Below are 144,179 nucleotides of genomic sequence, written 5' to 3'. Positions count from 1 at the left end.
AGGATGCAGCAGCCAGACCGAGGGCACGTTGGCCAAGAAGAAGAGCTAGGAAACGCGTCTGGTCGAGAAGGTAGCTGCTAGGCAAGACGCCGTGGTGCAGGTGCTCCCTCGACAGCCCCCTCTACTTCCCCTGCGTGGCCTGTTCTAAACCTCCGACGAATGGCAGAGGGCACCTCAACGTGCCTCTCGCTTAGCGAAGCTTTAGCAGTAGCGTACCTTGGTCTGTGCATCTGATGTGGGAACGCTTCCACTTGAACTGAGCGTGAGTAGGTGCATATCTAGCAACATGACCTGCTGCACCGGCGCAGGCCTGGACACTGTCCAATTGTAAGACGCTGTACCGGAAGTCACAAGAATAAAATGAAATGAGGTAAAACTTTTCTAAAATCCTTCAATCCTCTCGATAATCCACTCGGTCGGACTGCTCGCCATGCACCCTATTGTAATAAACCATAATTTAAACCTATGTCCACAATGCAACAAATACAGTATCACTTCTAGAAATGGTTCAAATGGCTCTGAGCACTATGGGACTCAACTGCTGAGGTCATTAGTCCCTTAGAACTTAGAACTAGTTAAACCTAACTAACCTAAGGACCTCACACACATCCATGCCCGAGGCAGGATTCGAACCTGCGACCGTAGCGGTCTCGCGGTTCCAGACTGCAGCGCCAGAACCGCGCGGCCACTTCGGCCGGCTACCACTTCTACTTAGCCTCGAGACAGAGGTGATAACTCCGAAGTACACAGGTGGGCTTCTTGGATTTTTATATATTACAGTGCTACTTGGGTAATGACATACAACTTCACTGGTAACATACTGCTATATTCTATAAGAAATAGACTTTTTACTCATTCGCTCCACCAAAATGGCTACCACCTATTACGCTCTAAACGTGCGTCTATCTTCGTCCATTAACAGAGAGAGAGTCCTTCCTCTTACCGAGGAACAGGAAAAATATCGTATGTATTTTAACACTTGAAAATCAAAAATACATGACGGTAGGCGCAGGCTCTACGTTGAGCTACCGCTTCACCCTTTCTCTTTGCCTTTGAAGAAAACGAAAGCATAAAAGCAAGAAATGCAAAACATACATCACAAGTGCCGTCCCCCCCTTACTGTATCCTGTCGGAAATAAGTCTCTTTATTTCGGGATACAGTATACAGTAGCCTTATTTACATTTGGGTTCATCGTTTGGTCACTTGGTGCAAGGCAATAGAGTTTTAATACCCTTACGCTACTATAAGTATATTTACAAAGCTTCATTTCTTTGTCCATTGCAAATTAATGCACATAAATACATTCACATATATTTATATTACATAATTGCACGTCCGTGTTCTGCTACCGTCTTAGCTTGTTAAGCAGTATGCTCTGAACAGGGGGAAAAATTTTAATTTCTTAAACTGTCGTTGTACCATGTTTTAAAAAATGGTTTCCCCATTTGCTTTCGGTTCGTTGGCAATTCCTAGAAGGTGTCTTTTCGGCAGCAGCTTATTGTTTAACGCACCCGTCGCAGTGACGCAAGTGCCATGTGAGCAGCAGCAGTGCCCGCCAATCCGGTGTAATGTCGCTCCAGGGTTATGAAGTCGGTGTTGTGCATGACCTCCAGTCCAGAGACTGGATACGACGGATTCAGCTCCAACGCTCAACCTGAAGAACACCTCATCTCGCTCATGGACGATGTTTTCTGCCAGTGAAATTGACGGTAAGGGCCGCACAGCAGGATTCGGCATTGTCTTCCGTTGTGCATTGTAGTTCGGCGGTCCTCACACATCACACATCAATTAGTGGTTATATGGATTTCTCTGATTTCTCCTTCGCACACGCATCACACTCACTGTACTGACTTTGCCGTTTTTTTCACTATTAGCAAGCCTTACTGTTTTTGTATCATTTCAGACAAGTGAGTATTTTACTCGTCCGTCGCGTTGCACTTCATATACACACACAAATGGTTCCCCTCCAAGGATAAAATGTCAAATAAAATTGATAATAGTACATTCATTTTAGATAGACATAGACATTGACAATAATAAAGTTGACAAATAAATGTACAATTCACATTCAAATTTCATATATGGACTCCATGACATGCACCATCTTATACATTAATATGTAAATTAGAAGCAATCTTGCATTTATTCTGAATATTTGCATTTACTTTTTTCGTTTTGCAGGACCGATAGGTGCGAATTTTTATTTTCACAGCTACACACAGAAAATATTACATACATTTTACATAGACATAGACACTGAGAATAATAAAGTTGATAAATAAATGTACAATTCACATTCGCGTTTCATATATGGACTTCATGACAAGCACCATCTTACACACTAATATGTAAATTAGAAGAAATCTTTCATTTGTTCTAAACATTTGAATTTTCTTTTGTCGTCTTGCAGAACCGACCTCCTGCGCATTTTTATCTTCAAAACTACACGTAGAAAACAATACATACATTTTATGTGGACATAGACTTTGACAATAATAAAATTGACAAATAAACGTAAAATTCACATTCGCATTTCATATATGGACTTCATGACAGACACCATCTTACATACTGATATGTAAATTAGAAGGAATCTGGCATTTATTCTGAATATTGGTATTTTCCTTTATAGTCGTGAAGGACCGATATCCTGCCCATTTTTACCTTCACAACTACACATAGAAAATATATTCCAGCACTACTCACTACATGGAAAAAAGAGGATTTGTTAGGGTCTGCTCCAGAGATCAAGCTACTTCCAGGACTGCTACTTGTAGTGCGGCGTTAGTGTACTTATTCTATCCTTGGCATTTGATAAATCTTCATACTATGTTCATACTATGTACAATATTTACAAGTGCTCGTTTGTGAGCGAGTATGGGGATGCTTTATACCTTGGCAATCCTGACTTCATCACCGCTTTGTAATCGTCGTAATATTTCACATTAATGTACACATTTCAAGCTGTGTATCTGCCTTATTGGTGCGACGACATATACATGTTTACCTTCGTAATGTGTGACCGGTAATTTTTCTGTATTTTTGTCATGGGTAATTGCACTCATAATTCATTCCCGATATAGAAGAAGTTGCTTATGTTAAAGTACTGCTTTCGCTTCTGCGTGTGTCAAGAACTTAATATAGAAAATATTGTTTCACTGCATTTTGCGTTCATCCCTCATACGAATTGTGTACCATGTTTTCATTTATATTCCCATTATTGTTGCTCAAGCCGCAACAGTTAGTCGCTAAGAAAATTTTTTCTATACTAAGTTGTTTTTCATTCAGATGTATGTGTGGCAAATTACTCTGCTACGGTGTATGTTAAATGTACCGTGTACCTTTGTACTATTGACTTCACTGTCTCTTCTTTACTCTTCTGTGCTTCTTCCAGATGTTTGTTTTCACAATTACTTACCGTACATGTAATATCATACTTTTCTTTCCACACTCATACAATCATTCATTCTAAGACTTGAAACTATATAATCTATTCCTTTTTTGCGTCGCTATCATTGTACTTTCCTAGGTACCCTTATAATATTCTTCTTCATATTCATCGCCGTATACCGACATGATTTTTCATTAAAAATCTTCCACATAAATCTTCATCTATACCCATATATTACCTGTGGCGTTCTCACACTGGCACGACCACCACAAATACAAATAAAGTCATACTACTCTAATACACTTTCATCCTCTTCCTAGTTTCACTCCATGTATGATATGACACTACAAACGTAGATTAACTAATTAATACCTCTAGTTAAATCTTAAATCTTTCACAGTCTCTCTACTTCCAAGTATTCTCCATATCGCTTTTTAAACATACAGTACTTACCTCAATTATTTTGTTAAAGTTCATGTAATTATGTTGTGTGGGTATTAGTTTGTTTTCGTGTTTACTTAGCTTATCTCCTGCGTGTTGTATGATTCATTTTCACAGTTTTATTTTGCTGCTTATGCTTTCCCTATAGGTACTATGTAATTAATAACAACTAACATAAGGGAGTTCTGTAATAGCAGATTTGTGGGTATGTATTCTCCCTTTACATTAAGCTCACCACTTCTAATGTTGTCTGTTAAGAAGTGTAGTTCTATTAGTGCACAACTGCTCCTTTCGCTAAATCTTGTACGATAAGTTATTTTATAGTTCACGTTTCAGTCACACGCATTTTGCTGTATGTATATTTCATTCTACCTTTCTCATCGTCGCTTACTTGCGTGCTGTATATAAGTAGCTTAGTTTTTAAGTTCTGTTCTAATTGTTTTCTTTTAAGTGTACGTGTTATTACTTATCTTTTAAACTTGTCTTAATCCTGTTGTATATAGTCGGATAGGTCATTTCCTGTGTATATTCTTTCGTACTTGTAATCCTTACACTTATTTCTAACTACATACGTTCAATAGCTTATGTTAAATTCACAAATTTAGCATATTCTACGCTCCTTATACTTTACTTCCGTCGATGCGCTCCTTTTCTTAAAACTAAATATGTTTAACCTAATTATATACTCTTAAAATTAGTGTAAAATTACAGTATAGTCTGCGACTTGGGAATAAATGTTTCTATTCGTTTTGTTTGTGTAGCTGATTTACGTAATAGTAATCAGCTGACAGGTACTCCATTTCGTACCGCTTCTGTTTTCTGCAGTTGGCTGCACGCCGTCAATGCCGATCCGGTTAAATTGCAAATTGTTTCCGTTGCGGTGCGCGGTGTGTCTTTGCGCATCTCAGCTGTATCCGGCTGTCGTTTAAGGTGGCACTGACCTTAACTTTGCATTCTGCTTACTCTGCCCCCACGATCAGCTGTCAGCCGCTTCGCATATGGTTGTTAACGTACACTCAGCTTGAAGGACGGCTGTGCGTGTCAATAAATTTCACCGCTCCTGACTCTCGCTTAAATCTCGCGGGCTGTGAATTCCTTTCTTTTCCATCACTCTTACTTAGTTTTTTGCGCCTGAACTACATCATCTAATGGTTTTCACTCGTTCAGTATTATGTATAGTTGTTTTAGTTCTTGTTGTATATTTCGTGTTTCCATAAGGAAAATCGAAAGGCTTCCTTTATAGTTGTTTTATTTCTTATGTATTCCGTGTTTCCTTCAGAAATGTCGAAAGGTTTCCTTTGATTAAGTCTTAAAAAAGTACAATACCAAAATACAAGGAAAATTTTTATGCGCTAGGTTGCATGTCACTTTGCATGTCAGATAGTAGAAGAAAACTGAACATTCCTTTAGAATAGTAGAAGAGGGAGAGGGTACCAGAAACATTAATATTTGTACCCCCTAGCTGGAGAGGAACCGAGCGCCACTCAGTTTATTCGTCAAAGGGCGATAAACCTCCTACCTTCTACAACTCATATGGTAATGGGTACGCTAGTCTGTAAAAAAAAAAAAAGTGGTTCAAATGGCTCTGAGCACTATGGGACTTAACATCTATGGTCATCAGTCCCCTAGAACTTAGAACTACTTAAACCTAACTAACCTAAGGACAGCACACAACACCCAACCATCACGAGGCAGAGAAAATCCCTGACCCTGCCGGGAATCGAATTCGGGAACCCGGGCGTGGGAAGCGAGAACGCTACCGCACGACCACGAGATGCGGGCAGTCTGTAAAAGTTTTACTTCCCATCGTCATTAGGATCTTACAGTTATCTACTGGTAGCCTAGGTACGTTTTCTTCCCGCGCTATCTCTTTAAACAGACAGGTTGACATCGGGCTTGTTGATCCGCCAGTATTCAAAACAACTGGTATGCTTCCCACCTTTACCCTTATTGTTGCCTGAATAATTTCACTTACCTTGCGTGTTGTTTCTTTCTCTTCTGTGAACAAATCCTGTTTCATTTCTGCTTCCTTATCATACCTTAAAAATAGATTACAGATATGCTGTACGTGTAAGCTTATTTCAGTGTCAACTTCTCTTTTCTATTTCTGCTCGTGTTAGTGTTTAGGTCGCTAATATTATTACTGTGGCGCACTGGCAGTTCATTACCTTCTTCCCATAGCCATGCCTGGCTATTGTAGTTTCCTGGGGGCGGTAAAGGTATGGTTTCATTTTCTGTCGTCACTTCTACTATGTTCACCGCATGTTAACGTGCTTGCCATGTTGTGTACCGGTTGTTTCGGTTTGACTGTACGGGCTGGCGTATCTCCCTTTGATCCCTGTGTTCCACATTCCGATCCAGGTAATTTGCATTTACTGGTCGCCTAGTATCAAAGTTTTCTCTCGAATTTATCCTATTGCGGCCATTGCCGTACTTATTTTCGTACCTACAGTCATCCTATGCCTGATAAGTAAACCCATTGTACGGGGCTCCGTTGTGGCGCGGCGGTGCATAAGGATGCCTCTCATTCACACGCACACGACCATTATAGTTTCTAAAGCCATTGCCGTTACTGTAGTTGTTCCTCCCAGTTGCGTTGTGTTCATTACCATTACGATAACTAGGCATGGCTTGCCCATCCTCATGAAATAGATACGTAAGTCGAGCACTGAGAGAAAACACTCGAGATCATATTCGGGAATGGTTACTAATTTTTCCCTGACATTTGCAGGCAACTTGTTCTTTAAGATTTTCAATACATCTACATGAGATATCGGATTATTCTAGTAGCAGGTATTGTTTAGATATGTTTCAAAATAGTTTCTCAGCCCCCGATTTTTGGATGATACGATAATGGGTTAAATACCTCTCGTCTTAATCTCTCCTGGATAGCTGTTGACCAGTATCTATCTAAACATGCATTCTCAAATTCATCATATGTCTCACAAAATTCCGACATCTCTGTAGCCCACAAAAAAGCGTCACCTTATATGTGTTTTACCACATATTTGATCTTTTGAGTTTCTGTCCAAGTCCTAGGCATTACATTTATAAAGACTCGGACGAACACTACCGGGTCCGTTCGCTTTGTTTCATTTGAAAATACAGGAAACTGTCGATGTTTTATTAAACTCTCGTCCATTAACAACGCTGTCCAGCAGGACGGAACAGCCTTTACATGCGGTGATGACGTATCTATCTCATAGAAGTTTTGCCCGTTGCTCGCGTAGCCCGCCGGCTTGCGCTCGTGCGGTATGTGTTGGGCATTGTTGTCCGCGCCACTGATTTCTCTCATGGGCGGAAGGTTGTCTATAGTTCCGCTTACCGCGACCAGCTATGATGTTATCCTACTTTACTCCATTAATCTTTGTTCTACCTGTTTGATATCATGTCCTAAGCATTTTAAAATTTCTTCTTCCTTGTCCCTCTTTACTTCCTTTACCGCTTCCAAATAAGTACGCTTTTCGCGTACGTATTTTTTCGGCGAACGTTGTGTTTTCATCTTTTGTATTATCCTCGATTGTTTTGCAAAGTTGCACAATGTGTGAGTTGATTAATTTATGCTCTAACTTAAGTAATTTTATCTCCACTTTGATTTTCTCTGCATTTTCTGGTAAGTCACCACAGAATAAATACACCTTCGCTACTTCTCATTGTACATTATCTATGTTAAGCTGCGTATTCTTTTGCATTATCTGTAAACTATCCTGAGTTTCTCTGATTCCGGATACTTCCTCTCCATACCTGCGTGTGAGTGTTTCAAATTTTTCTTCCACTGTGCCTTTCAATTTCTCACTCATATTGTGAACTGACGTAATTTCTGGCTCATATTGTGAACTGACGTATGTACTTGTTCGTTAATTTTCCTATCCACCTCCGTGGAGATTTGCGAAATCTGCTGTGTGAAATTCGTATCCAGATTATTGAGTTCTGTGCGCAAATTTCTTACTTCGCCTGACATGTGTGTCATGTTTGTATTTACCTTCCCGATCTCGGAGTTCATCGTGGTCATGTCTGCTTTCTAAATTCGACGTTTTTGAATTTACTGTGTTCAAATTGGTCTCTAAACCCGACATTTTTGAATTTTTGTCTGTTTTAATTGCGTTCATGTCTGTATTTCTGTTAAGGCTCGAAATAAGGCTTGCATATATTCCATAGTCACTTCTGACCTAAGCCTGTCAGCATCTGCGTCAGTATTAGGTCTACTACTTACATTTAAAATATTCCTTTGCCTTGAGGTGTCATTAATTTCGTCTACTGTAATCATCGTATTGCTTATAATGAAATGTTCCGTATTCAAAGGCGTAGAATGCAACGATGGCATGTCGCGCCCAGCATCCAAATAGTCACCGACCGCTTGACGGTTCCAAACCATTTATTGTTACATTTTGCAAAAGCAAGTCTACTACATTGGCATTTTGATTTTGAAATATTTCGTTACTCTTTTGTCCATCTTTTACAGAAATCTTTACACTTGTGCAGTTACCTAAATTTATATTTTCTCTGTTAGGATTTTTCTTCCTCGCTATTTCTCGCATGACAGAATGCATAGACAGCTATATGTAATTGTAATATCAGTTGTTGTTCACTCAATATGCTTTTTGTACTGATAAAAAAAGTCATTCTTTCTTCTTGACTGCAATTGCGTTAACCTCTGGAACTTTAGGTTCTGGATTTTAGGAAATAGGTGATTGGCTTTTCTCATAGGTCTACTAGGAACGCATTCTCTACATGCATTGCGCGGTTCTACCGTATTGTTGTCTTCTAAGTGGTACTTATCTCTATTGTAGTTTTAGTTGTACACTCTTGGTATTGTTGTCTTCTTCCTTTTAATTTATTTATTATTATTGTTTTTTTCTGTTAGTATTTTTCCAATTTTACTTCATCGTCTCCGTCATGTTATCAGAGTACATGGGACATAAAGAAACAATTAACGTACATGTATATTCATTGTCTTAACAATACTAGTACTCACAGTTTTGCCCACTACGTATCGTGCCTGTCACTTGTCTCCACTTTATAATACGATAAAATATATATAATAATAAATGTTTAGATATATGTAAATAATTTTTCGACGTGTCGGACAAGCACAATAAGCTGGGCTATGCCTGTAAATGGAAAAGAATATTTTCATATTAGTTCTATATGGACGAAATAGTCCTTCGCTTGTTGTAGATTGATGCTTACCAATTAATAATACTACGTCCGATCGCCGTGTCCACCTACAAATTCTTCACCATGTCCATGATATTGTAATCGGATCTTAGTGTAACTCCGAAGTACAGAGGTGGGCTTCGTGGATTTTTATATATAACAATACTACTTGGGGTAATGACTCATACAACTTCACTGGTAAAATAATGCTATATTCTATAAAAATACTGACTTTTTACTGATTCTCTCAACCAAAATGGCTACCGCCGATTACGCTCTGAAATAACCGGCGTCTACCTTCTTTCATTAACAGAGAGCGGGCTCTTCCTCTTACCCAGGAACAGGAAACACATCTTATATTTTTTAACAATTCAGAATCAAAAATACATGACGGTAGGCGCACGCTCTACGCTCGATTACCGCGTCACCTTTTTTCTTTGCCTTTGAAGAAAATGAAAACATAAAAGCAAGAAATGTAAAAGATACATCACAACTGGACAGTGTGACATAAGATGAACCGCACTCCTACAGACAGGTCCCACCTACTCCGAGACGCTGTCACTGTCACATCTGTTATCTCTCTACATTTTAGCAACATGCAAGGCACCCAACCTACTTCTGTAAGACACCATATGATGATGCCGTGAATGCAACAGAAATATTGTGTGGCGGTCCACAAATTATGTTTACAAACCAATATCGTGAGATCAGACAGCATATCATGGACACTGTCTTTCCGTTACACTATGCGCAGAGCAAGAGATGTGAACTCACACAACAACGACACTGCACAGCCTTTTCCACAACAACATTTCCCATGAATGTCAACTGTCAACATGTGTATCAAAGAATAATCAAACGTGACTACTCAGCACTAGTGAGACTTCTCAACATAGCACATTATTGTACAGTAGAGGGCATAAATAAAAAATTGCCCCATACTCACACTCCATCCCAAAAAAATTGTGGTTTGTATGAAATACCATTGCTCACGAGTACTAACCTAGGAATTTAAGACAATGGTTGTGGTAACATATGACATATCGCTACCAACATACTGTTTCCAGCATTTCAGTAAATTTATAGATTTATTAACTGCACAATATTAACCATATAAACATGTATATTGATTTGTTCATGCTTAGTAGTATGGTCCAGTGGCGGATTTACAAACAGGCCCACTAGGCACGGACATAGGGGTGGCACCTTAAGGGGGCGGCATTTTTTGTCTGTACTCATTTTAACCTTTCACGTTTTAACATAACTGCGCTTACAAACGTCAAAATTTTTCAATATTGTTAAATAACTAAGAACGAAATTCGGCAATACAAGCTTGGAAATACACATAATTTATTTGGCGATTGAATGGAAATTTAACATTGGGTTTCTGTCTGGCATCATCTTCATGATCGTTAAAAATATTCTGAAGTAAGCTGTCAGGGTGGCAGTCTACAACACAGTGTTTAAAACGTTATTATTCTGAGAATGTCGTCAGTTTCTACTTAACCCTACCATATTTTCCCCGTGAAAATACGAGGACCCCTGAAAAGCTGTGATAAACTAATCAGCATTTTCTTAAATACTGTAACATGTGTGGGCCTCAGTATGTAAAATCCGACTCTACTTTAATTTCTTGTAGAAATTACGGGGGAAGTATCAAGTCAGACCTCTATTACTATAATTAATTTGAAAGCTCTGTGGTCTTCAATATCTGAGCTTTGATTTAATGACACCCGTTTAACAAAATATGTTGATACTGGGAATGTTTTACGTTTTTAAACACATGTTTATACGAAAAGAACATAAGCAGCATATCTAATAATGTGTGAAATACACTTCAGAACAGTTTAAAAATTTCACTTATTTATTTGCTTAGTTACTTATTGTGCTGCAGCCTGCACGATATCAAACTTCCCCCTATGTGCAATCGAACAATACGTGGCATTGCAAATTTTATATTAAACTCCTAAACTAAGATTTTTTCCTTCGAGGAAAGGCTGTTTTAATTTATATTGGAACAAAGGATGCATTTGCGTGTAGACATAACAGCAGTGTTACTCAAATGCAGCACGCCACGTCAACTGCCAACAATACTACCTAAAGTTTGTAGTTCTCTTCTCTACCCACATAAACCGCTAAAATGTTATAAGTGGGATAATGGTCTATCCAGCACACCTCACTGCAAGAAACTGCAAAAATTATTTGTTTTTTAAATAGAAAGGCAGTGTCAAGAATATTCAGAACATATCTGCGTCCCAGCTAAAATTCCGGCGACGCGGGGAACAATAGCCAAAAAATGGAATGTCCGGTTTCTTTACGAGACGAATTCCAGGCGGCGGGTGTATTTCTACTGTTTACTGACAACAGAGAAACAGGCGACAATGAAATTAAATTATTCTGCATTGTCGTTCTTTCATCAACGTCTACATCTCTACTCCGCAAGCCACGGTGTGTGCCGGAGGGTACCTTGAGTACCTCTATCGGTTCTCCCCTCTATTCCAGTCTCGTATTGTTCGTGGAAAGAAAGATTGTCGGTATACCTTTGTGTAGGCTCTAATCTCTCTGATTTTATCCTCATGGTCTCTTCGCGAGATATACGTAGGAGGGAGCAATATACTGCTTGACTCTTCGGTGAAGATATGTTCTCGAAACTTCAACAGAAGCTAGCAGCGAGCTACTGAGCGTCACTCTTGCAGAGTCTTCCACTGGAGTTTATCTATCATCTCCGTAACGCTTTCGCGATTACTAATTTATCCTGTAACGAAGCACGCTGCTCTACGTTGGATCTTCTCTATCTCTTCTATCAACCCTATCTGATACACATCCCACACCGGTGAGCAGTATTCAAGCAGTGGGCGAACAAGTGTACTGTAACCTACTTCCTTTGTTTTCGGACTGCATTTCCTTAAGATTCTTCCAATGAATATCAGTCTGGCATCTGCTTTACCGACAATTAATTTTATATGGTCATTCCATTTTAATTCACTTCTAATGAATAGTCTCAGATAATTTATGGAATTAACTGCTCCCAGTTGCTGACCTGCTATATTGTAGCTAAATGATAAAGGACCTTTCTTTCTCTGTATTCGCAGCACATTACACTTGTCTACATTGAGATTCAATTGCCATTCCCTGCACCATGTGTCAATTCGTTGCAGATTCTCCTACATTTCAATACAATTTTCCATTGTTACAACCTCTCGATATACTACAGCATCATCCGCAAAAAGCCTCAGTGAACTTCCGATGTTATCCACAAGGTCATTTATATATATTATTAATAGCAACGGCCCTACGACACTCCCCTGCGGCACACCTGAAATCACTCTTACTTCGGCGGACTTCTCTCCATTGAGAATGACATGCTGCGTTCTTTTATCTAGGAACTCTTCAGTCTTCATCGCACAGTTAAGTCGAATAATCCCAGTTGGTCAGTTTATCGCTCTGTGCTTAAAGGAAAAATCTTTGTGCTCGTGTGCCGTGTTTAAAGTAAAAAGCTTTGTGCTCATGTGCGGTGTAGTACGATAGGAACTCGATAGAGTCTTTGTTTCTTTCCTTTTACATTTTTTCCTTTTGTTTTGACTGGTTGTTGACAATTTTGGAAGTGCCTTAACATGAATAACAGTGAAAAACGCAAACGTGCAAAATTAAAATCAGATGCGAATAATTATAGGCCTATTTCGCTTACGTCAATCTGTTGTAGAATAATGGAACATGTTTTGTGTTCTCGTATTATGACGTTCTTAGATAATACAAATCTCCTTCATCATAACCAACATGGATTCCGCAAACAGAGATCATGTGAAACTCAGCTCGCCCTATTTGCCCAAGGAATTCACAGTGCCGTAGACACTGGCGAGCAGATTGATGCCGTATTCCTGGACTTCAGGAAGGCATTTGATACGGTTCCGCACTTACGTTTAGTGAAAAAAATACGAGCTTACGGAATATCGGACCAGGTTTGTGATTGGATTCAGGATTTCCTAAAAGAAAGAACACAACATGTCATTCTTAACGGTTCAAAATCTGCAGATGTAGAGGTAATTTCGGGAGTACCGCAGGGAAGCGTGATAGGACCTTTATTGTTTACAATATACATAAATGACTTAGTTGACAACATCGGTAGCTCCGTGAGGCTATTTGCAGATGACACGGTTGTCTACAAGAAAGTAGCAACATCAGAAGACTCGTACGTACTCCAGGAGGACCTGCAGAGGATTAATGCATGGTGCGACAGCTGGCAGCTTTCCCTAAACGTAGATAAATGTAATATAATGCGCATACATAGGGGCAGAAATCCATTCCAGTACGATTATGCCATAGGTGGTAAATCATTGGAAGCGGTAACGACCGTAAAATACTTAGGAGTTACTATCCGGAGCGATCTGAAGTGGAATGATCACATAAAACAAATAGTGGGAAAAGCAGGCGCCAGGTTGAGATTCATAGGAAGAATTCTAAGAAAATGTGACTCATCGACGAAAGAAGTAGCTTACAAAACGCTTGTTCGTCCGATTCTTGAGTATTGCTCATCAGTATGGGACCCTTACCAGGTTGGATTAATAGAAGAGATAGACATGATCCAGCGAAAAGCAGCGCGATTCGTCCTGGGGACATTTAGTCAGCGCGAGAGCGTTACGGAGATGCTGAACAAGCTCCAGTGGCGGACACTTCAAGAAAGGCGTTACGCAATACGGAGAGGTTTATTATCGAAATTACGAGAGAGCACATTCCGGGAAGAGATGGGCAACATATTACTACCGCCCACATATATCTCGCGTAATGATCACAACGAAAAGATCCGAGAAATTAGAGCAAATACGGAGACTTACAAGCAGTCGTTCTTTCCACGCACAATTCGTGAATGGAACAGGGAAGGGGGGATCAGATAGTGGTACAATAAGTACCCTCCGCCACACACCGTAAGGTGGCTCGCGGAGTATAGATGTAGATGTAAATAGTGCGGCATTTCGGAAATTATCGAAGGAAAGCCGAGAACAATAAGCCAACGCTTGGCCGAGTAGATTTTTCGCAAAAAATGTTGCTAGTCTGAGTTTGAGTTGAAGTACTACGGATGGTATTTTTGGCACTGCAGCTGTTGTAGAAGAACTAAATCCAGGCGAAATAAAAGTTAAAAACGAATAAAAGCAAATTGTTCCTGATTTCGTGTTTCACGAAAAACTAAGTGTCGAGTCAGATATTATAAAAAGAAATAATCTCGTTATGATGATCCTGCAGAATGGTGTGTTAGTAATCAACAATCGGCATTCTCTTACAACGTGGCATTAATCAAAATTGTAACGGTGATTTTTCTAAGTAAAGAAGATCAATAGGCGATGAAACCAGATATTTGAAAAAAAATTATTTTACTGTAAACTTTTAAATGGTGAATCAACTATGCTTGATTTTCTAGTGTACTACTGTAGCACCGGTGCTGTTTTTTGTGCACCATGTAAATTGTTTGGAGGTAAGGCTGCGATTGCTAGTAACGGTATTGTAGATTGGAAAAGTATTTGTAATATTTTATCTCATCATGAGAATTCACTTGAACACAAACATTCTGAATTATCACTCTCAACAAGAGAAAAGTCACTTGGAACAACAGATAACCACTTCGAGTCATATGTTGAGACAGAAAAAATGTACTGACGCAGTATGTTGAAACGGGTGTTTGCAGTAATGAAGAAGCTAATAAGTCGTGGACTGCCCTATGTGGACACGTTGAAAGATTCCATTCATTACATAATGGTCAATTTATGATGTCTCTTGAACTTCGTAGCCGAGTTTGATCCTTTTCTCGCAGAGCACATTGAACGATATGGAAATCCAGACAGGGACATACAAGTTATCTTTCTTCAACAATCTGTGATGAAATAATAGAGCTTCTTTCTGAACGAAGAAAAAGAATTATCATAAGTGAAATGAAATAGGCCAAATATTTCTCTGTAATAGTAGACGCTACTGCAGACATTTCACATATTGATCAATTATCTTTCGTATTAAGATATGTGAATAAGAATGGTGAACCTGTTGAACGTGTTACAAAACATGGGACACAAGTCCGAAAGCTTAGCTGAGGTCGTACTAAAAGTCCTGTCTACCAAATTCATTGATATTACTGAGTGTAAAGGCCAGTCATATGACAACCCAAGCAATATGTCAAGAACCTTCACTGGTTTGCAGGCACGCATTAAAAAACGAAATCCTAAAGCGCATTATGTGCCTCGCGCAGCGCATTCTTTGAATTTAGTGGGCACTAGTGTTGTACCTGTTGTCGCGAAGCATGTTCATTTTTCAATGTAGTGCCAAACTTTTATATTTTTTGTCTGCTTCTACACAGCGCTGGGATAAACTTCCTTCTTTCATGAAACCAAGAAGCAAAACGGTAAAAAGTATATCAAAAACACGTTCGCCGGCAAGAGCGGAAGCATGAAAGGTGGGAGGGCGTTATCAATACCCGCACACATATTGCCAATAATACGTTTGAAAAACCACTTGTGCGAAATGAGGCTTCAGCTTCACTGAATCAACTCAGCAGACTAGAAACAGTATTCATGATAACAGTTTGGAAGGACATACTCCAGAGATTTAATAGTGTAAATCTGAAGTTGCAAAGTGTAAAAATTGATACCAACATAGTGCATGAATTATGTGAATCATTTGTAGGATTTATTGCATCTATTCGTGGCATGTTCGACTATTATAAAAATAAATCCATGGATATTGTGACTGATATAGACTAAAAATGCACCTATAAAAGATCACGGAAACCCAAACTTCATGATGACAAAGAAGCGGACTCTCAAGACGTTTTTCTGTCCGGAACGGAGAAATTTAGAGTCTAAACATTTCTCCCCGTACGCAACAATTTGTACGACGAATTGGTGAGAATGAAGGAAAGCTATGGAACAAAGTTGGACTGCTTCACAGTTTTCAGTAATCTTAAGAACAGTTCACCTGACGAAATTGCTGAACATGCAGCAAAACTCCAAGTGTCATATGGCACAGATTTAGAGCCTTCCTTCCCTAGTGAATGTGTACATTTCGCGGAACTGTTGAAATATTCTGAGACTGGTGATATACCAGTCGAAATGAAAGTTTTACGAAACGAAAGGTTACAGTCCATGTTTCCGAATGTTGACGTTGCTCTTTGAACATTTATATGTATGGCACTTATAAATTGTTCAGCAGAACGCTCAGTTTCGGCTCTTAAAAGACTGAAATCGTACCTTCATTCTACGTTTTCTGAGGAGAGACTGAACGCCTTGTCCATTCCTCACATCGAAGCCGACCTCCTAACTGATAACTGTCTGAACTACGAAGATATGATCAACGAGTTTTCTGCCGTCAAACCCAGACGCAAGCTTTGCTGACTGGTGAGTTTGTTTATTTATTCATATTAGTTTTAAAAATCTAAGATTGTAATGTGATTTTTATTATAAGTTAGAGCACATTCATTGGATTTACCAACTACAATACCCGAATGACCCAGGCCGCTCGGCGCTGTGCAGTCAGTTCATTCTGATTGATACTGTAGTATATTACAACTGATGCGTGTTCTTGGCGTTTGCTGAAATGTGTAGTTATCTCGGAGATATACGTAACCGGAGAGTACGCTCAAATGAAAAAGTGTTAATAAATAACGTAGTTGTGTTCTGCAGATAAATACGCAAAAGCTTTGCTAAAGGCGTTAGGAAGAGCTATGGTGAGAGCAGTAGCTGGAGTACAAAACTGTTCAGCCCTTACATGGATTAAAGGTATTGTGTACTCTTATTACGCTGCATGTAGTTACTCAGACTCTAATGCTTTATGTGTTAACTATTAGATTATAAAACAAACTTGATTTTTCCATACTAGTCTGTAAAATTATGTAATAGCAAATCCTGTTCTGCGTTTGTTTGTCTGTATTTAGTTAGTAGTTCGTGCACTGATATTTCTATTTCATTTTCATTTTTTACGCTTTCCTATAGATTCACGTATTAATACCGAACATGTTTTTTCATCTGCTACACATTCAAGTTATTAGATCGTAAAACGACAGTTTAATTTTAATTTTGAACGCATTTCTAATGCATGACGCGTTCGCTTCAATTTTGAGTCAGGGAAGACTAACAAGTAACTTCCTTCTTGAGATATTTTCACTATCTTATCTGGACCTAAGTACATCAGGTACCATTTGCAATTAATCTTCTCTAAGATGACTGGTTTGGCTGTATTCCCACATTTGAAATTCTTGGGTGTGATTTAACGTTATTTCATTGCATTTTTTTTAGTAAGCATTTTCTGTTAATGTAAACAGTGTCTTATTTTCTCTTACTAGGAGCTTTCCTTTCTCAGAATTTAGCGAAGTGAATATATTCACATGTTTCTTGCTGATTGTCTGAGCATCAATTCAGCTGCGGTGTTGTGGGGGAACGCATGTAACGAACTATGGGCTACTGGTTTGAAAGGCCCAAGGCGTGATTACTGAGTGTTAGCAGAATTACGAATGAATCAGTTATATTTTATACAAATCCTTGCCTCATGTTTTGCCTATGAATGAAAGTCTGAAATGAAAATTCGCATAATTTGTTGTTCTCGAAGGAATGCTATTTACACAGCACTAGTAAAGTTAGGAATATTGTCTAATGGTAGTGAGTGAGCCTTACCAATTCATGGCACATAATCATCTGTTATTTCTTTAATAATAGGTACTGTTGTGATAGTTTTCATTGTGTACAACCTGACATATTTAGATAAGGTATCACTAAGTACAACCATATAATTTACTCCACCTGTGCATGGGCAAGGTGACCAGAGTTGTTAGCCAACACAGTTTATAGTTTTTCATTGGGCAATATTGAATGCAGCTTAGCTCAACAGCATTTGCTTGACGGTCTGGACTTCTGACAAATCATGCAAGTTATAGCACTCATCTATGTATGTCTGGGAAGCAGTAAAGATTAAATGTCTTTGAGCATTTTCAGCACCGTGCTGTCCCCATACAATAATCAATATACCAGATTAGACTATCCTGCCTGGCTATGAGAGCATATACACATCAAGAAACAGGTTGTGATTGGCATCTATAGTATGATGTATTATTATGGATGCTGAAGTGTTGTGACATTTTATCAGTGGGTTTATGTAATCATAACTGGTTACCATCTATGGCCAGCATCCTGGAGTTTCCAAATCTACACATGTCTACACAGCATTGTCTATAAGTGTTGTTGTTTGTAAGCAAAATTTGGTAGTTTGAAGTTTGCTCACCAAATTCTGAAAGTTCTGGAAGCCAAGGAATGTGCGGTAATGCATCTACCACCACATGACTGTCTCCTCTCACATCAGTTATTTAATCATATTCTTGCAAAAATAAAACTGAAAGGCATTAAAGTGGAGCAAGCTGGTTATACACCTCTTAGTATAAAAGTTTGTTAATTTCAATAGCCCAACAACCTTTCTTATACACTGACTGAACAGTGAATACCGGGCCCTACCCTTAGCCTTTTCCTTTATTTACATCTTACACTGAAATTATTTTTTTCTAACATTCACTTAGAAGAACTTATGCAAAGACAATACCCAAAAAAGTTTAAACAACAATATTAAAAAAATTTCTGAAACAAGCTCCAGTCAACAAAGTTGCATTTCAATCCCTTAAATTGAAATTTAAAAAAATTCAGACAATACCGGAAAACAATTCTTTTACAATAATCTATAAACTAACAATTCCTGAGGGCACTTGGCATTCAATTTTCGCAAGTTAAACTAGCATTTACGAGAGCACTTGGTAACAACTTGATAACCAAAGCTCATGCAGAAAACGATTAGCTCAAGTTCTCACACGTTCATTTACAGTTACTTAACCAAAGAAAATGCAGTTTATGAAATTCAGTCTACCAAGAACAGTTACCAAGAGATTAACCCGAGAGTTCTCCACTATTTATGGTAGTTACCACACTGAGCCAACACACACTGTCGTCAAACAAGAAAAATTCCAGTGTGCTATTTACCCATACATAGTGAGATGTTAAAATAACAGAAGTATCAACCTTTTATCAAAGTAACATGTATAGAATAACCTTACTTAAAATGACTTAACATCTACCCACCTCTGGGAAGGGTCATGCCTTTGTACAACTCGTACCACTCTTCTCAGGCCAGACTACCATAACAACATGACATTCACAACCACTACAGCAGATTACACTTCGTGCCCTATTTCCACCAAACCCAATCACTTTATTCGTTACCGCCGCTGTCCATATTTCTCCCGCTCTTAGAAGATCAGCTTCACGACACATTTCAATGACCAAAAGCTTCAAAGTTCAAAAAGCGACATATCATCATTCCACACAAGACGGCTACCATGGCAGCCCGTGTTCTGCCGCCGAACTAGCAAAAGTCTGAGCATGTGGCTTACTTCACACATGGACACTCCTCTGCTCCCAGCAGCCTCATCAAAGTCACCCACTCTCTAGCTTTTACGCCAAACTCTTCCTGCGCATGCAGAGCCTCTTGCCATCCTTGCCCGTACGGGCTCTCTCTCTCGCTGTCTCGCATGCCTTATCCATACCACCAAAGACCATGAACACAAAACAGTCAATCGACACCAGCGGAAATCTCGGACTATCTGACATGGTTCAATCTCAGTGGGTGCGGGAGGAAATCGAGCTACTAAAGGGCAGGACGTCATCAAACGACAGTCTGCCAAGCGTGCTTGCTTGCGCAGCCGTAGTTATATCAACAATTCTATGAATATTTAACGTAATGCTTACATTTATTACAAGAGGAAGTCAGCACGTTTACTCCCTTGTGCAAGCAAGATGCTATCGTGATCCCCAGAACAAGACTCCACCTTCCCTCCTTATCACCACCCTTACCCACCAGACTGCCTTATGTTGCCTTAGTCTGGGGTATGTGTACTCTGTAAGTCTTTCCAGATGCCACATCCCATAGCAGGAGAGAGACTGGGGATAGCTTTTTAATAACCTTGCAGGGAACCACAGACCTGAGCAACATTTTCCCTGCTGTTTTATCAGCCCCTCTGTTTCCCAAAAATTCTTAATGAAGAGCTTACCTCCCACTTCCATCTTGGTGTGCTGTGTCTCCTTATTCTACCTTTCAGCCTCTCTACGGCGCTGTTTCTCTGGTAATAGGCTGTCCGTGTGCAATGTGTTGGATAACGGATAATTAGTAGTGTATACCAGCATCGACTTAAACCGAGTCGTCTCATGACTCGTGCTTGGCAGTATTGAAAGCATAACACAACCACGGAATCGACTGATCCCATTGTTTATGATTTTGATGGTGATATGCAATAATGGCCACTTTAAGGTTCCTGTTAATTCTCTGCAAATGATGGAGTGGTGATTACGTGATCAATGGCCTGGTTGAAACAAAATCTACTGAACTGACTAGAAACGAATGCAGCTGCATTGTCGCTAACTAGGCCTTTTGGTCGCCCAAAACAAAACAAAAACAAAAAAACAAAAAAACAAAATATTCGGAAAGGCCCTTATACAACATCAGCCGTCATTCGTGTAGTTGGAATCAGCCATACAAATCTCGAGAAAGCATCCACAACAACAAACAAATATCTGTTACCTTCCTTTGACCTGGGAAATGTGCCCAAGTGGTCAATAACATTTTATTTATAGGAGCCAGTTCCCTTGTCGACACCAGGTATATAGCAGCCACTGCTTCCCCATTTTCCTTATCGCTTAAATTTCCGTAGTGTTAAGCGGAAGCTTTGTCTTTTAAATGACGTTGTTTCAGCTTACGTTTGCTCTTCGTTACCCATGCATTTGTATCAATGATTTTTTGTAAACAGAAGTCTACCTTCTAAAAGCTGAATTTTGGTACAGTATTACTCTGTTAGTGAATGTGTTAGTAATTTTATACATTATTTATACCAGTAAATCTATTATATTTTTAATAGCCTTGTACAGGAAATTTCATGCTTACTTTAATGAAAATGCTGTTGTTCAACACTACCAAGACGCAGCTCTTACGCGCATATATTTAACGCTCGCCGCAGCCCAGTTTTTCCTGGTCGCTTGAGCCCGAATATTTGTAACAGCTGGCCTTAGTGTCTCGCATGAAGTATAAGTAATTTATGCAAATATTTTTTTTCCTGTGACGCCTACTACAAATTTATCTTGACAAGAGCCTCTCTACCTGTGGGCCCCTACATTCGTTCTGAAGTACGATATATGTAATCTGGCTGCTGTATAAAGCCGTGGCTTGGAATAATTCTTGTTTTGTCCATTTTATATATGACAAGAACAGCTCGGCTTCATGTAATTTAGTGTACCATCATGTGAGTACGCTTACCTCACAAATATTTTTCTATTAATACAGAACGTATAAATTTTCACAAGAAAATGTGAAATGTGTGTGGCTAGGGCCTCCGATCAGTAGACCGATCGCCTGGTGTAAGTCTTTTTATGTGATGCCACTTCGGCGACTTGCGTGTAGACGGGGATGAGATGATGATGATGATGATGATGATGATAATAAAAAACCCAGTCCCCGAGAGGAGAAAATATCCGACCTAGCCAGGAATCGAATCGTTATTTGGTCGTAGCGGACGTCAGATGACATCCCTTGAAGTTCGTTGGCGATCCCTTTACTCAGTATTTTTATTACAAAGACCAGGCAGGTCTCTGACCGAACACGCTGAGCTACGGTGCCGGCTCGACTCAGCTATCGAGGAGGACTTTCACAAGACATCATCCATCTGCGGAGACAAGATAAGAACGATATTCCAGATTATCCGCACTCGGCACGAATTCTGTCATGTTGTTGACACTAAGCTCTTGAATGACGTTACTGTTTAACAAATTTGAACAACAGGTTTCAGATAAATTATGGGCCAAGAACAATCTGCCTCGCTGACAAAATTTTACGAGACCTGTAGGCAGAGGATAAACAGTGATTTCCTTATCATATGTGTGGAAGCATAATTTGGATTATTGGGAAGAATATTTGTATCAGAAGAAATTGTTCTGACAATTTTATGTATCTTTCTTCGTTTCTAGATCTCCTCTCTTACTATTTGTGACTTACTTGTTCAGTTCCTTCGAATAAGCTGCTTAATCTCCCTGTTCATGTACATCATACAGTCTCCAACAAAAGGATCCACTTCAAACACAGCAAAAAGGAGAAGCGACAATTGTTTTCACTTTTTACTTAAATTGTTGCAAATGCTGATTATTTTCAATTTGAATCAAGTTACGTCTACTGGCTTCATTAATTTAATGAAAATTAAATTGAGGCCGATATGGTCACTGTTGATAACCGTATACGTAGTCAATGCTCATGGGAGTGTCATTTCGTAGTCCTGCACACCGTGCACGCGCGACCGTTACGGTAGCGTGATGAAGTTGACATTCATGTCAACTGTGAGAGAGACTGTAGACGTGACGGCCGTATATGTATTTGTTGGTTTGTGTGGCTGTGTCACAAATCAGTTTTTAAATGGAAACTGCAAACGAGTCAGGTCGTATTACACGTAGTGCCCAGCGTTGTTACGTCAAAATCCCTATCTGGAAAGTACCCAACGGAAATTTATCACGCTTTGAGAGGAGTGTGTGAGTATAGTGTGCTGGATCGTTGCACAGTATCTTGGTGGTCTGATCGTTATATGTGAAGGTCGGGTAGGACTAACGACAACCCAAGAACTGGGACGCCATCAGCTGCAACAGACTACACCTCTCAGATTAAAAGGAAGGTCAGCGTTGGCCATAATATTGATGGTTTATTGATAGCAAAATCGATTTTCAATCACATAGAGATCATCTTCAGTGCTGTTGTGTAAAAATTAAACTCATAGGCACTATTATCAAGTTATCAGTAACCAAAACTGAGAAACGATCACAACTGGTTACTGATAACTTGATACCAGTGCCTATGAGTTTAATTTGTACACCACAGCGCTGAAGATGATCACAATGTGATTGAAAATCGATTTTGTTATCAGTAAACCATCAATATTACGGCCAACGCTGACCTTCCTTTTAATTTAACATATATGGTCGTTGTGCACACAGCTCTCCGTGGAGTCGCCAGTCAATACACCTCTCAAGCTACTGTCAATCACGCTTTGAAAGAGGATCGACAAAACAAATGCGAGGAAATTGCGTATGAGGCCAGAACGTGTGTCACTTCAGTTTACAGAATCATAATTGAAAAGTTAAAGATGAGAAAAGTTGCATCAAGATGGGTTACGCACAATCTGAGTGAAGAGAAGAAAGCAGGTCGAAAACAATCGCATAAGAACTGCTGCAGCGTATCAAGTCGAAGGAGAACAGTTTCTGAAAAGGATTGCTGCACTTGATAAAACCTGAATAAGAGATTTTGAGCTAGAACTGAAGTCTCAGTCGTCACAAGGGCAAAGATCAGACTCTCCACTGCTGAAAGAAGTCAGTCGCCAACAACTAAACTAGAAACTGATGATGATCTATGACATGAGCGTAGTCACAGCTGCTAGGGACGTCGGTAACAGGCGTGTACTACAAGCTGTGGCCGCAAAACTTTTTTTGCACCCGACATTTCTTTAGAGAAGGCCTGACACACTTGCACGATAATGCAAGACCGTATGTTACCATTGCAGTGAGAGAAACTCTCGACAAATATGGAAAGGCTGTCTTAAGCAAGAATGGAGGTTATATTGAAGGCCTGTTAAGATATTTCATGAAATAAATTATGTTCTTCAATTCTATAGTACAGTGTACAGAACTTCAGGAATGATCTTCGTACAAAGGAAATTATTTTATAAAAATGGAATAAGGTTACGGATTCAGATGCAGGTTCGATTTTCAAATGATAAAATAACTAACGCTAGGGTGTTTACGGGGCCTGGTCATTCCGTCACCCAGCAAGACGTTTCCAATCGAATTTAAAAAGCCAGAAATTACTTGCATTATATAAGTAAAACATGAAACTGAAAGGTTGATCATTTTTCAAAATAGAAGACTGTTTTAAATATACTGGTCCAGTGGTTAAAATATCCACTAGATGCATTTACATCTGCATTGTGAGGCTGCCAGTAACGTAAGAAGGAAACAATCTAATGTCGCTTTTTTCATAGCTAACGTGATTACACATCCGTGAATCAAAGATTAGTACAACGTCAGAATTTTATAGGTGTTAATTTTCGAAAAGACTTAGTCGTTTCATAATATGTATATAAGACATATTTGTTTCCTGTCCATTAAGCGCACTTACCATAATTTTGCAAATGTTTTAATTGGAATCAGAATGGTTACATGTCACTCTATAAACTACAATATCAAGTGATGTTGTTACTATTATTATCACCATCGGTCTAAAGGATTATCCAATAAGGAACAAGAGTTCACTCTTGTTGTTTTATCAAAAGCTGCGTTACAGGCTGCAGAAAAAATGAGGGGCAATCGTGAAAGAAATGGTCTTCGGAATTACTCATTCAGCATATGGAAAGGACAACGCATGGACTGTGCACTGTTAAGCATAGAAGAGAGAGTAGATAGATGGAAAGAGTACGTTGGTAATCTCTATGAGATGGAGCAGCTCTCTAACGACGTGATTGAGGAGAAAATTCTAGTCAATATGAAAGACATAGGTGACCCAGTATAAGGGACATAATTTAAAAGAGCTTTGGGAGACTTAAGACCAAACAAGGCGGAAGGGATAGATAAAATTCCTTCGGAATTTCTAAAAGCATTGGGGAGGAGTAGAAAACTAACAGCATTCAGGTTGGCGTGTAGAATGTGTGTAACTGGTGACGTACGATCGGAATTTAGCCTGCTGTATACACAATCCCGAAGATAGTAAGGGCAGATAACTGTAAGAACTATCGCACAATCGGTGCCATCGGTATAAGAGCGAGGAACCAAATCAAACCACGTCGAGGAATAAGCGACACTGGGGTAACCACGCCTACCAACTTTTCGGCTATTTTTAGCCCAGTTCAGCAGTGCTCTGCCCAGTCCTGACCATCGATAAGATGATAGCGTCATCTTCTAGTAGGCAAGCTGTATTGCCATTGTGTATGAAAATGTACAGCTAGAACTCTAAGTGACAGACTTGTATTTCGGCTGTGTCACGTGATGTGTTAAGTTTCAACTATAAATTATTTATAAATCAACTCAAATCAAGACAAGTAATACTAAAATTGTCATAAACCGTGATACAAAAGGTACAACAAATAAAACCTACTTTTAAAAATTTAAAATAATACTTCATAAAACACATTACCAAGACAGTTGTAAATACTCACGACATTCCTTTGGACATGGATTATACAAAGTTAAGTAACTCTTCTTATCTATGATGGGATAAAGTGAACTAGTATTTTATGTGTTTTAGTATCCACTCGACATTCACAATTTTCTTTATTTACTTTTCACGCTACGCTTTTCGCGAAATGATACAGATTTTCAAGTGCAATTTTTTGTATATATTATGCTATTTCTATGTGGTGTTGTCGATCTGTGAGAGTCTGCTTCATTTCGTTAACTTTTAAGTTTTCTTATAGTACATTTGTGCAGAGTCTCACACACACCCAATATTACACGCAAGTTGCTGGTACAGCAAAACTGTACAAATGGACCATTTGAAAACTTGCTGTACAGTATCACAGCCAAGTTGCTGTGACGCGTCGTGTGAAAAGTAAATAAAGTAAATCGTGACTGGCAGCAGAAGAATTATTTGTAAACAAACATACTGTTTTCACAGTCAGAGCCTTTCAAAACCAGTTATAATGGATCAAGTCAGAGAAGAGAAATAAAACACATATAGGGTTTTTCGACGCAGGAAAAGCCTTGGCAATGTAAAATGGTGCAAGATGTTCGAAATTATAAGAAAAATAGGATTAAAATGGGTAATGTAGAAAACGTACAACAAAAAAGAGGGAACAATAAGAACGGAGGACTCGGATTAAAAGGTATGTAAGATACGGACCCGTGTTTCGTTTCTACTGTTCATTCTGTACATCGAAGAAGCAATGATGGGGACAAAAAAAGTCTCAAGAGTGGGATAAAGATTCAGGGTGAAGGGACATCAATGATATGACTCGGCTATTACATTGCTATCCTCAGTGAGTGTAAGACAGTGATGCCGTGTTTCGCCTCTATTGTTCAGTCTATACATCGCCGTTGCTGATGATTTTTATTTAATATTTAAGCAATGACTAGGTTCCAACCAGAGACTGAAGACGTTTTGTTTATTGGTCATAGACAGTCTCTCCTTAAAACAAGTAAGTATTTGCAGTAATGAAAACTAATCGTCTTTGGAGGTTATTTCTTCAAATTACCTGAAACAATTGTGTAAGTAAAGTGCATTATTTTTTAATATATTGTATGTGTTGACGGGATCAAAGACCGCTATCGTGTTAGAAAACAAAGAAAGAGTACCTTTTTCAGCCATTGCGCCGTCATAGTAGAAGTTGCTTGTAATAAAAAGTTTAAAAAATAAGTCGTGTAAACTACACTGGAGATTACATTATACTAATGTGATATTATTCCCAGTGTATTTTAAATTTTTTCATATATTCTGTAAATCTTTATCATTATTAATCCCGACACTGTGCACGATACTCTTGCTTGTGTACCCACTCAGACTGATGTATCTAGCAAAGCTTGTAAATATTTACCGTGTTAATCCCCATTACTCACTGTCTTAGTATCATCATGTCATAATTCATCACTTTTTCATCCCATTGTAATCGTTTTTTATGCTGCTTTAAGGTTTGTAAAGTAGAGATTGGCGAGCGGCAACACGGACGTTACCTCAAAATCCGGAATACTATTAAGGGTTATACAAAAAACTGCATCAGCACATGTACGCGGTGAGTCAACTCTGGCATCTTAATCTGTACTCCATTGCCGTGATTTTTTCAACTTACAACGTTATTCGTTTTTCTAACTAGTTGCAGTGTACGATGAGATTTGTATAATTTATATAATGCATAAGAATTAATACAAAAATCCGGACAAGATATACTAGGGCTCCGTACAAAGTATATACGAGTATGTTGATACTTCATCTAAAGTTTTTATGAGAGTTTATATTAAAATATGTGACATAAACGGCATATATTTTGACTGCATTTACTGAGACGCTTAGACTATTTACATCGCCAATCAACCGTATATCTTAGTATTTGATATAAATTTCAAATTGGTTCACCTATCCGTTCCCGAGAAAAAGAGGTCTTTATAAACGGATAGATAAAGCATGCGATAATTAGTGAGCACAATGTACAAAGACTGTAAATAATGACGTTGAAAACACAAATACGATCCTCATGACGAACAACACATTTATGGAATAGTATTCTTGAGTAAATCGTTGTTAAAACAGAAATTTTTCACAGTAGGAAAGCACATTGTACGAATAGTGCAGGGTACTCATCCGCAAACATTTTACAGGTTACTAGTCAAAAGGCTCAAAGTTTTAAATACCTGTACGCAATGGATCATCATCATAATCTTAAAAATAACCATCTCGATGTATACGCTCTTTTTTTGTCTAGCATCCGCCCACTGTCCGTTACGTAGTCCCCACGATCTATTCGAATTTCTAAGAATAAAACAGAACAGTTTCTTCTCTTCTTACTTCCATTCTCCTGGCTACATGCACCTCATAAATCAGTTTAGTCTTCATTACAGTCTTTTACTTCTGTCTTTCCCCTGATCCATTTATTTGTTTCTCCTCTCAATCACAATAGACACTGGGTGTAATATGTGGGGATACAACTCGCCAGAGCTAAAGAGTAACGAAGGCAGGAGAAGTCTACAAAAGTGCCATTTGCATTCGATTTCGAGACAGGACGTAAAGATAACGGAAGAAGTGCGCCTCACGTCGGTGATGCATTAACCTCATCAGTGAGCAGACACTCTACACTGCCTTTGCCGCGTTCTCATTATCACATCGACAGATAACATCCAGACTTTATCTTCGCCGATATTACTTCCGTCATCAAGGCAAATGGCAAGAGCAGGATTCGAGTCCGTATTCCTGTCTCCTGATTTAATTTTTCCACGGTATTCCGAAATCAAGTAAAATATACGACAGGGCAGGGTCTTTCAGTAACACGAAGACCAATCAGCTCCTTGCGTCGTCGTTCTCTGGTGGAGCCGGTGATCTGTATATGATGATCCGGGCATCGATGTGGTGTTAAATTCAGACGTTCCTTTTTCTTCGTCCTGTTATTTCCATTTCCAAGACTGTGGCATTGGTAGCTGCCTCGTTCGTTTGGAACACACTTTCTTTGCATTTCAAATTGTTACCCGACCAGCTCTGTCGGTCTGTTCTCCATAATTGACTCTTTAGTCATCTGCCTAGTTTCCAGCTGACGGAGCGGCTTGGTAAAATCACAAATTTCATAAGTAACATGTCTTATCAGCATTTCTTAAAAGCCGGTTGTGAAGACTGAAAAAGATTTTCAATCATGGGGAATGACTTTAGTAGACAATGAAACTTGGGGAACCCCATTCGTGATGGCACCCCAGTCAGAAGAATACTCTTCTGTAACTACTTCGGCCATATTACTATGTACAACTTTCTGAATACTTTTGGACAGATATAACTTTATTCATTGGTTGATTACATCTCCAGCCAGATGAAATCTTAGTTTATCTAGAAGAACATAGTGACTTGCACAGACAAAAGCCCTAGAAAGGCTGTAGAAAATACCAACCGGTGCTGCTTTGTTATTTAATGCTTGCAAATTTTGGTGAGTGAAAAGGTAAATGCCATTCTCAGTAGAGCAACGCTTCTGAAATCCGAACTATAATTTACTGAGTATTTTATTGTTGCTGAGGTGGATACCATTTTAGAATCCATCACCTTTACATCTGCATCTACACGATCACTCCGCAGTTTACAAATAAATGCATGGTAGAGGGCTCTTCAAACCAGCTTTAAGCTATTTGTCTACCGTTCTACTCTCCAAAATTTATGTAAAAACGAACATTTAAATCTTTCTGTGCGAGCTCTTATTTCTATTATTTTATTATGATGATCGCTCGTTACTATCTAGGTGGATACTAACAACATACTTTGACGCTATGGGGAGAAATTGGCTGGTCGAAATTTCATTAGACAACCCTGCCGCAACGAAATAATCCTTTGTTTTAATGATGCCATCTCAATTCACGTACCATATCTGTGGCGCACTCTCCCCTCTCTCGTGATAGTAGATAACGAGTAGCCTTTATTTGCACTTTTTCGATGTCTTCCGGCGATCCTATCTGATGTGGATGCCGCACTGCACAGCGATAACGCAGAATACGACTTACACACGTAGTGCAGGAAAGATCTTAGATACAGCTATTCCGTTTTCTATTTTCTATCAATCATTTGTAGTCTTTGGTTTGCTTTGCCCATAACATTATCTTTGTGGGGGTTCCAATTTAAGGGTGGTAGGACGTCAAACGGGCCGACTTGGAGCAGGAGATGCACCACAAGACATTTCAATTTCCAGTGTCTATACTTTTACAAATAAATTCATAAAACTTTGTCAGCATGACCAGGAAGGATTCAGAATTCACACGTATAGCAGTGGAAGTTATAAAACATAACGAAGTAATTTTTTTACGTGTGAAATTTCATCATTTTTTTCACTTAACTAATGGCAGCGTTTGTTGCTATAGGTACACTTTTCATCATAAGTAAGAGAGATTCTTCGATAAATTCTGCACAGCATACAAACCATACTTAAAGGTTATGAAACTCTAGAATTTTCCAAATCTAGTAAAAACTGTGGTAAAAATTTAGGTAATTAACTATAAAATTTGCGTTTTTTCTAAACACGACGTTTAAAATATAAGTCCATTCGCTTTTTTCATAAATGGAATAAATTCTAGAGTTTCATACACCTGTGAGTATGGTATATATGCTGTGCAAAATTCATCTAAGAATCTCTCTAATTCATGAAGAAAAGTGTACCTATAGCAACAAATGCAGCCATTAGTAAGCGAAGAAATGATGAAATTTCGGACGTAAAAAAAAATTATTTTGGTATGTTTTCGAACTTCCATTGCAACGGGTGTGAATCCTGAATCCTTCCTGGTGATGCTGACAAAGTTTTATGAATTTATTTGTAAAAGTATAGACACTGGAAATTAAAATGGCCTGAGATGCCTCTCCTGCTCCAAGTCGGGCCGTTTGACGTCCTACCTCCCTTAAGCCGTTCGTAACTGTAATCCTTAAGTATTTAGCCGAATTTACAGCTTTAGATTTGTCTGATTCATCGTGTAACCAAACTTTAACGGGTTCCTTTCGATACTCGTGTGACTAACTTCATACTTTTCATTGTTTATACTCATTTGCCACTTTCCGCACCATAGAGATCCCTTATCTAAATCGTTTTGTACATTGTTTTGATCCTCTGACGATTTTATTAAACGGTAAATAATAGCATCTTCTGCAAAGAACTAGGGTATTTTCTCCGCTCAATATTATGTAAAAATCAACACCTATTGCTTTCAGGCACTGTTTATAATGCATTTGTTTTACAGATTTTTTGTTGATATCAGGTAATGCAGCACAATTTCTAAACAAATTAGAATCATTTCGAATATCTTTGAACATGCTTAGGGTTATTAAAAAAATTGCAAAGAAACTGACACAATTTTTTCTCAAAATGCTTCCTCTAATTGAGGTACCATTTAATCCAATGTTATACATTTGAAGGAGACCAAATTTTTACCAGATATGCAAGACCTGATGCCTGAGGTGCTATGCTTATTTAATCCAACTATTATGTATATTACAAGGGTTAAAAAAATTACATCTTCCATTTTAATTTTTATAATTTTTTCCTAATGAAAACGCTATTTTTTCTATAATTCAGTTGATTCTGCAATAAAGCTTAGGTCTACTACGCAAGCATTGACTATTGCATGTCACACAAAAAAAGAGCAATGCTTCATAAAATTTAGGGAATACTTGTAACTGAATTCTGAAAAATACAACATGTGGGAAATTGCGAATGAAGATATGAGCCTCAGAAAATTCCTGAAGCATAATCTTCATCCTGCAGCATTTCTTCATCTTCAAGCTTCCTATTAGCATTCCTGTTTAATCCTACAAAAACATTCTTGGGTAATCTTTCCCATATACAGTGGTTGAAACTTTCATTCGCATTCTGAGTGCCCCCATGAAGACATTGCCTAAGCAAAACAGGGTCACTCATGTCTCTAAAAATTGGTTTCATTTTATTCATAACGGGCTCAGGAAGAGAATGCTTATGATGGTATATTTGACCACTTCCTTTGCTTCTTGCAAACCACACCAAGAATCTGCTCCTTTAGGGCAAAGCCCGTGACAGGGTGGTCATCTGTGGAGAACTAATGAAAGTAGGTGGCCCATACAGCTTTTCTCGTTGGTGTAACATCATTGAGAGGTGCAGTTCGTCTAATGACCAGTCCATAATAACTCTGAAGAAGGTCTATTTCAGTTTCTGTGAATCTCACACGGGCACACAGAGATTTTCCATCAAATAGCAACTCTCCTTTCATATTCCTTCCCATCTTCCTCTTTTGCACATGTCCACAACACTCCAGTTTTGTTACCAAGGTATCACCATAAACATTAATTTTATAAAAAATTTGAGAGTCCGCATCGCATAGGTACTTCGTATATCTAAGTTATAAACGGAGATCCTACCTCTGAGATATTTTTAGAGGTCTATCACACTCCATACCTCCACTGTAACCATCATAATTCTTAATGACTGAATTTCAGTATGTACTTCAGTGTTACCATGGCAGGTGTAGCAGAGCGTAGGGAAGCACTCAACATCAACAACTTCTCCATTCTAAAGAGAAGTAGCACTTACAACACCTTTCAAGGAACGATGTCCACGATGTTGCCATGTCCCATCAACTGCAACAGCAATGTCCCTGGTTCCACAAATATTTGCAGTTTCTTCTACAGCACGTTTTATGTACTTGCTGAACCTACTCGGAGGAGGAGGAAGGTCCATCGAATCACAAAACGTTTGAGCAGCCTTTTTTCCTTTTGCTATTGCACGCATTGCATACACTAACTTGAGATTCACATCGTATGAATTTTGCACAATGTTCGAAGTCATTTTTGAGGTAGATTTATAGTAGGATCTAAGCAGAACAGCTAATTTTGACGCTAAAGCCTTCCTGCAACTTTGTTGTTCAGTTATATCCAGACAGCCTGCACCATCACATTGTTTACATTTCGCCACTTCCTTTATCAAAGAAGATAAGATACCCTCATCAACAACAAGAAATCCACCACCCACAAGAGAGGGTTCTTGATTCACTTTGTAGGAAGTACTAAAAGTTAGTTGTATGTGGTGACTTCAATATAAATTTTGTACATGATTGTGCAAGAAAAAGGATGTTGGTAGGTCTCCTAAATTCATATGATCTGATGCAGACTGTGTATTTTGCAGCTAGGGTGCAGGGGAAAAGTAACACAATCATAAACACTATTTTTATTCATTCTTCATTATTAGATGGGCCATCTTTTAGTAAAAGTGTGAATGACCTTTCAGGCCATGATACACAAATTTTAACACTAAAAGGCTTTTACACTCAAACAAATGTCACATATAATTACAAACTATGTAGGAAAGTTAATCCAACAGCAATAGAGAGTTTTTTAAACCTTGTCAAGGAACAAGAGTGGCAGGATGTTTATAGTGCTGATAACATGGATGATAAATACAATGCTTTCCTTAACACATATCTGACGATCTTTGAGAGTTGCTTTCCATAAGAACGTTCTAAATGGGGTACTAGCAGTAACAGGCTGCCCAGGTGGCTGACTGGTGGGATAAGGATATCATGTAGAACAAAGTGGGAATTCTATCAAAATGTTAGAAGCGGTCACAATCAAGCTACAGTAGCCCATTACGAACAGTATTGTAAGGTGCTTAAAAATGTTATTAGGAAGGCAAAGAGTATGTGGTATGCAAATAGAATAGCTAATTCACAGAATATAATTAAAACCACATGGTCAGTTGTGAAGGAAGTGTCTGATCAGCAGCACAAGGTCGGCCATATAAAGTCAGTTCGTAGTAAAAATATTTCTGTTACTGCTAACTCAGATATACAGGGTATTACAAAAAGGTACGGCCAAACTTTCAGGAAACATTCCTCACACACAAATAAAGAAAACATGTTATGTGGACAAGTGTCTGGAAACGCTTAATTTCCATGTTAGAGCTCATTTTAGTTTCGTCAATATCTATTGTACTTCTTCGATTCACCGCCAGTTGGCCCAATTGAAGGAAGGTAATGTTGACTTCGGTGCTTGTGTTGACATGTGACTCATTGCTCTACAGTACTAGCATCGAGCACATCAGTACGTAGCATCAACAGGTTAGTGTTCATCACGAACGTGGTTTTGCAGTCAGTGCAATGTTCACAATTGCGGAGTTGGCAGATGTCCATTTGATGTATGGATTAGCACGGGGCAATAGCCGTGGCGCGGTACGTTTGTATCGAGACAGATTTCCAGAACGAAGGCGTCCCGACAGGAAGACGTTCGAAGCAATTGATCGGCGTCTTAGGAAGCACGGAACATTCCAGCCTATGACTCGCGACTGGGGAAAACCTAGAACGACGAGGACACCTGCAATGTACGAGGCAATTCTTCGCGCAGTTGACGATAACCCTAATGTCAGCGTCAGAGAAGTTGCTGCTGTACAAGGTAACGTTGACCACGTCACTGTATGGAGAGTGCTACGGGAGAACCAGTTGTTTCCGTACCATGTACAGCGTGTGCAGGCACTATCAGCAGCTGATTGGCCTCCACGGGTACACTTCTGCGAATGGTTCATCCAACAATGTGTCAATCCTCATTTCAGTGCAAATGTTCTCTTTACTGATGAGGCTTCATTCCAACGTGATCAAATTTTAAATTTTCACAATCAACATGTGTGGGATGACGAGAATCCCCATGCAATTGTGCAATCAGAGAATCCCCATGCAATTGTGCAATCACGTCATCAACACAATTTTCTGTGAACGTTTGGGCAGGCATTGTTGGTTATATCTTGATTGGGCCCCATGCTCTTCCATCTACGCTCAATGGAGCACGTTATCATGCTTTCATACGGGATACTCTACCTGAGCTGCTAGAACATGTGCCTTTACAAGTACGACACAACATGTGGTTCATGCACGATGGAGCTCCTGCACATTTCAGTCGAAGTATTCGTACGCTTCTCAACAACAGATTCGGTGACCGATGGATTGGTAGAGGCGGACCAATTCCATGGCCTCCACGCTCTCCTGACCTCAACACTCTAGACTTCCATTTATGGGTGCATTTGAAAGCTCCTGTCTACGCAACCCAGGTACCAAATGTAGAGACTCTTCGTGCTCGTATTGTGGACGGCTGTGATACAATACGCCATTCTCCAGGGCTGCATCAGCGCATCAGGGATTCCATGCGACGGAGGGTGAATGCACGTATCCTCGGTAACGGAGGACATTTTGAACATTTCCTGTAACAAAGTGTTTGAAGTCACACTGGTACGTTCTGTTGCTGTGTGTTTCCATTCCATGATTAATGCGATTTGAAGAGAAGTAATAAAATGAGCTCTAACATGGAAAGTAAGCGTTTCCGGACACATGTCCACATAACATATTTTCTTTCTTTGTGTGTGAGGAATGTTTCCTGAAAGTTTGGCCGTACCTTTTTGTAACACCCTGTATGTACAGTATTTAACAATCAATATCTGAGCATTGCTGGTGAATTAAATAAAAATTTAGTTTCTACAGGGAATCATATAACTTTCTTGGTAAATGCCTCTCCGAGATTGATCTTTGAAGTACTCCTATGTGATACAGATAGAGGGAAATTGAGTCAAAAATTAAATCACTGAAGACTAAGGACTCTCATGGTTATGATGGAGTGCCTATCAGAATATTGAAGTACTGTGCTGCACATGCTAGTCAGTATTTAGCCATATTTGTAATTTTTTCTTATTAATGGCCAGTTTCCTGAATGATGAAAGTATTCAGTAGTAAAGCCGCTTTATAAAAAGGGAGAAAAGGATAATGAAGATAATTTTAGACCTATTTCTATGCCATCAGTGATTGCTAAAGTTATTGAAAAGGCTGTGTATGTAATGATAACTGAGCATTTTATAGCACACGAATTGCCATCAAAGGTACAGTTCGGATTTGGAAGTCGTTTAACACCTGAAAATGTTATATTCTCTTTTCTCTGTGAGGTGCTGGATGGATTAAAAAAAGGTTTTTAACGATAGGTATACTTTTTGATTTAACTAAGGCGTTTGATTCTGTTGATCACAAAATATTGCTCCAGAAGTTGGACCATTACAGAATACGTGGAGTAGCTCACAATTGGTTCATTTCTTACTTTAGCAACAGACAGCAAAAGGTCATTATTCGCAGTGTTGAGAATGGCTGTGATGTGAGGTCTGAGTGGGAGGATGCCCAAGGGATCAGTGTTGGGGCCACGGCTGTTCCTTATTTATATAAATGATATGTCCTCTGGTATTACGAGTAATTCTAAAATATTTCTGTTTCCTGATGATACTAGCTTGGTAGTAAAGGATGTTGTGTGCAACATTGGCACAGTTTCAAATAGTGCAGTTCATGACCAAAGTTGATGCCTTGTAGAAAATAAGCTGACGCTAAATCACAGTAAGGCTCAGTTTTTACGGTTTCTAATACACATTCAAAAAAACCTGAAGTTTTAATTTCACAGAATGGGCATATGGTTAGTGAAACTGATCAGTTCAAATTTCTATGTGTTCAGATAGGTAGTAAACTGTCGTGGAAAGCCAACGTTCAGGATCCTGTTCAAAGACAAAACGCTGCTATATTTACTATTCGAACGGTATCTGAAGTGAGTGATCGTTCGACAAGAAAATTAGTTTTCTTTGCTTATTTTCATTCGCTATGTCGCATGGTATTACTTTTTGGGGTAACTGTTCCCGTTCCAAAAGTATATTTTCTGCTAAAATACGGCCGGTTATGGCTATAAGTGGCGTAAGTACACGAACCTCAGTATATATATTCCTTACTGTCATTTCTTGTGAAAAATGTTAGCTTATTCCCAAGAATAAGCAACGTTTACTGAGTTAATATTCGGCAGAAATCAAAGTTGCATTTGGATTGGACTCCTGAACTCTTGTGCAGAAAGATGTGCAGTATACTGCTGCATCCATTTTTAATAAGCCACCACTCGAATTCAGAAATTTTAGCAGTAATCCACAAACTTTAAAATCGAAACTGAAGAGTTTCCTCATAGGTCACTCCTATTCTGTCGAGGAGTTCTTTGAAAAATTAAGCTGATTCTTGTTGTATTGTTGTTTGCATTTACTTAAACTTACGGACTGACGTTTTTCGGGTTTATTTACATTTTATTTTTTACCTGTTATTACTTTTATGTTGGAATTTCATGTAATGACACGTTCCATGACCTTGCAGATTTGGTCCTACGGAACTTGACTTGTAAATAAAAAAAATAATATACGTATGATATACTGTTGGTAACAGTGAAGGTTTCTAGTGTCTGTAAATGATTATCTTCGCTATTATTTACTTTTGTTTCACTGACTCTCTTGTCCACGTATTACTAAGTGTTTGTTGCCCAAGTGCTACAGATATTTGTGGAAGTACATATCCTTTAGTGTGGAAACCAGGAAATTCAATAGAAGAAAATTTCGTGGTAACCAGCAAGCCACACCGTTGGAAGTAACCTATGTGATCAGTTCTTCAGGGAAGAAACTCCCACATGACATGTCTCCTGGTAATTCAAATTTTTCTGTTAACAATGAAATGTGACCCATACCCCCTGCCATCAGTGCCCTCACCACCCCCATGTTAACGCGCCTAACAGCCGCATTAAAATGAGCCTCATGAAATGTTGTGTGACTAGGGCCTCCCGTCGGGTAGACCGTTCGCCTGGTGCAAGTCTTTCGAGTTTTGACGCCACTTCGGTGACCTGCGCGTCGATGGGGATGAAATGATGATGATTAGGACAACACAAGACCCAGTCCCTGAGCGGAGAAAATCTCCGACCCAGCCGGGAATCGAACCCGGGTCCTTAGGATTGACAGTCTGTCACGCTGACCACTCAGCAACCGGGGCCGATAATGCGGCCGATGATGACGCTGTAGGTGGTGACGTAGTAATGATAACTACCTAAACTTGGCACTAATGTGCATTTCGTGCAACTGATCCAGCGTCATCAATGAGGCCGATGATGATACTGGAACAGTTGCACGAAATGCACATTAGTGCCAAGTTTAGGTAGTTATCTTCACCACGTCACCACCTACATCGCATTCGCCGTCCCTATCAAGACTGTCCCTTCTCCACCCACTATCACTACATGATCCTCCTTTGTAAAATACCTACATAATTCCCCTATGCTGTCAGTCACCTGAGCCGACCGTGTACTAGGTTTCACAATGCTGGTGACCTGGTATTCACTCCTCAACACTTGCTGCAACTGCTAGCCCACACCCCTACTGTGCGAATTACCTAGCAGCAGAACCTTCTCCTTTCTAGTGGTTAAAATTCTTCTGGGTGTTATGGCTCGTGGCATTGCTAAAAACTAACAACAATAACTTTCTGTTAGACTGTGCAACTGACGTATGCCTTCTAACCGCTGAGGACTGCTGTATGTTCCCTACATCTACAGCTACAAGAAACAGAATCGCTGGAAACAGAGTTCACAGTTCTTTTCGAAATAATATTGGTTTCTGTAACCGAAATAAAATGAGCGCGGCTGCATACATAACCGTGACTTTAAAATTTGGTATATATTGGTAATTTTCATTTGAAACCCTCTAATGTATATATCAATGTAATCAGGAAACACTGTAGAATTTAATAAAGTCATAAAAAATTTAGATTTTTCCACCATTTATATGTACCTTGTATCCTTAAAGAGTGCTACTCACTTTGTCATCTAAATCGTTTATGTGTATCAGTAAACAGCAGAGGGTCTACAACACTTCCTTGGAGAACGCCAGGTATTACGTACTTCTGTTTTACTCTGTGACTTTGTGTCAGTTACAATCAACTGTGACCTTTCAGACAGGAAATCACGAATCCAGTCGCGCGGCTGAGACGCAATTTGATTCGAAGTCGCTTGTGACGAACGGCGTCAAAAGCCTTCTGGAAATCTAAAAATATGAAATCATTTGACATCCTCTGTCAAGAACGGTATTTTCTGAATCTGTGTTGGCTGTTTGTCAATAAATCTTTTTCTTCGAGATAACTCATAACGTTTGAACACAGGAAATGTTCCAAAGCAAATCGACGTTACCGCTACGGACTGTAATTTAGTGGATTGCTCCTGTTTCCTTTCTGGGTATTGGTGTGGCTTGTGCAACTTTCCAGTGTTATGGAATGGATCTTTCAACGAGCTATCGGGTGTATATGACTGCCAAACATGGAGATATTGTATCAGCATACTCTGAGAAGAACCTGACTGGTAAACGATCAGGACCAGAAGCCTTGCCTTTATTACGTAATTTAGGCTGCGTTGCTACACGGAGGATATTTACATCTAAATTGCTAATTTGGCAGTTATTCTTGATTCAAACCCGGGAATATTCTTCTTCGGCGAGGGAATTTCGTAAATCCGTCTTTGGCAACTCTTCTTCAGCGACACTGTTGCCAGCAACATCACCACTGTCACCGCGCATTAAAGTTATTGATGGTGTCTTTCCACTAGTGTAGTTTACATACTGCCAGAATCTTTGGTTATCCTGCCAGATTTCGAAATAGAGTTCTGTTGTAGAAAGTATAAAGGCATTTCGCATTGAAGTTCGCGCTATATCTCGATTTTCCGTATCACTTCGAAAATCTTTAGAATGCTATTTTCGCCCCTTCTCCAACAGTGTTCTGACCGGTTTTAGTGTACTGTGGAGGATCAGTAGCCGGCCAGGGTGGCCGAGCGGTTCTAGGCGCTACAGTCTGGAACTGCGCGACTGCTACGGTCGCAGGTTCGAATCCTGCCTCGGGCATGGATATGTGTGATGTCCTTAGGTTAGTTAAGTTTAAGTAGTCCTAAGTTCTAGGGGACTGATGATCTCAGAAGTTAAGTCCCATAGTCCTCAGAACCATTTGAACCATTTTGAGGACCAGTACCAGTCTCTTCAATTCTATTCAGTATGTCCTCATCAGTTACGTGATCCGTCCACCTAACTTTCAACATTCTTCTGTAACACACCATTTTAAAAGCTTCTATTCACTTCTTGTTCCATTTCCACACTTCGCTACACTCCAGATAAATAATACTTTCAGAATAGACTTCCTATCATCTAAGTGTACACTCGATGTTAATGAATTTCTTTTCTTCAGGAACGCTTTTCTTGCCATTGACAGTGTACATTTTAATCCTCTCTATTTCGACCGTCATTACTTATTTTGCTACCCTAATAGCAAAACTCCTCTACTACAATGAGAGTCTCGTTTCGTATTCTAGTTCCCTCAGCATCACCTGGTTTAATTAGACTACATTCCATAATCTTTGTTTTGCTTTTCTTGACGTTCATCTTATATTCACCTTTCAAGGCAGTATCCAACTCAACAACTGTTCCAAGACCTCTGCTGTCTCTGACAGAATTACTGTACCATCAGCAAACCTCAAGTTATTTTTTTCCCCTGAACTTTAATTTCTGATCCAAATTTTTTTTTTGGTTTCCTTTACTGTTTGCACAATGTACAGATTGAGTAACATCGGGGATGGGCTACAAGCCTGTCTCATTCCCTTCCTAAACACTGTTTCCCTTTCATGCCCCCCGACTCTCATAATTGCCTTCTGGTTTTTGCACATGTTGTAAATAGCCTTTCGCTACACCTGCCACCTTCAGAATTTCAAAGAGAGTATTCCAGTTAGCATTGCCAAAAGCTTTTTCTAAGTTAACAAATACTACAAAGGTAGGTTTGTGTTGCATTAAGTTATCTTCTAAGATAAGTCGTAGGGACTGTAGTGTCTCTCGTATCCTGCATTTCTTCGGAATCTAGACTGACCTTACCAAAGGTCTGCTTCTACTAGTTTTTCTACTCTTATGTAAAGAACTCGTGTGGTATTTTTCAATCGCCGGCCGCTGTGGTCGAGCGGTTCTAGGCGCTTCAGTCCGGACCCACGCGGCCGCTACGGTCGCAGCTTCGAATCCTGCCTCGGGCATTGATGTGTGCGATGCCCTTAGGTTAGCTAGGTTTCAGTAGTCTAGGGGACTGATGACCACAGATGTTAAGCCCCATAGTGCATAGAACCATTTGAAATATTTTTTTTATTTTTCAATCATGACTTATTAAGAGCATAGGTCGCTAGTATTCATGCCTGTCAGCACCTTTTTTCTTCGGAGTTGGGATTATTGCTTCCTCTTCAAGGCTGACGGTATTTCGCCCCTCTCATACATCTTTCACAAAAGATGGAAGAGTTTTGTCATCGGTGGCTCTGCCACAGCTATCAGGAGTTCTGAGGGAATGTCGTCTACTCGCGGGGCCTGGTTTTGACATAGGTCTTTCACTTTCAGTGCTCAAATTCTTCACATTTTGGTCTACGTCTTCCATTTATACAATACTGCCTTCAAGTTCATCTCCCTTTTACAGACGCTTTATGTACTCCTTCCTCGTTTCAGCTTTTCTTCCTTTGCTTAGGTTTCGTTTTCCATCTGAGCTCTTGGAGTTCATGCAGCTGCTTCTATTTCTTCCAAGCGCTTCTTTAATTTTCGTGTAGGCGGTATCTATTCATACTCTAATTCTTTATGGTTCTAAATCTTTACATTTGTCCTGTCGCCATTTCTGCTTAGCCGTTTCGTACTTCTTGTCAGCATCATTTTTTAGACGTTTGTATTCCATTTCGCCTGTGTCATTTGATACATTCTTACGTTTTCTCCTTTTATGAAACAAATTCATTGTCTCTTTGCTCCTACTAGGTCCTGTCCTTTTAGTCTCTGCTGCCTTCACTATTTTGTCTCTCAAAGCTACGCATTCGTTCCTTGTCCCTGTTCTAATCAACTGTAGTCTGATGCTCCCTCTGAAACTGTCGACAACCTCTGGTTCTTTACTTATCCAGTTCCCATCTCCTTAATTTCGTACCTTTTTGCAATTTTTTCAGTTTTAAGTACAGCTCATAAACAATAAATTGTGGTCGGAGTTTACATTTCGCCCTGGAAATCTCTTGTAATATAAATTTTATTCCGAAATATCTGTGTTATCATTATATAACCAAATCTGAAACCTTCCGGTGCCTCCAGGTTTCTTCCACATATAGAGTCTTCTTTCGTGACTCTTAAGGTTAGTGTTAGCGATGATTAAATTATACTCTGTGCGAAAATCTACTAGGCGGCGTCTTCTTTCATTCCTTTCCCTCAGATCATATTCAACCACTAGTTTTACTTCTCTTCCATTTCCTACTGTCGAATTCCAGTCTCACAACTTTTGTGTCGTTTAAATATTCGAATACTTTTTTTATCTCATTTTACATATCTTCACTCTCCTCATCTGCAGAGCTAGTTGCAGTATGAACTTGTACTACTGTGGTGGGTGTGGGCTTCGTGTCTATCTTGGCTGGGATAATGCGCTCACTATGCTGGTCTTAGTAATTACCTGCATTCCTGTTGTCTTATTTATTATAAAACTTCTTCCTGCATAACCCCTGTTTATTTCGTATTTAGAGCCCTAACCAGCCCTGTTCCTTCTGCCTCCAAACTTCACTAATTTCCACTACATCTAACTTCAACCATTTCCGTTTATAAGTTTTCTTTATCTGTTAAGGAGAAGTTACCGATACATTCATATGACTGAATATTGTGAGAGTTGCTTTTTTAAGATACTGCTGCGATTTATCTGTTTGTCCCTGTATTTTCTACTATGTAAGAAATTATTATTAAACGTGTTTGCTACCTGTGATTGATCATTTAAAGTCTTTCCATTTAATTCAATAGTGATGTTACCCTGATCTGTGTCCAGCTGTCCTGTTTCTCATTTCGCTATATTTCGTAAGTTTGCTGTCGGAAATGCTGCCTTTTGACAGAATGCGCGTCTTCTTTGATTTTTTCATAAATTTCTTAGTAACTTTGAGTAGTTTTTGTGTCTTTAATGCAGTGGTTTCCATTCCCTTCCGCATCCTCATGTCGTTGATCATTGCTGATTCTTCCGCCTTTAGGGGCAATTTCACACCCATAGGACAAGAGGATGCCCTGAACCTCCATCCGCTCCTCCGCCCTCTTTGACAAGGCCGTTGGCAGAATGAGGCTGACTTCTTATGCCGGAAGTCTTCGGGCGCCAATGCTGATTATTTATCAAAATGTAGGCAGTGGCGGGGATCGAACCCGGGACCGAAGACGTTTTGATTATGAATCAAAGACGCTACCCCTATACCACGGATTCAAAATGTTATGCGTATTCAAATACAGACATATGAAATTAGGTAGAATACGGTGCTGCGGTCAGCAACGTCTATTTAAGACAACTAGCATCTGTCGCAGTTGTTAGATCAGTTACTGCTGTTACAGTGGTAGGTTATCAAGATTTAAATGAGTTTGAACGTGGTGTTATAATCGGCCCACGAGTGATATGACACAGCAGCGATGAAGTGGTGATTTTCCGGCACGACCATTTCACGTGTGTACCGTGAGCATCGGGAGTCCGGTAAAACATGAAATCTCCGGCATCTCAGCGGCAGGAAAAAGATCCTGCAAGAACGGGATCAACGACGACTGAAGAGAATCGTTCACCAAAACAGAAGTGCAACCCTCCGCAGACTGCTGCAGATTTCAATACTGGACCATCAACGAGTGTCAACGTGCGAACCATTCAACGGAACATCATCGATATGGGCTTTCGGAGCCGAAGGTCCACTCGTGTACCCTTGATGACGGCACGACATAAAGCTTTACACTTGGCCTGGATCCGTCAACACCGTCAGTGGACTGTTGATGACTGGAAACATATTGCTTGGTCGGACGAGGTCCGTTTCAAATTATATCGAGCGTATGGACGTGTGGAGACAACATCATGAATCCATGGATCCTGCATGTCAGCAGAGAACTGTTCAAGCTGGTGGAGGCTCTGCAGTGGTGTGGGGTATGTGCAGCTACATTGTATGGGACCACTCATACATCTAGATACAACTCTGACGGGTACAATGCAACACCCCACACGTCCAGAATTGCTGCAGAGTGGCTCCAGACACACTCTTCTGAGTTTAAACACTCCCACGGACCACCAAACTTCCCATACATGAACGTTATGCTGTTGATAAGAGATATTCACGCCCCCCCTCCCCCTCCCATCGAGAGTACTGTTACGGATTTACGGACAGCCGTGCAGGATTCATGGTGTCAATTCCCTACAGCACTACTCCAGACATTAGTCGAGTCCATGCCACGTCGTGTTGCGGTACTTCTCCGTGCTCGCCGGTGCCCTACACGATATGAGGCAACTGTATCATTTTCAGCCGACATCAGGTGACATATGGTGGTGGCCTCTATCCACTCTATAAGTTCAAGAGCTCATGAAGCCTTTCTTAGTAGCAGTAGCAGTTTTGCCTCGGATGATGTCTCCTGTAATTGGAGACAACGCTGTTTTTTTTTCTTTTTTTCTTAAAAAAAGGTGGAAACAGTTTTACACATCGACTACGGTCTCTCAACGCAGAAGTTTTAACGGAATAAAAATGTGAAGTCTACAAGATCAGTGCAAAGGGTGTGGCTCCAAGAACGCAGGAAAACCAGGTAGTTCAACGTACATCATATTCAAAGAGTGGCACAGCAGCTGGATGCTACAGAAAAAGACACTCCACATCATCGCAGCACTACCTGGAAACCTGCCACAGTTACATAACAGACGTCGAAATACTACTCTCTGGACGCAATGAGCGCGTATCTTCCTGTTACCCACACCCGTGCTCGATTATCATAATCAAATGCAGCCTCACTAAAAGCCTCCCTCGTTCTACATGTAAAATCACGACGGCTCTCTGTTTGTCATGCAGCATTTAAATGTCGCCGTCGTTCCGATTATTCAAGCATCTGAGAAGCTGTAAGAGACCCATGATACTCAGTGGCTAAAATACGACGGCCTCGTGACTGATGCCGGCCGGTGTGGCCGAGTGGTTCTAAGCGCTTCAGTCCGGAACCGCGTTGCTGCTTCGGTCGCAGGTTCGAATCCGGCGTAGAGCATGGATGTGTGTGATGTTCTTAGGTTAGTTAGGTTTAAGTAGTTATACGTTCTAGGGGACTGATGACCTCAGGTGTTAAGTCCCATAGTGCTTACAGCCATTTCAACCATTTTTTTCGTGACTGATACTAGAATCGAAGTAGGGATTAAACACGTTCACCGCTATATAAACACTGTAGTCATTACGGTGAATCGTGTTATGTAGAACATATCAAACAATAAAAGTATTTTCGCAAATGTGATGAAGTTCAAAACTCAAAGAGTAAATAACCTTTTCAAAGAGTAATTGTTGCTCTGTATTTCGCGTTACATTCTTCAAGTCGATAAATATGTTGTATTACACACTTTGTAAAGAAGCCTATGTTCTTCCTCGGCGTTGAAGCTAACTCCATAACAAATATCATCAAAATCAGTTGAGCGGTTTAGTCGTAAAAGAGTAAGAGACACGATAATTACGTAATAGTTGTATAATATAATAGTAGTTTTGAAGCAGTGTTATAATTAATGTCTTTGCCAACAACTCTAGCAGTTGGCTAATAAACCGAAAACTAGATCGCAAAAGTTATAAATAATCATTAAATCAGTGACAACTCGCAACCATTGTGTTTCACCAAGTACCAACAGACAAAAAATAATTATATTAAAAAGCTAACAGACCGATGTGTTTCATAGGTGTTTCGTGTGAGGCATAAATAATTCACGAAAATATAGTAGCTCACTAAGAGCGTAGTGTTTAATGTATTATCCGATACAAAAAGATCATTTTGGCTACTAAGCATACTGAAGAGTGCTTCTCACAATCGAAGCATTGTTCTTTTTTTTTGAGTCATCAGTATTCTGACTGGTTTGATGCCCACCACGATTTCCTCTCCTGTCCCAGCCTCTTCATCAAAGAGTAGCAATTGCAACCTACGTCCTCAATTATTTGCTGGATATATTCTAATCTGTGTCTTTGGCAACATTTTTAGCCCTCTACAGCTCCCTCTAGTACCATGGAAGTCATTCCACTATGTCTTAACAGATCTGTCATCCTGTCCCTTCTTGTCAGTGTTTTGCACATATTCGTTTCATTTCCGACTCTGCGCAGAATATCCTCATTCCTTACCTTACCAGTCCACCTAATTCTCAACATTCGTCTGAAGAATCATATTTCAAATGCTTCGATTTTCCTTGAGTCGGACAATAAATAAATATTAAATTATAAAAATCAGTGTCTTGATAAGAAAATAGTTTATTAAACTAGATGAGTGGTTCGGCTTTGTAGCCTTCAGAAGATCTCACGAGTACAGTTGCGGAGGATAGGAGCGTACTGAATATGACGTTGGCTGCTCTCTTGCGTGTCACGATCGGCAGAAATTTTGCTACGCGTCTCTGAAATTGGTAGTTGCAAAGCCAACACAAGTCATTAATTTTGATGAACTAATTTGTGACCAAGACACTGGCATCTGTAATTCAAGCCGTTACAAATGGTACTGATCTCCTCTGTAAGGCCGAGCATCCTCATTTCAGTAGGTATGTTTCTGATTAGAGTATTACCAAAGTCTAATATATACAGTCGCGACACTTACTGCTGTGAAAGTTGTTACCATTTGACAGCTCAAGTGACACTAGCGCCCCTAGCGGCCAGAAAGCTCGCCTTCCTCTGATGGCAGATGCGACGTAAAAATAATGTTGGTTTTTAATTCGTTTTGTACGTAATTTACAAAATGATTAGTATATTTTTGCGTCACAAGTGTTAGGAGAACAGCGAGATACATAAATGATCGTGAAATATAAGTGAACATAGCACGAACTATTGAATGAAGTGACATAAGCTGCAGCACATTCTTGAAGAAATAGTTAAGAAGTAGCATGCAATCGCACTTATTCCACTGAAAGTAAGAGAATATTCACTGAATATCCCACATATGAAGTATATAGATGCTCTTCCTTGTGTAAAAATGAAGCGACACATCACTTTGCATTGCGTTCTGCTTTGCAGGAAGCCTGCTTCCAAAAATATAACTTCCATCTTATTCTTTGTGGTATCAGGTTATTTCAAGAAAAAGCATGACTGTTTTAAAACTTTATTATATCGCATTAATAGATTCAACGAAAATGAAATTAAGTGAATGAGTCAGTCCTAACACTTTAGCAACCAAAATGAGGCAGCTTCATCACTTTTTTATTTCTTCTCTTGCTCTTACAGAATAAGTTTTGATTCCTGAATTTAATAATCTAAAAGAGCCTCACTTTCACAAACACTTATTAACAGCAGCTTGGTTTCAGCACAGCACCCAGGTGGAAAATGGGGATATCCATCAACATGTTCACAAACAAAGCACAATTATTACTTATGTGAGCATATTCATCAAAAGTAGAAGTCATCTTCGTCTCACATTGCGGTAAAAATTCTTTGACATCTTCTGTACATGTAAATAGGCTTCCAAAGTTGCCTTCATAACTTTTAAAATGACAATAAACTTTGTCATTTGCGTCTAAGTCTTGGCTGCCATCTACAGGTCCTGTGCTACATTTATAACAGTCATGAATTGTAAGCAGCTTCTTTAATACATAACCAAACACGTATCTCATGCTGTTTGCCTCTCCGTGGTCTGTTTGGACTTCCACATTTAGTATTCTGATCACTGAACTCGTGTCGCTGACGTCCAACAGTGGTGAATCAAGTAATTTGGGCGCTGCTTTCAAATCCACTATTGTCTGACCCCAGTTGATCCCCTCATAATTGGAGGTAGCTACACTGTGTGTGTTCATTAATTTGCTGAAAGCACAATTATTGGGTTGCTACAAAAACCACCTTTATGCCTTATCACTGAGAAAAAGTTTTCCAGTGGATCTTGATTAATTTTGCGTGTTAACAAATATAACTTGGTTCCATCCAAAACATCATCAACAAACATGTTCAAAGCCCTTATGTTACCCAGACGTCCTTTAACACACTTAATCCTAGATGAAAAATCTTTCCCATCAACATCTACAAATTTCCGTTTTTGTATCCATGGCTTCAGTGTCTTTAATATTTCCAAATGTCTTGAGGCACTTGTAATGCAGTTCCTTAAGGATACAGGCCCTTTAACATTATATGCATTAAATATGTCAAAAATATCCTTTACTTTTTGGCAAAAATCTGCAGTAGCAGTAGCAGATGATGATATGGTGCCACAAGTAACAAGTGTCTCAATGCCTGCTGCTACTGTATGACTCAACACACGAACTGCAGTGCTTACCTTCATTTTTGAAAATGCTGGCAGTTGGACAGCTCTTTTAGTGAGCTTGAGGGCCAACTTGTACTTCCTTTCACAATCACTCGAGTACAACCGACAAATGTCCTTCCATGAAGCAGTGCCAATCCCTCCTTCATATGTTGTGTGGATAATGTCATATCTGAATGAATTATTACGTATGCTTTTTATCAAGTGTGGGCTATCATAAAAAAGTAGATCATACTCCCTTTGTGTACTAAGCATGGATTATCTGCTGTGATACCCAGTCTGTGCCTGCACTCCACAAAATTCGAGCCTTGGTCAGTCACACATGCTTTTACAACCAAACCAATCTGTGAGTTTTTTGACAACTTCAAAAAATATGCGCGTCAGATGGGTGGCTCCTACTGCTCCTTTGGAGAAATAATATACTAATGGCTGTTTAAAATGTGAGAAGATGCCGTTTATCATTATAACTAATGCAGTATTGGCAGCCACAGATGTACATATGAAACCCTTGTCTTCAAATCGAGTAACACGATCCCTAGAGCTGTCATATATCAAATTTTCCATTAGTGACATCTCATCCATAGACAAATTAACAATTATATCAGTTTCTGGTAACTGCTGCTCTTTCTGCTTTAATAGATGAAATATGTTATTATTTATCCCACAATTTAATTGTATATCTTCCACATACCTTTGTAAAGTACGTACTGATGGAAGGCTAAAACAGTGTGATAAAAAACTGTATGCCTGAGTACTATAACACAACAAATTAAGTGCAAATAATTTAGTTTCATCTTTCCATCTCGCACCAAGTTTTCCATTCAGTTATATACTGATTTGGCTTATCAAAAATCGAGAGCATCTTTTTTCAAGTACTCGGAACCAATACTTTTTAAAATGAGCTTGTCCTTTTGTACTTGTGTCCTGTGACGTGGTGGTTGCAGTTTATTCTTACGATGGGCACTTTCCTTGTCACGTTGTAATTTTGTACGAAGTCTAATGATTTGCTCGTTTTCACATTTCACACGATTTTCCAACACTCGAATAATTTGACGTAATCTAAGCATTTCATCTTCAAATGACGTCTGTGTTGCAGATTCCGTTGTTAGTGATTTTATATGTGTCTCTCGTGTAGTAACACTTGTGGTAGCTGTTTCTTCTGTGTCAGGAGACAGTTTTATTGTTTTTGCAGTAGCACTTTCACGTTTGTATGGCAATTTTCTCTTCATCGTCACTAGTTGTGGCTTATTCGGCATGTCAAATAACGTATGAACTGCATTCCATACCAATGTCTTCTTTTCCGCGCTCATGAACTAGTTTGACTCGAAATGTAACGCAAAAAACTTCACGTTATTGTGCAAATAAAGGACATCTTTTTGCAGCATGTCCTGTCTTCTACTGTTTATTAACCATTTCTTGCTCCTAAAAAAGAAAAACAAATTCAGTAATTCAATACAGTTTAGAAAAAAATCGTAAATAAAGAGCGCTCTAATGTGGTGTTTCATACCTGTCAGGGTCCTTAGGAAAACTGAAGAATGACAAATGTGGTGTATTCTTCCTATTATTACTGCAATTGATTGCGCTACATACGCTGCCCTTCGTAAAAACCATCTTAAAAATGAATATAAACAATACTGTTTATATTTACTGAATACCGTATTCAGCAGCGTAGCTTCTCCACCGCTTGGGACGCTGTTGTCGCGGTGTATAACAAAAATCAGCGAGGGTGTCGCGACTGTATATATTAGACTGTGGTATTACCGTTATTACTCGTATTTGGAGTATAAGCATTTGGTGATTAGTGTGCGATGCATTCTATACATAAAGCACGGAGGTGACTGCTGGAACTATGCTCCCGACCCGGGTCGCTCAGTTTCAGGAAACTAACACCTCGACGTTGGCGCCGGCTGTGATGTTGCCGACGTAGTATGGCGAAACTAGAGGCAGCCATATTTACATGCACGGCACGGATGAGCGCCGCAGTCGCGTCTCCGGTTATGGCCAGATTTTCATCTGGCTGGACGATCGGGACTTTACAGGCGTCCCTTGCTGCCAGTCCGAATAGGTGGCAGAAAATACCTTCCTGACATATGTAAACGGCTTCTCACGTAGCTGAAACTCAACGACGTAAACATATCATTGAGCGCGCTTTGAAACGGCGGAATAACATGGATACTTCTTATTGTCCTTGCAGCATATTGAATAACGCCCTAGAATGAAGTCTATTGCCACTGGGAGCGGAAAGGATAGGAAAAGGCCACACAGGATAGTACTTAACGTCCCTGGATGGGAGATTTGCTCTGTTATGTATTGTTCATTGAAGCGTTATAGAAGCACTCCGTGCGTAGGTCACGTTTGTTGAGAGATGTGCCTTTCTGGACACAGGGAAGGAAGACAGACTTGCGGAAAGTACAGATGACAGAGGGTAGCAGAAAGGAGAGAAACCATTTTCTTAGCTTCAAAATCGGTAACAACACAGTAATAGAAGAAATGAAAGAATCTTTTCCCTCTAGATCGACAGTGCTCTTGAAATGAGGAAAACGTTCATGCAAATGTTCATCTGGAGCACGGCACGGTATTGAGAGGAAAATTATTCCATTTGAAATCCAGAGTAGGAAATATAGGAAGCATGAGCAATGTGGTGCAATCGAGGGTTGTTAAAATTTAAGTGGTTCGAATGGCTCTGAGCACTATGGGACTCAACTGCTGTGGTCATCAGTCCCCTAGAACTTAGAACTACTTAAACCTAACTAACCTAAGGACGTCACACACACCCATGCCCAAGGCAGGATTCGAACCTGCGACCGTAGCAACAGCGCGGCTCCGGACTGGAGCGCCTAGACCCGCACGGCCACCACGGCCGGCAAATTTAAGTAAACTAATAAAAGTACAAAAAGGATCTTTACTAGAAGTAGGGACATGTGTTTCGGCATCCATCATTTGTTTTGTTCTGCCATCATTCACATTTTTTTAATTTACGAGTGCTACACGTTTCGAGCTCTTTTTGGTAATTATGTGACGTTCCAGTTTCATGCGCATGAAAACAAAATTTACTGAACTAACGTAAAATTAACTATTTGATAACTTACATCACATGACAATAAACAGGATGTATCCAAAAGAACCATCCAGTTTTTAAAAAATCATAACTATTATTTTATTTCAGATATGTGCATGAACAACGCACAGTTGCAAAGAGCAAGCTCTCAAGTTTTAAATCGTTCCCGCTAGGAAGCAGCAGTGTGCGCCCACTTCAGTTCTACTAAAAATGGTGTCGGGACAACAGAGAACGTTTTGTGTTCTACGTTTTGCGCAGTGTGGGTCAGTAATAACTGTTCAGCGTGATTATCGTACTGGGTACAGTGTGGATCCTCCTACAGTACAGAGCAATAAACGATGGCATGGAAACTTCTGAGAGAGAGGTTGTTTGTTTGAAGGCAAATCGCCGTGCCGTCCCCGAGTATCTGACACAGACGTCGAACGTATACGCCGTAGTTCCACAAGGAGTCCGCAGAAATCCGTTCTCGCTGTGCAGCTCGATAACCTCAACATGCCCCCGATATCCGTCTGGGGTATGCTGCGTCGACGCTTACACATGAAACCATACAAAATTCAGCTACTTCAGGCTCTTCCTGAATGTGACAAACAACAACGTGTGGAGTTCTATAATTTCGATCTTCTTCTCCCACACTTAGTGTTTAGTGACGAGGCAACATTCCATTTAAATGGAAAGCTGAACCGTCATAATGTGAGAACTTGGGGTACGGAACAACTATATGATGTTGTACAACATGAGAGGGAACCTCCAAAATTTAATGTGTTTTGTGCAGTACCACGGGAAAAAATGTATGGTCCATTTTTCTTTGCTGCGAACACTGTTACACGAAGTACATATCTCGATTGCTTGAGAGCTTTGTTTTCGCACAGTTGGAGACTGACTCGTACAAACTTAATTTACCAACGGGAAGGGCCCCGCCACTCTTGCATCTGGAAGTGTGGGAATTTTTAAATCAAATGATTACTGAACAGTGGATCGGTCGAACTGGACCAAATGATTTAGCCTTACATCACTGGCCTCCAAGGTCACCGGAGCTGGATGTATGTGATTATTTCTTGTGGGGGGTTTATAAAAGACTGTTGATGTGCCTCCATTACCAACAAGAATGAATGTACTGATACATCGCATAACAGCAGTTGCGGAAGCTGTAACTCAAGACATGCTCTCTGCATTGAGGGAACAATCTGAATACCGCTATGAAATATGCAGTGCGTCTCAAGTTTTGAGTTTTCCGTTCATCAAAACAAAATACGTTGTAAATGTTTAACAGTTTCATAAATACGTAGGCGCCAAATCGGATGATTCTTTTTGATACAATTTTTTTTGGTTGGCTTTACCCTCATTGTTAGTGGTCTCGAACGAAAACTACAAGTTTACTGTAGCCAGACATCGTTTATCTCCATAACGCGTATCGAAAGTTAAAACTAGCATAATCAAGTGGATTTATTTGTATTATTATGTCATGCATTGTGTTATGAATTTGGAGTAAACTGTGACTCTGCCTTCAATGGCCACAGACTCCTTTGCATGTCGTGGCATGTCATATACACCATCGATCTTCACATGTGAGCTCCTGTCTTTATTTCGACTAATAAAGTTGGTGTTAAGAGTTGCGGTCGAAATAGAAGAGAATCGTCAAGAGTGTACAGCGTAGTAGAGAATTTGGCTCGAACACATATCTAAGGGATAGTTGCTCGTCTTTCCATTTATCGTCCTTTGCCCAACCGGGATGCAGAATCCTTTTTTTCCGAGTTTCTTAGCAACTCGTGAGGATTGTAAAATACGGCACCATTTGCAAATAAAACTAATAAAGTAGGATAGTTAGGTAATAGTAGACGAAGTGTATTTATGACTGAAATTTAAAAAAGGTTTCTTTTTTAAAATAATATTGAATTAGCTTGCGAATGGTGACCTCATAGTAAAAGAAATAAATTAAAACCGTTTTGGCAATGCATCAGAAAAGTTCAAAAGTGCTCTGATATTGAAGTACATTAGATAATTACATATTCATTGGAAAGCGATCAAATAATGTATATTTAAGTCACGTCGTAGTCACCAGTGGCTGAGGAAATTATTTTATTTTCGCTATTACAATATCGGCCTTGAGGCTATTATCAAGCGGTATATTGCGAAACACTGCTTCGGGACACGTCAACCTTTAAAAATCTTCTGACATGTACATACGCCATCGTTGTATTTGAGCCTTTGAAGATATTTAACATTAATCCCAACAAACCACTCTCCTTGTACACTGTTTTCATTTTTGAAGTTTGATACCTGATGAATCACAGTCTTTTGTAGTATTCCGGTTCATAATAGCCTCATGGTCGATATTGTAGTAGTGAAAACAAATAATTTCTACAGTAGTGGTAATATGAAGTCCTTAAAGAAATTTTACTTGTATGTGAAACCCAACCATAAAATCTTAATCAATACGTATTTAATTTCTCATTAGCAATTCTTGTTCACGATAAATTAATTTAAGCAGCCCTTAGTTCACTGTAGCACATTCTGACACACTGCAAAACGTAACAATTCATAGCAGTTAACTAACACCCATCGAAAGCTAAGGTTCTAGCAGTCTGTGAACGGCTGTCACCGCGAATGCTTAATTAAGACGTAGTGTAAAATAACATGTCACACAATGTCTTTCTCCAACGTTGCCAATTCTGTACTGGCCGCCGGGAGACCGCAACCCCGACGGAGGGGGGGGGGGGGGGGGGGGAGGGGCACAAAGGACTCCGAGACACCGAAACGTCGTGCTTGGTTGTGATGGTCTACGACCTATGTGATGTACCCGACACGGAAGCGTACCTCTGACCACTGTAGCCGCTACACAACAGATACATGCCGTATTTATTCACATAAATCCAGTTGATGATGCTGGTTTTAAACCCTCGAATCACGTTGTGGAGGTAAATAAACTTTCACTGGCAATAGAAAATGTGTTGTTTTCATTCGATACATAATTTTCCATTGTTTTACTACTTTCGGTTTCATATCCGGGCAATAAAAAGTGCCTGATACTGAGCAAAACTTTCTAGAAAAGCGTTTCAATAGCTTAAATTAAATAATAAGTAAATAATATGGATGGTAGCAGAGAAAAACAATAATTTATTCTTTACAGTATCGGCGCCAACAATTAGTCATTATGGCCACAGTGAATGAGGAACAGTTAATGTGGCATTGGAGGGACAAGTAGACGGGTTACACGGCAAATCCAGAACCTGAGAAGAATATGCGGAAGAGTTGGTAGAAATTGCTCGATGTGACAATCACGTAGGCCTGAGGAGACCAGCGCATGATAGGGAAACATAGATACAACGCCGAACCAGTCGAAAGATAGATAATTTCAAAAAAGGGCGAAATTCATTCTTCGTTTGCTGTTGGTAGCACATAGGTATTTGGACTTGAAGAGATTTGGTACGGTAATATTGAAGCGGTTGCGAGTAACACTAATGCTAGTCTCGTTGTTGACGTTTCGGATACCTTCCTTCAGGACGAAACTTAAAGAATCGTGGCGCCCTTTCGCAATATTGGTGCTGGCTGGTGATCTGCGAGCCGCCCTACACGATAACAGCAGTGCGTCCAGTTCTGGTGCTCACTGGTGACATCTTCCGTACGTCAATAACATCACACTAAATGTCCCATTAGCAAAAATTATGATGGAACCTGAAAATAACCTGAAAATAAACAACGAATCAAGAAATAAAATACTATACGCTCAAAACATCCACAACAAGAGTAAGAGAAACACCGAATTTGAAATTGAATTTTGATTATGAAATTTCGTGTTAGAACTGCAGAACCACTTCTTAAACTGTCTCACCGAGAGCTGCTATTCAGAAGAAGAAGAAGAAATAAACCCATATCTATATTTTCATTACGTTTATGTATTTATCGCGATGATTGCGGTATGGAAATGAGTTGTTCATTATTTATCTGGGTGACACATATTTAACGCGATAGAGTTAGTGAAACATCTGCATGTGCATCAAGATTATAAACGCAATGTCGTCTGTGCGCTGAGGAAGCAGGAACGAAAAAATTATCCTCGATCCTTAATGTAATTTGTAGTTCTACTTAATGTATAGGAAATGTTCCAGTATTGTCTCGACAGTAGAAATAAAAGTTCAACAGTAAGACTGCTGACAATGATTGTAAAATTTGAACCACATCAAGTACATGGAACAATATTATAAATTGTAGCGAAGGCACTGAAGATGATGTCGATTGGTCAGTTCATAGCGGCAGGACTATAGGATATTTTCTATCAAGTTTTCAAGCTTTCATGTAATAAGTAGTGAACCCGAGAGTGCTTCGCAATTGCTAAATACGTGTGGGAATTGAAATATCGGTGGTAATCTCTCTCTCTCTCTCTCTGTCTCTCCCTCCTTCCCCATCTCTCCATTCATCAGGGCTCATCCTAGTGATGCCAATTTAAAGCCATAAAATTACCAAACTTCCTCTACTAACAGTTTTTCCCCAGACCAGTTTGTATCTTTAATTATTGAATGACCCTGTTATACTGACGTGATCTCGTAATACTTGCAAGCCCGCCATAGTCCTGGGTGAAGCTGGAACTCGCTTGTTCAGGTGGTTACGTACAGCCACATTCAAATTCAAGTTAGTCATCGTTGTTGTCTTTCAGTGCTTAATTATTGAATGACCCTATTATATTGACGTGATCTCGTAATACTTGCAAGCCCGCCATAGTCCTGTGTGAAGCTGGAACTCGCTTGTTCAGGTGGTTACGTACAGCCACATTCAAATTCAAGTTAGTCACCGTTGTTGTCTTTCAGTACAAGCGTGATGAGTCATATCGCAAAGTTTTCTCGGAGAATAGTTACGACGGCCTGCTATTAGCGTCATTAAATTTAGAATCAAGCCTTTCGCTCTAAGCCCAACTGAATATCCAAGGCAAGAATTAAAAAAACAAATTTAAATTTGTAATGAACTGTGAGAACAGAAGTATGATGTTGTGTACAGAACATCATAATAACATAGATAAGCAGAAGCTGGCACAAAAATTTTATATAATACTTGTCTCGATCCACGTATGTTTATGAGGTATGGAAATAATAGTTCCTGGTTTTATTACAAGGTATGCGTCTAATTGGCTCCGTTGTTTATCCTTCTGACTGACAACATATCAGTTATACGATTTGATCCTTCGTGTGAGTTGGTGAAGATGTGTACGATATGTGTCGTAAATACAAGTACCATGTGTTAGGAAATCAAACAGCACTGTATAATGTCTATGGCTGTTAGGATCCTTTATAATTAAATCATGCTCGTTAAGAATATATCAGTGTGGTCCTGATAAACTGCTGTAACATGTCGTTGTGTGTTGCATTCCTTGTGTTTTGTGCACGTATCGACATCATGATTGTAATTCTGCTATTTCGTATATTTTCAAATATGCTAATTACACTCAAAACGATTAGAGCGATTTATATTTAAGAGTACTCTTAGTACGGAGTTAAAAACCAGTTTTTATAATTGATGTATATTATTAACCGTTTGAATACAAAATACTTTCTTCAACTAAATATGTATTTGTTAACAGCAGGAAAAAAAGTGTGAAAGGTCCTTTTTTCATTACTTGTTCTTTTTCTTAAATATTATCGAGGTGAGCCTCGGTGGACTGCGTTGTAACAACCAGTTTCATTTTAGTGTTTATGTCTTGTTCTTGTTCCAGCTCTGACATCCTGCCAGTATTTTCAAAGCCCACCAAGAAGTGCCCGTTTGTGCTCTTCGGACAAAGGTCCTCTCCGTCTTTTGGACGTTGATGCTATTTTAAAACCTTGGTACTTGTTCACTAATCTTCTAAATTTGTTCCTGTCAGGAATTTCTCTCTCTGAGATACCAATCTGCCTAAGATCTTGCTCGCATTCTTCGAACCATCTCGGCCTTGTTTCCTTAGATTGGATGAAACTCCATATTCCTTTTGTTACACACTCACCGTCCACCTCATGAGATGTCCGTAAAATAACAATCGTCTTAATGGAAGCTATGATAGTTCTGTCTTGCTGCACAAGTCGTCATTTGGTCTCATTCGCCATTGTCCATCAATCCAAGTGTTATCTAGGATTTTCCCTAATATCCTACGCTCTCGGTTTTCCAGCCGCACTGTTTGACCTTGGCTGTTCATGGTAATTGTTTCGGAAGCATATAAGCTCTCACGTTCTACAACTGTATTATTGTCGGAACTAGGCCCCTACACTGACAGGCTTTTTGCTATAGGTATTATTTGTCAGTTGATATGCCTGGTTTACATTCCTCATGCTGACATTAATTGCTTGTAATACATTCTCCTGGATGAATTTACCAAGATACCCGAAATTCTTAACTCTTCCTATTTCTCCCAGATTGGTGGTCATTCATTCAGGTCCATCACAGATGTAAGTCATATATTTTGTCTTTTGAATAGAGATCTGGAGTCCAACTTTTTCAGCAATTTTTGACAGCCTATTGATCTTGTTAACTGCTACTTTACGTTGTTAACAAAAATGGCCGGGTCATCCGCAAAGGCCAAGCATTCAGTGTACACCCCTTTGTTCTTAGGGTCAAGTCAGAACCGCTCTTCATTTGTTTCTTCTTGTGCTAAGAACTTCCTGCGCTCTCGAATGGCCTTTTCCAAGACGCAGTCTTACGCCCGTTCTGATTATAGAGGGTTCTGAGAGCTCACCATATATTTTATTTTTGACACTGTGTTATTGAGAGTTTGTTTGATCAGCTTTCTTGGTGTATCATCCACCCCAAACTCTTCCAAAATATTCATTAATGCCTCTCGGACGATGGAGTCATATGCCTTCTGAAAATCAACAAATACGACTACGTAGTTATTTCCTCCTGTTTTATTGTACCTGATGATGCTCTTCAGGTTAAAGATCTGTTCTGGGCCCTTTCGGAAACCAGCTTGATATTCCCCAGTCAGTTGGTCAAGATGACCTTCTATTTTGTTCTGTATTGCTTTGGAGAGAATATTATATAGTACAGATACTAATGAGATACTCTTATAGCTACTGACATGTTATCGCCTTTTTGTGTAGGGGATGGATTAAAGCTGACTGCCATTCAGTTGCTATCATCCCAGTTCTCATGATCTCCTCGAAAAGTTGGACTAGTACGTCTAGAGTTTCATTATTTGCCAGCTTCAGTAGTTCTGCCACTATTGAATCCTCTCCAGCTGCCTTATTATTCTTAACGTTTGATCTCTTTGATCTCCTCTTTACCAGTTGAAGATGAGTTGGGTAGTTTGGGGATCGGGGTACATACAGGGAATCTTCCTTTCGGCTCATCACAATTAAGTAGGTTTTGAAAATAACGAGACATTGTCGTGCAGTTTTCTTTGTTGGTCAGGCCGAGCGTTCCATTTTCGACTCTAAAACAAAGACTAGGGGCTTGGTATCCTTACAAATTCGACTTGAACGTCTGATAGAAATTTCTGGCATTGTTCTTCCGGAAATCCTGATCGATCTGACCCAACTGCTGTTTCTCATACAATCGCTTAGTCCTTCGTACAGTTCTGGCTGCATATTTTCGAACTTCACTGATTACATCAAATTCCTGAGGTCTCCTGTTCCACTTTTTCCAGGCATATGTTCTTTTATTTTTGTTTCCCCCTCCTTTTTTCCGAAGATGTTATGAATATAATCGTAGCCCCACATTGTATTTTATCACTGACGAAATAGTATTATGTGAAGTATTGTTACCCTTATGTTTTATCCACGTATTCAGTTCTATTCATACGCCTATGTAGTATAATTGCTATCCGTTTATTTTCGTAATTTGTTGGGCATGTTGTTATACACGGTACTTGATGCTGATCTAAATTAAATTGATAGTATATAATGTTTTACTACGTTGATGAATATGGGTATCTTTAAATTTTCAAATCTATGTGGCAAAGCCTCATAGACAAAGAAGTCTTGCTGCCGATGCAGAATACGAAATATACGTTCGTTCCAAGTTTTCGAAGTAAAAACAACAATAGGAAAATTGTCGCGAGACCAACACGAACCAGAGAGCGCGAGATTTGTGTATGTATTTCAAAGATGAACAAGCAATCCGCTTGGAATGTGTGTTCCATTTGAGAAATGCCTAAATGTGGTGTTATAAAAGAAATTTTGCGCTCCAGGAACTATGTGTTCTACAAAACATTCATCATTTCGCAACCACACAATGGACTTTAAAGCGAGCAAAACTGATAACCAAAAACTAATCCATCAGTAAGACTCAGCTTTAAATAATATTTTTTTACTCGACGTATAAGGAATAGTCGAGAACGGAACATTAGATTTTTATGAAAAAGACATCTGCTGGTTTAGTTTGCAGAAACGTAAATTGACAGACATTACAGTGTGCTTAAAAGTTGCCAATGGGATTTTGAGCGAGCTGTATAGTGAAACAAAATGAATACAACGATGCTGCAATGTAGCTCGGTCCATAATTCGCTTTGTCGAATGATTTTTGGCGCTATCGAGCGAAATGGCGCAGTGAAAAGACGAAGGACTGCCATTCGGATGGATCAGCGTTCCATTTACCATCCCGTCCACAAGATTTACGTTTCCCGTGTCTTCCTTAAATTGTTTAAGGTAAATAGTAAATTCTGGGATCATACAACTTTATGATATATGAAGCCACAGCCGTTGAAATTCATGTTAACTGATGCTATATTCAAGACCGATTTCTCTGCTTTCAAACAGCATCTGCAGGTTGTTCTGCATAGACATAAAAGCATCCTTGGAATCTACATATTTAAAAAATTAATTGAGGACTGCCAGTAAAAGTTAATCTAAATAGTACGGTTCCGCTCTTATTATTCTAGTTTCTGACTATTATTGGTAATAGTGTTAAATATGGTTTATAACCTTATGAGATTATTAACACGTTTAGTCCTCCTCTACATTCAATCTGCACATGAATGCACATGTAGGCCCAGCAGCTTAATCATCTTCTCGCTTCTGATATTATATTTAATCTTGCATAGTTTCATCCTTCCTGTGGTTTTTGTCTTTGTTGTAATGGGAATCGTTAATGTGTTACGTTTCTCAGACAGGCGCTCCACTGACGGTGTATTTTACGCTTCTTGTATTAACATTTTAATCATATTTATTCATTAGTGCTGTTCTTTTTCCTATAGTGTCTCATCTCCTACACTATTTGTCATGTGGTTTGCCAGTTATTATCTGTTGAATTCTTCTCCTGTTCATCCTGTGACTACGAAAGTTGGGAGCGTTTCCCTGTGCTAATCGTTGCGTCGCTGCTTAGAGTACCTCTATTAAGGTTTACATTTACTGGCTGTTCGTAGTTATTTTTTTTAATATATAGATTACAAGGACGTTTTCCTTTCTACGCAGAACTACCTGAAAACACTGCTTTAACGTAGCGAAACCAGTCGTGAATAAATGATTTATCAATAGCTGTATGCGCTTTTACTCCAGTTTACCAAATGTTTTCTTTGAATAGGACGCGCCTCACATCCTTCCTTGTACTTCCAGCATCCGAGCTTGAGTGTAAAGCCAAATATTTCTTATTTGGGACCTTCTCTGTGTACCACGACACGACCCACAGAATGCTTAACTCTTCAGAGAAGTGTTACCGGTTGTTCGCGGAGAACGTGTTATTCGTCTGGAAATATTTCGTGGGATGACAACGTTATGTCCGTAAAATGCTTTGCTGTACCTTAAGTTTATATTTTACCATGATCGCATTCCGAAAATGACACAGAGCAGCAAGCAGTCACTGGGTGTCTTCGGCACTGCGCACTTCCAGCATCTGATTCTTACAGAACATTCGTCTCTGCAACACGCGGATATTATTGTAAAGGCAACACGGCCCGGCTATTATGGTAACTAGAGCCAATCTCTACTTTACCGACTCGTAATGAAAGTGGCCTGTTCTTTCACGTGATGCATACACCTGGTTAACACACGACTGTTCCACGGTAAGTGACTTTGGCTTCCAGAGTGAGAAATGTTGTTAAATTAGCGAGAATCTATTCCAAAAATTGATTATTCAAAACGCTCGATGTCCAAACACAACGGTTATTTATATTATTAATTACGATTTTAGTTTGTAAGCGTGAAACATTTAAGTTAAATCCCCTACTAGTGTGAAATCATCTCCAGTGACTACACGTTTAATACTTTTTAGATTACGAAGTCTAGACGTGACATTTGAGGTCTGCAGTGTAATTAGAATATATCAAATTAAAATTTACTGCGTGGATAGCAACCATTCAATGACTGATAGTTATTCATACTCAAGCTTCATCTCAGTCTTACCGCTAAACACTGGGAATAAGATCCTTAAAACGCTGTTGTGCAGAGTCTCAATTCATTGTCAAATCTCTCCTGCAGTTTTTTTTAATTTCCATGTTATTCTACACAAAAAGAGGCGATCTTTATAATTTTTATAACATTTCTGTAGTTACCACACACATCTCACTCAAAAATTATCATTGAAAAATAAAGAAATATCCAAAGGAAAAGATAATTTACCAAGACACCATCTACCGGCTTGACATTAATACCTTTGGTAATAACAAATGAAATGCTGCCTTATTGAAGCTGATACTTGTAATATTATAATCTAATTTCTTATTTTGCACCCCTTTTTCTTTATATCATTTGGTTTAGTTGTGCATGTTTCAATAGTTTTTCATTGGGCTTAGGCTGAATATTGAGCTAGTCACTCTTCCTTTTTCGTATTCTTCCATCCATAGTTACATTCAGATTTTCAGTAGGACTGAGACACGTATATTACGGGATACTACAATGACATTATCCAAATGGCCACTATACGTGCTTGTGTTATGTATTTATTATACTGGTAGAACTGGACGTCGACCTTTTGGCCATTTTCTGTCTCACTTGTGTTTTAAGGTTCTTTTAAATTTATCGGGCAGCTGTCATCAATCACAGTGTTTTTAGTAAATATGGAAATTCACACACTCGTACAGTACTGAGCTTTCTATGATCTTGTCTCTTAACTGCTTTCCTTCGATTCTCCTAAAAATCATGCTGACGCTACAAGCGCGCCTACGTCATGATTTAAGTCTCCTTATGCACTATGAGGCGTCTTTCTCTGTGACAAGGCTTCTGAGGCTGGCACCATTGTCGCACTGAGTCAGTTCTTACTACATTTTTGTGTCGGGATACCAAGTTGCAACGGCCAAACGGGCAATGGTTAACAAACCTGCAGCTTACCTGTTCGATTCACCGTCTTCAAGGCAGACATCAGCCTTGCGATGGAGGGAGGTACTGAACGTCTTCATTTCATTAACGTATCGCACTTCTGTAGGAATGAAAATATCTTACCGGCAGCGACGAAACTGCAATCACCTTTTAAGCTTTCTATAAAATATATTGCCTGTATGTGAGAAAACTGAATACACTGATTTCATAACATTCTCTTCATGTAAGGTGTAGTTTATGTATCATATACAATTGCTGAACAAAACAGACTGTGGATTGGCCCTTTGTTGCGCATGTGAACAGTGTCGTGAAATAAAACTTTAAACTGCATGAAATGAAAATTTTGAATTAAAGAATATGTATCTAACTAAATGCCAAACGAAAATAACTGTGTGCTGAATGAAAACTATATAACTAAAACTTAGCTCGGAAGTATATTATGAACATTGCATGACATGAACTCCTCGCAGTGTTAGACCTGTAACAATCACAAAAATAAATTACTGCACTACATGGAAGAAAATTACTATTTGAAATTAACAGTACTGGTCACCGAAGATTAATTTACGTTCTAGAACGACACCTAACAATCCCGACTATACACTGGTGGCGCAAGAACGCACGGTGAGATGTGGCCTGAAATAAAAAGTCTCCCTTAACTCTTTCTCAGCATGATGCTCTTTGTGTCCAGAGTACTGACGTTCCCGGAAGCGAAAAAATCAGCAGACGCGAAAAAGTCAGCAGATGCGGCAGCTAAAGATAAATAATCTGCTCTAAATCACGAAGGTGGGTTTTTCTTTAAAGAAAATCGTTTCTAAGACATCAAGCTGATTATTGACAAAAAGACTGCACAACATCAGAAGACCCAAAAAAATTACAAAATTTTCTCTTTGCCAGGAAACTACAAACACACCTTTATAATTTCTCCAAAATCTTCTCCAACAGTACAAAAAACTAGAACGCATTGTAAAAGAGTTTTCATCTCCATAATAAACTATTCTAGATAGCCTGTACCCGATTCACGGATAACAGATATTATTGTTCCAAAACCTCAACTGCACGCTGTTTTGCCTCAAATAAGAATGCCCCAGTGCTCACAACTGACTGACCAGCACCCACCGATAAAACTAAACAAAGAGTCAAGGATTTACGCGCTTAATAACAAGGAGTTAAATAATTCGGTCCCAGTCAGTTACAGTGGGCCTCAGACCGCAGCGTTCATTTCATCACTCACACTTGGTTAATGTTTGAACGTCAACCGATTTTACGAAATTATGTTTAGCATACTGTTAGCTACAATGTTTGACTTGTTTTTTTAATTTATTGGACATTATAGGGCAAATACACTGATTTTCATTTTAATCGAAAATTATTCAACTGGACTGAAGCCCTTTCAGTGTTGGACGATTCAAGTACTATCCATAGTTGTATTTAAGGACTATTTGTGTTCCTGAAAACATTGTTTCTTTAGACTGTTATTTTTCCTATTTTGCTTTCAGGTATTCTAATAGAAAATCGAACGTGAATAGCTCCGAAACGCTCCGGATATCGATATATGTATGAGCGAGGTTTCTACGGCTGCCGCCGCCTCTCGCATCCCAATGTCCATCGTTCACGGTCATTCCAGTCTCCTTCATTAAGACCTCTCGCCGACATTGCTTCGTTGACGTCGTCTTTCCAGCATCTCGCAGGTCTACCGCGCTTTCTTCTTTGATGTGGAGTCCATTGCCATACACGTTTTGGCCATCTTGTGTCTGGCATACGCTGTAAGTGACCATACCAGAGTAGGCGCTTCCTTTGTATGTAGTCTAGGATTGTGCTTTTGACATTCATAACCTCTCTGATTCTGTCACTTCTAATATAGTCAAGCCTGGAGTATCCACAACTCCGTCAGCAGAAATCCATCTCGACAGCCAGCAGGCGATCTTTCTGCCTCTGAATTAGTTCCCACAACTCTGCACCGTATGTTGTGATACTTTCAATAATTGTGTGGTAGATAGTATGTTTTGATCTGCGCGTTATGTTTTTGTTCCAGTGAATACCATTTAGTAGTTTTATGGATCGCTTGCCCTGGCCTATTTTATTGTTTACATCATCCATACTTCTACCATTGGACGACAGTGTCACTTCCAAGTACTTAAAATTATGACACCCTTTAACAGTATCAGAACCGAGCTGTAAGTCGTTAACAGTATTTTCTCCCACTTTCAGATTTTCTGTTTTAGATGCGTTTATGACAAGACCCCATTTTTCATATTCTTCTTTTAATTTGCGGAGCATGTAATTTGCATCTTCCTCATCTCCCGCTACTAACACTTGGTCGTCAGCAAAAAACAGAGTGAACAAGATCTCGTCTATAGGGAAACCCATTCCTCCGCATTTCCTCTTCAATGATTTTTGTGCCTCCCCTAGGTAGATCTTAAAGAGTGTAGGGGCAAGTGTGCAACCCTCACGTAGTCCCTTTGTCACCTCAAACTCTTGAGATAGTTGATTTCTCACTTTAACCATTGCCGTACAACCTTGGTAGAGGAGTCTGACAGCTTTCACATAGCTCGGTGACACACCATTATCAATTAGACTTGTCCATAGCTTGTTCTGTGGAACTGTGTCTTAGGCTTTTAAGCTTTCTGCGGGTCTACAAAGACAAGGCGGGGATATCGAACATGTATTAATCATGTACTGACTAGAAGTGGTTCGCTGTTATTAAATCTTTTCACCTCGAAGAGTGCATTCCGTCCAGTAGAGGCGTTATCGCGTAGCGAGACGGCGCCGCCTCTCTACCTCGCACAATCGCACATTTTATTTCCCTCGCTTTGCGGACACAAACCTGCTCGCCAGCGACCGGCTTCGTACATGGAGCAAGCCCCGCCCACCGCCGACTTGCCGGCCAATCCGCGACTGCGTAATCACGTACTAGAAGCAAAAGTAGCTTCCGGCAAAAATGCGAAAAAAGACCGGCAGAAAAGAAGGCGGGAAAAAAGGGAATGTACGTTCGACGAGAATGTAAGAGCTGGCAGCCAATGGCGGATTTGAAAGTGGTGGTTGCCAGAGCACGCTATATTGTGTTGTGTTAGGTTGCGTGTGGCGAAAAAAGACCGGCAGAAAAGAAGGCGGGAAAAAAGGGAATGTACGTTCGACGAGAATGCAGGAGCTGGCAGCCAATGGCGGATTTGAAAGTGGTGGTTGCCAGAGCACGCTGTATTGTGTTGTGTTAGGTTGCGTGTGGCGAAAGACTAATGAGCGCTGATGGGGACGTGTCAGTAACCAGTTCCGCGTCTGTGAGCGGCAGCCTAGGGAAGGCAGTGGCTGCTGCAGAGAGAGTAATCGGTCATCGCCTTCTGCAGCGGATACACTGATACGAAATTCACAGTGAATTTCCGTGGACGAGAAGTGGAGTTAACACGCAACAGGCAAAGCATTGCAGTTTTAAGAAATATATTTCCGAAATTTTAGTAACTAGTGTCAGACATATAATCGTGAAGAGCCATCAGCGATAGCACAGAGCTCGCGACATTAGAGTTGTGGATCAGAACATCGTCTACGTACTTCTACATCAGTATTCTGCGAGTCAACAGAAAGTGTACGTAGACTTTTTGCACCGCATCATAATCGTCCATTCAATTCTTTTTTCAAATACGCAGACATTTAAAAAATTAGTGGTAGCGCAATGTTCGAGATAAGATACGTCGTGGCCTTAACAAAAAAGGACAAAAAAACAAACGTGCAAGGAAAAAAACTCTCGAATTAAGGCTGCGATATAGTGACACAAAATGATGAGAGATGAACTACGAAGGTTCCTTATTGAATTTCTCGTGTTAAGAAAAGACATAGAGAACTACCTAATGGAAGATCGAATAACGACGTAAAGAAACAAGCAGGGCAAGCATGTACGCGAATAGCTCAACATGGTACTATACAGAGGTCTGGAAGAGACCTGTATCCTGTAGAATATAATATACCGCTAATGATGAACATATGCATTCAGGCATGAAGCGTGGCTACAGTGTCTGCCTCCCGCGCTTGCTTTTGTTTGCCCAGTTTTGTCTTCGCTGCTCCTGCAGTATCCGTATGCAGTCCGCTGCAAAATATTTATAAATTATGATCCCTAAAACTGGTTCTTGGTATTTATAAGTAGGTTTCTGAGTGATACGGAGAGGTTTTAAGAAAGCGTTTGCCGATTGAAATTTTACAACACTTCTGTTCTACACTTCCGCCAGCTACAAGACGAAATATTTGCGCCAGCTTCCTTTGTATTCCTTGGATCAGTGGTCGTCAACCTTTTTTCTCAAGGGCCAAAACTAACAATATATGTGGCTCCAGATTTCCCGGTCTTTTTGTTAAGTGGCGAACCACGTAAATGGCGTGTTATGAACCTCCAATAGACTAGCTATAGTACAGATGTAAGAGGTTTACCACCGACGTGTAGCAGTTATCGTTAAAGTCGATACCATTCGGATCACTACATGTAGAATGTTCTCTGTTTCAGATTGTTGCTACCCTCAATGACCCGTAATTGCCCAACGAAATGTTGCTGCGTTGTCTTTGTGAACAGATGGTATTATGTATTATGTAATATGGACTTATACTTAAATGTATAATGTAACATGAAACACGATCACAACTGTTTTCTACATGTTTTGAAAGACATTTTTTCTTCAACTCACTTGACTGAACTACAACAGCGTTAATTTTATTTCATACTAGACCAGGTACCTGGCATTGGCTAGATATTTATTTATTCCAGTCTTACGTTATTCTGTCTCTTCCTTCTCTCACTCTCTGTCGTCCATCTCGACTTTCCCCTCAGTCACGATCTCTTCACCCCTTTATCTGTCCATTTCGCACTCCCCCTGTATGTGTCCATGTCCTCCTCCCCCTTCTCCCTCCACATTACCATTCCTCCCCCCCCCCCCCCCCCCAATAAGACGTTGCTTTTGCTTACCCCACAATATTTCTTTACAGATTGAAAATGTGTGTAAGTGTGGTTGGAATCGATCCGACGGTTTAGGAGGAGAAGTGGAGGATAAACGCACACGCACGCCCCCACCCCCCCACCCTCCTCCCCACACACACACGTACATTTTTAAGAGCTAATGATTAATTATTTCTTTTAACAATTATGTACCGCATATGATAGTCTCTATAATGCGTATTCATGAATCCAACGCACTTTCATTTAAGACTGATACAACAGCAAATATTTGGTACGAGGCACACGCACCCGTTTGTTGTCACCACTGAGAAACAAGCAAGAAAACATTTCCATTATTATGGCCCCTTCCCTTCAACGACAAATCTATCGGGACTGCACCAAGTGGCACCAGTTCAAAAATGGTTCAAATGGCTCTGAGCACTATGGGACTTAACATCTGTGGTCATCAGTCCCCTAGAACTTAGAACTACTTAAACCTAACTAACCTAAGGACATCACACACATCAATGCCCGAGGCAGGATTCGAACCTGCGACCGTAGCAGTCGCCCGGTTCCGGACTGAGCGCCTAGAGCCGCTAGACCACCGCGGCCTGCCAAGTGGCACCCGTAAAGGTGATGGAACAACTTTACGAGCTCCTACTTACAATTCTTCCAGTATATTTTTCATGTGACGAAGGAGACAGATACAGCCGACAGCTGGAAACCATTAATTCTTTACCGGATTTGGATAAATATCATTTATCGTTCTTCAGAAACTGTAAACATTAGCAGCTGTTGAAATGAACTAGTACTTTCGGAAACAAATCATTCGCAACTGTTGGATGTATGTGACTCCTTCGCCAAATAACGTTGCTGTGCAGTTGCTGACAACAACAAGCCGTGTTTATGACACTGAAATTCTGCAATGCAGGGAAAAAGATTTTTAAATACCCGTCCTTCGGTTTGACAACTATTAGATTATGAGGCATATATTCGTAGGAGACATACGAGTAGTTGTGTCACGTTCTCAACTATTAATTTTTAGTCAGTCTCCACAGGAGTCGAGTGTTGAGACCGACTCGAATAATTGTGGTAGCACGAGTCAATGATGACATGTGCCATTCACAGACTTTCACAGAATGACTGTCACTATATTTACGAGTGTTGAAAACTGCATAAAATACTGCTGATCAAATTCCAATAAACGGGGAAAAAGTCATACAGTGCATCTAATTCATTCCAGTTTAATTACCTCTGTGAAAATAAAATTCACATAACTTCCATAATCTTACAATATTCATGTAGCTAGGCAGGAGAATATGAAGGATGAAGGGAAGCAGGATCATCATTAGCAATTTTGAGGCACTACCAAAAACAGATCTGGCATCAGTGTGTATTGTTCCTGAAATTTATTTGAATGTACTTTCATGCAAGATGAGATAGATGTATTATTAAAATATTATTACGTTATTCAAATGGCCACAAAAACTTTATTGTAATTGTATTAATCTCAGACTTTCAGAAAAAAATAAGAAATTTAAAAAATAAGAAAAGGACAGATGAAATACACATTCAAAAGGCTATATAAGAAAGCTACAGGTCTCTTATTGAATTTGGTTTTTATTCATTAAAATTGCAAAACAAACGTAAATATAAACGTATAATTTTTCATTAATGTGACCTGAGATGTTGAACTTTTTTGGCTATGTCGTTTATATCTGCGTCGTTTGGGATGCATGCAATCCTCATTGCGTCTTCTAAATGACTGGACAACGGATTACGATGTTTAGTTTTCAGGTACTTCATTTTTGAAAATGAAGCTTCACAAAGGTAAGTTGAAGGAAACAGTGTTAAAATGAACTGTGCACAGTCTCGTAAATTTTTATATTTGTTAGGCACACATTTCCAAAATTGTGTTTCACGATGTTCTATAAACAGAGCTTTAATCTGTGTGTCATGCTGAAGTTCGATTATTTCATTTAGCGAATTAGTTTTAGGAAATACAAACTGGCAGAATAATTTCAGATCATCATGTCCAACATGCCAAGGGTTCTCTACGAGAATGAAACAGCTTTGAATGTTTCTAACATCTGCAAATCTGTTTTTTATTTCTTCGAAATAGGCTTCTAAATATTCCTTCATGTTTTTGGAATAGTTTCGGCAATGGTTAAGCCTGATCGGAGCATAGCAACAGTTAGAAAATTAGACAGTTCGAGTTAATTCATATATATAATTGCAGTTTGGCTTACGTAAATATTTTATTAGTCATTAGCCTAATTATCTTGTTTGGTCCTTGTAATTCCAAGTTAAGTGTGTCGAATTTTTGTGTAATATCGCTCAAAAAAGCTGTAAGTATCCACCATTCATCATCATCAAGTTCAGAATAATTTTTGCCACTTCGTTGTAAGAATAAAATAATTTCAGATTTCAAACTGACAAAGCGTTCCAGCACTTTCATTTTGATAAGCCATCTGACAGCAGTATGTACGAGAACCTCACTGCAACAACCTTGCAATTCCTGCACAAATTCTTTAAATTTTCGGTGATTTAGTTCACGGGCACGAATGAAGTTAATAACGCTTATAACCGTTTGCATAACATTCTTCAATTTGGTATTTGAAATTTGACATGCCAAACTTTCTTGATGCAGTAAGCAGTGAATGGAGAGTAAATTTGGCAAATTCCATTCCTTCTTAATCATTGCTATCAAACCATTGTTGACGCCCGTCATTGATGGACAACCATCTGTACATACTGATGTTAATTTGCTCATAGATAAGTATTTTTTTACAAATTCTTTAAATGCATCCACAAAATCACATCCTTTTGAGTGACCTTTCATGGTTATAATTGCTAAAAAATCTTGCTCTATTACTCCATCATTTGTGCAGTAACACACAAATAATGAAAACTGAGTCATCCAAGCTAAATATGTACTGGAATCGCATGCAAGACTGAAGTATTCGCATAGTTTGACTTTATTAATTACTGCCTCAAACATATATTTTGAAATATCTTCTATACGACGTCGACAGGTAGATACTGAAAGTGTGATTTTATTTATTTCAGCTGATATTTGTTTACTCTAGGAGAAATTTTGAAACAGCGTTTCAGAAACATTCATCATACAATCCTTCACTAATTCAGCACCAGAGAAAGCTTTCATATTTTTTGCCAGAATATTACGTATTTGGTGTGATGCTCTTGTGACAGCCTCACTTTGCCCAGCTGCTGCTAACATAACGTTTTGTTGACGACGAAATGGCACATTTTAGATGAGCGGTTTTTTCCTTTCTTTCATTTGAATTCAAAGGAGAAGCTACTGTAATTGAATTGTGCTTACCTGTGTAGTGGCGACATAATTTGTATGTCTTCAGTCCCACAATCATATCCCGGAATATTAAGCAAGTAGAAGTACCTTTTTTGTGTCCACTTATAAAGCAAAACTCTTCTTCCCACGTTTCTTGGAAACCTTTTTTCTCTTCACATATTTTTCTCTAAGTCACTGTTCTTGAGTGTACATCAGACATTATTTATTCCACTAATAATATATCACCAAATATGAGCACAAATACACTCAATACGCGACGAACGCTCAGGGGCACCGAAGCTAACGATGAGGCGGCTACGGGACCAGCCCGCCGCCGACAAACGAGAGGTCGTGGGCACGCGGCGCGTGTGATGCACGGCTCACGTTATTGCCTGGCAGGCCGCTCACGCCTTTAGCGCTGCGGAACACCGGCAAGTGGCACGTTCAATGAAGTGGTGGATGGTTTTCAGTTACCTAATTTTTCCCCGACTTTAATTACAATTCTACGCAGTTTCTGTAAACAAAACACCTCTACACCAGACAAGTAGATAACTAATGCTACCAGTGCGAAGCTGAGGAGGGTCGCGTGCCGCACGGAAACATAATCTGGGCCGCATGCGGCCCGCGGGCTGCAGTTTGTCGACCGCTACCTTGGATGCTTACTGCTTTTTCGCTACAGTATTACGCCTCATACTTCAGCAGTAATTTAATAAATGTCACGCAAGTGTTCTGTAAGTCATTTCTTTAGCAATCACCAGCCGTTTTCTTTACCCCACCAAACTTAAAGAAGCTTTTCATTTGTTTTAACTACAAATGATCCCACGTCGTCACTACATGTGACAATATTCAAACATCGTCACTACCAGCTATCCATACGAACTGACCAACTGAAGATGCAGTAAGTGGGCACTACTTTGTACTAATTATTAGGTGACAGTTCTGACATGAAGTTGATTTTATATCTGAATCCGCCCGATATTACTACAGCTTCAAACAGATAATATTACCTAGTACATGACACAGAATTATATTGTGCACGAAAATTAAGTCAGCCGCATTTGCACTGGGTGTACCATAATCTAAGATGCAACTAACAACGTTATCTATAACCCTTTTATTTTATTTGAAACACATCTCTCGTTGGATACATATTTTTCTAGATATTGTTCCGCAAATATTTAAATGAAACACCGGAAAGTGCTAAAAACATAATTTTCATGACTTTCTCGTCCCAGAAACTTCTCAGTATTTACTTTCCTTCTCTAATCTACTTCTTCCCCCCTTTTTTCCTCTTTAAATGCTTGCTCACATTTAGGTTTTCTGAATTTTCTCAGCATCGTTTCCTGTCTGCCTAGCAATCTGTGGAGACGTCAAGTTTCCTGTGGTCTTGCGTGGTGTCCTCCAACATGTTGGTTTTCAGTGTTTTAGGCGTCACTACGTTAAAATTATTCTTGGTCGTCTGTCTTCATTCATCTATGTATGTGTCTGATGAACTTTGCCTGCTTTTCTTGATGTTGTTTCGTCTCTGTCTCTTCGTACAGCCCTTTAGTCTGTCTCTTTATCAACAGCCAGTATTCTCCACTCTTTTTTTTCTATCTCCTTGATTTTCGTTCTTCTCTTTATTGCTGTTGTTTCTGAGACGTTCAAGGCCGCTGGTAAGAGTACAGTATTATATTGCCACAATTTGTATTAGTGGAGATAGTTCTTTTGTTGTACTGGTTCCTTAGCCGTGCGGTCTAAGGTGCTGCAGTCATGGACTGTGCGGCTTGTCCCGGCGGAGGTTCGAGTCCTCCCTCGGGCATGGGTGTGTGTTTGTCGTTAGGATAATTTAGGTTAAGTAGTGTGTAAGCTTAGGGACTGATGACCTTAGCTTAAGTCCCATAAGATTTCACACACATTTGAACTTTTTTTTTTTGTACTGGTTCCATGTAAAACTGTATGCTTTTTCTAATTTTGTGATCCTTTATTAATATGATTTCGAATTCAGTAGTGTTTCCTATATAATCTCTCCCAGTATCTGAAACTTCTGCTTATGTTGCCCTTCCGTACTTGTTATTCAGTGGGTATCTGTCTGTGAGTTTCAGGTTCATGTATTATATTTTTCTGTATCAGATACTGTTGACGGTTCTTCTTTGTGTCTCCCCATTTTTACCCATCTGACTCCCTTGTCTCATGTACCGATTGTTTTCTCTAAAACTGGGAGAAGTAGAATGGAAGACAGGCCCATCCTGTCTATGATACTAATTTCCCTTTGAAAGTTGTTTATCTTTCTGGTCTTGTAATACACCTTCATTTTGGCTAGTGTTCGACTACTTAGCTGAGTGGTAACGTGCTTGCCTCCCATGCAGTGGGCCCGGGTTCAATTCCCGGCTGGGTTGGAGATTTGCTCCGTTCTTGGACTGGCTGTTGTGTTGTCCTGATCATCATTTCATCCTGATCATTGGCACGCAAGTCGACCAATGTGGCATCGACTGAAATAAGACTTGCACTTGGTGGCAGAACCCGAGTGGGACCTCCAGGCCAACAATGTCACACGATCATTTCATTTCATTTCTGCTAGTGTGCTGAAGATTAGGCTATTCCACTATTTATGTAGTTGTAGGGCTTCGTTAATTCGTCGAAATTTACTGTGATGTTTCTCAACTTCTTCATAACTAATACTGTTCTCAGGCGCCAAATCTGTTCACTGCATTATCGTTCCTTTCTGAATTCACTTTACTCTTCTCCTGTCTGTGGATCTACCTGAAGCCGAGAAGATTTAATAAGGCTTTGAATAGAATTTTGTATGTGACGAATAGTAGTGTAAATCGTATGTAGTTAATGTCTGTTTTGTCTCATCTCTTGTGGAGAGGGTGTACTGGATCTGATTTTCACTCTTCTGGCACTATTTCGCTTTCACAGATGTTTTCGATGATTCTGAGTACCGATATTGGGTGTAATGTTTTCCCGGTATAATTTCCACATTTTCGAAATAAATTCATCTTCTCCAGGCGCTGTATTATTTTTTAATTACTTTATTCATTTCACGATTCATTCCTCTGTTGGGGATTTGGAATCCAAGTTAGTCTCTGGCTTTCCAGATTGTCGTCTCTCTGTCGGTTTAAGTAGTGTGCCAAGGCAATGTGCCACTATCTTTGTCGCCAGTGTTCCGACTTGTCTTTTGAAGCATCAGTTCGGCGCGTGATATCCTGTCGTACTATCTGTGAATGCTGTGTAAAGATTTCGTGTATTGCTTTTGTTGAAGTCTGCTTCTGTTTCCTTCAGTCTGTTGTTTTGGTAACTTCTTTTTTTTCTCTGCGAGTTATTTTCGAAAAGATCCTCTGTACCTTGTTGAATTCTTCCCATTTTTCGGATGTTCCGTGGCTGTTAAACTTATTCCCTGTTTGTTACCTTTTCCTCGATGCCCACGATTTATCAGTTGTTTCATTTTTTTAACAATTCCGTTCAATTGTTACTCTGGATTTTGTAATTTTTTCATTATTTATTCCTTGTTTAATTGTAGGTACTACGGGTCTGGTTGGAAAGCTCTTTTGGTTTTCTTGATTTGTCTGTTGGGTATAAACTTCGCTTTCATCTGGGTTAGGTGGTCATCGGATTCGAAAAATTCCTTTCGTCGGTCTTACGTTTTTAATTACTACGGTGTTTTTCATGGATATCGCTGCAAGTTCTATCTGGAACTCTTGTAGGGCGTTGTTGAGGAATTTCCTAGTCCGTAGTTTCTTGTGCGGTATTTGGAATTGCTTTGACAAGATTTTGATTGCTGCGAGACTTCGCCAGGTTCTCTCCAACCTTGTTTGTGCTCTTGTGGGACCTGGGTTTTTCTGTTGTGTCTGTGATTTTTCTTTCCGTGCCTAATTGCACATTAAAATCTCCTAGTAACATTTTTACATCGTTCGAGGGGACATTGTTGTTTTTTTCCGTATGTTTCCAGTTATTCTTCGATGACCTTAGGGTTTTTCTTCTATAGCTATTTGTGGGGGAATGACTGTTGATTGTTGTGTGGGCATTCTTTCCAGATCGTATCGTGAGTATTCATATTTTTTCTGATGTTGAGCTGATATCTGTTACAGTGTCCAACATCGATTTTTGTACCACGTATCTTGTTCCGAAGATGTTTCGGTTTCTTTCTGTAAAGGTTACGGATGGTCTTCCCATTTGTTTCTATACTTTCCCTAACCAAGAGTTGTGTTTGACTTTATCCATGGTTTCTGTCATTTGTTTCATTTTACCTAGTTTCAGTTCTATGTTCATGTTGAGTGTTCCCATATGGAATGTTCCGTTGAGGATTTCTGAGAAGCTCCTATGCTTCTATTCATGTCATGCCTGACACCCTGGAAAACGATGATTAGGTCTTATCGACTGGGGCATAGGGTAATGGAATCTGTTTCGTTGTACTGTTATGACTGTTGATTTGGATTCAGGTTTAGGTAGTGAAGCCCCGAAGAATCTCACATCGATTTCCATAGCAGTTTCGAAAACCAGAAAATTCAGCCTCAGTTGAACTCAGACAGTCAGCAGATCCTGACCCCAGCATATCGCCGGTTACTACACGGACATGTCGGGATTTTGGAGTTCCACCTATAAACTTAGGCAGGGGTTCTCCCAGGGGGGCCACCATGGGCTCAGGTTTCTTCACCGAGTCGTTACCCCTCGAGCTTGGGCCTGGCAGTGGCAGAGTTTTAAATACATATCAGGCACTGTACATACATGTCGAACCTAAATTCACAGACAACATTTTAGAGGTTGTTTAGAGACATTTTCCGCACATGTTAGCATAGGGAATCCGTGGTCTCCGGAAGCTTGTTACAGAGTAGTTTCAATCTGATTTCTTACCCCTTCTATCGGTTATCACACTGAAAATAACCTGCACATCAGAGCAATGTAGACGGTATGTACTGTGTTTGGTGATGGGAAACAAAGTTGTTCTATCCTCACAGGGCACTTGCCGTTGACAAAAGAAGGCTGCTTTACTCTTCGTTCTGAACTTTGCATTCAGTATTGCTCGTCTCTCTCTTCGGTTTGTTTGTTTTTTCCCGGCAGCGTTAGTTACACTTTAACCGTGCTGCACACCAGTGTGGATAGGTTTACTGATGAATAATCGCCCGATACGCGTCTCGTCTGTGGTTTCACTGAATGTAGTGGAAAAGTGACACGGCGACCCTGTGTCCAGCTGTTCCCGCAGAGACGGCGCCCACAGAACACTAGTTTTACTGTTTGATTGAATTTCCTCATTATGAGAGTACTGAAGGGCGATCTGTTTAAATGTTAAAAACCATTCAAAGGCCAAGGTGGCAATTTTTTTTATTCAAGAAAACCGGTTTAACAGTCCTAGCTATCATCTTCGGGTGTTAAAGACTTTTTAGTAGTAAAACGTGTTCATTTTACGCTGAATCTCATGCACAAGATGTCAAATGGATAAAACGTGCTGGGTTTTATTAACTTCACTTCTTGTGGATGAGATTCAGCCAAAAATGAACATGTGTTGGCAGAAAAAATAATTAAGAGCTGATGATGACAGCTAAGACTGTTGAATCCGGTTTCCTCATTCAAAATATTTTGTGCGATCTTGACTTTTGAACGGTTTTTAACAGTTTTAGAGATGTATATAGGCGCCCATGAATAAACTGATCCCCTCCTTTACTAGGTTTTGGTGACTTCATAATACTGGCTTCTTCACTGTTGTAAAAGTGGGCCGAATGTTATCCCTGATGCTAACATTGAGATTAGAGGAGAGAGTTGCACGTGGAGGACAGTGTACCCGGAAGCACATGATGTTTCCTGGTAGGTACTTCAGTTCAGAATTACATAAGGGACTAAAAATACACACGTGCCAAAAACGAGCATAAAAAGTTTGCATAATTTTCTACTGTTTTTTATTGTTGTGAGACGAGATTCTCTTTCATGGAGAATTTTGTAAATATTTCGAGCTCTACATATATAAGTGCTGTGTACGAAACGGAAGAAGACATTCCATCATAGAATACATAAGATTTCCAAATGAATTGAGTTTAATTACTATCTTAAAAACCTTCCCCGTCTTAAAATTTGGAACTTGTGATAACTGTCAATAGCTTCTCCTTCAAAATGTTTTTAACTGTCACCAGGTTTGTATAGAACATTTCATTTTAATTTGACTTCATTTACTATTTATTGTTTGTGTGTAGTCGAGTAGTTTTGTAAAACGAAACTACCAAATACAGTATTTTCTCAACTGAACAATGTAATTTTATTCCAAAGTACATGTCCTTATGGCACCTAGGAACATTTTGAAAAAACATTACTTTTCGCCGGTAGTTTTTGTATTTACAGAAAAAGACTGTAGCGCATGTAAGATAAATTCTATTGTTCCAAAATGGAATAGTAAAATAAACATGTATTAGAGTCCAGGGTAAAGGCAAAAGTCAGAATAGTGTTCCATGGTACAATGTTTTACCCTAATGCTTTTATTATTATTTCTGTATTATAGCGAATAATACATGTGTGAAATAGTTTTTTTTGTAAATGAGAGTGGTAGTAGCTTCTGGAACAAGACAACCGCAATGGCAACGCATACAGCCTACGCAAACTCTATGCAAAAAGTATAGCATTCTACTTATATCTCTCGAGATTTTATTTTGCAATTTCATGAACCCAGCACAGTAAATTAAAAGAGCTTTCTTTATGTATATAAAATAATTGTGTAGGAAAAATGAAGATGAGCTGTGTAACAAACATGTAATATGAATGTAAGATAGCGGGGTATATGGTCTTATTGTGTTCAATCCCTACCTACCAACTAGTTCAGACGTAAATTCAGATACTACATGCTCAATTACACCGCCTAAAAATGATTACATGCTCACCTGTTGCTAATAGTTTTTCAATAACAAATTGAGTAAATAATGGCAAAACTCTTTAAAATAAATTTCAGTTTCACTGCCTAGGCACACAATTTAACAATCGTGTTGAAATTATCTCCAATAACTGACCAGACACAATCTAATCTCTAGAGAAACTCCACAAAATAGTAGGAAAACTGATTTCCAAATTCCACATGAGAAGGCAGACCAGTCATTCTTTACTCGCCAAATTGTGCAAACTCCCAAGTAGACAAACTGACGTATCTGGGTGAAACTATCGAACTGTAGGAGCTAAACCGTGAAACCAACAAAGAAATAATTTCAGTAATAGAAAGAACATAGAAACTGAAACAGAAACATCAAAAAATATATATCGCAAAAGGGTAAATTATGAAATTATACAACGATAGTTAAAAAAGAGCTCGTTGCGCGCCTTCAACCATGGTAGCTGGTGACAGATCTTTTATAAAAATTATTGAAAAACAAGAAAAGAAATTTCTTTTAAAAATATGAAGACTAAAAGCCGAAAAAAATATGTCGAGGAAAACGGGATCACAGAACGTCTATCAGGAAACGGGAACAATCACACTTATTATGAGGAAAAGATGATTAAAGTTTTGCAGTCAGTTAATTAGAATGGAGAACAACAGGCTGACGAAGAAAATCCAAACTTATAATTATCGATGCGAAATCACGACTGGCTGACAAAAGTTAATGAATTCAAAGAAATTGGCATGCATCAAGGATTCATGCCAGAAAGATCAGTAATATAAATTTGATGACAAGCTTATCCGATGAAACTCAAAACGGAGAAAAGAACGAACAAAGGACCACAGAGAAGGAATGAAAAGACACTATGAGGAAAAGAAGATAAAGAGTAACTTCAAACGCTTTCCTTAAACGGTAAAAATTATTTTTTAAGAACTGGGTGATTGTACGCATTCCTTTTTCCCGTAACGATCGCCTCTCACACAACAATCAAATACCGCATGAGGCGAGTGCAAATAATTTGTACCAGTGTGATATTTAAATTCGATGCATCCTCTATAAGCGTTTTACCCACTGCAAGGAAGAAATTGCCTACCACTGTATCACTCAACCCGTGCACGTTCCTAAACGTTCCTAACAGGACCGCACTTGTCCGAGGCGAGCTCTTGTACTGAGCACTTACGTGGAGCTCTTGTACTGAGCACTTAAGTGTTTCGCAGGGTGGCTCAGTCAGTCCCACCATTTGCTTAACTCTAAATTATAAACACTCGTAAAATTTATGATTGCAGTTGCTACCAATTTGCTGTTCTCTCCAATCTGGTATTGTCAGTATATGATATATAACGAGACATTTTGTACTAATTTTGTATGTGACATAACCATTGGAGCCCTTATAATTCTAATTAACTACTGCATTAACAGTGAACTATGACTCCCTTTTAAAAAAATATGGAGTAGTAGAATTTACGATGGTTTAGTATCGATGTAAAATTTCTCCTCACATAAGTGTTCTAGTGTTAAGTATTGTTTCAGTGTTTGTATACTCGCCCCGCAATCCGGCTTTTCGGCCTCTTATTATCATTTCGCAGTTGCTCTCTGTGATACACCGTGAGCAGCGGCTTATACGGAGGAGACGATCCGCCCGTCGGGCAGAGTAAGGACATTGGTAAGGAACTGTTACTGCGGCAGTTGCCAGTGTGTTTTGCGCTGTGGACAGTGACTGTGAGGATGTAATCAATGTGGAAGTGCAGCAAGTAGATGAATATCGGAAACGAGCCAGAGGTAGACAGTTAGCACGCTACCGAGGAAAAGGCTGTTAAAGAAATCAGTCTCCGAAGCATCGCAACACAAGACGTTTACTCTCGGAACTCTGATGGGAAGAATGACATTGTTGCTATTAGTACAACCGCTGATGAAAGATATGCTCCAGTAATAAACAACAGGTATAAAGCAATTGGCTGTGCGCCTTACTATACTTACATTGAAAGTGAAATACTGTTAGAAAAATTCATTCAGCGTCTGTTGGGATATTAATAAACTCTGGTCATCTAGAAACTAACAGCAAAATTATTAAGATTACCTCTCTCCATAGAAGCAGGAGCAAAGTGGGAGTAAGTAATGTACACACAGCTACAGCACAAGCAGATTTATTTGCAAAGCACAGTTTCGTGGCATTCATACCTGGTGTGTAAGCAAAGTGGTATTGGAGGATTAACTTAGAATTTGAGAAACAGGAAATACTTTCCGAAACCGGTTCAGCTATTAGATTAGCATGCAGATATCATCCAAGAAAATACTTAGTGAAGGGAAACCACTGTTAAACACAGAACATGTTGCCTAACTTTTGATTCACAAATTCTTCTCAAGTACGTCTATCTGCATGGGACTAGGTGTCACGTGTGTCCATACTTTCCCCCTGTCCGTCAATGTTACAAATGCCTCAGGTTCGGACACATCAACAACCGAATCCGTAGTTTCGAGTACTGTAGTAAATGTGGAGGAGGACACTCGTCAGCTAACTGCATGGCTATTAATTTACGGTTCTTCCAGTATCGAATAGAAACCTTCGCTGTGCGTGTTAACTGTCCTGTCTTGGTTAAGAAGCCCAAGGACAACGACTTTGTCACACTCAATAACATAACGTTCAAAGACGCTGAGGTTAGACATAATGAAAGTCCGTATGGAGGCGTGAGAGGAGATTAGGTGATTGACAATAACTGTAGATATGTATTCAATTCTCAGGCTCAAGACGACGTTATTGATGTACGGGATTACAGCTCATTCCCCCTTTTTCCCCAATATGTTCACCACACCTCCCGTCGGTAGGTCAACGTATCCTCTCTCATATACGCACAGAAATTATTTACCAGCCGATTAAACTCCCCGGATTGACTAAAATTAATAATACCGCATGAACTTTAGTATATCGAGACAACACTCCTCAACATTCAATGGAAACCAGTAAATCGGCAGTTAAGTGAAGGATACCAGTCTCAGGATGTTAGACCGTTGTCCTTCAGGCCGAGAGGATGTGTCAGAAATCCTTTGGAAACGAACCCCATCGCCATTCAGGACATCGCACGGACACTGGGACAAACGGCTGCAACGGACAACTCGTAGATAATACCCAAAGTCTGATATTAACAATAGTGAACAGTATATTACCTGGATAGTTCAGTTGAACGCTCAGTGAGTCATAGCCAGCAGAGAGGGCTTGCTCTGAAACGTGAAACGTGCTTCGAACCGGACAGACATATCCTCTTCTGAGGATTCTCTGTTATACACCAGACAGGAGAGATGATGTAGGCATCCTGCTACGGAAAGAAGTTACATTTTCGGCAGTATAGATTCATTTCCCTGCAAGGAGGCTACAGATTTCGGGGGTACGAAGTAAACTACGTTCTCTTTCATTCGCCCTCTCATCGGGATATTGCTCCCGGAGAAGCAAGATAAGACAAGCAGAGAGCAACCGATCACTGTCCCATCCAGAACCACCTCTGGCGTTCTGTGAAGATTTCAACGTCCACACTACCAACCGGGGGAATTTGTATACGTATTGCCAGAGACCATAACTCATCTAACGCAATGACAGATAGTCAACTTGCAATCCTCAATGCTGATTCTCACAATCTAGTACCTCTTCCTCACAAAAGCGGTTCTATTGTGGACCACACATTACGCTCGCAACCAGTTGCCATTGTTTCTACTTGGTCGATACTGCGTGACTTATTAGAATGAGATCATTTCCCTATTATCCTGTGGTGAGAAGCAACGGCGACAGACGTGACACTCTTTCGTAATATTCCTTTGAACATCAAGCAAGGAAATTAGCGCTTAAAAAAAAACTCTTAGGGAATACCGTCAACGATGTACAACAAACAGGCCGAGTGATCGTAACCAACTACGCATTTCCCGAAGTATTAAATGAAGCGGCAGACGTCACTTTCCTCAAAGGACGTGGTAATTCGTGTCAGGTTAGAAACTCCATGTAGTGGTGGAGTACGTGTAATTCCCCGACATGAGCGGTACAAGATCCTCTCATCTTACAAAGATTTTCTGCAATAAGGGAAGGCAGATGTTCAGAGTAAGGGATTTTAAATGATGTGAAAACGTGTTAACTGTATAACCTATTGTGGACAGATTAATAGAGATACCAAGAATTTAAAAATGGATTAAAAACAGTGTTGAGCGCAATAAAATATTTATTTACAATGTTTACCGGTTTCCGTCAGAATATGAGCATCTTTAGTCCGCTTATACTATGATGATAGGCGGTGGCGTGAACGGAGCAAATGATGTAACTACACGAAAGTAAGCTGACAGAGCAGTTTTGAACAAACCGGCAACCACTGCAAATAAATATCTTATTGCGATCGAGACTCGTTTTAATACATCTGTAAAGTATTTTAGCCAAACCGCTCTTTTTCTCCACAAGAAATGTTCTAAAAAATTAAAGATACCAAGACGCCTTATGTTTGGTATACTATAAACAACAGTAACTAATTGGGACCAGGATGACAACTCGTTGGAAGCAATGCTTGACAACTTGCCTTCCTCTTACGTCTGTAGTCCTGCTATTCCCCCAGTGGGCATAGTGTCCGACAATTTCCTGTGTTCAACATTTCGGTTAAAAGGCTTAGAACAACTTCTGTAGTCCTCAGCAAATTCTGTATGGATTGTATTCACTATCCAGTGCTCTCTAGCTTGTCAGGTAGCGCACTGAAGACACTTTCACGACACCTGGGTGAAAGCGGCTCTCGCTTCTCATTGGACAACTCCAGTAATTGTTCCGTTTCCTATCCTAAGGCAACTCGCGAAAGTTCAACGCCATACAAGCTCATCGCTTTGTCTTTATGTGTCGAAAGATCGCTTGAAATGCTTATTAAGTATTGTTAAAAATAGTGACCCACATGGGTTCCACAGAGTTCACATCAGGCGAATTTGGTCGCCGAAACATCAATGCGAGTTCACTATAATGCTCCTCAAGCCACTGTAGCACGGTTCTGTCTCCGAGACACGGGATATAACGCTACTGGCCATTAAAATAGCTACACCAAGAAGAAATACAAATGATAAACGGGTATTCATTGGACAAATATATTATACTAGGCCTGACATGTGATTACATTTTCACGCAATTTTGGTGCACAGATCCTGAGAAATCAGTACCCGGAACAACCACCTCTGGCTGTAATAACGGCCTTGATACGCCTGGGCATTGAGTCAAACATAGCTTGTATGGTGTGTACAGCTACAGCTGCCCATGTAGCTTCAACACGATACCACAGTTCATCAAGAGTAGTGACTGGCGAATTGTGATGAGCCAGTTGCCCGGCCACCATTGATCAGACGATTTCATTTGGTGAGAGATCTGGAAAATGTGCTAACCATGGCAGCAGTCGAAAATATTCTGTATCCAGAAAGGCCCGTACAGGACCTGCAACATGAGATCGTGTATTATCGTGCTCAAATGTAGGGTTTCTCAGAGATGGAATGAAGTGTAGAGCCACGGGTCGTAACACATCTGAAATGTAACGTCCACCGTTCAAAGTGCCGTCAATGCGAACAAGAGGTAACCGAGACGTGTAACCAATGGCACCCCATACCATTACGCCGGGTGATACGCCATTATGGCGATGACGAATGAACGCTTCCAATGTGCGTTCACCGCGATGTCGCCAAACACGGGTGCGACCATCACGATGCTGTAAACAGAACCTGGATGCATCCGAAAAAATTACGTTTTGCCATTCGTGCACCCAGGTTCGTCATTGAGTACACAATCGCAGGCGCTCCTGTCTGTGATGCAGCGTCAAGTGTAACCACAGCCATGGTCTTCGAGCTGATAGTCCATGGTGCTGCAAACGTCATCGAACTATTCGTGCAGATGGTTGTTGTCTTGCAAACGTCCCCATCTGTTGACTCAGGGATCGAGACGTGGCTGCAAGATCCGTTACAGCCATGAGGATAAGATGCCGTTCATGTCGACTGCGAGTAATACGAGGCCGTTGGGATCCAGTGCGGCGTTCCGTATTACCCTCCTGATCCCACCCATTCAACATTCTGCTAACAGTCATTGGATCTGGACCAACGCGAGCAGCAATGTCGCGATACGATAAACCGCAATCGCGATAGGCTACAGTCCGACCTTTATCAAAGTCGGAAACGTGATGGTACGCATTTCACGTCCTTGCACGAGGCATCACAACAACGTATCAGCAGGCAACCCCGGTCAGCTGCTGTATGAGAAATCGGTTGGAAACTTTCCTCATGTTAGCACGTTGTAGGTGTCGCCACCGGCACCAACGTTGTGTGAATGTTCTGAAAAGCTAATTATTTCCACATCACAGCATCTTCTTCCTGTCGGTTAAATTTCGCGTCTGTAGGACGTCAGCTTCGTAGTGTAGCAGTTCTAATGTCCAGTAGTGTATAATGTTGCAGGGGAGGGCATCGCGCACGAAGGGAAGCAAGTGGTTTGCAGCTGTTAGTATGTCTTCAGTTACTACCACAGGTCCCAAGCAATATCTCCCATAACATAATACTACTGCCACCAGCCTGCGTCTATGGCGCACGCCACGTTTCGAGCAGTCGTTCACCTCGATGATGCATTTGTGGAGGCGACCATCGGCCTACTGTTACAAAAATGTGATTCACCCGAAGAGCCGAAATAACGGCCGAATCCTGATGGTCCCTTGCTGCCCACTGCAATCGTAACTGACGATGTCGTTGGGTCAACATGTGAACACGTAGGGGTTGTCTGCTGCGATGTTCCATGTTCAACAATGTATAATGAACAGTGTGCTCCCGAACACTTGTGGGTGCACCAGCATTGTGCTCTTTCAACAGAGATGCCCAGGTCACCGTCTATCCTATTTTACAGAGCAGACAGGCCCCCGAACCCCACGTTCTGTGAAGAGCTGTGGACGTGCAACCATTTAGCGCCTAGTAGTAGTTTAATTTTGTCCTTCCACCGCCTTCCGCAGATGCTCACGACAGAAGTACTTGAACATTCGATCACCTTCGCCGTTTGCGAGATACTCGTTTACATGCTCTGCGTAATGATAATGTGTCCTTTCTCAAAGTCGCTTACGTCAATGGATTTCTGCATTTTCACCCGTATATTCGCCCAGGTGGTCCCCCGTCTGTGTCTGCTCCGCTTACGTACTTCTGTTGTCGCGTCACATGCCCACAATGCCGCCAGGTGACATATAATGTCGCGGTGGGCACTGTTCATAATGCTTTGGGAGAGCTGTCTATGTCTTGCAGCAATGAGATCTCCTCCGACTACTGCCTGAATCTCTGCTATCAGTTCGATTTCAGTACTTAGCAAAGAAATTTATTCGCCAAAGCCATTAGAGAAAACCTATGATCGTCAAATGATGTAGTTCTATTGCAAAGACTCGCGTGTGCTCTTCGTGCCATACAGTTCCTTGAGTCCATCTCGTCATCACTCGTTCTGTAGTTGTAGTACTACAGCCTAATGACTATATAAGTTACGAGCTGCCAGTATGATTCTACCATATCGCTCACACCAACATTCGCCATTTCTTAAAGTCAGAAAGAAGGCTCCATGGCGTTCGTGAACGTCCCCTGGAAATTCTGTGTTATGGTCTCCACCTGCAAGGCTCGAAATGCATCAGTTTCACAGTCTCCTTATCTGTAGGAATGGTTCTTTAAAGTGAAATTACTGAAAACCAGCTCGCAAAAGCATGAAATTTTAATCAGCGTACCCTACAGGCAAGTATATCTGTTTGATAGCTCTCGATCACGGTGTTCGTGGTGTAACACTTCCACTTTACTCATTTATTTGAAACTATCTTGACTGATTCAGAAGGTGACCCCGGAACCGAGATCACGCACAGTACGACTTCATTTACTCTGGAGCCTGTGTGGTATCGTGAAATCGATCAATAACCAATCAGTCAGACTGTCGGCAATAACAGGTCGTCCAGTAGTTAGAATGACATGCGATTCCATTAGCAGTTACCAGACTGTTTTCATCGTAAAAAGTCCTGCACATGCTGTTAGAGTGCTTGACGCTGCGCCCTCGTTGCGCAGGCGAACGGCGACGTCCGTAATTATGTTCCTGTCAATTTAGAGGGGCTGCTGTCAATGTTAACCTCCCCCCAGACATCTGTCGTGATGAATAACGTCTGCGGGACAAAAGCAAGGAAGATGAAAAGGCGGGAAGATATATATTATTCATTACATGACTCCCGAACAATCGCTTGACACACACGCCCTTCAAATACACTACTGGCCATTAAAGTTGCTACACCACGAAGATGACGTGCTACAGACGCGAAATTTAACCGACAGGAAGAAGATGCTGTGATGTGAAAATAATTAGCTTTTCAGAACATTGACACAACGTTGGTGCCGGTGGCGACACCTACAGCGTGCTAACATGAGGAAAGTTTCCAACCGATTTCTCATACAGCAGCTGACCGGGGTTGCCTGCTGGTACGTTGTTGTGATGCCTCGTGCAAGGACGTAAAATGCGTACCATCACGTTTCCGACTTTGATAAAGGTCGGACTGTAGCCTATCGCGATTGCGGTTTATCGTATCGCGACATTGCTGCTCGCGTTGGTCGAGATCCGATGACTGTTAGTAGAATATGGAATCGGTGAGTTCAGGAGCGTAATACGGAGCGCCGTGCTGGATCCCAACGGACTCGTATCACTAGCAGTCGAGATGACAGGCATCTTATCCGCATGGCTGTAACGGATCGTGCAGCCACGACTCGATTCCTGAGTCAACAGATGGGGATGTTTCCAAGACAAAACCACCTGCACGAACAGTTCGACGACAATTGCAGCAGCATGCACTATCAGATCAGAGACCATGGCTGCGGTTACCCTTGACACTGCATCACAGACAGCAGCGCCTGCGATGGTGTACTCGACGACGAACCTGGGTGCATGAATGGCAAAACGTCATTTTTTCGGATGCATCCAGGTTATGTTTACAGCATCATGATGGTCGCATCCGTGTCTGGCGACATCGCGGTGAACGCACATTGGAAGCGTTCATTCGTCATCGCCATACTGGCGTATCACCTGGCGTGGTGGTATGAGGTGCCATTGGTTACACGTCTCAGTCACCTCTTGTTCGCATTGACGGCACTCTGAACAGTGGACGTTACATTTCAGATGTGTTACTACCCGTGGCTCTAACCTCCAGTCGATCGCTGTGAAACCCTACATTTCAGGTGTTGCAGGTTATGTACGGGCCTTTCTGGATACAGAAAATGTTCGACTGCTGCCCTGGCCAGAACATTCTCCAGATCTCTCACGAATTGAAAACGTCTGTTCACTGGTGGCGGAGCAACTGGCTCGTCATAATACGCTAGTCACTGCTCTTGATCAACTGTGGTATAGTGTTGAAGCTGCATTGGCAGCTGTACCTGTACACGCCATCCAAACTGTGTTTGACTCAATGCCCAGGCGTATCAAGGCCATTATTACGGCCAGAGGTGATTGTTCTGGGTACTGATTTCTCAGGCTCTATGCACCCAAATTGCGTGAAAATGTAATGACATGTCATTTCTAGTAAATATATTTGTCCAATGAATACTAGTTTATCATCTGCATTTCTTCTTGGTGTAGCAATTTTAATGGCCAATAGTGTATCTGGGAGAAAGCATACGGTCAGATTGAAATTATAACGACAACGTAAAATTAACTGTCGGATGGCAGCTGACGGACAGAGGTTAACTGTCGGATGACAGCTGACGGACAGAGGTTAACTGCAGATATCATCATGATGTGTAGTCAGCCTCCGAAGAAGGTAGTTTGCCGACAGCTTATTCCTCCGATACTTGAGTATTTCACCTGAATCCGGCGCCCTTGTCGATAGATGAACTAAAAATGATCAAAGGAGAGCAAGGCTCAACCATCTCTAGTGGCAAACACCAAGACGAAGGCGCCGTATTGCTCCCGCTACATATTTCCTTTCTTGTCTGCCCGGACAAGGAAGAGATGGTATGTTTCTGGCCAGTTTCAAACTCCCGGCTGCCACTACATTGACTCAGTGGTCTCCTGTCAGCACTGGTCTCATCTGTGTAAGTATACACACTTTTTTTATGCAAATATTCTTCCATTATGGCTCATTTGTTGGCGGTAGCTCATTTCCGAGTACCGTGGAAATAGGGGTGAAAAAACTCCTGTAATGATAGCATGAATTCTTTCCTGGTGCGCGTGTTTTTAGGAAACGCAGTTATGCACTTTTGGAACATGATTTACTGATGTGAAGAAGAGATTTTTATTCTTGAACTGTAGGGGGTGCAGATAATTTTTAGAAAGAATACAAGTTCTGTCACTTGTTAATGATCACAGTTATGGAACTATGTGTACCGTAGTTTGATTAAATTAAGTCTGTGTGACGAATTACTGGCACGTCGCAAATGCAACATTCATACAGTTACAGCATAAAATTCAAAAATTTTAGCTTCCTGAAGTTAACTAAGGGACAGACTTCACAAGGCATTGAATCTCCTCCGAAAGATGATTCATTACCTCGGAAGATGTTGTAAGGACGATTTGTATGGACCTTAACGTGTATACGTAAGAAGATTATAGCTGTTTGTAACAGTTGCTTATTTACCGTTCGATGTTCTATGCTTTGCGATGTTGTCATATAGTAGGATCAAGGATAATGTTGTTTATTACTATTTAATTTGGATAAAGCGCTCCTTGACAAAAAAGTTTGGAAAATAAGGCACATAACGAAGAAAGTGTAATGTCCCCAGATTCTTCTCGTAACTTACACTCTTAGAATTTCAAAATCACATCTCTTCATGATGACGATACACACCCGCTCTCTACAGCATCGGTAACAGTGTATCTTGTAATATCTCAGGGATACTCTTACGTTATTAAACAGAGTCATGGCGAAATGTTCTCTGTTAAGAGCACCAGCCGATAAAAACACTTCCAACGAGGGTTTTCTAATCTACTTATTTCACTGCTGAATCCGACTGCCGTTTGATTTTGGTTAAAGCCAGTTGTATATATTCGTTCCACTTAAGCTGGCTCCGAGGCACACTTACAGATATTAACAGTTCTGACTGTTTCCAGTGACTGGTGCCCATTATTGTAATCTGACAGTGGTTAGAGTTTACGCCTGTTTGAGAGCAATACGCGGATAGCTTCTACTTATTCTGGGACTAAGTATTAACTAGATAAAGTTATATTGCTATCCTGAAGAACGATCCAATTCTCCTTGTGAATGTTAGGCATGCCTTTGTAATTGTCCTGTTAAACTGTTAAAAACTTAGTTAGCTGGTGTCGTAATTTTGAAATGAGAGTTTGTATGAACGTTGCGACAGAGGTGAAGTTCAATTGTGGAAACTAAGCCGCTGAATATCGAAAGTAACGTTATTAAGGAATACACCCGACTGACTACACAAAAAAGAGGGCACGTACATTCACAAACGAATGATACTAAACAAGAATTAATACTGTAAGGGAAATGGGTCATAAATATAGTTACGTCGGTACACACTCAGTTGTATGCGAAGGTACGTTCTAACTATGCGAGGTACGTTCTAAGAAGTATCATTCCCCGTGGCTTGGGTACAAAGGACTGTGGTTAAAATGCATTTATTCATCTCACAAAGAAAATGTAGTGTCGGCAGACTTGCCAACACTACGTACACTAATAGAAAGAGGCGGCCAAGATGCACGTGCTAACTCACGCAGGGTGGCGTGAGGTCTGAAACAGGATACGTAATGAATGCTATAAAGAAAAGTACGTAGCTGCTGGAATACTTAACTTTAATCCATCATTTGTATACAGCGTTCTTGATGATACAAGTGAGACTCTCTCTAGATAAATGCAATGTAATGCTAATGGCGCCTTGCTAGGTCGTAGCCATGGACTTAGCTGAAGGCTATTCTAACTAGGTGCTCTGCAAATGAGCGAGTCTTCGTCCGTGTAGTCGCTAGCAAAGTCCTCCGTACAACTGGGACGAGTGCTAGTCCGTATCTCGAGACCTGCCTTGTGGTGGCGCTCGGTCTGCGATCACTGACAGTGGCGACACGCGGGTCCGACATGTACTAATGGACCGCGGCCGATTTAAAACTACCACCTAGCAAGTGTGGTGTCTGGCGGTGACACCACAGAAAATAATCGGACGTCGTAATTAACTGAAAAGAAAGATTGCAGGTTCAGAATGTCGCGCAGATATGACCTAAATATTGAAACTTACATGGCGGGGACATTAACGGCCACGAGGGGAAAGAGAACACATTCACGTACCTCTATTGTTCAGCGACGCCGTCGTGAAGATCGTCGCCCCCATTTAAATTCTCCATACAAAATTAAGATAATAATAATCTTCCAGTGTTACAGGAGCTGGGATGCATGTTATCGTAAATGAGAAAATCGTATTGTTTCAGAAGCTGCTTTCATTATTTAGCACAATTTCATTTGAAATTACAGAGCACTTCGTTTATACATCTTATCACTAGGACATGAGAATCAGGAATGTTAACTATTACTAAAACTAATAAACGAAGAGCGTAAATCTTTTTTTGTCCGTCAGTGTTAAATACTTTCTAATGAATCTTTGGTATAAGATTCGAGTAATTATCTGTACATTTATCAATAAGAAAAATTATTAAGTGTCTTTATTGTACGAAGAAATGTCACATTCGGGGCAATGAGCCCAACCACTTTACACACTGGTAGTTCTTTCGCTCCTTTACACACCTACTTGAATTGCAGTGTTCGTGTCTTTCAAGGGATTTCTCATCACCACCATCGGCCCTGTCGCTTAGATAATCACTTGTTGTAACAGTTCTCTCGTGTACTGGACATTTACGGTTTTTTAGCAATAAAAATATATACACCAGGGTACACTAAATATACATTAACTTACCTACAAAAATAAAAATTACTGAATCGTCCTTTACATCAAATAAATGAATATTACATCACATTTTATGCAATTTCGTAGTTCGGTTCCTTATGATTGGTTTGTAGTGTCATTGTTCTTGCGTACAAATAACATTTTCAGTAGCACGTTGACAACACAGCTACATTTCACAAGTCTTTTATATGTTTCTACAATTACATTTATCCTGAAATTAAAAAAGTCACAAGGAAGTCGTATATTTTGGTGTGCCGATCCAGGCTGTAGGGTTAGCAAGGGTATCTGGAGTGGTAAGCGTGACAAATTCTTCCTTATAGTTGTTTATGCTCTCCACTGCCTCCCTCTTTTATACCAGGATCAATTTGATAATGTCCCAGTATATCTCATTTCTGTGTTTTATAGTTGTCTCATCATGAGCAAGATAAACACGTAACAAATAAAATTCACAGAGAGTAGTACTTAGTGTAATTTAACACTAACACATACATAAACGTAGGTGCTGTTCTGCCGTAAGGGGGACGTTGATGAAATTGCCCAAAATGTCAATTTTCGATTTATTTTTTTATTTGTTATTGCAACTCATGGACAATATGTTCCCAAAGTTTCAATGTTGAAATTGCATCCGAAGTGCCTGAAAATTAATTGAAAGTGTGACGCCCCCTCCATGCCACGTCCACGTTCTGAAGCAGCACATCAATACCAGCTCAGTGAACAACGATTCTGCGTATTACTTTCAACCAAACGTGTACGGGATACATCTAGAAGGCCTTGATACATACTCTTTGCTTTTATAAATCATCTTTGTCTCTGTTCCGTATCTTATAAGGAATAATAAACTAGCTGCATCGTTTATGACGAAGCGATTCTTTTTTTGCCTTGTGATACCGACGGAGATATATACAAGTGTTTGATTCGTTCTTCATTCAGTTATGCCACGATCACAAAGAGTGTATAAAGAACTGGATAAACTGCAGTTGAATAAGTTAGTGAATAGAAGACGTGAGAAATAACGAGAAACCAGCAATGAGGCTACGTCTCTGTGGCTCGTCTCTGCAGCTGAAAAGTCAGTTGAAGACCTGGTAAACGAAAGAAGACAGACAACAAGAAATCAGAAGAGAAGCCTTGAAGGAAAAGACGATCCAGAGTACAAATGCGGTGCCTTCTGAAGAAATGAGATAAGGAAAAAAGTTACGTTGAACTTTAAATTGCGTTTCCTGAAGAGTTTGTTTTTAAAGTTTATGTACCTTTTCCTTAGATTCGATGAAATTTTGTACACATATTTCTGTAAACCTAATAAACATTGTCTCACGAGCAAATTTTGAAATTATGATTGCAAGCTGAGATATGGGGCAAAGTGCTTGGGATTTTGCATGAATTTAAAATTTTACTTTTGGAATTATAATTAAAAAATTATGAAAATTCTCCTATCTGATCTATTCCGAAAACCCCATGAGAGAAGCTTGCAACATATAGAGATGAAACAGAGATATTTTTATAGGAATCTCTTGAATACTTTCTGAGAAAAAGGAACATAGAATATTTTTTGAAAATAAAACTTCAAAGCTCATTTAAAAAATTGAATATATATAATCACAGGATTTTATATGTAAATGTGTTACTTTCATGTAAAGCGTGGTACAAAATTTCATTGCCATATCTCCAAAACTGTGGATTTGGTGCATTCTTGAAATAGTGTGTATTTTTCATCAACGTCCCCCGTTAAGGTCAATGAGCATGGGTGTTGTTTTTATTTCGTGGCGTAGGACTTTGATAGTAGCTGTAGTGGTAAGACTTTATTTAGTAGGTCAGGAAATTGTGTCTCTACATATCTTTGCACTACGGTGAGTTGACGCTGTCAGTCAATAATTCGTCAGTTACACGTAACCACACACGCAACAATTAGTCTGGGAACACGTTACGCACCGTCTGGAGTCCAGTAGCCACGCACCCACCGACGGGTAGGGATGCCGTGCGTGTCCGTCAGTGCATTTTTATGAAGTGTTTTATGCAGCGTTCGCAGCATTTACGAAACTACTGCACCTGCTTCAACTCGTCGTACACCTTGGCTGTGAGGAGGGACCGCAGGGCACCTCCTACGTTCACGAAGGTAAGTACTGCACTTTATTATTTAGCTTGCCAACGTCACACTGTCCTATAAATTGCACAAACACCCGTACTGTAGCTGGCGTCCTCGATTAACCAAGTCTCATTTATTTAGAAATAGAAGGCTAGTGGTATAAAACTTGATCTCACTTTCCTCTATGCGTATAACATACATGCCACTGAATAAATCAGTCTGAATAACACATTGTCACTGGGTAACTATACGCTGTTCTGTTCATTTTTACTGTTCAAAAACTTGTACCTAATGAGACCACTGTCTAGGTTTTAGTAGTTTACGAGCACGTTTGTTATTTGCTCCTATATCCTCTTTCAAAACTTTATCTGTGTACATACTGCATAAAATATTTCATTATACAACTTGGTAGAAGAATATGCTCACAGAAAATACGTGCATCTACTACTACAGTTCGCAATACTATCTTCCATCTCAGACGGCATAAGAGAACACGTTTTCCACAACTACGGAACTTCCCCAAATTAGGGTAGCGTTACAAACGCTCTTATACGTCAAAACGACTAAATAAAAACTGAATGCACCAAAAGGGCTTATAGAAATTGTCTCCAAAAGAGGCAAAATCTGTTCTTTCACTACCCGTGAGTTACTGTGACGTGAAGAATCTCATGTTTGTGTCACCCAAACCTACTTAACAACGCATGATTGCAAGCACCAAAGAAAGAGAATAATAAATGCCACACAAATAGAACAAATCTCTATACCTAAAATCACATATAAATACAAAACAAACAAGAAAAACCTGACAAGTAATAAGAATAACATTAGTAATAATGAAGTTTGGTCGCTGTTTGCGCTAGACTGCTTCTGAGTGTGTGCCAGTGTACTATACAGGTCTCATGTTGTGTTTTCTTCTTTCGCTGCACTAGTATGTGCTTCTATTAATAATCATCGTGACCTCTGTCACCTCTGAACTCTCATACACATAAAATATGTCCCACCTATGTTGAGTAAAATATTATAAATATAAGAAAATTCAAAGTATGTACATGCTTTTTATTAATAGTAATCATATAATGTTTTCATGACGAAAACGTACATTTCCACTGGCGTTACAGAACGGCATGTTGTGTGCAGCAAATGCTCGTGATAAACTTTACAACAATGCCTGAAATAGTTGCGAAGTCTGTATAAGTTTACTGCTTTATATCGCCAGATGAAGTCTTGCAGAATTTCAACCGGAACCATCCGTAAATAATTGTGCATAAATCGGTGTTTGCTAGTATTCCTCCCTAGATTTGCGTTTGTAACTCACCTTGTGCTTATATGTAGCCGGTGTCGTATTTACCTTATTTCATGTTTACAAGTCGTACCTCACTAGCGTAGTTTTCCTGTCACATATACAGGTAAAGAGAAATCTATCCTTGCCACTTCACACTAATTCTCTGTCGTATTATGTCTTGTTGCGCATAGCTTAGGATAGGTTGCAGAGTAAATAGTAGATGATGCGAGATACTTCAATCAAAACCTTACAAATGCATTCTGTACTTATATCATTGGTCACTAATTCCGGTCTGTGTGCCCTAGTTTAATTACGTATCGTGTCCACATTCACTTATGGTGAAAACAAAATTGGCATTACTCTGACAGTTCGCTTTGGGTTGTTTGGGTTGGGTTGTCTGGGGGGGAGACCAGATAGCGAGGTCATCGGTCTCATCGGATTAAGGAAGGAAATCGGCTGTGCCCTTTCAAAGGAACCATCCCGGCATTTGCCTGGAGCGATTTAGGGAAATCACGGAAAACCTAAATCAGGATGGCCGGAAGCGGGATTGAACCGTCGTCCTCCCGAATGCGAGTCCAGTGTGCTAGCCACTGCACCAGTTCGCTTTGCTGCATAGTATAAACATAACTTATCTTGGCCACATTTTATTTCTTATAACATAGAGCACATAGCGTATTTATGTGCATAAACAAGTGTAACGTGTGATTCTAAACTTGGTATACCTTCTGTAAGTCACGGTGTGTGAAAAGTCCTTTGACTTTGCCTTTGTGAGGGTACGCAATTAGGTAACATCCGTTGTTTGGTGTATGTACATCCTGTAAATGCCAGTATATTTTATTTCCACTTAGCGTTTCACTTATGATTTAACATGAGTTTTAAGCAAGATCATCTCTCCAATAAGAAATCAGGATATACCATGTAATTTCTTGTCAAAATGTTCCTTTCTACGATTGGCATTCTCTGTAATAGAAATTAGCACTTGTCTCACCTTATCGTCTAAATTTACTTGTTCTCTTGGAACAGATGGGACGAGATTTACCCACTCGTTGTCCTCCTCCTTGTTATTAATTAGATCCAACGGTGTAACTGTTGTGTCGTAAATCGGTAGATCGTTTACCATCTGTTGAACGACATTTAAGTATTCGATCCATTTTGACTGCTTACTGGCTACATACATTCTCATGAAACTCTTTAGCTCATGGAACATCCTTACAAAGGGATTAGATTGCTGGCTGTACTTCGATATCAAAATTTTCTGTATCTGCTGCTCCCTTAAAAATTGTTTCTAAGCGTGGCAGGTAAAATTAGTTGCATTGTCAGATAAAATCACTTGAGATTTCCCAACAGGGGGAAAGTAGTCATTTAGCACACGTTTGTTGATAGCCTTAGCTGCCGTAGACTTTGTGTCATACAGTTTCACATATTTGGAAACTACTATACTTAACACCACCTCGAGCACAGGGCAGGATTCCTGTAATATCAATTCAAACAAGTTCTTGTGTAGTTTTTGGCAGTATACGATGTAGTACTATTTCACAATACTCCTTGGAAGGTTTAGACGTCTGGCAAACAATGCAAGTTTTCACAACGTGCTGGGTGTGTCTGAGCATATTAGGATGATAGTAGTAAACATTTAACATGTTACAGGACTTTCGGGCACAGTAGTGTCCCCAAGTGAAATGACTACGCCAAATTAAATTCTCTTCATATGCTTTGGGAATACAAACACACCACAGATCGCTGTCGGGGTTTCTCCTATAAACTAACACATCGTGATACAATTAGTAGTGCTATCGCACAGGCACCTATAGATTGCTGATTAACTGAAACCTTACTTTTTTCCACCGCCGATCTTCCTCTTTCAGTTTACCATGTTATTTCAGTTATCCAAAAAGTATTTTCTAAACTTTGTGTCCTTTGCAAGCATAAACCTAAACTCAGTATCCTGTTGTACCAATTCCTAGAATTCAAGTAAACCTTGAGGCAATCGTGATAAGACATAAGCAGTTAAATTCTCTCTACCGTTCACTTGTATAATTTCAAAATCGTAGGATTGTAAGAACAGTGTCCACCTTGCAAGCCGACTGTATAACAAACAAGTGAGTAGAAAACTTGATAATCGCTGTATATTCACACATGCTTACCAAACAGTTAATAATAATGGAATTTCTTAAATGCTCACACAGTAGAGAGAGTCTCCAACTCTGTTACTCACTCGCATTCAGTAAGTGTCCTGCTAGCGAAACTGATACTTTCAAAACATAAGTGCCCCCCCCTCCCCCCACCCGCGGTCAACGGAGAGGGGGTGGCACCTAACCCTGAAAATGATGCGTCGGTAGGGATACAAAAGTCTTGGGACCAAGGTTGTTAGAATTCATCAGATCATGTTGTATGTCGTAGAAGTCAGATTGGCACTGTTGTGTCCAAATCCACTGCCTGTCCTTTAACAGTCCAAAAACAGGAGGTACTATTTAGAAGTTGATTAGGTACAAAACGGCGGAAGAAAGAACACAAACCCATGAACGCTTTTAGCTGCCGTTTTATGCAAGGTACAGGAAAATTCCTAATCTCCAGCAATTTTTCAGGGTCAGACTTTATTCCTGCAGATGAAATCATGTGACCTAAAATTTATTGTTTTTCCAAATAAACATCGATTTCTTAAGATCTGCCGTTACCCCAGCTGCCGAAAGTCTCTGTAGTATATTCTCTAATAAGTCTAAATGCTCATCACAGTTAGATGTTGCGATTAATATATCATCAATGTAAACAGTGAGCTTGTCTTGGAGATCAGGCCCTGACACAGTGCCAAGTGCAGTTATAAAGACTCCAGCACTAACGTTCAAACCAAAGGGCAAACCACAGTACTGGTTAGACCCACCTGTGAAAATGAAGGCTGTGTGCTTTCTGCTTTCAGGTCACAGTGTAATCTGCCAGTAAGAACTCCGGAGGTTGGACAGATACTGCACTCCATGAAACTGTTGTAAATGTTCCTCTAAATTGTCAGGCCAGGTGGTTACGGCGACAGTATTTTTGTAATTTCCTGGGCGCCGAGAACAAGTCTCACGGTGTTGTCTGCCTTTTTTACCGCGAGTAGCAGGCTGCAGTATGGTGATAATGAGGTATCAATAATATTCCAGGACAAAATCCTTTTTGTCTCCTGAGCTACCGCCTCTCTTTCCGACCATGGCATGGAAAACGCGTCGTGGGGCTGAATATCCATGTGTTAATGAGACGTTCTAGTAACACCGTGTCTTTTATTGAACACACGTGCATATTCAAACAATTAACTCCTAAGTTATTCTTTCTGTTGTGGAGAAATCTTTGTGCACTCTTCTACCTTATTTTCGAATTCACCATGCTCCACTTCTTGGCACCAGTGTTCTGTTGAGTCATGGCAGTGAAAAGCGTTGACCTCCAAAATTTGAATGTGTGTGTTTTTACGAGGGTTACCACTTCTACCTTTAACTTTTATTAAATATATTACTCACTTTTGACCATTGATAAACACATGAGATTCCCTAGATTTTAAATCAATTTCAGTAAATCCAGTCCGAATACACATCTTTTGTTAACCCTTCGACTTCCAGAAAAATCGATTGGAATACGGTCTCCTCAATCAGTACTTCGATCATGGTTTGCGCTTTAATCAGTAGTATCCTACAACTTTGTACTGGGTAGGTTGGTAGGTGCTTGTGACTGTTAATCTCTTTGAAAAGGGCTTGCGATATCACACTAATCTTGGTATAGGTGTCCAGGAAGATACTGTATACTTGGTTGAATTATGCCATCCTCCTCGTACAAACAGGATATTTCCTTTTGTAAAAACATCACGTATGTCAGCTTCATCTTGGTACCTCAGTAAATTGTTATACTGATTGCATGGATCGCACCCATGATGCTCCATGGCCTACTTCGGAGGGAGTAATGTAGCCACGTTCAGTTTAACGCCACATTGTTGTCGGTTGGTGTCTCATTCGTCCCTTCGATAATGTTTACGGCCGGTGCGTTATTTATACGTTGCCCTTCTCGGTAATTGTTTGGTCCTGAGTTCACAGGCGTAATACTATTTTGTGCCTGAAATTGAAACAGTTCGTTCGTTTCAGCTTACTGTCATTGCGTTTTTCCCAAATCGGTTAACTTTTTATAGCTATTGTGCTGTGGTTGACACTGGTTATAAGCTTTACCCTGCTGATTTCTACCATGCTGTCTATTCCAGTTTCGATTTCCGTTGCCAGAATAGCCAGAATAATTCTTATCGCTATTCTGTCTCTTGCTTTTAAAGCCTTGGTTGTAATTAGAATTGGAATTAAAATTGCCTCCTGAATTCGGGTTTTGCATTTGCGCTGCAGAGGCTGGAAGGACAAATGCCGGTCGTGGTTCAGCCGCGCGCTCGGCATTATTGGAGCTGTATTTGTGACGGAGACTGATTTCCGCCACCGTTACGATAACTATTTTGGCTATTACCGCATTGCCTCGTAACTCCATAAATCAAATCTATGTAATCTAAGATCGATAAAAATACTCCAAATTGCTCTCAGGCACCTGTGCAAGTTTTACTCTAATGCTAATGGGCAGTTTCGCTTTCGAAAACCGTATAACATCAGTATTTGAAACTGGTTCATCCCAGAAACGCGTTTTGTTTAGATACTTTTCGAAGCATTTTCGTAAACATCTAAACTTTGGATTGTATTGTTCAAGAGCGAACACCGATTTCCCCAGTCGTTTCGGAACACAACGCGACCAGTAATTAGAAACAATAGCATTTTCGAATTGCTCTAATGTTTGGCAAGTTCCAGGTATTTAGTTTCCCCACAGCGAACCATCGCCTTGAATGTGTCTGGTAACATACTGAGTCTTTTGCTGTTCGGACCATGCCTTGGGCAACACATTCCCGAATGACTTGATAAAAATAACAGGATGTACTGACTTGCGTTTAGGGATAATAACCTGAAACTATCAATGTTTTATAAAGGCACCTTCACACTGGAAATCAACTCCAATAAACTTAGCTGACAACTGTTTACAACTCAAAGGTTAACTAAGTTTTCAACTGTTGTTAACAGTCGTTTGAAGTCGCGAGTTTGAACTAGATGAGGAAAGTTTTGTCTCGAGTTTCCAGTTTATGACCAGTGAGCAAAAACACGGGCGAGTTGAGTGACTTGCGCATGCACATTTTCTGTGTCGTCTATGTTTTTTCTTCGTCTGCTGTGTTTTTTTCGACAATAGCGACTCACAAGTGGTCAACAGTTCTAATAATTCAGTTTTTATTAGAAATTTAAATGAGGATGCATTTGTGGGATCCTTGCGATTCTGCGTATAAAGACAGAAATAAAAGGAAAGTTTTGTTGAGAGAAGTTTCTGATAAAATTGGCGTACAGCTTGTGAAGTGTGAAAGGAAGTGGACAAATATGAAAACACACTACAATCGTGAGCATTGTAAAATGGTCAAAACTGAAAGTAGGTCTGGGACAACTGTGATCTACGTTCCGAAACAGGTATTTTACGAGCATATGGACCAGAGAGAAAAGTATTTACAATCGTAAATAAAATGTCATGCCCTAGCGTAATTGAAGCTGTAAGATTTTTAGTTGGAAATTTTGTAATTACATCTGTATTTTCACGCGTAACTGATTTATTTCTCCTGTAATATCACTTTACCAACATCTGATACAAAGAAGTTTACAAATTAATGGCTTACATTGTTAATTACTAAAGCTATCTAGCTTTTATTTGGAAGTTTGTAATTACATTTGTCTTTTCATTCGATATTCATTTATGCATATCCGATAGAATGTAGATTGCAAATTCATCCCTTATATTCTTTGCTGTTCTTCCTGTGTTGCCTCCCTTTCTCTGAAGACATTTATTATGCGGAGACATCCTCCGTCTGAAACTGCCTGTTTCTGGATCTTCCACATCAAAACTGCCAGGTGGTGAGTAAACTGCGACACTTTCTTTATTTCTTCAATGAAAATTGTGCAGCGACACAGCTGCAGAAGTCACTAATGTTGCTTTTTCAGGACTTAAATGCATAATTGTTCTAAGACACCGAAAAACTACCGATAATATTCCAAAAAAATTCTCCATTATTCTTCTAGCGCGAGATATTCGATAGTTAAACATTCTTTCCTGGCTGCCTTTCTCTTGCCACCCTATTTGTGGTTTCATCATGTAGTCTGAAAGAGCAAAAGCATCGTCTCCAACCATAACAAATGACACATCCCCGTTTCTGCCAGGAATAGGTCTTGGTGGGGTTAGAGCGATCTTTCCCCTAGAAAATCGCTAACCCATCTTGGAGGGGTCGAAGACATCACCATCTGAAATACTTCCTTGTAGAGCAACTTTAGTAACTGATTACGTTGTAATGTGCGTTTACCAATCCTAGCAGCACAACACTAAAGGTTCCAGTGTAATTATAATACAATGATCCAGTTCCCGCAGGCTGCACTATTACAAAATGTCTGCCATTTATTGCACCAATACAATGTGGGAAGTTCCATATTGTTTCAAATCCCGTTGATATGTCTTCCCATTCTTAGTTTTTAGCTGATTCCTATAAAAATAAAAAAAAATGCTGTTAAAATTTTCATCGATATCTTAATAAGTAGCTTTAGGAGGGACAATGTTCTAAAGTTTACATTTTGTGTATTTCAGAATTCATCAGAAAAATTCAATATTCACCACTTAGCCACCACTGAAGAGGGTAATAATGACAACAGCGATGAATTTTTAATCAACACCACGGAACAATTTACGAGCTGTAACGAAGAAATCCTAGCTGTTACAACAAACATCTTTCTACCTGCAGTGCCATCACCACCACCACCACCATCATGACGATCAACCGCACACTCTTATCGCCTACAGTATCTGTCAGAGATCCCAGTTCCGCAAAAAAGAGGAAGCTGTAACGTGCTTGAAGTTAGTTGCTTCATCAGTACAAAATTTAAAAAACCCAGTCAAAAACAGCAACAAATACTCTGCATTTGCAGATTGGGTTGCCACTGAATTGAGAGAAATGAGGGATGAGAAGTGCTTATTAAAGTAAAACGAAAAATTTCTGATGTAATATACGATGCTAAAGAAATGCTTGCTGAGCAAGCTGAAGGCCAGACTGCTGCTGCTACAACGGAAATAGTGACCTTATTTTATGCAGCTGAAAATGAGGCTCCAAGTGCAGATGACCCACAGATACTGAGTAAACGGAGTAATATCTTATTTTTATAGAGCCAAAATCAGACAATAAATTATTTCAATTTATCAATTATTTTATTTTAAGTTTAAGGCAGTAACATTTACTATGTGTCATTTTGGATTTTGAAACATGTTCTCATTGTTTCCTTTCAGAAGAAAATGCTGGTCATATATGCTGTATCTGAATGTTAGTGCATATATTTTAAATGTTTCCGGCAACTTATACCATTTTACCTAAAGGTTGAGGTATCTGGCAACTACTCTGGCAATCAGAGACGTTAAAAATAACTAGTGAGTTATTGGGAAGGAACTGAATATGTAGTAAGTGCATGCATAAATGCGTTCAGAACGTATGGTAAGTAGAATAACGGTACTTACTTTTACAAAATCCTTGAGCACATTCATGATAACCCAGTACACTCTAGGGACAGTTTCACTAATCTCGGGCAGTGATATTCGATGAGAGTACATTAAAGTTGCAGAACTGTAACCTGTTGCTAAAAATTGAAGGGTTATAAGAAGTTGTTCCGTTGGTGATACTGCAGCTCTATGATTTATGTCTTTCCGCGGAATATTTGGTGGTACTAGACTTAACAGTTCTTCAAACTGCCCACATGTCATTCTGACAAAATTCTTGAAACCTTGCCTGCCTTCAACATAGAGCCCCTCGAATACAGAATGCCTCTCTTTTTGGGCTTTTTCGTGACAAACTATTATACTACGAATTATAGCATAAACTGGTAGTGCATCTTCACTGTCAGAATCAATTTCTGTTGCTTGTCTGGAACAAAAAATAAAAACGCCGAATGTGTATTTGCAAGAGTTTGAAACTGTTGTCAACATTTTTCAGTAGTTGTCAACAGTTGTAAGTTTCCAGAATGAGATTTTCACTCTGCAGCGGAGTGTGCGCTGATATGAAACTTCCTGGCAGATTAAAACTGCGTGCCCGACCGAGACTCGAACTCGGGACCTTTGCCTTTCGCGGCCAAGTACTCTACCAACTGAGCTACCGAAGCACGACTCACGCCCCGTCCTCACAGCTTTACTTATGCCAGTACCTCGTCTCCTACCTTCCAAACTTTACAGAAGCTCTTCTGCGAACCATGCAGAACTAGCACTCCTGAAAGAAAGGATATTGCGGAGGCATGGCTTAGCCACAGCCTGGGGGATGTTTCCAGAATGAGATTTTCACTCTGCAGCGGAGTGTGCGCTGATATGAAGTCTCGGTCGGGCACACAGTTTTAATCTGCCAGGAAGTTTCAGTTGTAAGTTTGCCAAAGTCACAACAGTTGCAAGTTCGCCAAACTTACAACAGTTGTATGTTTTTGTTTGTTGGTGTTGGTTTCCGTTGTGAACGTACCTTAAGACCCTCTTCGAGCAATTCTGTCGACAAAGTTGGCTCTACTGGTGTCTGTTCCCTGTTCACATTCTGGTCTCGTTGCTTGACATGTCCCTCGTAGCTAGGCGAATACATATTAACATCGGCACTGGGATGGTCACTAAGTGCACTGTCGCCCTTACCTGCATGCATGTCTTCAGGTTCTTCTCCTTCTTCTGCGTCTCTATGTTGCACCTTAATCTCATGACGTTGCCTGTTAATTTGCTCTATCTCAGTCTGTAATTTCGTAACTGATGTGCAAACTTGTTCCATTGTGTTTTTTATGCCTTTCTGTAATTCTGTTTGCCGGCCGCGGTGGTCTAGTGGTTCTAGGCGCGCAGTCCGGAACCGCGGGGCTGCTACGGTCGCAGGTTCGAATCCTGCCTCGGGCATGGATGTGTGTGATGTCCTTAGTTTAGTTAGGTTTAATTAGTTCTAAGTTCTAGGGGACTTATGACCACAGCAGTTGAGTCCCATAGTGCTCAGAGCCATTTGAACCATTTGTAATTCTGTTTCTAAAGCGTGGTTGATACGAATATCTTTCTCCTGCAAAAATTCATCAAACTGCCGCTCTTGTTTTTTAGTTATCTCTTCACCTAGTGTGACAGTTTGCTACTATTTTGTGATAAGTGTTGTTTGTTGTTAAGTGCATAACATTAAAGTCTTCAATTAGTTTTCTTATTTGGTCAGGTACAGCTTTTACTGTTGTTCTTAATTTGTCAATGTCCTGATTCATGCTGTATAAATCTCCCCGTAATAATGTCTTCAGTTAGTTTTCTTATATGGTCAGGTACAGTTCTTACCGTTGTTTTTAATTTGTCAGTGTCCTGATTCATATTATGTAAATCTCCCCGTATTACTTCAATCAGCTGATTAGCCACGTCGGTTTTTAACTCTGCCATATGTGTTGTCAGGTTGTTTTTCATTTCTGTAAGACACTTTACATCAGTTTCTAAACTGCTCGTCGGTATATTGACGTTAGTTTCTAAACTGCTCATCTGTGTAGTCATTTGTGTGGTCATCTGAATTCCAGACTGTGGCAAGAGGACAGTTTTCATAGCTTTGAAAAATTTTAATAACTTTCGCGGTACTGGAACCTGCATAAGTGCAGATTCAGGTGTGGTTTCTAGTGTAGAGGTATTATAGCCTCCCGCTTGCGACACAGTACCACTAGTCACTGCGACCGTGTCATCGCTGTCACGTACATTTTCTACCTCACGATTTATTAAATGTTGAGCAACAGATTCGTCGTCAGATGAACTATCCATTCTGTTAGTTTGAGACATAAGTTTCACCATCGTTATATCTACTCGTCAGTCAATATACAACCAAGCTTCACAACTGCAGTAATTCGTATCACACGTAAACAAATCCCGGATGACATAGCGCTGTTGGTTTAAATTAATTCAGTAAAATATCTCTTCGTTCAAACAATAGACTGGCGACCCAGAATCGCGCACGGAACTACTAAAAAATATCCGCCATCTTGTGATACATTCACGCATAATATCTTTGCAAAAATCTACAAAAATACCTAAAAAGAAATTTTGAAAAAAAAAAAAATGTGCGTGCTACACAGTAGGTGCCGCGAAAATGCAGTTCTATCCCACACTTACGATCAACCAAAAGAGTAGTAGTGCTGTTACTCTTACCTTGCGTATTTTCTTTTGCCGGTCGGTTTTCTTGGTAGTAGGTTTAATGATCCAAAACTTTCTCTTTTTCGTAATTTTAGGATAAATATTTGTCAATTTTGTGGGCTGATTTCGGTAATAATTTTCTTGTCTGGTATGCAGTTGGTGTAACATGTAACAGAAATAATTGGTTATAGCCACAATACTGGATGGAAAAGATTACTTTATTTTCTACTTCAAATTTGTATTAATTTTTTCTAAACAAAGGTCATGGAACTCAGTCGCCATAGTAACCACACCGTTAAATTGTCAAAAACAAAGTCAGTCGCAGTAGTAATTTTGAAATGAGAGTTAGTATGAACGCCGTGTAATAAGTATTTCGCGTGAAGCGCCGTTGCTACAGAGGCAAAGATCGATATTGTGGAAACTAAGACACTGAATATTAAGGAGTACACCCGAGTGACAACACAAAATAAGAGGGCACGAACGTTCGTGATTGAGTGGTCCTAAATAATAACTAATGCTGTAAGGGAAATCTTAAGTATAGTTTCGTCGATACACACTCACTTGTATGCGAACGTACTATCGGGACAGAGGCACGTACGTTCTAAGTACTAACAATCACCGTGGCCTGGGCAAAAGAACTGTGGTTAAAAATGCATTTATTCATCTGAGAAAGAAAATAATCAGACTTCGTAATTAAATGAAAAGAAAGATTGCAGGTTCTTAATGTCGCGGCAAATATGACCTAAATATTGAAAGTGACATTGGCGGCCACTAAGGGAATGAGATGAACACATTCACGTACCTGCATTGTTGAGCAGCGCCGTCGTCAGGATCGTCCTTCCAGGTAAATTCTCCATACAAAATTAATATAATAATAGTCTTCCAGAATTGTAGGTGCTGGAATGAGAAAATCGTATTGTTTCGGAAGTTGCTTTCATTATTTAGCACAATTTCACTTGAAATTACAGAGCACTTCGTTTATGTTTATACATCTTATCACGAGACATGAGAACAACGGAAGGTAACTATTACTAAAATTAAGAGAACGAAGAGCTTAAATCTTCTTTTGTCCGTCAGTGTTAATTACTTTTCAAATGAATGTTTAGTATGACAGTTGAATAATTGTCTATAAATTTATCAATAAGAAAAAATTATGAAGTTTCTCTACATCTTAGATATATGATGTGGACAAGTTCGTCGTTGCTCACAGACTTGTCAGGGACCACATCGAATATCCGCTCACTATTAAGTACCCTTCACGGTAGTTGAAACGAGTACATGTCAGACGAATACCGGCCCTGGGTGAATTCATTATTATATACTACTGACGTGCAAAAGCGAAGTCACGCAATCGATGACGCGCAAGTGAATTCAAATCAGTGGAAGTTACATAGAGTGAAGGAATCAGTGTATTTTTGGAGTATTCGCCTCTATCTTATTCCACGCTCATGGCGTGTACTGGTCTTGCCATATTGATAATAGCATGGTGATACAAATGGTGGGAGTGGTTGCCAGGTACAGTTTGCAAATCAAACAGGATGTTCTTCCAGGTTCCTTGTACACTTTCTACATTTATTAATGAGAGAAGCCACTCTTGGTGGGAAACATATAATTATCTTATTTTTTTGTCTACTAAAACTGCTGTTCTGCGGATATCATAAATTATTGACAACTGTTTTACGAAAACCTACACTAGTTCTGCGTAAAACAATGGACCTCTAACCCGATGTTTCTCTCCACAAGGAAAGGGGAAAATATTGGCCCTCAAGTATTTACACATACTCGGGTACTTGCTCTCGAAAGTTTTCCACATCCCAGTTTAAGTTTGAAAGCAATAGCTGAACAGGAATGTGCCCAGTCTTAGTATTCAAGTACCGTATTTCCAAATTAGGCGGTTTACACCTGTCATTACTCATTCAGTGAGAGTATCACTATTTTTTTACAGTCCCCAATAGGTCAATTTGTTTCACACGCACATTCCCAGTTCTAGTCTAAATAAAATTAAATTAGCAGTTCGGTAACATATTTTAGCCCCAAAAGAAAAATTCATGGACTAGATAATCAAGCCGCCCGCTGTGCAATTCAGATTAGGACTACACCCACCAGCCTTCACTGAGTTCGGTCCAAGTATGCTTTCTCCATAATTACTGTCTGTGCACCTCATGGCCACGAGGTTCGCCACAAACAATGAGAATTTGATTTACTCATCACGTATACGTGCTTGTCAGCACAACTGATTTCACACACAAGTAATTTCAACTTAATTTTAAAACTCCACACGAAAATAATTTCAGCTTCTCATCTGTACACGCAGGCCTCACATGAATTCGGGTCAACCACGCTATGTCTATATTGTCTGTGCAGTCAGCGACTATGCGACCCACTGGAGATAACGGATTTTCGAAGTACTCACTAAATATTCGTGCTTGTACACTCCTAAGAAATCACAGGCATGATGTGGTTGTTGTTGTGGTCTTCAGTCCTGAGACTGGTTTGATGCAGCTCTCCATGCTAATCTATCCTGTGAAAGATTCTTCATCTCCCAGTACCTACTGCAGCCTACATCCTCCTGAATCTGCTTAGTGTATTCATCTCTTGGTCTCCCTCTACGATTTTTACCCTCCATGCTGCCCTCCAATACTAAATTGGTGATCCCTCGATGTCTCAGAACATGTCCTACCAATCGGTCCCTTCTTCTAGTCAAGTTGTGCCATAAGTTCCTCTTCTACCCAATTCTATTCAATACCTCCTCATTAGTTATGTGGACTACCCATCTGATCTTCAGCATTCTTCTGTAGCACCACATTTCGAAAGCCTCTATTTTCTTCTTGTCTAAACTAGTTATCGTCCACGTTTCACTTCCATACATGGCTGCACTCCATACAAATACTTTCAGAAACGACTTCCTGACATTTAAATCTATACTCGATGTTAACAAATTTTTCTTCTTCAGAAACGCTTTCCTTGCCATTGCCAGTCTACATTTTATATCCTCTCTACTTCGACCATCATCAGTTATTTTGCTCCCAAAATAGCAAAACTCCTTTACTACTTTAAGCATCTCATTTCCTAATCTAATTCCCTCAGCATCACCCGACTTAATTCGACTACATTCCATTATCTTCGTTTTGCTTTTGTTGATGTTCATCTTATACCCCCCAGTCAAGACACTGTCCATTCCGTTCAACTGCTCTTCCAAGTCCTTTGCTGTCTCTGACAGAATTATAATGTCATCGGCGAACCTCAAAGTTTTTATTTCTTCTCCATGGATTTTAATACCTACTCCGTACTTTTCTCTTGTTTCCTTTATAGCTTGCTCAATATACAGATTGAATAACATCGGGGAGAGGCTACAACCCTGTCTCGCTCCCTTCCCAATCACTGCTTCCCTTTCATACCGCTCGATTCTTATAACTGCATCTGGTTTCTGTACAAATTGTAAATAGCCTTTCCTCCCTGTATTCCAGTCAACATTGTCAAAGGCTTTCTCTAAGTCTACAAATGCTAGAAACCTAGGTTTGCCTTCCCTTGATCTTTCTTCTAAGATAAGTCGTAGGGTCAGTATTGCCTCACGTGTTCCAACATTTCTGCGGAATCCAAACTGATCTACCCCGAGGTCGGCTTCTATCAGTTTTTCCATTCGTCTGTAAAGAATTCGCGTTAGTATTTTACAGCTGTGACTTATTAAACTGATAGTTCGGCAATTTTCACATCTGTCAACACCTGCTTTCTTTGGGAATGGAATTGTTATATTCTTCCTGAAGTCTAAGGGTATTTCGCCTGCCTCATGCATCTTGCTCACCAGATGGTAGAGCTTTGTCAGGACTGGCCCTCCCAAGGCTGTCAGTAGTTCTAATGGAATGTTGTCTACTCTGGGGATCATGTTTCGACTCAGGTCTTTCAGTGCTCTGTCAAACTCTTCACGCAATATCATATCTCTCATTTCATCTTCATCTTCATCCTCTCCCATTTCCATAATATTGTCCTCAAGTAAAGTACATCGCCCTTGTATAGACCCTCTATATACTCCTTCCACCTTTCTGCTTTCCCTTCTTTGCTTAGAACTGGGTTCCCATCGAAGCTCTTGATATTCATGCAAGTGGTTCTCCTTTCTCCAAAGGTTTCTTTAATTTCCCTGTAGACAGTATCTATCTTACCCCTAGTGAGATAAGCCTCTACATCCTTACATTTGTCCTGTATCCATCCCTGATTAGCCATTTTGCACTTCCTGTCGATATCATTTTTGAGACGTTTGTATTCCTTTTTGCCTTCTTCATTTACTGCATTTTTATATTTTCTCCGTTCATCAATTAAATTCAATATTTCTTCTGTTACCCAAGGGTTTCTACTAGCCCTCGTCATTTTACCTATTTGATCCTCTGCTGCCTTCACTATTTCATCCCTCAAAACTACCCATTCTTCTTCTACTGTATTTCTTTCCCCCATTCCTGTTAATTGTTCCCTTATGCTCTCCCTGAAACTCTGTACAACCTCCGGTTCTTTCAGATTATCCAGGTCCCATCTCCTTAAATTGCCACCTTTTTGCACTTTCTTCAGTTTTAATCTACAGTTCATAACCAATAGTTTGGGGTCAGAGTCCACATCTGCCCCTGGAAATGTCTTACAATTTAAAACCTGGTTCCTAAATCTCTGTCTTACCATTATATAATCTATCTGATACCTTTTAGTATCTCCAGGGTTCTTCCATGTATGCAACCTTCTTTCATGATTCTTGAACCATGTGTTAGCTATGATTAAGTTATGCTCTGTGCAAAATTCTACCAGGTGGCTTTCTCTTTCATTTCTTAGCCCCAATCCATATTCACCTACTGTGTTTCCTTCTCTCCCTTTTTCTACTCTTGAATTCCAGGCACCCATGACTATTAAATTTTCGTCTCCCTTCACTACCGGAATAATTTCTTTTGTCTCATCATAGATTTCATCAATTTCTTCGTTATCTGCAGAACTAGTTGGCATATAAACTTGTAGTAGGCGTGGGCTTCGTGTCTACCTTGGCCACAATAATGCATTCACTATGTTGTTTGTAGTAGCTAACCCGCACTCCTATTTTTTTTTATTCATTATTAAACCTACTCCTGCATTACCCCTATTGGATTTTGTATTTATAACCCTGTATTCACCTGACCAAAGTCTTGTTCCTCCTGCCACCGAACTTCACTAATTCCCACTATATCTAACTTTAACCTATCCATTTCCCTTTTTAAATTTTCTAACCTACCTGCTCCATTAAGGGATCTGACATTCCACGCTCCGATCCATAGAACGCCAGTTTTCTTTCTCCTGATAACGACGTCCTCTTGAGTAGTCCCCGCCCGGAGATCCGAATGGGGGATTATTTTACTTCCGGAATATTTTACCCAAGAGGACGTTTCATCATTTAATCATACAGTAAAGCTGCATGCCATCGGGAAAAATTACGACTGTAGTTTCCCCTTGCTTTCAGCCGTTCGCTGTACCAGAACAGCTAGGCCATTTTGGTTAGTGTTACAAGGCCAGATCAGTCAATCATCCAGACTGTTGCCCCTGATACTACTGAAAAGGCTGCTGCTCCTCTTCAGGAACCACACGTTTGTCTGGCCTCTCAACAGATACCCCCCCGTTGTGGTTCCACCTACGTACGGCTATCTGTATCGCTGAGGCACGCAAGCCTCCCCACCAACGGCAAGGTCCATGGCTCATGGGGGGGAGGGGGGGGGGGCACACGCATATAATTGCGATTTATTTCTAATATTTCTACACTTTACACGCATGCAACCTCACCTTAAGACTAGCACATGAAGAAATAATTAGCATGCCTCGATGCAAATCATGCCCTTTTCATAAGACAAGGGTGCCTGGTTGATTAAGACCTTTCTACTTAATTTTCCTATCCAAGAAATTTAAAAAATCACACTATTACACTACTGGTCATAAAAATTGCCACACCACGAGGATGACACGCTACGGACGCGAAATGTAACTGACAGGAAGATGATGCTGTCATATGCAATGATTACCTTTTCAGAGCATTCACACAAGGTTGGTGCCAGTGGCGACACCTACAACGTGCTGACATGAGGAAAGTTTCCATTCGATTTCTCATATACAAACAGCGGTTGACCGGCCTTGCCTGGTGAAACGTTGTAGTGTTGCCTCGTGTAAGGAGGAGAAATGTGTACCATCACGTTTCCGACTTTGATAAAGGTCGGACTGTAGCCTATCGCGATTGCGGTTTATCGTATCTCGACATTGCTAATCGCGTTGGTTAGATCCAATGACTGTGAGCAAAATATGGAATCGGTGGATTCAGAAGGGTAATACGAACGCCGTGCTGGATCCCAACGCCCTCGTGTCACTAGCTGTCGAGATGACAGGCATCTTACCCGCACGGCTGTAGCGGATCGTGGAGCCACGTCTAGATCCCTGAGTCAACAGATGGGGACGTGTGCAAGAGAACAGCCATCTGCACTAACAGTTCGACGACGTTTTCAGCAGCATGGACTATCATCTCGGAGACCATGGCTGCGGTTACCCTTGACGCTTCATCACAGCAGGAGCGCCTGCGATGGTGTATTCAACGACGAACCTGGGTGCACGAATGGCAAAACGTCATTTCTTCGGATGCACCCAGGTTCTGTTTACAGCATCATAATGGGCGCATCCGTGTTTGGCGACATCGCGGTGAACTCACATTGGAAGCTTGTATTCGTCATCGCCATACTGGCGTATCTCCTGGCGTGATGGTAAGAGGTGCCATTGGTTATACGTCTCGCTCACCTCTTGTTCGCACTGACGGCACTTTGAAAAGTGGAAGTTACATTTCAATTGTGGTACGATCCGTGGCTCTACCCTCCATTCAATCCCTGCAAAACCCTACATTTCAGCAGGATAATGCCCCACCTGCATGTTGCAGGTCCTGTACGGACCATTCTGGATACAGAAAATGTTCGACTGGTGCCCTGGCCAGTACATTCTCCAGATCTCTCACCAATTGAAAACGTCTGGTCAATGGTGGCCGAGCAACTGGCTCGTCACAACACGCCAGTCACTAGTCTTGATGAACTGTGGTATCGTGTTGAAGCTGCATGGGCAGCTGTACCTGTACAAGTCATCCAAACTCTGTTTGACTCAATGCTCAGGCGTATCAAGGCCGTTATTACGGCCAGAGGTGGTTATTCTGGGTACTGATTTCTCAGGATCTATGCACCCAAATTGCGTGAAAATGTAATCACATGTCAGTTCTAGTATAACATGTCTGTCCAATGAATACCCATTTATCAATAGCATTTATTCTTGATGTAGCAATTTTAATGGCCAGTAGTGTATTTACTCTTAACACTTCCTAAAGAGGACTTGATTAGTGAGTATATTTAACCTAAGTATTTCAGGTACTATATCCTCGTCGTCAGAAAAATTAGAGGAACACATTCTAACGTCAACTGTCCATCTCCATCGCCAGAGTCCGAGTGCCAACCTGGTGACACCATCGACCCGCTTCCGGTGAGTTATGGGGAGATGGACTTTCTGCCAACTATGGCCTACCACACCTGCAGGAATGGATGGATCTTTGATCCCTATTCCTGCTTTGCCGTACATGGAAGAAAATTCAAGCTGGCAGTAGCTTGGGGCAGCAGAGGCATCATCTGTGAATGCTTCCTCTAACATCTGAGCAAAGATACTTCCCATGTCATTCAACAGTCAAACCAACAACCAGAAGAAAACAATAATGAATTACGTAAATGTAGTCACTGAGACAATGAGGACATTTGAGGATTAGTGAGGGATGTACACTGAAAAGTAAATTAGTTTTTCCATCCCTCCTTCACACACACTGATACCACTGAACCTAGTAACAATGAAATTGTGTGGACAAATCACGACCTGTTGGACCATCTGCAATGTACGAAAGTGAAAGGGGAAAAGGGTACTCTTTCACTCGTTAAACATCTTTAATTTTTTGGTTTAACTAACAGCCGTCACTCCCTACAGACCGTCCTGTATTTCATTACACTCTTCTGGCGTTGCGTGCAACAGCATCATCTGTGGACAGCATCAAGGAGCTTACTACTCCATCCAACCATTCATTTACATACAACGCGAACATCAACTTACCAATTACAATCAGTTCGGGGTCGTCCAATGCACCTACTTTTACATCAGATTATTTCGCACAGTTTATTTTACACTGGTGCTATTCAAACTGACTCATAGCGTTTAGATTTCCTAGACGTGAGATCGCCTCAAGCTTCATAGAAATAAAATACCGAGTCCGCATTCGCTTACAGATGCAGCTGGCTGCTCGTTACCGACAAACAGTATTCACAAACATTTTCAGTGTCCAGAAATAGTGTTGTCGTCATAAAGGAGGATAAAATCACGGAGTAAAATTACAGATATACCACCATTCATCCAGTATTGTCAAATCAGCAATAATCATACCTAGTACTGGAGACACTTTTGCTGAATATGGGACATAAACGAATCACTCACGAACGCCGTAAGTGGAGACATGAAGCTATAGCTTTCTCCAAACCAGCAAGTTTCTGATATTGGCAACAGCCGATGGGAACTGGCCTAAACTTCATTTATTGTTTAGTCTCGGAATAAGGCGAGTATAGGAATGGTGTCAAATGTTAAGAAGTTAAAAGAACTTCATCTCTATATACAAGAGCAGCTGCGATGCCTGTCACGATGGAAGGATATGGATTTTTACTTACTCAGCAAGCCATGAGTCACATAGTCTCACCGTCCTTTTTCATTATACTTCCTTTAAAACAAGAATATTCAATAAATATCTACAAATGAAAAAACAAAGTTAATGTTTGTTATATTGCTAGAGGAGGCCGAAATGCACGCTATCAGCTCACGCAGGATGGCGTGAGGTCTGAAACAGGATACGTAATGAACGCTATAAGAAAAGTACGTAGCTTCTGGAATACTTAAGTTTAATCCATCATTTGTATACATCGTTCTTGATGAGACATGCTTCATACGATAACTATCAATTGCTATGGCGCCTTGCTAGGTCGTAGCCATTGACTTAGCTGAAGGCTATTCTATCTTCTCTGCAAATAAACGAGGCTTCGTCAGTGTTGCATCGCTAGCTAAGTCGTTCGTACAACTGGGGCGAGTGCTAGTAAGTCTCTCGAGACCTGCCGTGTGGTGGCGCTCGGTCTGCGATCACTGAAAGTGGCGACACGCGGATCCGACATGTACTAATGGACCGCGGCCGATTTAAAAGGCTACCACCTAGCAAGTGTGGTGTCTGGCGGTGACACCACAATGTTCCTTCCACAGATCCCAAGTGAAATAAGTTAAAAAATCTTAAATATATTTTCATTTAAAAGATAATAAGAAACTAGTCACTGAAGTTGTAAATGTTCAATACAGTGAACTGCATACCATAATTCTCAGGCTGTTGTAGTAAAACAACATAAAATGTAAAAATCGTTTTACAACACCAACCTTCGTTGATGGCACTATTGCACTCTAAATGTGGCGAAATCAGTTTGTACGTAATAATCACGTTATTTGACATTATTAATAGCATGTACACATCAGTCGTTTCTCCTAATAAATTGTCCAAAGGAGTAGAAGGAGTTGGCCGTAACTACATCATTTAAGCCGCTCCTGAACTGAAAATCTGTGATCTTGAATGATGGGCACTTTCCTGTACAGACGGATGTGTCATTATATCTCTGTGAAAGCTATTTTTATTTCTATCACACTCAGTGTAATAATTAGAATTTCCTATCCTCTTCTTCCCTTGTCCGAAGCAGAGTCTAACCATATTGGAAATGGACAATTTCTGTACAGATAGTACGACTTATTTCTTGGTGTGTATGTGTTACAAGGAAACATAATTATGTAAGTGCAACATGCTCTACAGATATGATAAATAGATTTTTATTCTGGAACTGTAGATGGTGCTGATAATTTTCAGAAACTTAGAATACAGTTTCTGTCGCTTGTTTATGATCACAGCCTGTGGAACTACGTTTATCGTACTTTGATTAAATTAAAAATAAAGATACGTGTGATGAATTAGTAGCAAGTCACAAATGCAATAGTCATACCGTTACAGTATAAAATTCTAGAATGTTAAGTTCCTGAACTTAACTGAATGACAGATTTCACAAGTCTATACATCTCCTCTGATAGATGATTCGTAGCCTCGGAAGACGTTACAAAAGACGAAGTGTGTGAAACTTAACGTATATGCATAAGAAGGTGACTCAATATTTCATAAAACTGTTTGTAACAGTTGCTTATTTATCATCTGATGGTTCATGCTTTGCGATATTGTCATGAGTACAGCAGAGTACAGCAGTTTCTTACAATTTAAGTTGGATGATGCTCCCATTGACAACAAAAGTTTAGAAAAAAGGGCACATAACAAAGAAAGTAATAGTCAGACTCTTCTTGCAATGTATTCTTCCAGAATTTCAAAAACAAATAGATCTCTTCATGATGCACATTCGCTTTCTGTAGCGTCTGGCGCAGTCTGTTTTTAACATCTCTATGAAATTCTTATATTATTAAGTAGAGGCATGGCAAAATGTTACCTGTTAAGAGTACCAGCCAATAATAACACTTCCAACGAGGGTTTTCTGATCGACTTACTTCACTGATGAGTCACATTTCCTTGAGAATCTTCTAACGCATATCCGACTGCCGTTTCATTCTGCCACAGCCAGTCGTATTGAGTCGTTCCACTTAAGCTTGCTCCGGGGCATACTCAGAGATATTCACAGTTCTGACTGTTTTCAGTGACTAATCACCCGTTATCCTAATCGAACAGTAGTGAGTCTTTACACATGTTTGAATGCAGTGCGTGGATAGCTTTTGCTTATTCTGGGACTGTGTATTAACAAGACAAAGTTATATTAATTCAACAACGATCCAGTTATCTTTGTGAATGTGAGGCATGCCTTAAATATGTGATATGGTCAAGTTCGTCGTGATTGCCGACATCGAATATTGAGGTCCGCTCACTATGAAGTATCCTTCACGATATTTGAAACAAGTACACATCGGATGAATAGCGGCCCTATGTGGATTCAGTAGTACGTACTGATGATGATGATGATGATGATGATGAAGTCCCATACCGACCGAGCGTAGGTGAACGATGCGGAAGACCCGCACCACCGTACAAGGCAAGGTCCTATTGGAGGTGGTTTGCCATTGCCTTCCTCCGACCTTAATGGGGTAAATGATGATGATGATGAAGACGACACAACAACACCCAGTCATCTCGAGGTAGGTGAAACTCCCTGACCCCGCCGGCAATCGAACCCGGGACCCCGTGCTCGGGAACGCTACCATGAGCTGCGGACGGTATAGTCATATGAAGATATTTCAACATTGTATATGCTGCGTACTAGTCATGTTCAAAAGCTAAGTCGCACAATGGATAACGCGTAAGTGAATTGACATCAATGAATGTCACTCAAAGTGACCCACTCACTGTGTTATTGGAGTGTTGACGTCCCACTTATTCCATACTCGTGGCGTGTACTGGCCTTGCCATGTTTATAATGGCGATAATGGTGGCTCAAAATGGTGGGAGTGGGCTCTAGGCGTAGCTCGCAAATCAAAACAGACGTCCGTCCCTGTTCTTGAAACGCTTTTAACACTTACTTACTTAGATCAGTCACTGTTATCCTACGTATATCGTAATCTCTTAACAACTGTTTTACGAAATGCTACTCTAGGAGGATAACCAACGCGATGTCTTTCTGCACTAGGAAAGGATTATGGATGTGCGTTTAATCAGAAATTTGCACATATTCAAATACTGCGTTAGTAAGGTCACCCGTGGCCTAGGTGTAGCGTCTTTGATTAGCAACCAGAATGTCATCGGTCCCTGGTTCGACGACCACATAAAATTTGAATAAAAATTTTCAGCAATAGCGCTGAAGACTTTCGGCATAAGAAGTCTACCTCATTCTACCAAAGGCCTTGTCAAAGATGCCAGAGAAGCGGACACAGGTTCAGGGCGCTCCCTTGCTCTAGGGATGGTTAATTGCCCGTGAAGGCGGAAGAGTCAGCAATGATCAATGGCATGAGCATGCAGAAGACTATGGAAACCGATCAATGCCATGAGGATGCGGAAGTAAATGGAAACTACTGCATTAAAGACACATAATGTGCGTTTGCAGGATATTTAATCTGCAGTTGAAAAAGAGTTTTGATGATCTCTCCACTGACAAAAGATTCTGGTCTAGTCTCCCATTCAGATCGCCGAGAGGGGACTGCCAAGGGGGTGATAGCCGTATGAAAAAGATGGAATAATCAACTAACGGATAATGTTCTGTGAGTCGAGAAGTGGAATGTAGACGTTTGAACGTGTTGGAAAACCTAGCAAATCTCAAAAGGGAAATGCAAAGGTTCAGTCTGAATATACTGGGAGTCAGTGAAGTGAAATGGAAAGAAGACAAGGACTTCTAGACAGATAAGTGTGGTGTCACCGCCAGACACCACACTTGCTAGGTGGTAGCCTTTAAATCGGCCGCGGTCCATTAGTATACGTCGGACCCTCGTGTCGCCACTGTCAGTGATTGCAGACCGAGCGCCACCACACGGCAGGTCTAGTGAGACGTCCTAGCACTCGCCCCAGTTGTACAGCAGACTTTGCTAGCGATGGTTCACTGACAAATACGCTCTCATTTGCCGAGACGATAGTTAGCATAGCCTTCAGCTGCATCATTTGCTACGACCTAGCAAGGCGCCATTACCAGTTTATATAGATATTGTTAATAATGTCTAAACAAGAGCGATGTTCTCCAATTATGGATTAAAGTTAAGTATTACATCAACTACGTACTTTATTTGCTACTATTAATTCCCTTAACTGTTCCAGACCTCGTGCCAGCCTGCGTGAGCTTAAGCGCGTGCCTTTCGGCTTCACCTCATAGTGACTTGGCTGTCTTGCCAAGTCACAAAAATAAGTGTAGGGTAATATCAACAGCAACAACAAATAGCATAAGGGCGCTGCCGCACTGGGATGCCACGGCATCTGTGCTGGCAGCACGCGGTCTGCCGGTGCGGCTGGCGGCTGCCAGCAGGGACGCCACAGGGGGGACTCCTTGAGTCTGCGCTCAGTGTCGAAATGGACGTACAGGAGCGACCATTATAGCACAGCTTTTAATATTTCACAGAAAAGTTGTTTACTTTCATGTGGCATTTTACCTTATATAAAAAGAAAACTAGTCATACGAATCGCTTGTCGTACTCATTGTTGCTTAATTTATTACACGTATCTGGCGACTGGCTGTTCTTTCATGGAACTGCATTATGGATACCGTCTCGGGCACACAACCGTCACATAAATTGTTCGAGAAGTGTGTATCCTGTTATGGCAGAAACTGTATGCAAGTAAAGCTATGCCGACAACAGATGAATGGTTAAAAATAGCAAATACCTTCGAAAAGAATGCCAACTTTCCTCACTGCATTGGAGCAATTGATGGCAAACATGTACGAGTGATTAAGCCCGCTCACTCAGGTTCCTTGTACTACAACTACAAAAATTACTTTTCCATTGTTTTGCTCGCTGTGTGCGTTGATAACTATAACTTTACTTTCGTAGACGTCGGAGCTTATGGAAAAAGTAATGATTCGGCAATTTTCAAAGACAGTTTGTTTTACAAGAAACTAATGAACAATTCCCTGAAGATACCTAAAGCTTGACCACTGACAGAAAAACATTCAGCTGTTTTTCCTTATGTGTTGGTAGGAGATGAGGCTTTTGGTCACCATACGGTGGAAATAATCTTAGTTACGAGAAGAAGATCTTCAATGACAGATTATCCAGGGCTAGGCGTTATGTGGAATGTGCCTTTGGTACCCTCTCCAACAAGTGGAGAATCTGTCATCGGCCACTAAATGTGGGCATTGATTTTGCGCAAGATATAGTTAAAGCTTGTTGTGCTTTGCATGATTTTGTACGTGCAAGAGATGGATTCGTCTACGAAGACTCACTTGAAGTAATTGGTTTTGAGAACAATGAATGTGCAGGCCATTCAAGCAGAAGCGGTCGATCTGCAGTTGCAGTGAGAGACAAATTTTCAGAGTATTTTGTTAATCGTGATCCCCTCAAGTGGCAAAGTACTTACGTTCAATAAACTCTAGTAATGAAAAATAAAATGTTTTTGAAGCATTTGCCGAGTTCTTTCTTCACTTCCAAAGACGATTCTTTCCCTCCGAAAATATCAACAACTTGTTTCCAACACGTTTTTTTCAGTTCGCCGTTCGAATAATTCACGGATGATGTGTCCCAAATTGCTTGTCTCGCCTGAATTTCACATATAAAAGCTTCCGTATCGAAACTATCCGTGGTGGCACACGTGCAAAACTGCAACAAAACTGAGCACAGGTGAGCGGCAGGTAGCGCGTGGCAGGTCCGCTGGCGTCGGGGTGCGGGAGCTGCCAAAGCCGCCTCGTGTTTCACTGGCAGCGCCGCCAGCCTGGCGGCAGAGGCTTGGAGCGGCGGCTCTGCTGGCAGCGCTGCCAGTGTCAGGTGGACACCCCACTGAGCCCGATGTATTGTATCGGGCGTCTCTGCCAGCAGAGATGCTGTGGCATCCCAGAGCGGCAGGGCCTTAACGGGAGTATAGGAAGGCAGGGCTGAGAGTGAGTTACTGTGAAAGCGAACAGAGTTACGATTTTTTCCATCAGAATCGACAGCAAAACAACACAGACAATAGTACTTCAGGTATCCATGCCGATGTCGCAAGCCGAAGATGAAGAGATAAAAAATTTTTTGTGAGGGTATTCAACTGTAATTCAGTATGCAAAGCGAGATGAAATCTAATAGTCATCGGGGACTGGAACGCGGTTGTAGGGGAATGAGTAGAAGAAAAGGTTACGAGAGTAGGCTTACAAGGGAACCTCCCCATCGCACCCCCTTCAGATTTGGTTATAGGTTGGCACAGTGGATAGGCCTTGAAAAACTGAACACAGATCAATCGAGAAAAAAGGAGGAAGTTGTGTGGAACCGTGAAAAAAATTAGTAAAACATACAGACTGAGTAGCCCATGCGCAACATAGGCAACATCAAGGAGAACGTGAGCTCAGGAGCGCCGTAGTCCCGTGGTTACCGTGAGTAGCTGCAGAACGATAGCCGGCACGGTAGCTTAGCGTGTTCGGTCAGAGGGTTAGCTGCCCTCTGTAATAAAAAAAACGGAGTGAATGGATCAGATAACGAACTTCAACGGGCGTCATGGGACGTCCGCCACGAACAAGTGCAACGAACTATAACGAACAAAATGAGATTTAAAAAAAATAAATAATTAAAAAAGAGGTCCTAGGTTCAAGTCTTCCCTCGACTGAAAATTTTACTTTCTTTATTTTCGCAATGTTATGATCTGTCCGTTCGTTCATTGACGTCTCTGTTCACTGCAATAAGTTTAGTGTTTGTGTTTTGCGACCGCACCGCAAAACCGTGAGATTAGTATACGAAAGGACGTGCCTCTTCAATGGGAACCGAAAACATTTCATCGCAAGGTCATAGGTCAACCGATTCCTCCACGGGAAGACACGTCTGATATATTTTATACGACACTGGTGACGGCATGTGCGTCACATGACACGAATATGTTGTCGACCCACCTAACTTGTACACTTAGCGAATGGGTAAAAAGATTCTTCTACCTTGCCCGATTTAGGTTTTCTTGTGGATGTGATAATCACTCCCAAAAAAGTGATGAAAACATAAGAGTTTGTCACATAAACTAAAAATTAAAAATTAAACTTTTCACTCGAGGGAAGACTTGAACCTAGGACCTCTCCTTCCGTAGCTGCTCTCGCTAACCATGGGACCACGGCGCTCCTTACTCCCAGTGTCCTTGATGTTGCCTATCTTCGCATGGACTACTCAGTTTGTATATTTTATTAATTTTTTTCATAGTTCCACACAACTTCTTCCTATTTTCTCTATTGATCTGCGTTCAGTTTTTGAAGGCCTATCCACTGTGCCAACTTATAACTAAATCTGAGGGGGGTGCGATTGGGAGGTTCCCTAGTTAGTAGTAGGTATGAGAGAGGAGAAAGACTAATTGAGTTCTAAATAAATTTGAGATGATAGCGAATAGTCTGTTCAAGAATCACTTGAGGAGGAGTCATACTTGGAAAAGGCTTGGAGATACGGGAAGATTTGAGGTAGCAAACATTCCAAAATCAGACATTTTATTGTAAATCATATCCAGGGGCAGATATAGAGTCCAGTCACAATTTAATAATGACGAAGAGCAGGCTGAATTTTTATAAAATAATCAGGAAAAATCAGTGCGCCAGGAAGTACCATACTGCAATGCTAACGAACGAAGAGAGACGTTTACAGTTGCCATTTCCGACATTGACCCATATAAACAAATATTCATCAGCATTTAATTTCTTCTAGTAGACGAAGTAAATGGCATGCTGGGAACCAATGTACCATTAGGTTGTTTAGCCAACAGTCCTGTAGTCTCAGCTATACTCCAAGTCTTCCAGGCCAGAATATTAGCACTAATTAGGCGATTGTTAGCAGCTCAGGAGGCAGTTCAGTTGAAGAGGAATGGAGAATCACAGAGGTTGGAAAGAAAAACATAGGTACAAGAAAGTAAAGAAAGAAATGTGTAACTGAAGATATACTTCAGTTTATTGACGCAACCAGAAAGTACAAAAATGTTCAGGGAAATTTGGGAATACAGAATTACAAGTCACTTAGGAATGAAATAAACAGAAGTGCAGGGGAGCTAAATCGAAGTGCTTGCATGAAAAATGTGAAGAAATGAAAAAAATGACTGTCGGGAGGAATGACATAGTACATACAAAAGTCAAAACAATTTTTAGTGAAATTGTGGTGTCACCGCCAGGCACCACACTTGCTAGGTGGTAGCTTTTAAATCGGCCGCGGTCCGGTAGTATACGTCGGACCCGCGTGTCGCCACTGTCAGTGATCGCAGACCGAGCGCCACCACACGGCAGGTCTAGAGAGACGTACTAGCACTCGCCCCAGTTGTACAGCTGACGTTGCTAGCCATGGTTCACTGACAATCACGCTCTCAATTGTCGAGACTATAGTTAGCATAGCCTTCAGCTGAGTAAATTGCTACGACCTAGCAAGGCGCCATCACCAAGTTATATTGAGATGATAATACTGTATCAACAAGACCAATGTTCTACAATTATGAATTAAAGTTAAGTATTCCAGAAGCTACGTACTTTTCTTTATAGCATTCATTACGTATCCTGTTTCAGACCTCACGCCAGCCTGCGTCAGTTTAAACGCGTGCCTTTCGGCTTCCTCTCATTGTGTCTACGCTGTCTTGTCTAGACACAACAGAAATTAAAAGCAAGGGTGGGAACAGTAATAGCGCAACGGGAATTCCACTGTTAATTGCAGAGGGGAGACCAGATAGGTGTAAAGAGTATACTGAAGGCCTATATGACGGGATAGACTTGGGTGATTACATGATAGAAGAAGAAACAGGTGTTGATATGAACAGATAGATGATCCAGTATTAGAAACAGAATTTAAAAGAGGTTTGGAAGACTTAAGATCAAATAAGGCAGAAAGAATAGATAGTATTCCTTCAGAACTTCTTAAATCCTTGGGGAAAGTGGCAACAAAACGACTATTTACGTTAGTGTGTAGAATGTATGAGTCTGACCGCATATCATCTGACTTTTGGAAAAACATCATCCACGCAATTCTGAAGATTGCATGAACCGACAAGTGCGAAAATCATCGCACAATCATATTAGCAGCTCTTGCATCCACGTTTTTGACAAGAATAATACACAGAGGAATGGAAAACAAAATTGAGTATTTGCTACAAGACGATCAGTTTGGCTTTAGGAAAGGTAAAGGCTCTGGGGAAGCAATTCTGTCGTTACGATTGATATTGGAAGCAAGACCAAGGAAACATCAGGACACTTTCACAGGATTCGTCGACATGGAAAAAGGTTCGCCACTGTATAATGGGGCAAGATGTTCGAAATTCTGAGAAGAATAGGTGAGAGACCGGTAATATAAAACATGCACAAGACCCAAGATAGAATAATATGAGTGGTAAATCAAAGTGCTTGGATTAAAAAGGGTGTAAGGCAGGGATGTAGTCTTTTGCCGCTACTGGTCAGTGTTACATCAAAGAGTGCAATTAAAATTCAGGTGAAAGGCTATCAGTGATAAGATTCGCTGATGACATTGCTGTCCTCAGCGAAAGTGGTAAAAAATTAAATGATCTACTGGATGCAATGAAAAGTGTCATGAATACAGAGTATGGATTGAGAGTAAATAGAAGATATACGAAAAAAAATGATAAGTAGCATAAATGAGAACAGCGAGGAATTTAACATCAGGCTTGAAGTAGATGAAGTTAAGGAATTCTTTTACCCAGACAGCAAAATAATGCTAGACGGACGGAGGAAGGAGTATATAAAAAGCAAACTATTACCGGAAGAAAGGGCATTCTAGGCCAGGAGAAGTCTACTGGCATCAAGTGAATGTCGTTATTTGAGGACTTTGCGCCATAACAACTAGCACTGGCCAAAAGGACATTCCTGAACAGGAGAAGTCTACTGGTACCAAACGCAGGCCGTAATTTGAGGAAGAAATTCCTGAGAATGTACGTTTGGAGCACCGAAATGTATGGTAGTGAAACATACGAGTGTGAGAAAAGCGAAAAAGAATAGAATCGATGCATGCTACAGATTAATGTTGCAAATTAAATGGACTGATAAGGTAAGGAATGAGGACGTCATCCGCAAAACAGGCAATTATAGGAATATATGGAAAACATCGAGAATAAGGCGGGACAGGATGGCAGGACATCTGTTTACACACAACTGAATAACTCCAGTGGTACTGAAGGGAGCTGTAGAGTCTGAAAACTGTTCCTAAACAGAGAGTGGAGTACATCCAGCAAATAACTGAGGGCGTAGTTTGAAAGTGCGGCTCTGAGATGAAGAGGTTCAAACAGGAGGGAATTCGTGGCGGGCTGCTTCAAACCAGTCAGAAGACTGATGTCTCAAAAAAGAAGAAAAAGGTCTTCTACATCCACTAGAGTTTAAGGCAAAAAGGAATAGCAGAACAAGAATGCGGCCACTCGGAATATTCAAGCACGTTATCCCCAAATTCGGCGCTATACGCAGGCTATTACTCAAACCGTCACACTATCAGTACTTTGTCCCAGTCCCTAAAAGGGCAACCTGTTTCACACGCACATACGCAGTTCTATAACTGCTCTAACACTGGCCAGGCTCTTACTGTGTCTCCGGGACGACGTGAGCACGAGTCACCATTTAGCCATGGGCTACTGCGGGATTCGCTTGAGTCATACCGACAAACAGTGTTGACAAACATTTTCAATATTAAAAAATAGTGATGTCGTCAGAAAGGAGGATAAAATCACGGAACTAAATTATAGATGTACCAGCATTCATCCAGTACTGTCAATTTAGCACTAACAATGCCTCGTACTGAAGACACATATGCTGAATATTGGACATTAACAAATCACTCTCTAACGCCGTAAGAGGAGACATGAGGCTATAGCTTTTTCCCAACTTACAAGTTCCTCAAACTGGCAGCAGCCGGTGGGAAGTGGCCTAAACTTCATTGATTGTTTAGTCCCAGAGGATAGGAATACATATTCATTACTCGGAATAAGGCGCATATAGGGATAGTGTCAAACGTTAAGAACTTTGAAGAACTACGTCTCTGTTCACAAGAGCGGCTGCGAAGAGAACAAACGGCAACGATTCATGCCTATCACGATGGGGAGCCATGGCTCTTTACTTGCCTTCTATTATTCAGCAAGCCATGAGTCAATACACTCACTTTTCTCTTTCACCTTGGTGTTGTTATGCACAACTTATAATAGTTCTTAAGCCATTAGATTAGATGCAGTTTCGTTCCAATAGATCCATAGTGAGGAGATGTTCCAGGATGTAGAACGTGAAGTGAAACAAGAATATTCAATAAATATTTACAAAGAAAAAAGAATGCTAACGGGCCTTCCACAGATTCCAATTGAAATGTTCCTCATGGATGCGAAATAACTTAGAAATCTTAAACATATTTTCAATTGAAAACATAAAGTCTGAAAATGAGTCCGTGATCATATTTAGTCACTTTATTTTACAGGTCCGTCTTGATCACACAAACTTTTACGCTTCACTGTTACCGGTTTCGGCTACTGCCATCTTCAGATCACAAAATGTTCATGAACCGGTAACAGTGAATTGCAAAAGTTTGTTTGATCAAGACGGACCTGTAAAACAAAGAAACATATTTTCATTTAAAAGATAATAAGAAACTAGTCACTAAAGCTGTCAACTTTCAATATATGAGGTGCATACGATAATCCTCAGGCTAATGTAGGCACCTAACATCAAATGTAAAAATCGTTTTACAGCACCTGCTAACGTTGATGGCACTATCGCACTAAAGATGTGCCGAAGTCAGTTTGTACGTAATAATCGAGTTATTCGATATTATTAATAGCTTGTACACATCAGTCGTTTCTGCTAATAAATTCTTCAGCGGAGTAGAAGAATTTGGGAGTAACTAAATCATTCAAGCCGCTCTCAAACTAAACTCTGTTAGTAGTTAAATGCTGGCGTATCACTGAAAATCTGTGATCTTGAATGATGGACACCTTCCTGGACAGACGGATGTGTCATTATATCTCTGTGAAAGCTATTTTTATTTCTATCACAGTCAGTGTAATCATTAGAATTTCCTGTCCTACAGAGACAGTTGACCCTGCAGAGCAGGTGCACTGGAGATACAAAAGATTATTTTATTCCGATAATTTCTTCAGTACAGGATCGATGAGCACAGCAATACAGGAGGACGGTAGATGCAGAAATTTTGTTTTCAGGAGATCTAAGACATTAGCATTTAAGTTATGAGAAATCATAAAACATTCACGTAGATTGAATGTTACCATTCGGAAACGTTGTAAAAACATAGGTTTTACATTTCATCTTTCACCCTTCAAACAAGAACAGAAGAAACCTCACATATGAAACTAACAGCAGGTGGGACATCTGCAAGGTCTTTTGGAGTGAATCCTACTATAGTTACCAGTCAGGTGCCAGATGGTGGCGTTGTGCCAAAATGTGAATGAACAGAGTGCATCCTTTCGTCGATCCTAGTGGTTCAATCTGGTACTGAAACTAAAGACAAAAATCAGAAAGCAGAAATACTAAATTTTGTATTTAACACAGAATTGACGCGTAAAAGCTCTACTACCCTGTTACAGTTTCGCCTCTGCAAAAAGGGAAAAAATCGTTAATACCTAATAAGCACTCTCATCACTGAAACGAATTTATATTACACTGTTTGAACAACGTATCAGATCCCAGAAGGAAATACTATTAAATTTTATATAAGCTGTGAATTTAGGCTGTTTCATGACTTTTCACACATAACGAGAAACGACATCGTAACAGGATAACGGCTCAAGTCACTCATTCATAAGTATGCTAAGAGAAACAATACACAGGGTAAGAAAACTATTCGTGACAAACGTTTCAGTGTCCTGCATATTCTAAGCTACATCACTGAAACATCGAGCAAAAAGAAACCAGTTTTAGAGAATCGGCAGGGATCCAGGAAATTCCAGTCATGTGAAGTATATCGCTTTTTACACGCATAATAGTGGAAACAGCGGAATAGCTAGATTACATCGTGCTAGATTTCAAAAGGCGTCTGGCACTGTAACAAAGTAAAATGATAACAATTAGTAATAATACGGACCATCTCTTAACATGTATGATTGCCACAAACAATTTTTTATTGTGAAATACAGTACATCATAGCTGATGGGGGATGTCAGGCAAAAACGAAAGGAAAATCGAATACCCTTAAGTGAGCGTAACAGGACAGGTAATGTTATCAATATATATGAACAGTTTATTAGGATCAGCAACAGTATCAAATTGGTCACTAACTATACTGTTGCCATCAGCAAAGTTACGTCGTCGCAAGACTGCAAGAAGATGTAGCACAAAGACACACCTAAGTTTGGTATACTGAATGACAGCTCCCATTAAATTTCTATGTTGTCAAGATGTTACTGATAACAAAGCATGCCAGAAAGTTTCATATCAGCACATGCTCCGCTGAAGAGTAGAAATTGAATTCTGGAAACATTCTGTAGGCTGTGCCTAAGCCATGTTTCTGCATATTCTTTCTTTCAGAAGTGCTAGTCTTCACAGGTTTCGCAAGAGAGCTTCTGTGAAGTTTGGAAGGTAGAAGACGAGGCACTGGGGTAACCACAGGTGTGAGGGGGTGCCGTGAATCGTGCTTGGGTAGAAGAGTTGTTAGAGCAGTTGTCCGTGAAAAGTCAAGGTCCCGAGTTCGAGCCTCAGTCCAGCTCACAGTTTTAATCTCTCAGGCAGTTTCAAACCCACTTCTTGGTTCAGAGTATGTGACGTGGGTAAATGATAGTGCAAGTCTGTGCAGAAAAAAGATGCCTGTCCTCTATAGCTCTAGACACACGAGCCGTTGAGATCCTGCATGGTTTTGAGTATGACCCTCCTGAACTTATCGATTCTATATCGGCATGACAGTTTCAGGAGCTCGTTGAATTCAGGCAGTTATATCAACGAACCAAGAACAGCAGTCGCGGTATGCCAAGATACTCCTGCTAACGCAGTCCGATTCTTGCTGGAAGACGTTTCCCCTTCTTACCGGCGGCATAATGCAATCTCCTCGTAACCAGGCATAAACGCGCTGGGTAAACTTCCTTTATGTACAGAATGTAGATGGCATTACTCTTACTTAGTTTAAGTGGTTATGCTGTCATGCTGAACATTTCCATATCCACTCATGTAGCAGATATAAAGCCCGCCTGTAGTCTGTTGTATGCCGCCATCATTGTTTTGCAGTTTTAACGGTCGACAATGTTTGTACCCATCAACTGTACATACGACGTTATGCTGCATCTTATTGCAGTTATCCAGAGACGATAACTTGCTGATACCAATAGCATCATAAGTGATCAATCTGATACTCTTACTGATTCTATCTAATTAACGATGTATACTTAGGCTACAGATAACATTACCAAAGTTGTTACGTTTAATTAAGGCACATAATTTTAGTTTTTTGCTGAACATCTTCCACAAAGCATGACGTACTGTATTTCACAGTAAAATATTATTTGACCAATCACAGATCTTAGAACATGGTCTGTATTATTTTAATTGTTGTAACCGCAACCGGAATGGTGGCGGGTTGCCGAGAACAAAGCGCGGCGGGACGAAACGGGAGCGCCCGCGAACAAGCAAACGAACGGGAAAGGACGGATACGAACAAAGACGGAAGACCGAACAAGACCTTACAAACAACAACACGCAAGAAGCAATGGGGTCACAAGCGACAACCTCACGAATCCACTACGTCCACGCGTACACGGAAACTAAGTGAAGTAAACACGCTGTCTGTAGGCGAGATGTCGATAGACTCATCAGAATGCCTCGCTGAGCGAGAGGCAGTCGCTTAAGTACAGCATAGGGCACGTCGCTATTGGCTGCTGGGACCACGTGCTCCACTGTGGCGCCCTCACGTTACGCGGGTCAGGAACGCGCGCAGTCACGGCTTACGGCGCGACGGCTGCAGAGACCTCTAGTGGTAATCCGTCTGGCGCGGATTCGAAACTCGCGGCGCTCGGTACCAGATCTCTCCCCCCTGAAACTTGCGTTTACGAGCGGAAACGCTCCAGAGAGTGCCGAGGTGGTCGGCAGATGGGAGAAGACCCAGGCTCGTCAACCGCCGTTGGCGGGGAGGAAGGGACGTCTGAAGTGTCCATGGTGGCCGACCCAGATGCCAGGGTGGCGGAGGAAGCCGCCGATCTACTTGGGGGCTGAGACCGGCGGGATGGCAGAAACCAGGTCGCGAGTGGGGGAGGGAGGGGGACACCATCAGCAAATCGAGCAGGGTCCGCAGCTGTCACGAATGGAGCTCCGCTAGACTACGTCCGTCAATTGGTGTGGTGTGACGTGCTCAAAAACAGGGTAAGGGCTGATGTGTTTGGAGATGTGTTGACCACCTTCGTCAGCTGTTGTTTAAATGTGCGAACAAGCCTCTCCGCCACGCCATGTGAGGAAGGGTGGAAAAATGGGCTACAGGTATGTTTGATACTATTGACCTGACAGAAGTAGTGGAAGGAGGATGCCATGAATTGGGAGTCATTATCAGAGACCAATGTGTGAGGCAGGCCCTCTATGGCGAGAACCTCTTCCAGGGCTGTGAGTGTGGCCTCCATGGTGGTGGATGTCATGCAGATGAGATATAGGTATTGGGAGTAGGCATCAACGATAAGTAACCACATGGACCCCAAAAACGGGTCTGCAAAATCGAGATGGATGGGATCCCAGGGCTGGTGAGGCACAGGCCAGGGTGTGAACGACTGAGGGGGGCTTGCCTGGTGACATGCACACACACGGCACCTGTGGACCAGGTGGTCAATACCGCCATTGATGCCGGGCTGATGCACATGCCTGCGAGCCAAAACTTTCATGCAGGACATACCCCAGTGCCTGCGGAGTAACTAACTGAGCATTTGATGCCAGAAGTCTGGAAGGATGACCACCAAATGGGCATCCAACTCCCTGGCCAACAGAAGGACATCATCATCCACAGAGAGCCTGTGGGATAGATGGTGCTAGGGGCTGAAATAGGTCAACATCCGACGAGTAATATAGGAGGGCCACCCATGGGTCACATAGCAGAGAACCTGCCTCAAGATAGGATCTCGGCTTGTAGCCGTGCCAATGTGAGCACCATAAGAAACAGACCGTCTAGCACATCCCAGAAGGTAGAATCAATGTGAAAGTGGAGGAAGGTCAAACGCGGATTGGGGCAAGTTGGGAGATGTGACATAGCATCTGCATTAGCATGGCAGGCTGTGGGCTTATACTGGATGGTGTAAGCGTAATTTCGTAAAAATAACGCCCAACGCTGGAGATGTTCAGCCACACACTCTGGAAGGTGAGACTGGGGCCCGAAAGTGTAATTAAGGGTTTATGGTCCGTCAGGAGGGAGCACTTTGACCCAAAGAGGTAGATATGAAATTTTTGGACGGCGAACACGATCGCCAGGGACTCCTTTTCAATCTGGGAGTAGGTCTATTGTGCTGGGGTCAACGTCTTAGGCGTGTAAGCAATGGGCTGTTTTGAGCCATCGGCATTCCGATGCACGAGGACGGCCCCAGTGCCATATGCCGATGCATCAGCCGCCCCAACCAAGAGGCGGGGGTAAGAACTGTAAGTAATAAGTAACCTTGCCCAAAAACACCTGTAGCTTACATAAGTCCTTGGGACGAGGAAGGGCCTCAATGGCCACAACGTTACGACCTGAAGGACAAATGGCATCTCTGTTAAGCCAGTGGCCTAAGTATTCCACTTCCAGTTGAAAAAAAAAAACACTTGTCCAGCCAACAGCGTAAACCTGCAGATTGCAGAGTGTGAAATAAGGCGCTGAAGTTTTGCAAATGTTCCTGATGGGAACGCCCAGTGACCAAGATGTCATACAGATAATTCATGCGGGCTGTGTAAGCTGCTCCAGGAACCGCTGGAAAATGGCCGGCGCCCAAGAGACACCAAATGGAAGGCGCTTGTACTTGTACAATCCGAAAGGCGTATTGATAACCAAGATGTCTGGGGAATCGTCATCCTAGGGTAACTGGTGGTATGCCTCAGCCAGGTCGATCTTTGAAAAGCACTCTCCCCTGACAAGCTTGGAGAGAAAGTCTTCCTGTCAGGGAATGGGTAAGTGTCGAGGAGGGACTGAGCATTGACAGTAGCGCCGAAGTCGCCACAAAGCCGGAGGGAGCCATTGGGTTTCCGGATGACCACCAATGGTGTAGCCCAGGCACTGTATGTCAGAGGCTCCAGAACGCCAGCGGCCTGGAGTCGATCAAGTTCCTGCTTGATTGCCGGCTGCAAGGCCATCGGAAGTGGTCGGGGGCGGAAAGGCGAGGCTACACATTCAGCTGAAGTGTGATGTGCGACTGAAAATCGGAAGCACATCTGAGATCCGTCGCAAACAACGACGCAAAAACGGAGCACAGATCGTCCAAGTCCTGAAAAGGAACAGCTGTGGAAACGACCTTTACTTCATCGGATATTGAAAAGCCAAACAGTTGAAACGCATCCAGGCCAAAAATATCCGAAGCCGACGGATGGTCGACGACAAATAGCGTAAGGAGGTGGGGAACATGTTCGTACGTCTCCTGGATGACGAACTGCCCACAAACGGGCATGGAACCATTCCAAAGGCGACCAATCGCCGAGAGGGAGGTGACAACTCAGGAGAGACCAGTCGGGTATATGACGCCATATTAATCAGGGAGATGGTGGCCCCAGTGTCGACCTGGAAACTGACATTCTCAGTGAAAAGGCAGAGCTTGAGGAAAAGCTTTTGCGCTGTGGGTCGAACAGTTGTAGAGAATGTACAGTATCTTGAGGCCCAGAAGGGGCAGGACTGGGGCGAGTCGAGCGACTATGACAACCCGATTGGATGAGACCCTCATTGTTACACAGCGTGCACATTTATTTGCGGTGGGGCAATTAGCTCGAGGATGTGCCGTTAAGCACTGTGGGCAAGGCGGAATTGGGCCGCGCTACCACCGACGAGGGGCCACCGGAGGCGCCGATGCCATAGAGACGTCGGACAACGAGGAGTCTCTACGGCGCTGGCCTCTGTCGGCCAGGCCACGTCGACGTCGCGAGGGCGGAACCTGCCATGACTCATCGATCGCCGCCACTTGCGGAGGGGTTATCAAGTTTCAACGGCGCAGTGCGGACCTCAGGATGGGGAGCCAGCTGAATCACCACATCCCAGATGAGGGAGTCCGCATACGAAGCCTTACACTGATGACTGGTGCACATAAGATCGCATCGACAGCTGAGACCCTGTAAGTCCATGACCCAGGAACTATACGATTGACCAGACTGTTTACTGTACTGGTGGAGTTCCAGCCGAGAGGCGACCACATGGTAGCATTGGGAATAATAGTTTGTCAGCAAAACGCATATCTCTTGGAAAGAGAGAGCCACAGGATCGGACAATGGTGCCAATTTGCGGAGAAAAAAGAACGTCCCTAGGGAGGCCCAAGACAAAAACGACCGCTGCAATGAGTTTGCCAGAGTCCTTCGGCGTCATTAAATGGGGCGAACGACGGTGGACGTGTGAAAGCATTGGACGCCCGATGGCTCGGAAGCTGTTGTGGTAATGTGTCGCTAACATCAACTTCGTCCGTTAGCAACTGCAGCGACTGCTGTAAGATGTCCAAGTGGAGCTGCTACTGTTGCTCCAGAAGACAGACCAACTTCACCTCCATGCTAACAACTTCCACCGTTTACCTCGTAGCCAAAATGTTGTTCCAGTCGCGGGTTGCCGAGAACGAAGCGAAGCGGTACCAAGTGGGACCGCCCCGGGAACAAACAAACGAACGGGAAAGGACGGCCTCGAACAACGACGGATAGCCGAGGAAGACCTTACGAACAACATGCAAGAAGCGACGGTGTCATAAGTGACAACCTCACGAATTCACGTCCACTCGTGAACGGAAACAAAGAAAAGTAAACATGCTGTCTGTAGGCGAGATATCGATACACTCACGCGAATATCGGACTGCTTCGCTGAGCGCGATGCAGGCGCTTAAATACAGGATAGGGTACGTCGCTATTGGCTGCTGGGACAACGTGCTCCACCGTGGCGACCTCACGTTACGCCGGCCAGGAATGCTTGCAGCCACGTCTTACGGCGCGGCGTCTGCGAAGTCCTCTAGTAGTAATCGTGGTCCATGTCGTCTGGTGCGGATTCGAAACCCACGGCGCTCGGTACCAAATTGTTACCAGTCTACTTTGATACGGCGTCAGACGACTTTTGGAAACTAGATCGATATAATCTAACTGTGGCCATGTTTTTACTACTATGTGTGTAAAAGGCGTGATTACGCAAAAAGATTTTTTCGAAATAATAGTCATAATTTGAAAAGCAATTCTTATAGAACTACTTCGTCATACTAGTATAAATGTAGTCACCGACGTAAGTAAATCTCTATAACAACCAGGCTACGAAACATGTAACACAATCCAGGCCCACTGGCTCGCTTTCACTTATTGGTCAGAAGCAGTAACAGTGAAACAAAGCACTCCGGTGCCGATTGTACATCCATCGCTCTACAATTTTATCTGAATGCAATGAATGATAGCTAGGGGTACAATTTTTGAAAGATATTGAGAACTTGATTACTTACTGTTGGCATCTCTTCAGTTTGGATCTGTCGTTATTAGGTATATGTCTGCGGTCCCTCCATATTGCTTTGGGTAATTCGTGTGATACTTGGTTAGCAGCATCAGGACCGTTTTCTGAGATATCTTTTTCTGCTCTAATGTTCCCGCAATCTCTTGCACAAAGACGAAAATCGTAGGATGTCGTATGAAACGATATACGTTGTCCAAATGCCTTAGAGAGTGTTGACAGAAAGTCATCGACTAAAACAGAAGTGATTTCTGGCGTTCCCCAAGGTAGTGTTATAGACTCTTTGCTGTTCCTTATCTATATAAATGATTTGGGAGGTAATCTGAGCAGCGGTCGTAGGTTGTTTGCAGATGACGCTGTCGTTTATCGGCTAATAAAGACATCAAAAGATCGAAACAAATTGCAAAACGATTTAGAAAAGATATCTGGTGCGAAATTGGGAATTGACCCTAAATAACCAATAGTGTGAGGTCATCCACATGAGTGCTAAAAGGAATTCGTTAAACTTCGGTACACGATAAACCAGTCGAATCTAAAGGCCGTAAATTCAACTAAATATCTAGAAATTACAATTACGAACAACTTAAATTGGGAGGAACACACAGAAAATTTTGTGTGTGTGTGTGTGTGTGGGGGGGGGGGGGGGGGGGGGGGGAGAGACTGCGTTTTATTGGCGGGACACTCAGAAATTGTAACAGATCTACTAAGGTGGCTGCTCATACTACGTTTTTCCGCCCTCTTTGAGAATACTGCTGCACAGTGTGGGATCCTTACCAGATAGGATTGACGGAGTACATCGAAAAAGTTCAAACAAGGGCAGGATGTTTTCTAATATCGCGAAATATGGGAGAGAGTGTCACTGAAATGATACAGGATTTGCGCTGGACATCATTAAAAGAATAGCGTTTTTCGTTGCGACGGAATCTTCTCACGAAATTCCAATCACCAACTTTGTCCTCCGAATGCGAAAATATTTTGTTGACACCGACCTACATACGGAGATGCGATCACCATGATACAATAAGGGAAATCAGAGCTCGTACGGAAAGATAAAGGTGTTCGTTCTTTCCGCGCGCTGTGCGAGATTGGAATAATAGAGAATTGTGAAGGTGGTTCCAAGAACCCTCTGCCAGGCACGTAAACGTGATTTGCAGATTATCTATGTAGATGTAGATCGATTTAACTTAATAGGTTGATAGCTTACTTACATACTAAGTAACGGGTAATTTAATAATTGGTGGAAATGTTATCTCTCGGATTTAGCTGGTCAAGAGCTTCGATTTACTAAGGGCTTCGATTTACTACGGGTTACTGAAACCAAATTATGACAGAAAACAACGGCATAAAATTCGAGAATAACAATTTAGAGACAATCGATTAACTTCAAGTGTTTCATCTTGGGATCAAATGTAGTCTCATTCGAAATGAACACAGGATTTGTACGATGCTTTGAGACAGTGAAGGTGTGAACTTAAGAATGTAGAGGTACCAGCTTGGTGGCCTCATTGTTATATTTTGCTGTATTTGTTTTCATATCAGTTTTATTTATTACATACGAATGGCTGTGTCAGTTACATTTACTTAGGCATAACCACTTACGGTACACAGTTAAACATGTTTTAATGTTACTCACAGTAGTAACACAAAGTCGTACTACTTGTTTTAATACCCCCGCCAGCAGACGAGCGATAGCGGATCAGAGGCCGCACAGCTATCTGTTAGTGTCTGTCAGACGCCAAAAGAAGCTCGGCTGCTATGGAGTGTCAGTATCAGCAGGTGAGATCTAAGCGAGCAGCTTCGGTCCAGGCTTCTGTGGCACACAATACGAGTTCTTTACTCTCGCCTAGCTGTTATTAAGACAGCATTGGCTTGTGCCTGAAGGGGAACTTCACCATCAACAATATGCTACTGTCCGGTAGCTTGTCTCTCAGCACCGACAACACTCTCAGGCGATGGTCTCGGCTACATCTCCAGCTATCAACGAGTCTCGAGAGACCTGGGAAGTTTACCTCCGATGTTATGAACTGCACTGCCTTATAACATTTCCAGTGAGGTGTGTAGTGATTTACTCTCGTCTGCAGTTAGTCGCGTATTTGTAAAATCTCTCTAATCCTAGTGTATTGTCTTTCAGTGATATGTATGCCCTGTTAACTGACTACCATGGGCAAAAGGTGGAACCCGTAGCGGCTAGGATCCAGTTTCATGTCATATACAACATGGACAACCATGCCCAGCGTGGATTGCTGACCTGTAGGTTCTCGCACACAAGTTCTGTTTCAGTGCCAAAACTGTGTAATTTCATATGCGGCGTTATTGCATCGAGATCTGATTGAGTGCCTTTCTCCAGATAGGTATGTTGCTGCAAAATCTTTGACTAGCTCTGAGCCTAGCCTTGGTAACGTGCTTAAAATTGCTAAATTTTTCGAGGTTGCTCCGGAAGCTGAGCATTCTCTTACAAATGAGTTTCCCAAGTTTTCCCAAGTGTTAGCCTCCATATTAACCCATTGGCTTATACAGCCGGCTCACAGCCGACCGCTGACTTCCAGTTCGTTGTTACATTTTCCGGACGTGAGATTGGCCGAGCAGGTATAGTTCCTTCTTCTGTGTTAATAGAGGTAGTGTCATGTTACATAACATCGCAAACCTGAGCAATCGATCTATTTAGTGGTGTGTAACACACTCGATTTCTTACGATACTTTCCGACTTATAAACAATCATTTAGTAGTTTTATTAGGTTTATCCCCCCCCCCTCCAGAAATTGTGTAGTGCGTAAAGCGAGGAAGAAGGAAAGTGAGCCGTGCGCAGTGGCCGCACGGTTTAGGCCGCCATGTCACGGATTGCGCGGCCCCACCCGCCGGAGGTTCGAGTCCTCCTTCGGGCATAGGTGTGTTTGTGTTGTTCTTAGCATAAGCTAGTTTCAGTTAGTTTAAATAGAGTGTAAGTCTATGGACCGATAACCTAAGCAGTTTGGTCCCTGAGGAATTCACACACATTTGAACATATGAAGAAAAGTGATGCACCATAAGAATGTGAGAAATATCTAGTGGCGTTGCATATGCGTGTATCTTTCTCGAGTATATCAAACCAATAAAACCTTCTGAAAGAGTATTAGCTTCACTCGTCATCACTTCAATAAATAGTACAGGGAGAATTATAAAGAATTACTATCAAAAAATTACATAATTTTGAGAAAAGTTTGTACGACAAAGTTTGCTGATATTCGTAAATTTAAATAGTAAATGGGGAAAAATGTTAGGAAGTCAGTAAGTTACGCAGCAGTTACCTGATGATACCGTCTCATCGTCCTCTTAACTCTGCCTACCAGTCTCATCCGAGTTCACTGGCGTTTCGGATCACAGGCGTCACGTGAGGGGCTTAAGTACGTCGATTATTCTGCTTCCACCTCAATGTCGGATCACCTTTTCGTAATATTGATCTGGCAGGTGAGAAACGTCCTCCTTATGCGGCGCTGAGACGCAAGCCGCGCACCTTGAGGAAACTCGAGTCCTGTCCTGACTGAGGTAACCGCATCCTGCAGCGGACAGCTCGCCGTTAACTGTCAACAAGAGAGCCGCCAGCCGCTTGTCACTGTGCTGCGCGAGAGCAATGTTGTGGTCCTCACAGTCCTGGCCGCCTTCAAAGCTCACACTGGACTCGATGCTGTTCGACCAGTTCGTGGAATTCCCTGTGGACACCGGCGACGCCGTGTCTTTAATCATCGAGGACACGTCTCTTTGTTTCGGTTCATCTCCCCTGGAACCGGCCTGGAGCCGCGTCATGTCTCAGTGAAGCAGTGCCATTCCTCTTCTCGGAAACCTGTCACTGCCAGCCAAGCACAAAAATGATAAACGTGTACGTGTATTGACCTTCTTAGTGGTGCGGTCTCCTGCGGCTGCCAACATTCTCGGTTTAGACGACCCTACTAGTTTTCGGTTCACATTGGAAGACCAAGTTAATTTAGTGTCAACTATTGTGCCTTTTTTCCTGACCTTCACCCCCGTAGCTCGTCTTTTACTGAGCGTTTTGAACGAACGCTCACGTATGCACGTACACTATGTGATGAAAAGTGTCCGGACATCTGGCTGAAAATGACTTACAAGTTCATTGCGCTGTCCATCGGTAATGCCGGAATTCAGTATGGTGTTGACCCACCCTTAGCCTTGATGACAGCTTCCACTCTCCCAGGCATACGTCCAATCAGGTGCTGGAAAGTTTCTTGGGGAACGGCAGCCCATTCTTCACGGAGTGCTGCACTGAGAAGAGGTAATGATGTCGGTCGGTAAGACCTGGCCCGAAGTCGGCCTTCCAAAACATCCCAAAGGTGCTCTATAGGATTCAGGTCAGAGCTCTGTGCAGGGCAGTCCTTTACAGGGATGTTATTGTCGTGTAACCACTCCGCCACAGGCCGTGCACTATGAACAGGTGCTCGATTGTGTTTAAAGATACAATCGCCATCCCCGAATTGCTCTTCAACAGTGGGAAGCAAGAAGGTGCTTAAAACGTCAATGCAGGACATGTACTGTGATAGTGCCACGCAAAACAACAAGGAGTGCAAGCCCCCTCAATGAAACACACGACCGCACCATAACACCACCGACTCCGAATGTTACTCTTGGCACTACATACGCTGGCAGCTGAGGTTCACCGGGCATTCGCCATACCTGCAGCCTGCCATCGCATCACCACTTTGTGTACCGTGATTCGTCACTCCACACAACGTTTATCCACTGTTCAATCGTCCAATGTTTATGCTTCCTACACCAAGCGAGGCATCGTTTGGCATTTTACGGCGTGATGTGTGGCTTCTGAGCAGCTACTCGACCGTGAAATCCAAGTCTTCTCATCTCCCACCTAACTGTGCTAGAACTTGCAGTGGATCCTGATGCAGTTTGGAATTCCTGTGTGATGGTCTGGATAGACGTCTGCCTAATACACACTACGATCCTCTTCAACTGTCGGCGCTCTCTGACACTCAACAGAAGAGGTCGGCCTGACGCTTTTGTGCTGTACGTGTTCCTTGACGCTTGCAATTCACTGTCACATCGGAAACAGTGGACTTAGGCATTGTTAGGACTGTGGAAACCTCGCGTACAGACGTATGACACAAGTGACACCCAATCATCTGTCCACGTTCGAAGTCCGTGAGTTCCGCAGTGTGCCTCATTCTGTTCTCTCACGATGTTTAATGACTACTGAGGTCGCTGATATGGAGTACCTGGCAGTAGGTGGCAGCACAATGCACCTAATATCAAAAACGTATGTTTTTGGGGGGTGTCCGGATACTTTTGATCACATAGTGTAGTTTTACGGCTCTCACGTCTGTGAAGCTTTCTGCACTGTCCAAAGTTTTCCGGGCTCTCCCACTTTCCATTCGCATTACGTGAGACTGTTAAGACAGAACTCGCACGGCTTCAGAACAAAGTTTTTGTTCCGACCTATCAATGGGTGACGTCTACGGTGGCCATTAGGAAACAAAATATTTCGTTACGCATTTGCGGCGAAGTCTACTCTTAGCAACGAGTAGAATATAAATCTTTACGCCCACCTCGGCCTCGGGAGTTATTGCCAAAACTGGTTGGGGGCCGCTGTTTTTCAGTGATAGACTTAAAGGAGGTATATTTCCAAATGCCGACTGATGAGACATGACGTTTGTGTTTTTTCTTGTAACTGTGCAGTGATTGAAGGTATTCCGAAAACTGGGTCTGTTCAAGTATCAATGAATGAAAAGAATTGTACTGTAATAATTGTGGTGTTAATGAAATTAAAACCTTGTTTTCTATTTTATTTCATTTTTATAAATAAAATCTTACCGACTGTTCACTTATGGCTCTTTGTATACAAGAAAATCTGCTTTTATGGTTAATCCTCTACCACCTGTTTCAAAAGGTAGCAGTGAGAGTGGTTGTGCTGTGTGGATGCTTTCGTTGGCAGTGAGCAATTGAGATAAATTACTGGTTGCTGATAGTTTGTTAATCGGTGATATTTTAACATCTTTCTACGTGGAACTTCCTGGAAGATTCAAACTGTGTGCCGAACCGAAACTCGAACACGGAAATTTGGAAATTTGTAGTAAATTCCTATGAGACTAAACTGCTCAGATAATCGGTCACTAGGCTTAAACGTAGACTAACTTACGCTAAGGACAACACACACACCCATGCCCGAGGGAGGACTCGAACCTGCGACAGGGGGAAGCCGCTCCAGCCGTGGCAAGGCGCCTTAGATCGCACGACTACACCGCGCGGCTCGAACTCGAAACCTTTGCCTTTGGCCGGCAAGTGCTCTACCGTCTGAGCTACCGAAGCACGTCTCACCACCCGTCCTCGCAGCTCTTAATTCCTCCAGTACGTCGTCTCCTACCTTCCAAACTTCGCAGAAGCTCTACTGCAGACCTTGCAGGGGTTGCTGATGCACTCTTACACTCCTTAGTCATATGCAGCATGATTCCACAAATATAAAATTTGGTTGATTTATTATTAAACTTATCGTGATGCTGCTTAGTGCTAGGTGGTTTAGGTGAAGACTGGAATTTACTGTTTCGAATTGGTGTTTCACTGTGGTACACAATGGTACTTGCTTCTACAGATGCGATATCAGTTGTCTCGGATAAAATCATAGCCTCTCCGCTCGCCCTAACCATAGGTTTTATACGTTTACCATATAATCCCAGTATGACTGCAGCTCGATCCAGCTTCCCGATTAATGCACTGTTTCCCTGTAAATAAGAAGCGTCTAGACTTTCCACAGTAGCTTCCCTGAAGTGTTATTGCAATTGATCTATCCTCCAAACTCGTTGTACTGTAGTTTCAGATTTTCCCTGGCAATTAGCAAACATTTCGTAGCCATAATAATCAATAATTTGACTAGTTTGGTAATACTCGAAGAGTATTCCATAGACTTCCAAAAAGGCAATAATCCTCGACCTGTATAATTTTTCCCTTGGCAATTCCTACGATTCTCGACTTTACAAATTTTAATAGTAATTCATACCAAGTGGAATCAATAAAATTAAATGCGCTTTCACAGTTGTCTAAGATCTCACTAAAGCGATCTTAGCTACACTCAAAACAGCTTTAAGCATCAGCAAACTTGCAAACTACGTACGGAAGGCTAACTGCGTCGCGGGCTCTACGTGTTTATCTTGCACCATCTTCACAGTTCCTCACTCGACCCATGCCGTCGATTGGCTGTTTTTTCTGCTTCTCCGCATCGCACTGTGCTCTTACAAGGTGTGTCCTGGTATGGCATTGCACATTTCTGAGCTGTGGTACTCCACTCATGCAGGCGCCATGGCGAAGTTCTGCGCTGCTACCTGTGAAGGTCTGTGTTGCTACTTGTGGACTTCTTCTTTACTCTGTGCACTCCTTCTAGGGTCTAATTCTCAAAGCCGTTACCCTCTGTTGGACTTCGGGCTGAGTTATTAAAATCTCTTGCTCTAGCTTCCATTAATTCGGAGGCTATAGCTGAAAGGACATAGTCTATTAACAGGGTCAACTCTGTGACCAACTTATCTGACCAACCATAATGTCGGTTCTTAATTAAACTCCCCACCCTACGCACCTGGCACCAAAATCGTGAACTTATGTCACGTTTCGGAAAGGGAGTTGAAAACAGGACAGTTACCTGTGACAGTGGATCAGCATGGTGAGCTCTCAGCTGCAAGTAGTGGAAAGGAGGGAGGCAACAAGCAACAAATAACAGGTTTTAGCAAGGTAAGGAACTCTGCAGGTTACGTGCTCGGGATCGAATGTTAAGCTCATAGAAAAGGTTAAAGCTTACAGAAAGACTATCACAGGAATTCTACCGAACTGTGACTTTTACCTATTGCTACCCCATCATCTAGGGTGTCACAGAAATCCCTCTCAAATACTGTTAGTTACCGAAGACTCCCTGGGTGATTACAGCGCCCAGTGACGTGCGCTTGCTGTGGCACATACCAAAGTCCGCACCCTTGTTTCTGCGCAGTAATGTTCCCATGCACTCTCCAATTGCGTTAAGTTTTTCTTTGATCACAAGTTATACTTGTATCTCATGACTGCCGCTACATCTCGCTCCTGTGTCTACATGCTTGGTGAGTGTTGGCGTTCAATAAGCATCACGCAGGTGTCATAAGACTAATCTTTGTCAGTACTCGGGTGTATTCGCTGTTTCCAAAGCCTCCTGACAGCCGGCGCCACTGAGTATAGAGCCCAACACAAGTGCTTCACTTACATTTACGTTTTCACCATCTCTTGTTCCTTATCAACATATCAAAAATCAGCACACGACAAGACAATCTCATTACCTACCGTCTTTCTCACAGTACTGTATAAAACTGCGTAATAATACAGTGTTTGGTAGGTTTACAAGAAAATTGAACACAAAAATTCAATTTGTGATTGATTTTCAGATATTTAATACACACTCACGTCAATAAGCATAATATATGCAAACCTTCAGGAAATATGAAACACCACAATCATGGCAGAAATAAAAAGCTAACTACTATTATTGTAAAGCTTATATACAGGTAAAACGCAACAGAAAATACTGTTCATAGACCATGGTAGCGTTTACTGTATACACCGTTACCCAGATATGGCCTACGTTGTATCAGTACGAGTTTGGTACTGCCATGTGACAATAGATGTGTTAAAAGCGCCCTGTTGGGATCACAAGCGATTCAGTGAGGTTGGGTAGTGGTTCTGGTATGAGGGGTCCCACATGTGTTCCAAAGGATTTGTCTTTTGGGAGAGAGGCCGCTCACGACACTACACTTCTGCGGGAACTTCCTGCACTTGGTTGTTCCCGTACCGCTGACGAATGTTTCCTTCCTCTTGAAATCTACCCCAGCGATGTGAAATATTATTTCCAAATCTTCCACGCCATAGGCCAATTTTAGGCAAACTACACGGTCCGACAGTAGTTTCAGGTGCATATTACTGATTCCATCTTTTTCTGCCACAGATTAGTTTGCACAGTTTAACCATGATGCAGTGTTTTTCCTGAGCACCGAATCTGATTTTACTTATTACCATGAGTAACAAATATGTAGTTATTAGCGTGTTTCGTATCGATTATGTGACCTGTCGATGACTTTCATCAGAAATCTAATCAAATCAAGACACTATCGTAACCTAAACTTATGTTTCACATAGAACTGCGAAGGACTACGAAAATGATAGTTTCAAGACCAAAAAGTGGACGCTGCAGCTAACGTGAAATTCATAAACAGCACAGGATGCGTCATATTAGCAGTACATAGATTTCCATCTGCACTATAGATGATAATACTTATCATTAAGCTCAATTGGGTAGTCGGGTATCGAATGTCAGCAGTCTCACTGTTTCAACAAAATTAGTTACTTGGATGTCAACTCATAAGCATAAGGAAGCACACACCACATAATATTTGATTATTTCGTAAATAGATAAAGTTTGTACTTGCCAACATGTGCCGGCCGAAGTGGCCGTGTGGTTAAAGGCGCTGCAGTCTGGAACAGCAAGGCCGCTACGTTCGCAGGTTCGAATCCTGCCTCGGGAATGGCTGTTTGTGATGTCCTTAGGTTAGGTAGGTTTAACTAGTTCTAAGTTCTAGGGGACTGATGACCTCAGCAGTTGAGTCCCATAGTGCTCAGAGCCATTTGCCAACATGTGCAAAATGTTGCCAAACACGGATTAATAAGAAAAAGTATCTAGTGATGGCAATAACTGGCACAGGTCTGCTTCTTAAGAGACTTAAGCACCGACTATTCGTTACGTCTAAAGCAGTTCTACATCGTTTATGAAAGAGAACATTTTATATGACATTATTGCGAGTGGCAGGAAAGAGTAAATCGTAAAAAAGTAGATTACAGTTCTTGATGATTTCCCTCGTCTTTTCCACAATTTATGAAAACACTTTTTAAACTATTTTATTGAATTTGGTTTAATGCTTACAATAAACAGAATCACTCTACCTCTCAAAGTTTACTTATGCATGAAAGTCACTTCCATTTCCTTCGTAAAGGTTGTTTCAGGGATAGGAAGTTTCCATTATTGAATTTTCACGAAGCGAAACTGGATGTTCCTTCTGCGATATTGTACAAAGATATGCCAGGAATGTAGCCACTATATATGATTACTGAGAGCAGTTGCCTGCTATACCTGTAACACAACACAGGAATCCAACAGGGACCAAAGCACCGGTGTGTCGAAGGCCCTACACAAGATCCCGAACAATTCGAATTGTTCGTTTGGTTTTTCCTTTGATGTTTGCCTCTTTGACTTGACATATAACCGTCAGTACTCTAGGACAAATTATGTGAGGTGTTTGTACAATTTCAATGGATAGTTTCGATATTGTTCAGCTTCAAAGGAAGGTGAGGTGCTTTTAATGAATCCGTTATGTACCCAATATCCTGCTATAGGCTTGTTTCTCTGCAGAAAACGTGGCACCTAGTGGAATGCAACAAGCGCAAGTCGTGACAAGTCGTCCCTACGAAGCTGCAATGCAGAAGAATCAGGTGAAGAGAGACCCGAGGGCGTTACTAGATTTCAGGATGTGAGTAAAGAGGCGAAGAGACGTAAAACTAATGTGGTTTTATGAATTGTGCCCTGGGAACTGAGTAGAAGATATGATTCTGTTCATGCCTTGCCGTAAATGGGTTAATGAGTACTGGGCAGAAGAAAAGGGTAAAAGGAACTTCTTCCTTTTTTTCCTGTGTTTTCAGCAAATGGACTGACCAAGATTCTGATCTATTCTGATCGTTTCAGAAATGTATGTGGAATAGTTTTGTTCTTTGTGACTGTAAATTGTGCTACTATAAATTGAATTTAGGTATATGAACATGATATCCGCAGTCTGAATTATGTATCGCTTTGATTGAAATGGTGGCTCTAAATGAACGCATTTGTGTTAGTAACCGTACGGTCAATTGATGGAAATACAGCCGTCCATTGACAATGTTGTTTTTTTTTTTTACTTTGGTTTTGCCCGATTCCCAAAATACTCCATTATCACCCAAGATCTATATAGAGCGTAAGTTTTCTGAATAAGGTTTTTTGTTGGAAGAATTCGGTTCGATTATAATCAAGATAATTAATTGCTTATGTGATACATCGGTAGTGTACCTCCCCTATATTGTTTGTGTATTTTCAGGGTATGAAGGGTTTATTTTTGTACTGTTAAGTAATAGGCGTGACACACTCTTAACTCCTGTTCGGCACGCATGTGAACTGGAACTATTTCCGTGTAGGAAGTGGAGTGTTATCTCGTCGGAATGAGTATAGTGTGTATAGGTGGGCGACACTGCCAAAACTGTTTCAGTCTCTGTGCTGGAAACTAAAGAGTGCTGCCAAGGAGCGACGTAATGAAGTAAACTGCTTAAGGATCCGCCACTGAGACGCGCTGACCCGGCACGTAAAAGGAAACGTTTCAGTGTTTATTTGGGCGGTCCATCTTAAAAAAAAAAAAAAAGTTCAAATGTGTGTGAAATCTTATGGGACTTAACTGCTAAGGTTATCAGCCCCTGAGCTTACATACTACTTAACCTAAATTATCCTATGGACAAACACACACACCCATGCCCGAGGGAGGATTCGAACCTCCGCCGGGACCAGCCGAGTCCATCTTCTTCGATGCAGAAGGACCGGGAAAGTCGAGGCATCCCACTAGCCGTGTTGTCAACGGCTCACGTTTAGCAGAAGCGACCCGCCGCCAGTCGCACTTTCTGCACGAGGATAACAAGCTTCTTCGCTGGACCACTGCTTACGAGAAGCATACATATGGAAACTGCCGTGACGTGTGACCACCCTGGCGTCTTCCCCGAAAAGTTAAACTTGCAGCTGGCATCTCACAGGATCGTGGGAACAATCAATGGGCTCGTGTACAGTAACTGAGTGCCCAGGAAATCCAGCTTCCTGTAATCTTTTATTAGGTGGCACTTATATTTCGCCAGCCAATGATGAACAGAGGGACATCATTTCATTGCTATGGCAGCAAACGATACGAAGCGAGGAGCAAAACCAGGAGCCTGGAGTGGTCTTGTGCTCTTCATCTCCGAGGCTGCTAGTTTCTGGAGCTCCTCGTTGATCGTCTGATCTCGATGACCGTTCTCGTGTCCCTTGCTGCTTTTCTCTGTGAATATGTGCTGACACTCTGGTTATTCGCTGACTCATTTTGGAACTTTACCTTAAGATTTGATAGTCAGGGTTTGGACTGCACCTGCCGTTACGTGAATCTGATCCTGTGTTAGCTTCTGCTTGCTTAACTTCAATATAACGGCCCTTCGAGCGATTACTGGATTTCACTTACAGTCCAATGGTCATGCTACGAGCGTTTCGACTCTGTCATTCTTTTTCCGTTACAGAAGCCAGTCTTCCATTTCTAAGCTAATGTTGCTGTTTCAGTTAAATTGTCAACAGCGGTTCAACTTTTTACTCCAATTCTGTATGTACCGTCTGTGCAATTCGGTGGCACACAGCCAGCCAGAGAATAAATCCGTCATAAGGAGCTACCTACAGAGACTTAGTAGTGATAGCGAGTAGACAGCAGCCGTAATCCTCCCGGCTTACACAACAGCGAGGCCATCCACCACCAGCCGCTGTCAGTCCTACGCTTCGCACAGCTAGTCCGCTGAGATGGAAGCGGCTGCTTCCACAGCCATTCGCCTCTTATGGTCGACGCCCACTAGCCGCGTCATTCCTGTTGTCGAAAGACACACGCGCGACCGGTTCTCGCCACCGCCGCCGAAACCTGATTGAAGACATTCGCCAAAGCGCCAATCCTTAGATGACCCACCCATTCCGTGTCTGGCCACGCAAAGTGGCCTGAATTGGTTTATTAACG

Source organism: Schistocerca serialis, chromosome 7 (genome assembly GCF_023864345.2).
Source record: "Schistocerca serialis cubense isolate TAMUIC-IGC-003099 chromosome 7, iqSchSeri2.2, whole genome shotgun sequence".
NCBI lineage: Eukaryota > Metazoa > Arthropoda > Insecta > Orthoptera > Acrididae > Schistocerca > Schistocerca serialis.
Note: the sequence above shows the minus strand (reverse complement) of the source record.